Source organism: Paroedura picta, chromosome 13 (assembly GCF_049243985.1).
Source record: "Paroedura picta isolate Pp20150507F chromosome 13, Ppicta_v3.0, whole genome shotgun sequence".
Taxonomy (NCBI): Eukaryota; Metazoa; Chordata; class Lepidosauria; order Squamata; family Gekkonidae; genus Paroedura; species Paroedura picta.
Genome location: NC_135381.1, coordinates 19774275 through 19917694, shown reverse-complemented (window position 1 = coordinate 19917694; position 143420 = coordinate 19774275). Strand labels below are relative to the sequence as shown.

The 143420-nt window shown below is 45.0% G+C and overlaps 4 protein-coding genes and 2 long non-coding RNA genes across 7 annotated transcripts; 4 read left to right on the top strand and 2 right to left on the bottom strand.

Moving 5' to 3' along the window:
• Nucleotides 1–608: 608 nt before the first annotated feature.
• LOC143822576 (uncharacterized) lies at nucleotides 609–12219 on the top strand. The gene is made up of 5 exons (XR_013226190.1): nucleotides 609–693; nucleotides 7162–7350; nucleotides 8139–8247; nucleotides 10447–10576; nucleotides 12078–12219. It is a non-coding gene; the product is annotated as an uncharacterized LOC143822576 (long non-coding RNA).
• Nucleotides 12220–59962: 47743 nt separating this feature from the next.
• Nucleotides 59963–72366, bottom strand: LOC143822926 (uncharacterized). Its single transcript, XR_013226307.1, has 3 exons — nucleotides 67554–72366; nucleotides 63962–64100; nucleotides 59963–61547 (listed from the first exon to the last, which is right to left on the bottom strand). It is a non-coding gene; the product is annotated as an uncharacterized LOC143822926 (long non-coding RNA).
• Nucleotides 72367–74752: 2386 nt separating this feature from the next.
• Nucleotides 74753–88249, top strand: GDPD2 (glycerophosphodiester phosphodiesterase domain containing 2). Of its 2 annotated transcripts, none has more exons than XM_077307448.1 (16): nucleotides 74753–75092; nucleotides 77457–77571; nucleotides 78750–78853; nucleotides 78946–79039; nucleotides 79896–79955; nucleotides 81400–81498; nucleotides 82168–82261; nucleotides 82683–82828; nucleotides 83306–83388; nucleotides 83591–83741; nucleotides 84949–85164; nucleotides 85995–86101; nucleotides 86689–86836; nucleotides 86965–87047; nucleotides 87383–87411; nucleotides 87825–88249. In XM_077307448.1, the coding sequence occupies exons 2-16, from the start codon at nucleotides 77470–77472 to the stop codon at nucleotides 87875–87877; spliced, it is 1569 nt and encodes a 522-aa protein (XP_077163563.1). In that variant the 5' UTR covers nucleotides 74753–75092; nucleotides 77457–77469; the 3' UTR covers nucleotides 87878–88249. The 2 variants fall into 2 exon arrangements, with proteins under 2 accessions (XP_077163563.1, XP_077163564.1); XM_077307449.1 differs by having other exon boundaries at nucleotides 74765–75092; nucleotides 85995–86146.
• Nucleotides 88250–89051: 802 nt separating this feature from the next.
• On the bottom strand, nucleotides 89052–110767 carry FOXO4 (forkhead box O4). The gene is made up of 3 exons (XM_077307447.1): nucleotides 110133–110767; nucleotides 98083–99323; nucleotides 89052–95894 (listed from the first exon to the last, which is right to left on the bottom strand). The coding sequence occupies exons 1-2, from the start codon at nucleotides 110592–110594 to the stop codon at nucleotides 98100–98102; spliced, it is 1686 nt and encodes a 561-aa protein (XP_077163562.1). The 5' UTR covers nucleotides 110595–110767; the 3' UTR covers nucleotides 89052–95894; nucleotides 98083–98099.
• Nucleotides 110768–116248: 5481 nt separating this feature from the next.
• Nucleotides 116249–122267, top strand: SNX12 (sorting nexin 12). The gene is made up of 4 exons (XM_077307456.1): nucleotides 116249–116536; nucleotides 119772–119867; nucleotides 120026–120150; nucleotides 120665–122267. Exons 1-4 carry the CDS (start codon nucleotides 116372–116374, stop codon nucleotides 120765–120767), a joined length of 489 nt encoding a protein of 162 aa, XP_077163571.1. The 5' UTR covers nucleotides 116249–116371; the 3' UTR covers nucleotides 120768–122267.
• A 6491-nt stretch (nucleotides 122268–128758) lies between these two features.
• LOC143822381 (uncharacterized) lies at nucleotides 128759–140327 on the top strand. The gene is made up of 6 exons (XM_077307453.1): nucleotides 128759–130554; nucleotides 134877–134979; nucleotides 136276–136386; nucleotides 136912–136982; nucleotides 137341–137424; nucleotides 138901–140327. Exons 1-6 carry the CDS (start codon nucleotides 129757–129759, stop codon nucleotides 138940–138942), a joined length of 1209 nt encoding a protein of 402 aa, XP_077163568.1. The 5' UTR covers nucleotides 128759–129756; the 3' UTR covers nucleotides 138943–140327.
• Nucleotides 140328–143420: the final 3093 nt, after the last annotated feature.

The following is a 143420-nucleotide window of genomic DNA, read 5'->3' as shown; positions in this document are numbered from 1 at the left end:
CAGCTGTTAGGCTCTATAATAAAATTGTCTTTATTGTGTCTTCAGTGTAGAAATTGGGTTTCAGAAAGAATGTCCACATCATTTGTTTCAAGCTGAAAGAATCTGCTCCTTCTCAGTGATTTACTAAGGAAGCTGTGAAATCACACATTTGTTTTATATTAATAATGGATACCATTAGCCTATTCAGAAGCCAGCAACACTGAGATTGGATGTGTCGTAAGGGATGGTTAACAAACAAAATGCCTCCAGCCCATCTCTTTGGAGCACCTAAGTATGGCTAACTGGCTTCCAGATCTATGAGGAACCCATATTCTTGATGCACCAACAGAGAGGAAATGTGTAGCTTATAAAACTACACTAGGCAGTTTCACAGCTATGGATGGTAGCTGGAAATGCTGTAGGACTGGTGTGTTTGAAAACAGCAGCCTCTCATGGAATGGATCCACATCTTGCTGAAGCCACTGTGGCTGATGAAGGGTCCGTTGTTTTCATGTACTCAGAGGTGGTGGGACCGAGTTTCCTGATGCACCATTGGAGAGGAGGCGCCTGCTCATTTGTGATAAGGATGCAATAATCACCCTAACAGAGGATAACAGTTAAGGACATCCTTGGTAACTGTCCTTGGAGCAGGATTACAGAATGAAACAATCCTCTCTGATCCAGCAGTGGAAAATTTGCTCTCCAAAAGGCATTGTGAGTACAGTAACTCAATTGTTATCAATTAGACAAACGCTGCCTCTGACTCAACCCACTGATTAAACTTTGTTAGGAAAGTGTTCTTTTGATCTGAGTGATTAACATGGTTATCATTGAATTTGAAGTATCAATTGAACCACTGAGGGGCTCATTGCATTATTTTGCTTTTAAAAATATTTTTAACTAGCAGCTCTGGGGGCGGGCAGCAGGAATTGATCCCTGTTGTATGGACTATGCAGAAGGGGGAATTAGACCTCCTAAATTAATTTTTACTGTAAAGAAATCATGACTTTGAGGGGATTTCCGCACCTGTTAAATGTAGCATAATGCCAGTCAAATGTAGGCATTACATTCCAGCCACTCTGCGTGATGTTGCCCACATCCAGCATCTTTTGTTAAGAGCCACCAGGCTGAAACCTACTTCTTCTTCTTTATCCTTTAAGTCTTGTCTACTCACCGTCTACTGTGCAGCTGGTCATTGTCTCTCTCTGGTCCCTGATCCAGTGGGGTTCTCTTCTTGCTGGGAGAGATCTGGGGCATTTCCAGCAAGAAAGTTTCCCTCTCCTCGGGATGTTATTGGATTTTTCAGATTGCTTGTTATCAGAGCTGAAGTCCAGAAGAGATCACAAGCCTCTGATGCTTTTAAAGACTCAAGGTGCTCACACTAGCCCCGTCAGCTCAACATCTGTGTCTACTTCCCAGTGGGCCAGTTGGGCATGCAACACCACCAGCAAGCACCTTTTCACAAGGCATGATAGCACCTTCCACAATTTAGAATTTACACAAAAATCAATCCTGTGTCTTCCTGTCAACTATTAGACAGTATTCATTGATAAATGAGTAAATCTTTTGTCTATGAATCAAATAATTAGGAAAGTCTTATGTAAACCATGACAGGAAACAAAAGTTATAATAGTATCAAAAACGATTAAGGCTTATGAGTTGCTGGGATCCTATACAGGCTGTATATTTATTTATTCGGTTTTTGTTTTTTTTTAGGACATGGTGAGCTATATCTAGACTGAAGGAAAAAAAATCCTGCATGTTTGATTTAGATTAAACTCAATTTACGTGTTCTAAAGTCTCTTAATGTAAGGTGACTGGAGCATATAATTAAGAAGATAAATCTCCCTTGAAACGTTAAAGCAATTAGTTATTCTTAGATGCAAAGAAGGCATTCTGTTAGATTGAAAAAACACACTGAAGCATTCTAGACTTATTTACCCTGCATTACTTCCCAGTGGAGACCTAAAATGGCATACATCATTCTCCTCTCTTTAATTTTCTCTTCACAACAGCCCTGTGAGGGAGGTTCGGCTGAGAGAGTATAACTGGCTCAGTGTCAGCCAGCAAACTTCCATGGCATGAACCCAGGGCTCCCAGATCCTAGTCTGACTCTCTAACCATAATGCCACACTGGTTCTTACCCTCTTAGATTTTGTTTGGGGTCTTGGCATGTTTCATTTATACCGTTTCTACTGATGCAGCACAATCCACTAACCAACTGCAAAACAAATCATCCACAAACCTGTCAATGCTGACCACTTTTGCCACTGCTGTTTCTCTTATCCAGGGGTAGTCAAACTGCGGCCCTCCAGATGTCCATGGACTACAATTCCCAGAAGCCCCTGCCAGCATTTGCTGGCAGGGGCTTCTGGGAATTGTAGTCCATGGACTTCTGGAGGGCCGCAGTTTGACTACCCCTGCTCTTATCCATAGATGAAGGTATAATAGTGAAGGGCAGTGTGAATATTCATGGGGTATTTAAGATTTGTCTCTATGCCATTTTTGTTGTGCTGATGGGCACTCAACTGGAAACATGTAGCACAGAAGACAAACTCCTCAGTATGAAATCCATTCCAAGAAATATATAGGAAAGTGGATATGTACCTTGGGTCACATTTATCTGGAGATAGACAGGCTCATAAATGTTTAAAAGAAACAAATTACAGGATAAGTTATTACATGGTTATACATAATCTTTTAAAACTGTACCAGAGGCTTGTAGGACAAAAAATTATTTGGTCAGACGAAACTGCCGTGGTCAATATTAGAGGTGGGCACAAACCTGGAAAATTGAAGTTCGTTGAATTTATGGGTCATCATGGGTCGGTGGGAAGTCATGAACCCCGAACTTGCACGGGCACACACACGCACACATGTTCACAAACCTTTGGGCCGTTACCTGTGATACACATGCACGCATGAAGTCATGTTTCCATCTGCATTGGAACATTTATGAAGTGGGGTAATGAGCAAGAATAAATGTAGGGTTTAATGGAGCGTTAGAAATATATGAGTATAATGAACTCAAAATATCCTCACCTCTCAGGTTCATAAAGTCATTGATATCCAGAGAGTTCAGAAGTCACTGAAATTAGTCCAGCTACAATTGTTCCCCTGGTGCTTGCACAAGGACAAGACAAATAAATGATCCATATAATTCAAGGGGGGGGGAATGCTATTTTTAAAAAAAATGGAACTCTTACTTTCTGCTTTATTGTCTTTATATGAAAAGGTCATCCTGTAAGAACAAAATACCACTGCATATGCAGGAGGTGTCAGAATCTGCTCTTGGCTTTTAAGGTCACATTGGAGAGCTAGAACTAATTAGAAGGGGGGAGCAGTGCTGTACTTTTGAATTAAAAAGTAGAGATGGGTTTGTCTTTCCCCAAATGTAAATGTTTAATGCAGTTTTCATGAGCAGGGGGGGGATCAATATAAACCCAATGAAGTTCAGAGTTTCTATTTATAGGAGTGCCATAAAGCAATCTGGAGTGTTCAACTGCATTCATTTGAACTCCAGTGACATTTGAAAATGCAATAAGAGAAATAAATCAAAGTTAAATAAAAATGCATCATTAAAACCAATTACTTTTAAAGCCCAAAATACATACTCTATAAATCCGAGCAGAGACACAGAGTGACTGCCATCTCTCTGGGCAGAACATTCTCATCAGGCTGTCACAGTATTGGGCCCATTTTTCAGCATCTAACCTTCCCTTCCGACATGGCAATGGCTTTCTTATTGGTCTGAAGACATGGGTGTCAGGGGGAAGAAATGAGAAAAAAAATCATGGAATCGTTACAGGAATCTAGGAATTCCAGAAACAAGCACCCCGTTCTTAATCCTGGCTCCCAAATGCACTTTCCATATAGAGTTTTTCATGGGCTTAAGAGCCAGGCTGCTTTTTTCTGAAGCCAAGAAATTCTAAAGTAGCTCTTTAAAATCCATGCTGAGAAATTCAGCCTTAGGGGGAAACAGCCTTATAGATGTTATCGGTCTCCAGGTGATAACTGGCTGTCTCTCGCTATTACAATTATCAAAATCAATTCCCCTGGAGAAAATGGCTGCTTTGGAAGGTGGACCCTCCCCTCCACAAATCTGAACTTTTCAGGCTCTACTTCCCAAGTCTCCAGATTCCCCCAGCCCAGAGCTGCAACCCTATCTGTTTGGTTGGACAATGGGGAAGGTGCTTGTTTCTCATTGACGGTTAACGCACTGCAAACTTCACTGCCCCAGCTCCTGTGCAGGAGCTCAAATCGGGGGCGGATGAGACGCACCAGGCCAAATGCTCCCCCATGTGGGTGCAGGAAGAGGTGGGGACAACCTGCCAAGACTAAAACTCCAGCCTGCAGCCTGGCATGAAACATCCAGTGCGTAAACGGTCATAGTCTCCCACCAAAACAGAAAAAAACCAAAAACAAAAAACGGTGCTAGGGACAGATATTCAGAGAGTGCTTGTTACAGAGCTCAGTATTTGAGAATGTAGCTTCCCAAAGCCCAGATCCTAGGCTTTGTGTTGAAATGTCTTTATCGTTGTTCTTGGAAGAGAGGGAAGAGAGAAAAGTTCTCTTTTTATAAATGGAAAAAACCCTACTTATAAACCAGTTTATTCCTTTGCAAGCAAGATGGGCTGACATTTTTAAATTATTTTTTATCCCTGAAGACTTTCTATTCATATCTATGGCCACCATCTGATAAAGACCATTCCTCCCAGACAGCAGTTTTATTTTTGCCAGATGCTATTAAAACACTGCTTGATCCCAAGCTAGGGGGACTATTTTCTTTAAAGATGAGATTCCTTCTGCATCAGTAAACTTCTTTCCCGCCCAGTTAATGGTCTGTCTCTCTTCCTAGGGTATTTCTCCTGAGGTGGCCCATGGTTACAGGCTCTGGCTACAGTTGTGCAGCAGGCAGGGCAAAGGAATGGGAGAGGCTTCCAGCTACTCAGGCCTCCCAGAAACCCTGACCTGGGCCTAGTCTGCACACAATAGGTAATGGACTTTCAATGCACTTTAGAAGTAGATTTTCCTGTTCTGCACTGGAAAATCCAGCTGCCAAAGCACACTGAAAGTGCATTATCCTTTGTATGCAGACTAGGCCCTGGAAGCCTTGATAGGGGCCAGGAAACTTGCCTGCTATGGAAAAGAGGCTGCCAAGTTTGTATGGCCTATCCTCTTCCAGCCCTACCAGTCCAATCCTATGGTGGATTTACTCCAGTCTTAATGGGCAAATGCTGGAGTAGCTGCACACACCATTAGCCTGTTAGGCCTAATGACACATGGACAGAAACCTCAACCTTCCACTAGTGATGCATGAAGCCCTTCTCTCTTGTGGGATAGGAATCTAACCTGACAGAAGAAATAAAATAATGTAAAATGTTTTTAGCACTGTTTCTAGTGCAGCCTGTCAATCATCCCCCTTCTCTATTTTTCCCCAAAGAATGGCGAGGGCTTGATTACCTTACCTTAGGTCAGGGGTAGTCAAACTGCGGCCCTCCAGATGTCCATGACTACAATTCCCAGGAGCCCCTGCCAGCATTCGCTGGCAGGAGCTCCTGGGAATTGTAGACCATGGACATCTGGAGGGCCGCAGTTTGACTAGCCCTGCCTTAGGTAAAGCTTAGGGTTGCTAATTTCCAAAGGAGACCTGTAGGTCTCCTGGAATTGTAACTGATCTCCAAACTCCAGAGATCAGTTTCCTTGGAGAAAATGGCTGCTTTCAACAGTTGGCTCTATGGCACTAAAGCTCATGGAGGTCCCTTCCCTCCTCAAACCCTGTCCTTCCCCCAGGTCTATCTGCAGATCCCCAGGAGTTTCCTAACCTCAGCAACTCTAAAGCATTCAAAAACAGAGAGTACACTGTAATAGGAGCACATCAGACAAGGAAAACCACGTAATTGTGCGAATAAAGTCTGAATAGATCATTACCGAACCTTGTTTTTGGTTGAAATTCTTATCTTCTTATATGTTGCCACATTATAGTTCATCACGGAAAAAAGGATGGTTCAAAATGAGTACAACAACAGAAAAAAAGAACCTATCCTAGGCTACAATAAACAATTTCACAATGAATGCAACTAAACATGTCTAATCTCTTCTTTTAATTGAACAACCAAAACGGCCTCCAGATTATAACCATTTTCAAGTGAGTTTTCATCAGTGGTTGTTTTTCAACTTAATGTTTGCTAATGAAGTCCTTCAATAGGATCAATTCTTCTTGGCAGGATTTAAATAATATATATGTGGCTTTTGGCTCACGGGTACAAGGCAGTCTAGTCAAAACCTGTGAGCCAAAGGCCACATTATAGTTCATAGCATGGATGATAAAGGAAAATAATCCAGAAGAAGAAAAGCAAGACAGACAGACCAGCCATGCCATTTTGGATCTGAAGCGATCTTCCTCGGTTTTGTAGGCAGCAAGCTTGCCACTTTGAAAACCGAAGGAGGGAGGACTCTTGAGGTCCAAAATGGCATGGCTGGTCTGTCTGTCTCGTTTTTCTTCACCTAGATTATTTTCCTATATTGTTTTGCTTTACCTGGATTGCTTTTTATTGTTTTTATCATCCGTGCTATGAAGTTTAACATAGCAACATATAAGATAAAAATTTAAAGTAAAAACAAGATTGAGAAATTATCCAGGCTTTATTTGCACCAATACACAGTTTTCCTTGTCTGATGTAACCCTAGTAAGGCAGCAAATCAACTGTGGGCAGAGTTTACCATTCAGTTCAATGCCCTGGATCCAAAAGAGGGAAAGGGCCACAACATGGCCCTGGCTCTCCTGCCTGCTGGGTTCAATTATTGTTTTCCTCCATTTTCCATTCACAAGAAAGTACAGTTTAGGGCAAGATCCTAGTCATTTTCTCAGTTTGAAACAAGTCAACACTCCTTTACAGCAAACTTGTCAAATGCATCCTATTTTTCTGCAACGGGGAAAAATACCCCTCAGTGAAAAAAATAAGACCTCTGGAAACCACAGTGGAAGAAAATACATCTGCACTGGAGGAGGGAGATTGGATGCTGTCTGAATTAGCCTTAAACTTGGGCTTTGGGTTGTCACTTTTGGCTTTTGCAAGGGAGTTGTAGACCCCTGGCAAATGTTTCCACGGGGAGAGTCAGTCTGGCCCCCCACTCCGTCTTGCTATCTGTCCTTTACCTATCTGTGCATTCCTTTTCCAGTTCTCCCAGGGCTCACCCACCCTTCCCTGTCTGACCATGTACATCTGGGAGTGGGTAACTGGTGGACTGCTAGAGAGGTCAGCAGTTTAGTCAGCAGCACAGGTCCCCACCAAAAGATCCGAGCCTTGTCAGCCTCCCCACTTCAGGAAATGTTGACCGGCATGACACAAGACTCCTCTGATTTACCAGGTAACTGAAACTTTTCTTTTAAAAACACAGAAGCTATCATTAGTGTTGTGACATGCTGGCCCTTTGCAAAGCAACCAAAATGCTGTGGTCCTTGATTTGTCCCAATTCTCCCCACTTCTTCTTGATCCAAATAAAGGCCATTATTTCCTATCCATTTTAACACAGGCATACACATTTCCCCCAGGATTCAGGGCAGAAAAACCTGAACTGGCGTTTTTATATCAGGCTGCGTGTTATCTAGCCCAACCAGGCGCATTTGTGTCAACCAGCAGATTGCATTTTGGCTGCACTGATTCAGTAATTATTTATGTTCAGAGCACTCAGACATGCACGTTAAATACCGAGATTCATTCCATCTCCATAGTATTTTTTTTAGCACATATGGAAAGAAATGTTTGTGATGCAGGAAATCGCTATTACTTAAAAATATGCAGTAGGAAGAATGACCTGTTAGCAGAGTTCAAAAGAAAATGAAAAGCTCCAAAGAGGAACAGATGGGAGATGCTTTGTGCAAATTTCTAATATTCCGGGGTGGGGTGGGAGGGCTGACAGGCCCATCTAACGGATATTGCTTACAGGTGGATCAGGATTATGCCCTCTGCCTCTAAGGCTGAATGAGAGCTCTCTCCCAACAGAGTCACATTAGGATGAAGAGTTTTTCCAATTTCATTCCTGCTAAGACAAAGAAACTGAAGGAAAAGAGATTATATAAGGAAATGACAGATGCTGGTCAATGATCGTAAATAAATAATCTATCTATCTATAAAGTAATGCCTCTGTATTTCAAGTCAGACAGGGGAAAATGGAATGAGAAACGGAGAAGGAGAAGGAGAAGGAGAAGGAGAAGGAGAAGGAGAGAGAGAGAAATACACACTGGAGAAGTTGTACCTGGAGCAGGTAATAATTTGCCTGTTTTGTTCTTTTCCTGGCCCCACTGTTTCCTGCCTCTGTCTGACATGTGATTGTTCTTTTCTTTTTGGGGGGGGGGGCTGCAATTTTAATTTATGCTGCTTTATAAAGGACCAGAGAAACTGGTGAGCCTACAGTAATACTTTCCATCATTTAAAGGGCAGAATTATCTAGGACTCAGTTACAGAAGCATTTTCAATGTCAGGGCTCAGACACAGAAGAGATTAAATAAAAGATGGTGTCCCTAAGCATGTGCAGGGTGCTTTGTCCCACCAAGTAAGCAAATATACATTGGGGTTAAGTAAGGTGGATTCATATCAGAGGGTGCATTGTCCATGGGGGTTTGATCTCTCATTTTAGAACATAAGGTCAGAACTAAAAACACCGGAGATGGGAACAAGAACAAATTGCTAATTTCTGGCATAACTTCAAAGATACAAATGTTGTTGAGGAAAGAAAACATAACCAGTTTAGAGTACTTTTAGCATAGGAGACCAGTTCCAGTTTAATTTATTAACCACAGCAGATCCCATCTCTTGCATTTCCTAACCTGCAACATATTAACCTAGATCTTTGTTTTACAAAATTTACATTAATTCTGCTCTTTGAACAAGACCCAAATTAACACGCTGCAGGTTATTCAAGGCAAAAGATAAGATCTGCTGTAGTTATATATATATAAGAATGGTTTAAAATGTGATTATGGCAAATCAGGAAAGATGCAAAGGCTTTGGACAGCACCACTTAAGACTGCACATCAAGGAATTCCATGCCTGAATTCTCCCGTATTCAAAACAACATTTCCTGCATGTAAAAAGCATCATGGGGAAAGAGACTAGGAATTCATCATGATGTGCTAGCTTTCAAAATGTGGAGAGCTTTTGGAGGAGGCCTGGAGGGTTAGTCATGTAATCCCTCACTGTTGCACCATGCAATAATTTAGAGGGCACCACAATCAGAAGCTAATTTAACAAAACATCTTTCTCTCATTCACTGTCCCTCCTCCTTCATGCCCAGTCTGAAAAATGGAATAGCAGCTTCCTGCTTCACCAGCTAGTTGTGAGGCCATCCTATGTAAAGGTTTTCAGTAGTTTTATTTACCTCACAGTAACCCTGTGTGGCAGGTGAGGTTGCAAAAGAATGACTAGCCCAAGGTTTGTGGCTTTACAGGGGAAGAGGGAATTTGAACCCAGGTCTCCCTGGTACAAAAGGCTTAATGAAAAAGGGAACCCTACATTGTTGGGAATGGTAGAGGACAGGAAGGCCTGGAGGATCATTGTCCATGGGGTCGCAATGGGTCGGACACGACTTCGCACATAACAACAACAACAACATTGTTAAAGATGGCATAGAGTCCCTTGATGTGCAGTCCGTAAAGCAGTACACACCCAACTGATTAGCATTTTTTGCCTTTTTCCTGACTCAATCTTCCTACCCACCATTGAGGAAAGCTTTGGATTTTGGGTGTTGCATCATCCTTTCTGGTTTGTAGGCCATTCCCACTTCTTTCAGTTCCAAAAAGCAACAGTAAAAAAAATAACCATGCACACACACACTCACACACAAGCAAAGCTGGCAAAACAAGCCAATATTTACAACTGCAGCATAAACAAAAAGAAACCTCTTGCAAGGTGCTCCCCGGAAAACGAGCCACTGCTGTCATCAGAATTATTTGTCTTTTTGCATCCGTTCCAACAGTCTGGATTTTACCAAAGTAAATATAATTTCCCGTCACTGCAGATCTTTGCTTAGCAGCTTCTCAGATCACCCACACAAATCTTAAAAATAGTTCCCAAAGGCAACGTTTACTGCCGCCCGCCGAAGAGGGGCTGCACCACTGTCTTATTCTCTCCAGTCCTCCCAATTTCACATTAGCAAAAGCTAGACATAGCAAAAAGCTTTGCAGAGCTGTTTATACTCAACTTCTTATAAAAATCCTGCAAAACAATCCTAGATCTGCTCAGAAAAAAAAAGGCCCAGGCCTGCAAGCTTTAAATCCTGCCCTTCCTTAGGGTGGGGTACCTGGTTGTCAAGATCCCGTTCTCTACTTCACATGTTCTTGACATGTTGTCTGTATTGGGGCTCATCTATATTCATGATGATGTATTAATCTCTTGTTATGCTTTATGATGCATTAATCTCTGCTGATGCTTTGGTCTATATGTATTGCTTCTGTTTGCTTGCCAGGTTTTATGTCTGTGATTACCCTGAGGCCGAGCCTTTCCTTTCTGATGCCTGCAGGGGAATGTGCTGTAAGTTTCCATTTTGAGCCTCCTGGTTATCTCTCTGACCTTGGACTCCTGGGACCGCAATTTTGGTATGTCCTGGGGAGTGTCGTTGCTTTTACAGGCTTGTAGTAGGGGAACTGGGTTTTGCATGCCAAAGGAGATGTGGTGGATGGGCTTTATTGTGGTCGTACAAGTAAACAAACTTGCGTAGACTTTAGTTTCAGCAAAAAATGTCATGCACCTGTTTAATTTCATTCTTTATTAATTAATAAAGAGAATTCACCAGAGAGTCTGTTTATTGAGAATTTGACTGGACATTGATAGGGGTTCTCCTTTCTCTTGTTTTAAGCTCATAAAACCCCTGTGAGGTTTTATGAGATGCACTGGGTCACATTTTCCAGCAAGTTTTGGGTGAGAATGGGGATGTAAACTGCATATGCAAGAATAAATTAGATATGATGCAGAAGATCCACAAGCACATTTCTTGCTTTTTAAAAACAGGCGCAACTGTCTCCTAGTTTGATCAGAACTGTGGCAGTAGTGCTTCCCCACTTTTGTTGCTTCTACAGTTGCCAGTTCTGGATTGGGAAACACCTGGAGACTTTGGGATTGGAGCCAGGAATGGGCAGGATCTGAGGCAGGGAGGGACTTTCATTCTCTCCAGGGGAACTGATCTCTGCCACCTGGAGATGAACCATAAAACCTGGGGATCCCCAGGTCCCACCCACCCCCCAGGGGTTGCCACCTCTAGTGACTGTTTTCCCAATCTAATTCCACTCCTCTGCTGTTGCTGGGGTCCCCAAAGGAACAAATGCAGCAGGCTGAGCAACATCTTCCAAGGAACTTTTAGACTAGTCAAACACTGCAGGAGGAAAGGCAGAGGTGGAATTGTCATAATGGCAACACAACAGGGCCTTTTTCCGGTGAGTTGATCATCTGCCCTGACTCCAATGGAAAGAAGATGCCCAGCTGGCCCAAGCAGGCAGGTTGACTGGCTTTTTTCCCTTCCCTCTGTCTTTTAGTGGGGCTTTTCCAGGGTCATTTTTCCTCCCAGCCCACCCTTGAGAAATAGGGTTCAATCAATGGTGAGCTCAACATCAAGTCAAGAATGGAACCCAGGAGCAAGAGTTAGGGGGGTGCCCCAAATAAATGTTCTTTAGGAAGGAACAATCAACTGTCTTACTGGTTTCTCTTGAAGAGAAAGATTCCCCTGGTGAATTTGTGCCTGTTCAGTTTTGTAGGACTCCTTGTTTTGAAGGAAACAAACAAGGTTCTTAACATATCGTGTTTATGATGTTTCCTTGTAGCAGTGATGACACCTCCATGTATTTATGGCTTGATTTCCACCCTCATAAACAGAAGTCTCTGTTTATAGCATCCCAGGAGGACTGTAACTACACATGCCTGTATATCAAACCTGTAGCCACACTACAAAATACAAGCACACAAACATGCACAAGTGACCCAAAAGGGCAATGGTGGTATCAGCACTTCCAGAGGTATCTCGTAGGGAATCATTTAATGCACCAAGTGACATTCTTGTCCTGGTGAGACTTTCCAAATACACTCTGCATTTTCTTCCTCTGCCAGGAACCCCCAGATTCATTTGTCTCATCTCATGTGGAGTGACAATGAAGGTGAAGCATGCCAATTACTTCTTCTGAGCATGGTTTATTGTAGATGGCTGGGGTTCTGTTGATATTATTCACATACACAAATTAACATAATTACTTGTTTGCCTGCTTAATTAGCTGATTTGTGTGTGAATATTCAGTTGTAATTGCCACCCTGATTTGGGAATAAAGAAATTGCTAAGTTAACTGAGAGGCAGCATGTCTGTGATCCTTCTGAATGAACTGATTGACTTGTGTTTGCACTTTCAGGAAAGGATGAAGCCAACAAATCCGCAATGCAGTGAGAACCTGTATGTTTAAACTAAGTGGGGCAACAGGGAGACTGCACACACATGCACATCCCAAATCAAAGTCTCTTCCCACATGACATTTCATTTACAATAGTGAATAATAGTGGAGGGTCCTTCTGGATAGCCAAGAGTACACATTTCTCATAAAAATTAGGGAAAATGCACTCTCAGATGCCCCAGGGGGAAAGAGAACTGACTCCGTGGTAGAGCTTGAAGATAGGGGAAATGGTACGGGGGAGGGGGTGAAACGCATCGGAGTGGAAAGTGGCATCCCATGCAGATTTAAACAGAGTGGAATACTGCAGGTAAACCAAGGTTAGCCCAATCTCATCAACTCTCGAAAGCTAAGCAGGGTCTCCTCTGGCTAGTGTTTGGAAGGGAAATCCCCAAGGAATACCAGGATCGTGATGCAGAGGCAGACAATGGCAAACCCCCGCTGGACTTCTCTTGCCTTGAAAACCCTAAAAGGTAACGGTATCCCCTGTGCAAGCACCGAGTCATGTCTGACCCTTGGGGTGACGCCCTCTAGCATTTTCATGGCAGACTCAATACGGGGTGGTTTGCCAGTGCCTTCCCCAGTCGTTTACTCCCCAGCAAGCTGGGTACTCATTTGACCAACCTCGTAAGGATGGAAGGCTGAGTCAACCTTGAGCCAGCTGCTGTGATTGAACTCCCAGCCTCATGGGCAGAGCTTTCAGACTGCATGTCTGCTGCCTTACCACTCTGCGCCACCAGAGGCTCCTATTGAAAACCCTACAGCAGGGGTAGTCAACCTGTGGTCCTCCAGATGTTCATGGACTGCAATTCCCATGAGCCCCTGCCAGCAAATGCTGGCAGGGGCTCATGGGAATTGTAGTCCATGAACATCTGGAGGACCACAGGTTGACTACCCCTGCCCTACAGGGTCGCTATAAGCCAGTTATGACCTAATGGCACTTTCCACTACATACCAGAGGAGGGGAAATCCTGCATGCATTGGTCATGTGTGTATAAAAGCAACTGGCCTGCAGTATGCTGTGCTCCAGGGCCATAACAGAGAATGGCCAACATAGGCCAGTTGAGAGATGGGAAGCAGACTTTGTGCTGGAGATATCAACTTGTAATAGAGAGACAGACAGGATTAAAAAAAAAGTAGGTCCTGAACAGGGAGACAAATAAGGCAGAGCAACATGACAGAAGGAACAGAAATAGGGATGGAAGAAGGAACCAGAAGTGGAGCAGAGACAGGCAAGGAGGCACAGCAGGAGGTCCAAATGGTAGAGAACAACAGGAAGCCAAGGGCATATCTTTAACCTTTTCACACCACTGAAAGCCCCAGCCAGCCATTACTTAAGCCAAAATGTAATTCACTCAGAATGAATTAGTTCCCCTTTAAAAACCAAAGCAGAAGGGTTACATTTAAAAACTGACAAGAGGAAGTAAATTCACATTTGGGGCTGACAATCTGTCATTGGCTTATCATTCTGATTATATTTGGTTGGGATCACAGAACTGGAAGTTGTAGTCAGCAATGCCAAAGTTACAATATGATTGTATGGATATGTTCCAGCAGTACAAAGTGAGGTGCCTAGGTAGCACCTGTATCATTTTAAACTCCCATCCCATGATGTGTTCTACTTAGTAGTCCATGAAAAAGCAAAGGAATCCATTCTTAGGTGCTCAATAAGTCTTTCAAAGGTTTCTTCCAATGTGTAGAGTAACCACAGATACATGTATATATTCACATTAACAACTTTGCCCATATAAGCATCTGCTCCAATGTTATGTGATACCTTATAATTTAATTTGTATTAAACCTTCAAACTGAGGTATGTTTCAAAACAAGTTTAATTGAATTGTATAAGCTTATGAAAAACATGTTTATATATTTGGTGTAGTGGTTAGGAGTGCGGACTTCTAATCTGGCATGCCGGGTTCGATTCTGTACTCCCCCACATGCAGCCAGCTGGGTGGCCTTGGGCTGGCCACGGCACTGATAAAACTGTTCTGACTGAGCAGTGATATCAGGGCTCTCTCAGCCTCACCAACTTCAGAGGGTGTTTGTGGTTGGGAGAGGAAAGGGAAGGCGACTGTAAGCCACTTTGAGACTCCTTCGGGTAGAGAAAAGCGGCATATAAGAACCAACTCTTCTTCTACTTCTTCTTCTTCTATATGTGCAAAATTGTTGATGTGAATATATATATGTATTTCAGAACATATATAGAGGAATAATCACTGAATAAATATTGGAAAAACCGGCTTGAATATCTAGGACCCCATTCTGGTTACTCTACACATTGGCAGAAACTTTTGAGAGACTTATTGAGCACATCAGAATTGATTTGACAGCCTCCTGATTTCCTTTGCTTTTTAAAGTTTCTTTATTAGAAATGCAAGAATCTGCATTGAAAGCATAGTCAGAACTGACTCACAAAGTATACGGTAGGAGATATAGGAGCTTGAGAAGGCTCTCCCTCCCCTGGGAACTTGAACCAGGCACAGTTCAAAAGAAGTCATAATATGGCGATAATCAAACAGGTATCAAGGAACGGGACCATGTGAGAACTAAGGGTACCAAACAGGGAGTGAAATAGAGGGCAATAAGGGAAAGGGGAGGAGGTTGGTATGCATAAAATACAACAGCAGGAAATAAACCTTGGGGTGTCAAACAAAAGCATCTGGGTTACATCAGAGCATACAGGTCAGGCTAAATCGACACACTAAATCACAGCAGAGATACAATCATGGCAGAAAAACATGGGGGCTTCTGACATCCTATGTAGCTCCCATACACACACTCCCATGAAACAGCTACCGTTGCTAGACAATAATGCTAGAAAGACCCAGCAGGATGCTGTAGTTCTACTCCTGGTTGCTGTTTTGGGAGCCAGGAAGCTCTAGGTGTGTACTTCAGCACCAGAGAAAAGTTATCCACAGCCAAAGACATAAGTACAATGTTTTTAAAGCACAACAACCTAATGTGTGTGGAGGAGGGAAGGGGTCAAGCTGACTTTGCAGTAGTAGTCCGATGAAGCTTCCATGTTCAGCAACAGTATACCTCTTTTAAAAAGGAGAAAAAACTGTTGCCTTTTTTGTTCTACTTGGGAGTTTTTCAGCAGGATACAGAGAATGCATGGACTTGATGCCGGAATGGACGGCCTTTTGCTCTAATCCAGCAGGGTGCCTTTTGATGCCATCGCTAGGAGGCAGAGCTTGTAAACTCTCTGCCTGCTGGGCTAATACATACCAGAGCTGAGTTTCCCCTTCCCACTCAGTTGAGTCAGTTACTCTGTATTTTGGAGTGGCTCCAATTATACCTAATTAACCTGCAGCAAGCAATTCTCAGTTCGCTGCACCAATTCTGATGCACACCAATGATTAAGTCTTCACGTTTTGCAGCATGAAGCACATAACACCTGTTGCACAGGAGCTGTACAATTATGCCGCGCCCTCACAGCCAGCTAATTAGGATGTCTATATAATTTGGGCTCCTCAGGGGATTTTTTTCATTTGAAGAAAGGCACTGGGGGGAACCTCTGGTAGATAAATAAGGAATCTATTATCAGATCTTAAGAATAGCGGGGGGGGGGGTATTCTTACGGGAATGGATTGCATGATGGATCGGATGGAAGAGACACAACTGGCTTGGAGATATTTCAGAGACAGTTCTCAGCCATTAAAAGTAGCAAACACAGACAGGCTCATAAAAACAGGGGCATAGAATGGGACCCCAGTATGGCTCCTCTTAAAAGTAAAGGTTTATAACTCAAAGTATGCCAGCACAGAAGACAATGGAATAGATGGGCACCTGGCAGGCACTTTGACACCAAGCACATTTTAAGAAATGTCCATTTCCCACCCTAATTGTTGCCTCAGTAATTCTGAAGTCACTTTCTAAGGTCATGTCGCTGCATTCTGCAGATGTCATAATGAATCCAAGCAAATGCTGACGGCAGCCATCTAGCTTGGCTAAGGAGCAAGAAGGACAGGAAATGTCAACAGAGAAGCCACGGGAAATCATTTAGTCAATGGTGATTCATAAGAGAGAGGAGTTATTTTAGCTCTGCCAGTTGCATTGCACACACAAACCCAGCCCCTGTGGACAGGATTTAATTCAATAATTTCATTAAGGGTTTCTCCGGGTCGTGGTTAGTGCTTTACTTTGCTGCAGACAGACTCAGCTTTTATGTTCTCTTCCAGAGGTCTCGGGTTCTTTGCTGTCTTCCTCCCCCCTTTCCTACTGATGGGGAAATTCCCACCGTGTATATATCTTGCCCCACACTGCCTTTTTGCCACATAGGTTTATTTGTCCAATTCTCCTACAGGGGATTTTAAGTACTATTTCTTACTCCATGCTTAAAGGAAGCCAGGTCCATTAATGTAACTGGCAGCATCTACCTGCCCATTGTTTTAGCTGTCATTGTCAGCCAGGCAAAAAATCCTTCAGGATTTTCATGCAGAAGAGAAAGAACCACATCCAAACCCTGCAACAATTTCCCAAGAGAAGCTCACAATAGCCCCTTTAGGTAGAGTTAAATGCTGCAGCATGCCGTACAGGAAACACAACCACGCTTTAAAATTCAAACCGAGACTGTTTAAACTGCGTTGACCTGGCATATAAACACTGTAGAAAGGTAAAATAGTATAAAGTATTACTCTCCAATTTGGCTAAAGCTCATTATATGTCAGGTAGAGACATACTGCAAGCATCTTGACCCTCAGGATAGGCAGTACACTGGGAGCCCAATGGGCATTCAGGTAGAGTGGTGTAGCCAGGTCCGGTTTATGCATTCACAGGGCCCATAGCACCACAGTCAGTTTAAGGATTTGCTCACCACTAGCACTGACACTGTTCTTTCTGCTACACAAGCAACTGCGGGGGCACCCTCCCAGGGATAGATGGATCTTTGGAAGCCACTGGCAGCTTCATTGTGCTGAAAACATTTCTTGAACCCTGGTGGGATACACAAACACAATGCTCCAATATCTAAGGGGACCTTCACACTTATGTGGCCTGTGGTTCACAACATGTTCAATGAGCAATGCACATGCTCAGTTACTTACACAGCAGGCATATCACCCCTTTTTTTGTTCTTACAGTCCTCAAGTTGCATCAGAACGTGAAGGCCTCCTAAGTGTACAGGACTTGTTTTTTACTTTAATTGGTAATTGTGGGCATCCTCCAACTGTAGCTGCATGATTACTACCAATTACAAAAAAGGGGGAAAATGGACAGGCAAAAATCCCACCAATGGCAAGGGAGAAATGTTGAAGGCCAGGAGGCAGCACAGACAATATTGCAGGACCTGTAGCTGGAAATGCCTCCACCTTCATCAAAGCAACGAAAGCAGAATCACCCCCCTGTGAAAGCAACCTTGGAGAGCATTCATTTAGTTCGCAGGAATCCAAGGTGTCTTGTTGAAGTGCACTACATGGTTTTCCATGGATTCAGTTACTGCCATAGGCTCAGCAGTCTACTTTGTGATATCCTGGAACAGTTACACAAATTGATTCTGAGTTTCTCAGACGTAAGCATGACAGATGTCTGAGAGCAAGCTTTGGGTTGAAGGAGAGTCTAGCACCAGCTTCCTGTTAAAATGATATCCTTCTTCTTCCCCCTCCCCCCCCCCCCAATTATGCCATCAATCTACATGCACACAGAGGCCCACGCACCCCTTACGGCAACAGAACTCGGTTCATCACTAATTATAAGTTAGGATTACGATGCGGGATCGCCTTAAACAGAAGCTCACTCTTCTCTCCCAACAAAGCGCCTCTCCCAAGCACACTCCATTTCATAAGCAATTATTTTAATTGGAGGGCATCGGAAGCCAAGTTTCTTTCTAAAAACAGGACGGCTGCGTGTATTGAAAACAATCATTTCTGCAGCCCCCCAAGGCAGCTTAGTAAACTGTTACGTCTGGGCTTCCACAGCCCATGCCAGATTTTGGGCAGCTTCTTGCCCCAGTGCCCCTCCGCTAGCATCAATCACTTCCCTCTTGCCATGGAGCTCCTTCACAAGCAGGATGAGATGAAAGCCCCCCCCCCCCCCCCCCGTTCCAAATGACAAGCAGCTCTTTGCTACAAGGGCATCTTTGCTGGAGAGATCCATGGTGTTGAAACTTTCTCTGGTTTTGATATTTAGAAGGTCACAGGAATTTGCTAGCTCAAGCCAATGGTCCATCTTGCCAAATATTCTTTTTGCAACAGCAGCTGGACGCATGCCTCTGGGTACAGAAGCAGTGGCTGTCCCTAGCTGTCCCTCCTCAACATCTGCTCTATCCAATTGTCCTGCTTCTGTGCACAGAGATTCCATTGAGCTGCTGTGTCCAGTAACTTATGTGTCCTGCAATCCTCACAAATAACATGGTCAAAAATGGAATCCTGCATTATAAAGCCTGCATCCTACTCAATCGCCCATCCTCTTGAATTTCTGACTTTGCCACTTAAAGTGAGCTGTATTTTCTATTTATATGCTGCTTTATGCACTGAGCAGATAGTGACATCCCTCATTTGTCGCTACATGGACCAGCTGCCCAGTAGCCATTATTGGCTCTTTCTCACAATTGTTGACAAAAGTCAAATATGACCCGAGGCTGAACATGCATAATTAAAACTAGATGTATTCTAAATTTATGTGCTACTTCTCTGTCTGCACAGTCAGTGCTTTTCATCCTTCATCATTATGCAGTTTCCTATCACATTGCAGTTTGGGACACAGAAGGCTCTGTCGGGCCCCTGTGGCCCTTCCCAGAGTTTGCCACCTTTCTCAGCCATTCAACCCTGCCATGAGAGCATCCAAAGTTCTCAGACGTAAGAACGGAGTGAGGTTCTAGATCCAGTTCGTCCTTCTCCTCCTCGCTGGATTGCTCATCAGCAGGTTCTAGGAGCCACATTGATCTTCCTCCCTGACCTCTCTCCTTTGTCTCTCCAGTCCCTGAAGCCCTGAGAGCCTTTCCCCCACCCCAAGCCAACTTGGTTCCACCCCTCTCAGCTGTTCTACTTTTCTATGTAATACAATACTGTAACACAGCTTCCTACCTTGGCCAGAACCAGACGCCACCCTTCCTCAGTGGAGCAAAGCCAGAAATAGCCTTCCAGGCATTCTAACTGCACATGCTTTGCTACTGGCCCCACCTCTGATTGCTCCTCCTCCTCTGCAGCCTCTAGGACCCAGGGTCTGTGCCTGCCTCCTCCCAGACAGTGGTTCCAGGCTCGCCTAGGGGTGTTTGTCCACAGTCTTTCCTACTGACCAGCATGCTTTGAATTTTGCCATTGTTGTCACTGGGTAAGTCCCCTGTGTGTGAGCCATCACCTTTGCCCTGCCAATGGTTGGGACAACTAGAATCCTTGCTGGAGGGTTTAGGGACCAGGCACCATGGAGCACAGACAGGAGGCAATCCATTACTTAGAGTTCTTGGCAGAATGATCCTTAGTTCATCTAATCTTTATTTCAAGCTATCAGTTAATAGCCGTGACCACCAAAACCACCTTGTCACTACCAGCAGAGACAACTAAACACATTCATCTTTAAAAACATACTGAATATCAATTAGAATTTCACCACAACCAATTAATATTAAATTCCCCCAAAGGATAAATTGGATAGCCAATACAATTAGCAGAAGAACAGCAGCAGGAAGAGTTCAATCCAAAAGCAGAAAGGAACAAATACATTTCTGCAAATTCCCTAAACTTTTTTCCCCCCGGAAAAAAGCTTTTGGACAGCCTTCATCATGATTTACAAGGACTGAAGTCTCTACCCTCCCTGCAGCAGAGCACTTCTTTGCATGCAGAATGCACCATGTCAGTATCTTCAGCTAAAGGAGTACAAAGCAGGGTGCAAAGTTCTTTCTCAGCTTCAGGGGTATACAAATAAAAACCAATGTTTTTTGGGGCTGGTATATTGGATTTAAAAAATATTGGTATTTCCAGTATTCCCAGTACCACACACGGATATGGTATTCGGATTCAGCTTTGTGTATTGTCAAGGTAGAGGGACAAATAGCTTAGGGAAGGAAGCTTGTGCTCTTCGCTTAATGGAGTCAGTTTGCTATAATGCCTGGAATACGTAGGATCTGGAAGACCCAGGTTGCAATCCCCACTCTGCCATGGAGGCTTGTGTGCCCCCCTTTGGCCAGGCACACACTCTTGGCATAACCAGCCTCATAGGGCTCTTCCAAAGATAAAATGGAGAAGAGGAGAACAATCTAAGCCATTAGTGGAGAAAGGCAGGGTACAACGCAACTAAACAAACAAATTAAGGACACCACAATGGCTCTTGAATGAAACACATTTTTAATATTTTTTTTTACTGCATGTGTCTTTTTTCCTATTCACTGCTGCCTTCCCTTCTTCTCTACTGTTCACACACACATGCACACCCCACGAAAATGGAGTGCTGCTGCTAATATAAGCCATCTTAGGTCAGGGCAGTACCATATATTTGAATCCCAACATGCTAGATCAGGGGTAGTCAAACTGCAGCCCTCCAGATGTCCATGGACTATAATTCCCAGGAGCCCCTGCCTGCCGGCAGGGGCTCCTGGGAATTGCAGTCCATGGACATCTGGAGGGCCGCAGTTTGACTACCCCTGTGCTAGATGCTTCCAGTGCCCTAGTTATTGTGATCTGGGTTGCAATGCTTCTTCTCGGAGGACAGACAGCAGCCTGTCTCACCTCTGGACTCGCATCCTCTTAAGCCTTTTCCACAATAACCAGGGTTTGGCCTGGGGGGGGGAGTAATTGGTCCAGAAAATCAACCCCACACACACCCCACCATAATTTCCAGTACACTTGAAGAAATACATGCCCCAAATTGCTCCGAGAACTTACAAACATCACCCACAACAACCCGAGTGCTGTAATTTAACAAAGCAGTTGCAATCTCAACACAAAAGTGAGAAAGAAAGCACTTTGATAAGGCATCCACGGACAAGGAAGCATCAACGGACCTAGCGATGGGGGGGGAGACAGTTTCTCCTACACACACAAAAAAAACTCCCCAAACCATTTGCTTAGAGTTCTTTCACGTGCAGAAGGAGTCAGATGCCACTGGGTGAAATTGGGACCAAAATGTTCTCTATCCCTTTGCTTGCTCAGAATGGAGGCATTTTTAAGGGTGATGAAAAGCCGTGAAGATAACCCAGGGATAATCAGCTTGCTACCGGTGCTTGCTCATTCTAAACAGCTGTTCGAAATCTTCCTGCAAAGGTGCAGGGGGAGCCAGGCAATTCCCTCCCCCCCCCACACACACACACACAAACATACACACACGGGTCTTTCACTCTAAACATGCTTCTGCTGTCCTCACTTCATCACTCTCCACTCCAGGGTTTCCCAATCTGTGGCTGGAACCCAAAAATGAGTCACATATCAGACCACCCGACCAGCCATCTATGCCCTTTGCGGGGCTCTCATTTGTATTTTGGAAACCAGGATCTGACCCTGGAAACAGTATTTCCTTTGTCATACATTAGCTGGGTTTTTTTTTTTCATTGCATATATATGTTGATCAAGTAAAACATGTCCTGAAGTTTACTAGAGTGGGTTTCTTAGAATCCAAGGGGGAATTAGGGGGAATGGTCACAGGCTGGAATACAATCTCCCTATGCAAAGGCTGTTTATGTCAGAATACCATTTGCGTGGGGTTCCTAGTGAAGGCAGATGTGCCCTTTGTGTGATGGTGCCCTGACCTGGGTATCCCAGGCAAGTTGGACCTCATCAAACTTGGAAGTTAAGCAGTGCCACCCCTGTTTAGTATTTGGGCAGGACTCCACTGGAGAGAGTCCAGTCAAAGTTCCTGAGAGGTGTTCTCCAAACACCAAGATGCGTCTTGAAAGCAGTGATATGACTCAAAACCAGCGTGTTAAGAGACAAGGCAAGATTCAGTCTCATGTCCCTATATTTGTGGCTCAGTATAAATCTCAGAGCCCAAGGGCTTTTTCCTCTGATCGTTCAGGACCCCTTCCAATCTAGATGGCGTAAAACCACCAAGACCAAATTTGCAAGCCTGGGCTTCCCCAAATGCTTTACTCAGACCAGGTAAAGATCAGGCAAAGCGAGCTGTCAGGCAATGAATACAAGATAAAAGGTAAAGGTAAAGGTATCCCCTGTGGAAGCACCGAGTCATGTCTGACTCTTGGGGTGATGCCCTCTAGCATTTTCATGGCAGACTCAATACGGGGTGGTTTGCCAGTGCCTTCCCCAGTCATTACCGTTTACCCCCCAGCAATCTGGGTACTCATCTTACCGACCTCGGAAGGATGGAAGGCTGAGTCAACCTTGAGCCGGCTGCTGGGATTAAACTCCCAGCTTCTGGGCAAAGCTTTCAGACTGCATGTCTGCTGGCTTACCACTCTGCGGCACAAGAGGCTCATGAATACAAGATTCTGAAGGACAAATGGACTTGGCAAACACTCCAGCCTTTCACTCATCGCCACCCACAAGATACATATGAAAACCAGCTGCCTACCTCTCATCCATTGATATCAACAAATATAGGAGAGCACTAAGACTAGCAAGATGTTCAGCCATGCCCACAGCACTTCGAGAGGGCAGATTTAAAAGAATACCAGTCCCAGAGAAACAGTGCCCCTGTCCACTAATGGAGGTGGAATCTATGGGCCACGTCTTCTTTCGTTGCCCCAGGTAGACCACAGCTCGTAACAAACTTATTGGCCCCCTTTTGGAAGGGAGGTGACACCAAACAGAAGCAGATTGGACCAAACAGCTTTTTGTGGGTGATGAGCCTCAAGCCTCTCTGCAGACAGTGACATCTTGTGCCTAGTAACATTCAAGCCCACCAGAAGGAAACCTTTAACTTTTTTCATAATGGCTAATTTTATTCTCTACACCCCCTAACATGTTTTAAAAACGTAAATGTTTTACAATGTGTAATTTTTTATATCCTGGTGTGTGACCATATTGTATTATAGCTCTCTTCATTGTATTTTTGGAGTATTAATGATTGTATCGTAAGATGTTTTTAATTGTTTTTTTTAATATGATGTTCATTGTGAACCACCACGAGCCAGCTTGCTGGGAGCAGCGGTATATAAATCTAAGTAATCATCATCATCATCATCATCATCATCATCATCATCATTGTATTTGGGCAGGAAACAATAACAACAATGATGATTGTATTTGGGTGGGAAATCGCCAAGGATTTTGGATGGTAGCTCCTCCAAGGAACACTAGGGGTAGAGGCAGACCATGGCCAACCATTGTCCCTTGCCTGGCTGCCAGACGGTCCTTGGATCTCCTAGCTACACATGCCCCACAATAAATATTTAATAATAAATAAAATGTTAGTTTCTCAAAAGTATCTGGGTAACCACTGTAGAGAATGGGCTGCTCTGGTTTAGAGGTCCTGTATAAACAAGCCAGTGTCTAAGGGGGGCTCCTGCCCCTAGAACTACCATGTGTGGACCTCCTGGGACTCAGGTTGAAAGAACAGGTTCTAGTCAAGGGAGGAAGTGTCACATCTCATTCTGCGCTCAAGATGGTAGATTTGAATGTTCCCTTTAACTTAGATCTTAAATCTTTGGCTATCTAAACATACTATCCAAATGCAAGAATCATTCGATGTTTCTGTTTGCTTGTGGAGAGGGACAGCAAAAATGAATGTTTTGAAAATTAAATACCCATGTTTGGGCAATAGACAAAACATTGAGCAGTTGAACAGTGGTTAGGGAAGGGGGGCAATAAACAGGCTTCCCGCTTATGCCCCGTTTCCTCAGATATTAGCAGCCTCCAGCCAGGATCCATGAAGTCAAGCGAATCTTTTATCTGACTTCAGACTTCACTGAAGCATTGCCTCGGGACACACCAGGCCAGCTGTGGGCTGGGGTCTCCTTCCAAGGGAGTTCTGCATCCAAAGATTCCCCAGGAGAGTTTCTTGGACTGCAGCACCAACTTTCAAAACATTTCCTTCATTTGCTCATCCCTTGAGATGGCAAGACTGTCAGAATACAGCCCTTCACAATCTGCAGCAGCTTTGTGTTTCCCTTCAGGGTCTTTTCCTCCTGAATGAAAACACAAAGCTCCTTCTGCTTATGTTGACTTGCCTTCCCCCAAACTGGAGGGCTGCCTTGAGCAACTGCAGCAACAGGAAACCTGTTCTGTATTGCAGAGCTCAGAGAAAGTGATGGATGGCCACATTCACACGTAGCATCCCCGGCACTACTCTTGGTTTTCATTGCTTTGTGGGCTGAATGTATTAGACTGTTGTGCTGCCTCTAATTGTTCACAGGGGCCTTCTTATATAGGGAACAGAATCATAGTTAATGCCTGCCAAATGTTAGTCACTATTCATTGCCTTGTTCACTGTATATGTTATCCTGTTGCACTGTTTCTCTAATTTTGTTTGCTGTGCTATACTTTTTCTAGTGTGTTATCCCTGAAATTTATAAACAAGTTTTATTCCATTGACAATTATATGCATTCTACTGTTTTTACTGCATTCTACTGCGTTTTAATCTGCTTTTGTTTGGTTTTAGTTCTGTTGATGGTTTTGCAATCTGTTTTGAGTTTCAGTGAGAAAGGCAGATTATAAAGGCAGAGAGCCAGTTTGGTGTAGTGGTTAGGAGTGCCGACTTCTAATCTGGCATGCCAGGTTCGATTCTGCGCTCCCCCACATGCAACCAGCTGGGTGACCTTGGGCTCGCCACGGCATTGATAAAACTGCTCTGACCGGGCAGTGATATCAGCGCTCTCTCAGCCTCACCCACCCCACAGGGTGTCTGTTGTGGGGAGAGGAATGGGAAGGCGACTGTAAGCCGCTTTGAGCCTCCTTCAGGTAGGGAAAAGCGGCATATAAGAACCAACTCTTCTTCTTCTTCTTCTATAAAGAAAGTAAATAAATAAATACTAAATAAATAGAAGCTGGATACAAGATTGTACACACCTGTGAAGGTTTTGGATGTTTTTTCTCTTGGAACAACTGACATTCAGCTATGTGTTGGCATGCTGGCAAATCCACCTTCCAAAAATTACAAATTGTAGAGGATGAAAGGATGTAGGTCAAAGGTGTTTTCAGTCTCCTGTTCTTGCTTTCACATCCCATTATAAGCAAACAGCAGCAAATGACCTTACAGGTCTGCTGATGCATGACAAATCTTCGTTCCAGCCTTGATCTTGTGAGGACCAGATGGACCTTTTGACAGAAACATTGCAACAGTCCTGGCAGGCTAAATCTTGCTACCTGCTTGTCTCTACTTAAAGAGGATCTGCTCATTCAGACATAAGTCTGAAACAGATCTTCCCTTTTTGTTGTTGGGGGGAAATTTATAATTTGATTCATTTTTCTTAATTATATACCTAAGATGTCATGCAACACTTCAAGCTATGATCCTAAATATGGTATTTGTTTTGTAATTGCCTGGATCTGTTTAACCACCCTGTGATTCCTTTGTGGTCTCCCAGGCAAATATTGCCCTGGGCTAGGTCAGGACTGAGCCTAAATATATTGATATTGAAACGTACCTCTAAGTTAAGCATACATTTTAAGCTTGTACTGCTGACCAAGTCAAACAATAAAAGACAAACTTTGCTGTTAATCAGAAGGCTTTCCAAAATCAATGCCTCTCCTTTAAAGAAAAACTGCTCATCTAGCATGAAGGTCAATTATAAACAAAATATCATAGAAGGAAGGGCAGATTACAGCAAGGATGGAAAGCTGAAAGAGGCAGGTTTTTATTGGATTAGTTGCCAGTAATTGATCAATATATCACCCCATGTTGCTAGCATCTTCAGTAGCTCTGATTTGCATTACCGATCATTGTTACATTTCCCCTATAAAAATCAAATAAATTAAGAGGATCGACAATTAAGCTTCAAAAAGTAGCATGAGAAACACGCTTCTGGGTTCAGCAGCACTAGGCTCACTGCAGATTTCATTACAACCCTATGGCAAAATACTTTAAAAGGAGCAATTCCACCCCCTCCCCACAAAAAGCATTATTTTGAGCCCAAATGAAGCTGCATGATTCAGTGTTATGGCCTTGCAATCTTTTCAATCACTCTGCAGTGGGAATTCAGCTATATCGCCGAACTGGGTATTATTGAATCATTTGATTATTCAAAATGCATCAAAAGAGGTTGGTGCATGTTGTCTCTGTGTGAATTACTTCTTTCTAATCTGACAGCCCACTCAAATCAGTAACTCTTGCAGAAAAATGGGGGACAGGCTCCTTTTCAAGCAGCTAGCACACTTTAAAACTAAACCTTGTGGAGGGTGTAAGAGTGAAGGGTTGAAGAACATTAGATTTCAATTTTTTTTTAAAGTGTTCCTATCTTGACACTGGGCTACACCAACCTCTTCTATTCTGTCTATTCCCAACAGGGAACTGAGTGACTTTCATGCATGCAACAGGGAAACATTTGAACATTACTGCATCAGTCATAGTGATATGCTGGATGCATCCTATGTACGTAGTCTGTAATGTGTGAAACATCTCCAAACTTCAGACCTTATCTGAATCCAGGATTTAAAGTTTTTTCAGTTTATTTTCACCATCTCCCCTTGCGATGTTTGTTCTTGGTTTTGAGGACTATCATGCCCAGCTCCCAAAGAAAAGAAGGCCCTGAATTACCAGAGCCGCCCGTTGACGGGCGGAGGAGCTGGCGCCAAAGGAAGAGGCGCAGGGCTCTGACGTGCCGGCGGGCACGTGGAGGACGGCCTGAAAGAGGCCGTGGGAAGGGCGGGGCAAAGAGGCGGGCTACAAATAGCGCCCACGTGTGCTAGCCCAGCCTCTTTGCCGCTCGGAGCCACGACTGACAGAGGTTGCCCACCCACCCGCCCTGTAGCACGGGGCATAAGTTCTTTTGGTTCCTGTTATGGTTTCTGCAAAGCATTATTGTCACAGCTGGCGGGAAGGTATAGGGGGAGCCGGAGTTTTTGGGGGGAGTCCAGCTTGCGGCCCGACTCCTCAGGCTGGGACCTCTTAAGAGGTGGCTGGGCATGAAAATCCTGACCCTTTGTGGAGAAGGAGGGACTTCATGCAGCCAGGTGGCCCGAGGTTGGACCAACAGAGGTGTGCGCCCCCTGCGGTACCTCGGGCGGGGCACTTCCCAGGTAAGGTACCTAGTGGCCAGGGAGCCCTTCCTCCCGGCTGGGAGGAAGGGAAGCTCCAAAAAGGGGGGCCACTAGGAAAGGTGGCACGGGAGTGGTCGGATGACCACTGAACAGGCTCTCCCCTACACCTAACCAACACTCCATGTTTCGTGTTGAAATAAAAAGCTGTGGCCAGTTTTTTGCCAACTGTTCAAGAGTAAGCGTCTTCATTTGAAGCCATCTATGCCCTCCTGCCTGTCAAGAGGTTTTCTCAATCTTTGTATACATCCTCAATTATAAGATACTAAAGTTGTTTTTAAAAATGCATCTCATTTAAAAGCATGCCACAACTATTAAACCACTGAAAAAGCTATCAGGCGACATGTAGAACCCAGCACATCCAAAAATCTGGGGAGAATAGAGCTGAAATCTTGTTTTTCATTCCAGTCACTCTGCTCCCTTTCCTAGCAACAATTGTCAGAAGGAAAAAATGAATATGTTTTGTTGCAGATTCAGAGTCACAAACCCAGTTGCCTCTAAGATAGCAAGGGAGGATTTTTTATGATGACTGATATACCTTCAGACTCTGAATTAACACTTGAACTTTCTCCAATAAGACCGTTCATGCACTGGAAGATTCATGCCGGGCTGCAGGCTGGAGTTTTAGTCATGGCAGGTTGCCCCACCTCTTCCTGCACCCACATGGGGGAGCATTTGGCCCAGTGCACCTCATCCGGACCGGATTTGTACTCTTGCATGAGAGCTGGGGCAGTGAAGTTCCCAGTGCATAAACGGTCTAAGACTCAACCATGTGAATTTGTATAATTATGGTTTTGCCAGTTTCTTTGCAAATCACCTCCTACAATTCCCAATTCGCTGGCAGGGGCTCATGAGAATTGTAGTCCATGGACATCTGGAGGGCCGCAGTTTGACTATCCCTGCCCATGCTTTCAGCTTTCTTAAACAGAAAACAGAAATCCAGCTGAGTGACACTGTGGCCAAGGTAAAACAAAAAAAAACTTATATAAGGTCTCTTTTATTGTATCTCATATAATGTTCTCAAAATTAAGGCCCCCCCTACAAAAAAATATATCCCTGATGGCTCCTCCAGATGGAAGGATAGAGGTTTTGCTTTTTGCTCCTTGATCTAGAAAAAAATTATTACACAAGATATCTTTGTTTACCTTGGCATCCCATAAGATTTATTGTGAATTTGTCCTATCGATTGTCGTTCCAATCCAGGGAGTCCATTTAAGAAAAGCACTAATATGGAGTCATCTGCAGTGTAGTGTAATCAGAATGGTGGCTGATTGATGTTGCCTTCTCTTCCCTGGAGTCCCCAGCCCTTGTCTATTACTACACCAATAACGATTTTGATGATGACTTTTGATTTTAAACAAATAAGAATGACTGACTGGGGCTACCTTTGGGGAGAAAGTATGACAAAGGCTATATACTTGGCTAAATTTTTTAAAAAATCTTGTCTAGCTCACAGAACTACAGGTTCAGAAGCAACTTTTTAAGGTCAAGATTTTTTTTTAAAAGAAGCACTACTCAAATGTTCCATTTTTTAAACTTAGCTGTGAGCTAGTCCTAGCTGCCTCTGTATCAAATCCAGACTATCTACCTTGCCTATCAAATTCCAGCTTGCTTATATCTGTCGTGGAAGCACCTTAAAGAGCAATCCAAAGCATAGTTCTGCCCTTCCAAATCCATTCAAGTAAATGTATTAAGAAGGGTGTAACTCTATTTAGGACAGCAACATCAGTCATTTTGCTCCCCCAGTCAGGGAGACCCTGTGTGGTCCACTACACACTCTTCCGTCGATACTCTTTTTCTGCAACCTACAAGTAAATTCTCAGCTTTCCCAGCGTTTCAGCCAGGTTTATTTCCTCCAAGGAGGTAACCCCCTAGAGCCGTAGGGAAGGGCGGTATAATAATCTAAATAAATAAATAAATAAACAACCAAAACTAATGCATAACTTACTTGGTAGTCAAACTGCGGCCATCCAGATGTCCATGGACTACAATTCCCATGAACCCCTGCCAGCATTCGCTCATGGGAATTGTAGTCCATGGACATCTGGACGGCCGCAGTTTGACTACCCCTGCTTCAGATATTAGGTGAGAGAACTAAGAAAGTCATGCTGGGAATTCCTTCCAGTGCCAGACGTTTTGAGAACATATACTGCTTCTTACCCAAAAGCCTGATGCACACTCAACTTGCACATATGTTCACCATGATGTCTCATCATTTGATGACAGACAAATTAAACTAAGAACAGGTGGTCCATGGACCAGATCCAATAAAAAAAAAATTTATCTGGTTCCCAGATTTTTCATTAAAGTGTGCTAAAGCTTCAGTTTCAGAAAAAAAATAGGAATCATTTTCATATAGATTTATCAAGCTCCTTTGTATTAAACCAGCTCGTTGGTCTATCAGGCCCAATCTTGCCTGCTCTGAACAGAACCAGCTCTCTAGGACTTCACGCAGAGGAAAGATCTTGCCCAATGCAAGGTGTAAACCTGAGATATGTTTTCAGCTTAGCATTTTGAGCAAAAAGAATCCACTCTTTAATATTACATTTGCTCTTTGAATGGAACAACCCTAGCTATACACACATGAATGTCCTTCCTTTGCCGTTCCAAATGCTGAGCATGGGTTCGCTTCATACATGGCAGACATGTACCGGCTCTCTCAAGTCCAGCTCAAGAAACTGTGGCTACGATTTCGCTTAAGCCCTGTGCCTGCCACTGGGATTACTCACTGGATTTGCTAACCACTGAAGCAGTTGTGTGAACTGGCCTGAGCACCTTGCACTAGATCACAGTTCACTCGGCCCAGAACAGTCTCCACTGAATGGTTCTCCAGTCTCTCTGGTTTGTGCTGCCCCAATACCTAAGGCACTATTAGTATGAGGAGTTGGGAAATACACTTGGGCCCTTCTGCATGCAGCGTATGGGGCCTCACTCTGAGCTGTGGCCAGTTCATTATGTGATTCAGCTGCCAGTCTCCTTCTGTCACTCCCCATTCTTTGTTTTGTACAAAGAATTCAGAAATAACTGAGTTCTCCTTCTTACTTCTTCCAAGTGGTAAGAAAATGGTAGAACCAGAATTAACTTCGGGGCTATAGGAAACTTCTGCCCTACTTGCTAGACTTGGGAGATCCTCATGAATGTGCTATTACCTTGCAAATCACCTCCACCCTGGTTCCAACAGACTGACACAATCAGGTGTTTATTTCTAGCAGGCATTCCTTCCCAGCCATATCCCCATGAGTCCGCTTTTATATTTTGAAGGCAACGTGCTGCATGTGCTTCAGAAACAAATAAAATTATGTGTAATAAGCCTGAAAGTGAACCACATTAACTTGCGGTAGTCAATTATTGTCACTTTGGGAAATGTCCCATGAATATCCCGATGGCTTCAGCATAAAAAACTTGACTGGCTCAGCACTTTATGAAGTAGATTTAGTTTTGTGAAGGGGGGAAAAAGAGGGGAAGAGAGTTAAAATTAATTCAGGAAGCCAAATAATTCAGAATGGCTCATATACACCAATTGAAATTCATCTCTGCTGCAAAGAATCCGAAAGAGGTGCTGTAGACACAACTAACTCCCTCTCCAATGGGCTCACTACAGTTTTTAACAAACTAAGCAACCTCCTGGAATAGCCTGCATCTGTACTTTTCTTAGGACTGCTGGACAGATTTCTTTCAGCCAGTTTAGCCACTAGGCGAAAGTGTATCTGGCTGTGTGCCCAACACATGCATCAAGGTCAGAGCAAAGGGGCTGGATCTGGGCAGCCATGCAAAAGTGAGATCATTCCTGCAGTGGAAGAAAGTAGCCACGAGACAGACTCCAAAACAGTCCATAACACAAGGCGAGAGACTAGACACAGGAGAAGATGAATGGAAAGTGACGGAAGCAGGGTCAAATGGGCATGCACAGTCACAATCCAATCCCAGCTATAATCATCCAGCTACTTATGCATCCCACTTTGCAGCCAGAATCAGGTCCCCAAATGCCTTGCAACAATTAAAACAAAACACAAAATTATATTACGTCAGTCACCAGCAATTTGCTGTCTAAAATAGAAAAAGGCCAATAAAGGGAGTGATGGTTTTAGCGCTTGGACACAATTCCCATGAGCCCCTGCCAGCGAACGCGTTTGCTGGCAGGGGCTCATGGGAATTGTAGTCCATGGACATCTGGAGGGCCTCAGTTTGACTACCACTGGTGCACCTTCAAAAATTGTCATGGTTGACAGCTATGGTTGAATTGAAAGGCTCTCCTTATTTAGTTTATTCTTTTTATAATTAGTGCAATTATACTGATCTGATCAGAATTTTGATCAGATTACTTGCAGAGTGGTGAAATTGTCTGAAGATTTCTTTCTGATGAGCAGAATCATTGTCCTTTTCTCAGAAGTTTCTTGGTGCTCCTTTTCTCTTTTACAACCTAAGTTAATAGATCCTGTAAGCAGCACCGGTCTTAAATATCACTAGAAATATTTCCATAAGCATGAAGGCCTACATTTTATTACCGCAAATATATACCTCCACCACAGCTGTTCCCGTAATCATCTGCTGTTTGTGCCCTGCTACATTGGCACCAATCACAAGCAAGCAGAAATGGAATGATGGCTGGCTGGATCCAAAACCCAGCCTCAAATCCCATTTAGACCACTTGGTAGCCTTAGGCAAGTCCTTCTCTCAGTGTAACCTACCTCGCAGGGTTCTAGTGAGGTTAAAATGATGCTCTCAGCTCTGTGGAGAAAAGGCAGGACAGTAGACTCAGCCAAGAAACGTCATGTGCATGCTATATTATTAATCTGAACATTTTCTTGTTGACAAGCATTACAGTTCACCCTCAAAGCCTGTTCGGAGAGCAAGAGGTGGCCCCGAGGAGCAAATGTCCTGAAGTTTCACACCATTGTTGGAGACATCTGCCTCCAGCTATGATTTTGATCAGTCATAGAAGGCATGTTCCCAACAGTAATACAAAAGGTTATATAGAAGGAAATCTAAGCACAATTGGCAGCAAACAAATCCTGCTTGGTCTCAATTTCACATTCTGAAAAGGCCTGATGGTGCAGTTATCTGAATCAATCCCCCCCCCCATCCAAGCACTAGCAGCACTGAAGAGTTAATAACAACATGTCTATACATTGCTCCAGATTTAGAAAGCATAATAACCCAGGTGGTCATTTATGAGAGTTGGCTCAGCGATGACTCACTTAGGGTTGCCAGCTCCAGTTTAGGAAATATTTGTAGATGTTGGGGGTGGAACCTGAGGGGGGACCTCAATGGAGTGTAATTCCATAGAGTCCACCTTCTAAGGCAGTTATTTTCTCCAGATGAACTAATCTCTGTCACCTGGAGATCTGTTGTAATCCCAGAAGATCTCCAGCCACCACCTGGAGTTTGGCAGCCCTAATGGCAGAGGATGTGCTTTGCATGCAGGAGGTCCCTTGTTCAACCCCCCAGTTATCCCAATTAGAGGTCCTCAAGGCCAGGGGTAGTCAACCTGTCATCCTGGCAGGGGCTCATGGGAATTGTAGTCCATGGACATCTGGAGGACCACAGGTTGACTACCCCTGCTCAAGGCCACGCTAGATGTTGAAGAAGAAGAAGAAGAAGAGTTGGTTCTTATATGCTGCTTTTCCTTACCCGAAGGAGTCTCAAAGTGGCTTACAGTCACCTTCCCATTCCTCTCCCCACAACAGACACCCTGTGGGGTGGGTGAGGCTGACAGAGCACTGATATCACTGCCCGGTCAGAACAGTTATCAGTGCTGTGGTGAGCCCAAGGTCACCCAAGCTGGTTGCATGTGGGGGAGTGTGGAATCGAAGCTGGTATGCCAGAGTAGAAGTCCGCACTCCTAACCACTACACCAAACTGGCTCTTGGGAGTTGTTATTGTTGTTATGTGCGAAGTCGTGTCCGACCCATCACGACCCAATGGACAATGATCCTCCAGGCCTTCCTGTCCTCTACCATTCCCCGGAGTCCATTTAAGTTTGCACCTACTGCTTCAGTGACTCCATCCAGCCACCTCATTCTCTGTCGGGCTCTTGGGAGAGGGTGTGTTAATTTTTCTAGTCATGCTGGGCATTATCCAGATTTGAGCCATGGAACAGAAGGTGGGGGTTAATGCTGTGCCATTTTCCCATCTGCATTCTCCCCTCGCGGAGCTGCTGGTTGCCCACAGGAAAAGCATACAGAAACCATAAACCCCCTCCTCCATGGCACTCCCTACCCCAGCTCTCTGCAGCTACTATTAAGCCTGAAAGGAAATTCACAGGAGATCCCCCCCCCTACAGCCCTCCCAGTGGCAAATCTAATTCAGTCCTCAGCTAGCAGGCATAGGAACAGATTCTCTGCTCAGAATTCTGGAGAGCCACTGCCAGTCAGAATAAGCAATAATCAGCTAGATAGACCAACCTGATGTAGAGAAACTTGATATGCTCATTAGTTATCATATCTGCTAACATAAACATTTACTTTATGTCATCCAAGGAGGATGAATGGGTGAGGTATTGAAGTTAGCACAGTTAAATAAATGAGGGATTTGGGAAGCATCTCATAGTACATATCAGTAAATATCACCATTCAATCACTGTCACTTGTAGGCCAACTTGAACAATTGCCATTCCTGCAGCAAAACACTAGTCATACTATATTGAGTGCAAAAACTTAAAGAATTTAAATCCTATTTTTCCTCCTAAGGTGGCCCAAAGCGACTTAAAATAACAAGAAACAAATATAATAGAGGAACCCAAACCAAAATAACCAATATGGCTTGAGCTGGTCAGAAATCAATTGCTGGTTAAGCTACAGATACTATTTGCAAGCCTTTAGCGAAGAATCCTTTGGCTTTTGCCCAAGAAGTCCCACCTGTATCCACTGCCACCAGTTTTGTGCTGCCGCCATAAACATCCGATGCTCTAAAGTAGCATAATTTTAAGTTCTATTTTATGATCTGTTTTAAATTGTATTATATTAAATGACCATATTTTTGGGTCTTTTATGTATTAACTTCATATAACTTGGTCTGAACGACTGTAATAAAGTTTGGATCTGAATCTGCCACCCTTGATCATCTTTAGAATTGCTGTCCAGGAAGTAAACTTGCCCCTGCTGGAAATCAGCAGATGATGCCTTTCTGGTGATAGAGCCCGCCCGCCCTCCCTCCCCCATACACCCAACCAGTTAAGTTTACTGGTGCAAGAATCAGTTTAATAGCAGCTTGAGCTGTTAATCTGAGTTCTAGTAAAACTGATTCCCCATAACAGAAACATTTGCTGGAGTGATGTTGCCTGGGTGCTGCTATGAAGGTTTCCTAGTTTCCTCCACCCCTCAATAAAAGCCCAGCAATTTAGAAAAGCCCCAATTTGGGAACAATAACCCATTCCAAGTAAATACAAACTGCATGCATTAAATTGCTTGTCCTCCTTCAAAAAGCATTTAACTGAAATAAGCATTACAAAAACTAGACACAAATGTTGAAAAGGGTTGTGCAGGAGCAAGGCTGTTCCTCAGAATCAATGGGATTTAATCGCTTTATAGGTCTTTGGACACACCCACTACTTACTGCTGTCCATCAAGCAGCTGTAAGCACAGTCTTGTGCCAATTGATTCTCCCCCAACTGTTTAGCAGCTGATGCTCCATTTTGAGGTGCCCCAAAGATGCAGCCTACATCTATCTCTGCCTCAGCTTCACCCAGTCGCACCTCAGTGTCTCTTGGATCAAATCACACACATACACACATCAAAGCACCTGCCACACTGCCAAGCCTAGAGCCTTTTGACTTAGCGTCTTCCTTCTTGTCACTTCTGCTGTCTCTTCCCTATTCTCAAGTGTCACTTCTGGTTTGATTTACAACCACCTACAACTGCTGCCCTCAGTGCCATGATAATACACTGCCGTGATCTAAGGAAGAGAGCCCAGATTCTCCCTCAGTTGCATGTGTAAGGCTGAGGGGAAGCAATTCATTAATTTCTTGTTGGGTGCCAAAGTCAATTTGTCTGGCTATAGGCTGCACAGCTCTTTGGTAGCTCAAGGGAAGTGGTCCAGCAGACAAAGGCAGCCTGTACAGAGATGCTTTTGTATGAACTAGCTCTTAATATGGATGACTTATTCAAATACATAGCAATGTTCTCAGGGGCACCCAATGAAAAAGATGGGCAGTAAATTTAGGGCAGACAAAAGTACTTCTTCACACAATGTATAATCCAGATGGAATCTGCTACCACAAGATGGGATCGTGGGCAGAGGGTATCTTTACATTGTGATTAGTGTCCCTGTGTGTATCAGTTACTTGCATGGTGGTTGTTTGTATCAGCATATTTTGTACTCTGTTCTGCAGGTTTGGTTTTCCACCGCTTTACTAGGAAAGATAGCATGTTTGCACTTCCTCATTTTGGCTTTCCTTTTAAGTGTTAGTCCTTGGCATGATTTACATGTTTTTTGTCTGTTTGAGGTAGTACAGGGAACAAAGCTTCCCATGCTTCAACATAAACCTGTAGGTACACAATAAAAAGGCCCACTAGATTCAGTCACTTCCATATATCACATCCCAGAAGCGTCCCCTAAACTAAAGGAACTGCAGATTACTGTGGGCTATTTTAGCCAGTTGTTATTTTTTATTTCGTACGTGAGAAAACAGTAATACAACCATTCTGATCAAATGAAAAAGAGCAGCTCTACAGATTAGGTTGAGTATGTAGACTGGCTCTTTAACATCTTTAAAAGTGGATGGGACCAGTTCCCTGATGACTGTTAGTTGTGATTGCTAAACAGAGTCCCAATTTTGCATCCTTGTGCCATGAGTTTCCCAGAGACAACTGGCTGGCTGGCCAATAGTGAAAAGAGAATGCTGGTCTAGGGCCCTCGATTTGACCCCGAAGGGCTCTTCGTATAGCTAAAGTTTTCTGAGGATAACCCATGCAGTCCCAGACACTGTTTCATTTCCCATATACAGACTCTGGCTTCCCCCAACAAGTTGCAGATCAAGCCCCTCCCCGCAATGCATACTCCAGGCTACATTCCTAGCAACCAGATGCACACATAAATGCACTTCAAATTATTCTGGGATTTGATTACTGACATAAACAAATGTGACTACAGATTAATCTTGCCTTTGCATTGCCCTGATAAGATTTTGTCTGCAATTACATTCTGCTACAGAGAGGTCCAATGTTGAGTGCTGAGCAACAAAGTCAGGGGGGTTTTTTGTTGTTGTTGTTATGTTTCAGAGAGAGAGAGAAGTAAAAGAATATTGAAAGGATATGAGAAAGCCTATTTTCTCTCAGGCAAGAGCATATTGTGTGGCTGGCACCTCTGGCTGCTATAACATTAAGCCGTTTCAGTAGCTCAATTGCAGATTTCAGTAGATTGAACCAGTCAAAGGGGGAACTTAATCTTAACTGTAAACATAAGAAAATTCCACAGAGAGATTGAAGTGTTACAGATTATGTCATGAATCTAGCAAAGGCGGTGTCTAATTCCAGGTTTAGAATTCTGCTACCATCAAAAACTAGTAATTACAGAGAGGCCACACTTTTCTATCGGCAAAAGAAGTTGATGCACAAGTCATGGGAAATTATCACCCCCTAAAAAAAGGATTTAGTGCCTATAATTTGGACATCTGTACTGCTTCAAAAAGAGAGGATTCCCCCTCCTTTTGATTGAGCACTCAACGCTGAGGATAGCTCACCAGCACAGGGAGTGGAATTGAGATGCCGCTTTGGTGCCAACATCTTTCAGTGCAGTCCGCAAAAGATGAAGGCAATCAGAGGTATGCTAGCAATCAAAGTATCTCTGTTTGCAGAAGGACCTTGACACAAATTGTGTTTGGTGCTCATTCAGTAGGGCAAGATGCACTAAACTAACAGTTGCCACAGCAATTGAAAAGAACATCACATGAAAGCACTTTTCTGGTTCCCGTCAAAATGACAGTTTTATTTTTGCGTTTTGACTTCCACACCAGCAAGGCTGGTTGGTTCCTGAGTGCCCCCATTGATTTAAGAGCAAATGGGAGGAAAGGGTTACCCAAGAATCTGCACATATTTCAACAGTCCTTTCCTTTTCTCTCAGCACTTAACTCATAGCCACCAACATTTCACAGGAGAAAATGTGCTACATTCAATAGAGGAGAGAAAGGGGAGGAGAGAAGTTTGTGCTCCGATAGTAAGCAAAGCAAAGAACTGAATCACTTCTATAATGCTTTATGTTAAAGACATTTCAAAATCTTGGTTTAGAGCAGGGGTAGTCAAAACTGCGGCCCTCCAGATGTCCATGGACTACAATTCCCACGAGCCCTGCCAGTGTTCACTGGCAGGGGCTCATGGGAATTGTAGTCCATGGATATCTGGCCGCATTTTGACCACCCCTGCTTTAAATTATACATTTCCATGTAAGTCCCCCCAATGGAGTTGCAGTGCTACTGCTTTATATGTCAGTATATTTCTGTGGATATTTGCAAACCAGTATTGCATTTAATCATCTGGCCCTGGCCCCTATACTGCTCAGAAGTCTTCATCTGTAGACAGACAGTTGTTAGCTCAGCTATCCCCTGGAGTGATAAGAGGGGGCTTTGTTACCCACCCCCTGGAGTGATAAGAGGGGCTTTGTTACCCAGGGTGTCCTCATCACAGAGTGTTTGATGAGAAATAACAAGGAGTCAAAATAAACGCTGTGAAGACCCAAGGGTCTTTTCTTCAACATTTTTTACTGTATTGTCACTTTTCAGTTCCAGTCCTTTTCTGTTGGAAGTCAAAAGTTTTAGAATCAGGACCAAGGACAGCATCTTCTAAAGACAACATCATCCGTACAAACATCAGGAGGTCAAAGTTAAGCTCACCAGATGAGGATCTAAGGAAGACAAGGGTTGAAATAAAACCATAATTTGATCTTAAAATTAGTAGTGATCAGCTTACTCTTGTCTTACACCTCTGAAAAGTATGTACATGAAAGGTGCTTGGACCATTTGTAGAGTATTTCCTTCACTTGGGCAGGCACTACCAACTCACTCATATAAGAACATGGGATGGATGAAGCTCAGTGCATCTGCTTTGCATGGAAAAGGTCCCAGGTTTAGTCCTCAGCATTTCTACTTGAAAGGGTTGGGTAGCCATGGATGTGAAAGACATCAACCTGAGACAATAGAGGGCTGCTGCCAGGCTGAGAAAATACAGACCTTGAAAGTAGTTTAAACATAGAACCGAAAGTATCTCCTCCAATATATTGACTCACTACTTTGCATATCGTGTTTTAATGATGAGTTTTAATTATGTTTCAGGTTTTATACTGTTGGCTTACATATGTTTCTATAAACACATTTTTCGGCATCTACTGATATTTTAAATGTATCTGTACAGTTGGGTCTGAAATGCGGTAAATAAATTTGTTGTTTACCTTAAAAGACCAATTCTGATCAATCTCATCCAGCATCCTGTTTCACAAAAGGGTCAACTCATTACCCTGGAAGATCAACAAGCAGGCATTGAGGCCACCGCCTTCCCCATATGCCGTCTCCTAGCAGTAATATTCAGAAGTTTACTGGCTCTTATTATGGAGGTTCCTTTTACTTGTCATAACTATAATCCATGGATGAGCCTATCCTCCATGAATCTGTCTCCTCTCCCCTTTAAAGCCAGCTTTGCTTGTGACCATCCCTACATTCACTGTCATTCTGCCGCTTACAACTCAAACTAGAGCAGAGCTATACCTTTCTAAAGCCATTGAAGACAGATTATGAATTGTTAGAATAAGATCTCTTATTCTGTTATAAGTCAAGCAAGAGCCTCTTGTGGTGCAGAGTGGTAAGCAGCGGAAATGCTGTCTGAAGCGATGTCCATGAGGTTTGGAGTTCAATCCCAGCAGCCGGCTCAAGGTTGACTCAGCCTTCCATCCTTCCGAGGTCAGTAAATGAGTACCCAACTTGCTGGGGGGTAAACAGTAATGACTGGGGAAGGCACTGGCAAGGCCACCCGGCATTGAGTCTGCCATGAAAACGCTAGAGGGCGTCACCCCAAGGGTCAGACATGACTCGGTGCTTGCACAGGGGATACCTTTACCTTTAGTTTTAAGTCAAGCAAACAGGCAGAAACATGACAAGTCAAGCAAACAGGCAGAAACATACAAGTTCGCTGTGGGTAAGAGTAAAGCGATGCATATTGCTATTAAAAAATCATGATTTTAAATATATGATGGTGAGAGAGACTGAGATGGAAAAACAGCTTGGGGGTCTGGAGGCAAGCTTGATGACATTGTTGACCCAGTGTGTGACAGAGGTAAAAAGGCAAACTCTATGCTACGAATAATTAGGAAAGGGACTATGAATAAAACAATCAATATTGTAGTGCCCTAGGAAAGGGGTAGTCAACCTGTGGTCCTCCAGAAGTTCATGGACTACAATTCCCATGAGCCCCTGCTGGCAGGGGCTCATGGGAATTGCAGTCCACGAACATCTGGAGGACCACAGGTTGACTACCTCTGCTCTAGGATACAGCTGTGGTGCAGCCTCACTTAGAACACCATGGGCAGTTCTGGTTGCTGCATCTCAAAAAAGAACTGTACAGCTGTAAAAAGAACAGAGCAGGGCAACCCAGGTGATTAGGAGGTTAAAGTACAGAACTTCAACTGTTCCTCCTTCTCTCGTAATACTAGTGTTCAAGGACACCCACTAAAATTCCTGGCAAATATGTTCAGGGCAGACAAAAAGAAATGCTTCTTTTCCCAAAGAGTAATTAAACTGTGGAATTCACTGCCAGGGCATGTAGTGATGGCCAGGAGTATTGATGGGGGTTAAACAGATTCATGGAGGAGAATATGTATCAAAGGCCACAGTAAGTAAGTTAATCCCAGTGTAAAACAGTATGCTGAAGCAGATTGACCATTGGTCTGATCCTACAGGCTTTACTTGTATTCTTATGTTTGGAATTGCACTATTCATAGTTAAGAAAAGTACTTACTTTTGACTGCCCTGAATTTATTGCCTGTGAATTTAAGTTCCTCTGAATTGTAGCATTATGGGACAGAAATCTGCTTTACTCCATGCGTAATTTTATAAACCTCTGTTACATTCCCCTTAATACTTTTTCCCCTAAACCGAAAAATCCCACGTTCTTTCCTAAGGGATTCCAAAAGGCCTTTCCTCCCAGATCTGGCCTGCTGCGATCAGTGAGGCAACAATGATAATCTTTGGGCTATACTGGAAGCTTGGACGTTTAGTCAAACAAGGTAATAGCATCAGAGGCTCTCTGGTGAATCAGACCTATTGCTTGCTGCATTGATTTGTTTCCCATCAGGGGATCAACAAAGCCCCTTCACAGTAAAGAAACAAGGGTGGGAATAAATGCTGTGTTTTCTCTTTGTTCTGTCAACAGGAGGGTCCTTTGCAGATGAAAACGTTCCCATGGGCTCTCTTTTTCCTCTCCTAGCCAAGTCTTGAAAAATTAGTTTATCCGAGAGTTACAGAGGCTACTTCAAATAGACATCTTGTTTATGAAATCAGTAAGAAAGAAAACTGCATGCACGCAGATGTTCACAGCAAATTTCCCCATCTGCATTATCATAAAACACAGATTTCATGTCCAGATTCTATAGCATTCCTAAAGACAAACCCCTGCAGGCAGCAATTTTCTTGGCAGCAGCCCAATTCAGCATCTCTTCTGTTCTTCTCTCCTGGATACCAGAGTCCATGGATCATTCTTGGGATCAAACTCCCTTCCTTTTCTTTTCTGCTAAGGCTGCAACAAGTCACAGGGCACACTGCAACATCATACGCATTCCCCTGAAGCAAAATGTGCTTGGATAGTGGCAAGTACCATTGTCCTAAAATTCACCGCCAATACAGGAATTACCATCAACAAGCAAGAAACAAGCATGAAGTGAAGGCTCCCCAAAGGGTCAGATGGCCCAATGTGCAAGACAATACAGTTGTCTTCAGAATAAGCATGATGTTTTTCATTTAGGTAGGTAGGGCTGGATTATCCATGTAGCATGTGCTATGGGCCCCACATTTCCAGAGGTCCCACATAGTGCCTTCCCACCCATGGATCAAGGCTATAGCCTTTCCCCTCCTCCCCCTTTTCCTTCTTTAAGGGCATGGAGTGACACCCTTTCCTCTGAGAGGGGCCCCTCTGCCCCAAATGTGGCTGCTCGTACCACAATTGTTCTCTGCTAGGGCCCTGCAAATCCTCAAACCACTCCTGCATTTAGGTATTTCTGTGCTTTTTATTTTATATCCTCTGACCTGATATTGCCGATGTGGCTCCTGCTGTAGGGGTCGCGGAGCAGTGGTGGAGGCAGCCAGAGTGGCAGCGGCATGGCCCTGGCCTCCTCCACACTGCCTCAGAGCTTACCGAGGTGGTGTCGAGGAGGCTAGTGTGACAGGAGAGGTGGCAGGAGTGGCGGCAGCAGCCTCCTCCATGCCACCTCAGTGAGCCACCACCACCGCAACCCGCTAGGAAAGGCCAAACGACCCCTCAGGGGGTCACGACCCCTGGGTTGAGAACCACTAGGTCAAGGATTCTGGGGGAGAGTCAGGGCGGTCATCCATCAGGAGATGGAGCTGGGTGTCATCCTCATATTGGTGGCAACCCAGCCCAACCTTCGCACCAGCTGTGCAAGAGGGCGCATAAAGAAGCTAAATAAGATAGGAGAGAGGACTGCTCCCTGTGGGACTCCACATGTGAGCTGGTAACGATTTGATACTCTCTCTCCTATTTCTACCCTCTGTCCACAACTCCAGAGGAAGGAGATCAGCCATTCGAGGGCTGCCCCCCATATCCCAGGGTCGGGGCAGCTCTAGAATGTGCTATTATATCACCATCTAGTACAATGGTAGATCCATTTCTGGAGCTCCTTATTCTGATAACTAACTAATCAAAGGGTTGATGGAAGGTGCCCAGCAGAGCAGTTAGAGAGAGCAAATGGGCATGATGGATTGTAACTTTGAGGAACTGCAGGGGTGGATAGTTGGCAGTTCACAGAAGACTGTTAAGTCCAGGCTGCATGAGAATGGTGTCTCTGCTTGTATTCAAGAATCTTCCTTGACTGAACAAGGATAGAAGAAAACAGGATAGTCCTGAGTTGGGGTTGAGTAGTTGGGCCCAAGGGGAATTAGCTCTCTCCAGCACTGATTCTGGGCAGCAATGCGCTAACCTTTCAGTTATGTTAACACTGGGAATGATTCTTGCATATCTTAGGCCCATCTCTACACACACTGAAACCCATTGATGGGCTCCCACATCAACTCCCAAGGTGAGCCACTCAGTCAAATTGCCACACCGCTGCTATCTACTTAGCTTTTAATTAAATGCACTGCTATCCATTGGGCTCATAATGTTTTCATAAGTATCTCATTACACATTTATTGTTCATTTGTAATACTAGTAAACCCTGAGTTATGTGAATTGATTTATATATTGCAAGGCTATTAAAGTCGAGTTCTGGAAAAAATCAACTGCCATTTATATTTTTTATTTACCTTCTTTGGACTTCAGAATACTTAATTGATGTCACTATAAGCATACTAAATGCGGATGTAGCTGTTTCCTGGATGTCAGCGCAAAATTGATAGTATCTGTCTGTTCTTGTAGGTGTGCATCTCCTGCTTTTTTAGGTGTTTTATGTATTAAGGGTTTTACGGGGTTTTTACATGTTGTTACCTGCCGCGAACCTCAGGGGAGTGGCGGGCTAGAAATCCAATAATAATAATAATAATAATAATAATAATAATAATAATAATAATAATAATTTAGAACTGGTAACCCTAAGAGATCTTTCCTCCTTTGAGAATCTCCTATCATTCTCTAGCTCTGCACCTAGGTAAATCTTGGCAGTTGATATGAGTACCTAGGCATGTGCCTCACTGGGCAATTAGTGACCCCATGGAACTGCATCAGGTCAGGAATGGCAGGTGGGGAAGTCTTCAAACTCCTGTCTCCTCCTGCCGCAGTCCTAATTGGAATCAGTGCTTTAAGTGTCTCATATCTGAAGAAAAAGAATTTCTCTCAGCCCTGTTTAGAGAACAGTAAATGGAATCAACCATATTTATGACAGACCAGTGGTAGGAGGCATCACACACTTGAGAAAATATATATACAAAAATTCAAAGCATGGTCAGCCATTGAGCCAGCTTCTGCTTCAAATGCTGTGCCATTGATTCCCTTCATTACCAAAACTCTTTGCCACACAAACCACATAAGACTTGGAAAAGACAAGCCAGTCATATAAGAATTCAAAGAGCAAGACTGCTAATTCTGGGCCGGGACATTACTGGAGATTTGGATACAGAGTATAATGTCATAGAGTCTGACCTCCACGTCAGCCATTTTCCCCAGGGGAAAGTAGATAACACTTCCCCTTTAGCCTATAGAACTTAAATTGCACTTGAGAAGTTTTTATATTCTAAATTAACAAAGTATTTATTCAACACAGAGGGGACAGCTCAGGTAAAATGAGGGGTGAAATTCCTGAGATAACTCAATATAGATAATTCTGAGGTAAAAACAGTATATGCACAGATATTTCAGGCTAATGAGAATTTCTTAAGGTATTCACAATTATTTCAAATCTTTATGCTGAGAAGCTTTTGGTCCAATGTTTTCCTCTGACTCTTTTGGTTTCCAGAACGCTGGTACACTCCAGTACCCAAAGTCCTTCACTTGAAGCATTAACACTCATCTTTGGTTTTTAATTGATAACTATACTAGAGCAGGGATCTCTCCACTCTTCAGAGCTAACTCCCTGTTTGACTGGGTAAGGAAATACTCATTCTAGAAGCTCTATCCTCTTTCCTTCACCTGAAAGGGAGTTTCTGTCTAACTACCCATTCATCCTTGCCAGCTTTCCCCTGTTCCCCTGTCTATGTTAAACTACTCTCAGTCAGGGCTGAATACTAAATGGGTCAGTCCTTTACTCTTCTCGGCTAGGGCTGAAATCTCCTCAGCATGCAATTTAGAAGTCTTTCTCTGCTCAGCTGGTGCTAACCAATCAGATCTCTTGGAGCAGCCTGTCACTCAAGGCTACCTAGCTCTGTGAAAAATTAACCTCTCACAGTCCTTCAGCTGTTTGTACAGCACTTTTGAGCTTTCAAAAACTGTAGTCCATCACATTTCCCCTGGCTATACTTCCAACCAGAAGCTCATTTTTTTAAAATAAGAAAGAACAATCCCACCTGCTGCACAACATGAAAGGTGAGTCATCCTTTAAACTTGGCTGCTCCTTATTTAGATCCCTGTTGTTCAGCAGTGTTTTAAGCAGAAACGTTGATTGTTTAAAAATCCCAAGTGCTGCTTTCTGAACATTAATTCCCATCAAATTTCAAACAGGCCTTTCATTTATTCTTTATGCTTCTCTCAGTGGTGACATAAATAGATGTACATTAAAATGCTGCCACAGCACTCTCCCAAATTGCCTGGCTGTCTCCACAGACACATTGATGACGTTTAAGGCATTCGCTCAAATGCATCTTAAGAATCTCAGTGCTTAAAGGAGAGGAAGGGAAAGACGGTGTATGTCTAAGTGGAGGAGAGGCCATTTTCACCATCAGTGACAAAGTGAGGGGGAGAAAAGTAGGCATTTGCACAAGCCCAATATGCAACCCAGATGAGACCCCTGAAAGGTTATGAACATTGCAAAGCTCTCTGTCACACAGAGTTTAGGGTTCTGAAGGAAGGAATAATTAAACAAGGCTTAAGTTCATTCTTAGGAGTAATGGCTGGATGAAAAAACGGAAACTTTTAGAGGGTCCCATAAACCACCCAAAATATGGGTGATAAGCCATGAAGAGAGGGACAGGGAAGTCAACACTAGGTTTGGAAATTCTTATAGGTTTGAGGGAGAAGCCTGGAGAGGGTATTAGTATTATTACTACGATTTATTACTTCGATTTAGGGTAGAGTTTTGGGAGGAAAGGGAGATCAATAGGATTGTAATGCCATACAACCCACCCTCCAAAGCTGCCATTTTCTCCAGAGGAATTCTTTTCTGTAGTCTAAAGATCAGAACTTTAGCTCCCACCTGAAGGCTATCAACACTAGGAAAGGGGTGTCGTACACTATTCTCTTCAGAGCTCATACAGTAGTCCAGGGGTAGTCAACCTGTGGTCCTCCAGATGTCCGTGGACTACAATTCCCATGAGCCCCTGCCAGCAAGCGCTGGCAGGGGCTCATGGGAATTGTAGTCCATGGACATCTGGAGGACCACAGGTTGACAACCCCTGCAGTAGTCTACAGCTAATCAGGAAGTGTCTGCAAAATAAGGCACACTTTTGCAAACAGAGTCTTGTATGGGATAACCAATGGACACCTTTTCTGGCAACACTTGAGATCTCAATTTACCTTTTAGGTAGTTCTAGAGGAAAGGACACATATTGTGTTCACTTAGCAATAAGGGGAAAAACTTCAAGGGGACACAGATTTAGCATGTAAACCTGATTCATAAATAGAATCATAGGAATTAGAAGCATGGCTTTTGAAAGTCTGTAGAGTGTACATACAGTATATCAGCAGCCTAACAATAACACAAACAACATAATGATAGAAATATGAATAACACGAATAAGTGGACTGGAGCATGTTCCCTGTCTTTATAATTTCCCTTTCAGATTCTCATTCAAAAAAACCCCCAGGAGATCAAATTTCCGCTGCCCTTGAAATTTCAAGGATTGGACAAAAAAAAAGACGAGGTGTATTTACAAGCTGCCTGTCACCATTCACAGCCGCCCTGTCTCTACGCAAAAATGAGCTGTTTTGTATTCCCCTTCGAGATATGGGGGGGGGGGGAAGCAGTGTATTGTTACTAACAAAAAACTAAGCTTAATGTTGGAGCATATGGACCATGCCGTGTGCATGTTTATTTCAGTTGGAAGGCTTTAATTTGCCTTGGCAGTGGCTTGTGTTTGGGATAAGAAAGGGATGTATGGACACAGTGTAGGCTCTGATGGAACGTAATTAGGCAGCGCGGGCTCTTAACAAAACCCTCCTTTTATCTAAAACAGTGCATACATTAGAGTTTGCCGCAACCTATAATATACACCCCCTACAGCTTAATACTCACACAGCTTCAGGCAAACGCTGTGGGCAGTCCTCCAAGGCATGCATTGGTTTTCCCAAAGGGACCACTGGTGGCATGCAAAATACAGAAAAGAAAACACACATACATTAATGTTGCAAATGCCCAAAGAAAGGGTTCTGTGCATAGAAGTCAAAGAGGCAGATCGAAAGAACCTTATTGGATCACACCAAGGAATGGAGCTCTCCTGGCATTTGCCAGTGAGGTCCACAGCTCTCTCTCAGACACTCACACAGAGCTGCAAAAAGCCTGCCAGTCTAAGGGGTTTCAGTGCCCCATTTGAGCTTTGCTTCTTCCCAGCCTCCCTGACAGACATACTTTGCTAAGTCTTGTGGTGAACTGAGCAAATTAGATGGCAAAGATTTGGCTGGGGTCTTATTTGTGACTGCTTTCATTTGTTTTTAGTTACTGCCTCATCATTACTTCACTGTGTTTTGGGGCGCAGAGTGGTAAGGCAGCAGACATGCAGTCTGAATCTCTGCCCATGAGGCTGGGAGTTCAATCCCAGCAGCTGGCTCAAGGTTGACTCAGCCTTCCATCCTTCCGAGGTCGGTAAAATGAGTGCCCAGCTTGCTGGGGGGTAAATGGTAATGACTGGGGAAGGCACTGGCAAACCACCCCGTATTGAGTCTGCCATGAAAACGCTAGAGGGCGTCACCCCAAGGGTCAGACATGACCCAGTGCTTGCACAGGGGATACCTTTACCTTTAAGCAAGAAAAACAGTGGACATTGAAGGCTCCCCTGAACTGCAGGGGGGACAACCCAGCCTGGAAGAGGCTAAGGGTGCCTCAACAATTTTAGTAGCCTCAGGTTGCCTCTATGACTAGGCCAGTCTTGGGGCCAAGTTTCAGCCAACTAGCAGGATAAAGCCCAGGGAAGAACTGCTTTGAGGAAGAACTTGGAGCTGGTATCAACACACAAAGGGTGACATTGTGTTGTATGGTTGCCTAATCCAGGTTGGGAAATTTGGAGGATGGAGCCTGAGGAGGCTGGAGTTTGGAGAGGGGAGGGACTTCAATGGGGTAAAATGCCAGTGAGTCCACCTTCCGAAGCGGCCGTTTTCTCCAGGGGAACTGATCTGTTACTTGGAGATCAGTTGTAATCTCAGGAGATCTCCAGCCACCACCTGGTGGTTGGCTGTTTGTACTGCTGGATATTTCAAATCAGAAGGGGGGGTTGTACAAGCCCCCCCCCCCAAGAAAGGGTCAAAATAAGGAAAATGTGCTCAAGCCTCTATAGGGTGGGACGTAATGTAAAACTGGATATTCTTTTCTAAATAGATTCTAAATCTCTCTTCTGAATAGATTATCGTTTATGCCCTATCTTTCTAATATTGACAACTCTGAATTTAGGGCATTTACATTATTGTGCTATAATGTTCTTCCTTCAGCATGGTTAGAGGGAAGATATAATAAGCTTCAGGAATGTACTTGCAAACGCCAGGATGGTAACATTGAGCACACCGAACATTTGTTTGTATACAATTTATAACCAATTTGTATACAATCATGCACAATGGATCTTCATGCCATTGGTCAGTTTTGGTTTAATTTCTATGAAAGAACACTTGAATAATTTTATAGTTGGGGGGTCACCGCAACATGAGGAACTGTATAAAAGGGTTGCGGCATTAGGGAGGTTGAGAACCACAGCTCTACTAGGAGCATTGCCCACTAACACATTCTCTTGGAATGGATATGCCATAACAATAGACTTGAAATTATGGTCAGCTTGCCAGGCTTTGAGCCATAGTCTGCGGCATGCCGCAGAGGAAGCTGCTATAGATCTTGTGGATAAAACCATGATGTCTAGAGAGCTGTCAGCAGAAAAGGAAGTAGTTTGGAGCATTCTCTGTACTTCTTCAATCTCTCTTCTGCTGTCTGTCCTCTGGCAGTAACTGTAGCAGTTTTCTGGCCCAAACAGCAGGCATGGGTGTAAACTGCACGGAGCTTTTATTCCAATCCCAGGTCGATTCAGTCCCTGCCGTCTACACAGAATGTGATTTCTGCTTTGATTTGGGGCGATTTAAATTTTCCTTCTGCAGCAAGAAGGATTGATCCGGAGTGACCCTACCTTTATTGTGCGATATCTTTGAGTGCTTTTAATGCTCAATATATTTTAAAATCGCATTGTTTTGAATCTGGGCTCTCCTCCGTGGTAGAGAACCCATGATTGGCCACAGATGGTCATGTGACAAACTTGCCTTAAAGGAAAAGCCCCTAATTTCTTTCAACTTCTGTCCATCTTGGATTTTTTTTCTGCCTTCTTCGATTCTCTCCCCCCCCCCTTTAAGAAAAGAAAGGATTTTCCCCTCCCTCCTCTGATTTCTTCGATTCTCCCCCACCTTCAAGAAAACAAAGTAAGAGTCTCAACCTGCCTCCCTAACCATGTGCAGAACACTTTCCTGTTTCAATGGGGAGGGGGGGAGAGGAAGACTCGAGTTCAAAGCTATCTGAATTCAAACAGGATTGACAATGGAATAAACACAGTAAGTGCAGACTCTGCCCTATTTGTGATTGAAATGATAGAGGCCGCTCTGACCACCATAGTCATCACCTCATCTGCGTTCTTTAAGGCGAAATCAGGTTTCCTGTCCATAGTATCTCCGATGGATCCCTGGCCATCCTCAGACAGGAGCCCTGACACTTGCAGGGCTGCAATAGGTGCATCAACAAGGGGAATTTGAAGCATTTCCTCAGCATACTGGGGTAAGGTATAAAGTTTCCTGATGAACCCTGGAAACTGCCTGTTGGACATGGGTTTGAGCCATCCCTCCCTTATTTTCTTCTCAAAGAATTGAGGGAAGGGAAATAGCTCTTCAGAAGACTCTATAAGAGGGGGAAATTCTGGGTTATCCAGTCTATTAATGTTTGCATCAGTTGGGTTACGAGCTTGAAGGACTGGTTGTTTAAGGTCCACACCTGCCAACACATAGGAGGCCCTGATAGTCTTCTGCCTTAAAGAAATGATTAAAAGGTTCTGGAAACTTGATATCCTCCTCAGCTTCCTCATCCGAAAGAAATTCTCCCTCCTCTCGAGGAGTGCAACAACTATCTAAGGGCTCTGCATCCAGTGAGTCCACTCTGGTTCGTTTTTGTGCTGCCTTCGTGGGCTAAGGCTGCGCTTCACCAGACTGGGAGAGGGAAGCCTGTAATTCAGGGTGACCAACTGGGCTAGATGTTTGTAGTGCAGAATGCACTGGTGCAAGCATGCCCTCTCTGACCATAAGCCCCATCTCCTCCCTTATGGATTAGTCATCGCGGCAAAGAAGGGGGGGTGGCTGAAAAGTGTGCTGAAACTCACTCCACAATAGAGATATGCCAAATGGCCCACCTGGACATAAGACAAAAAGGGTGATCTCACTAATAAAAATTCCCTACCTAGATCAAAAGAAATAGAGACAGCAGGGGAAAGATCTTTTTTATGGACTAGTTGAAAAAAGGGGGGAAAGGAAGAATTATAGGTCAGAACAAGCCTACTACAGTGCACTCCCGTCAGAGGCAGGAAAACTGGCTAGTAGGAAGGTTCTTCCCCTCAAGAAAACAGGAAGTTGTAGAAGCTTTGTCCTGCCTCCCGGAGTGAATGGTGGGGAAAACCCAACAAGGTGCCCTCCACCTCAGAAGAATTTGATGCTATGGAGTCCACCTTCCAAAGCAGCCATTTTCTCCAGGGGATCTCTGTCTGCTGGATATGAGATGTAAAACCAGGTGATCCCCGGACCCACCTGGGGCCCACCTGGCATCCTGAGCTCACACACTGCCTCCTTCCTGCACAACCACCAATCAGTGGCTGTACAGAAGGATTGAACAGATGAGTTTACAACAATCATTGCTGTTGCTGAAGAGTCCAGTCCTGGCAGAGCTCCTGAAACTTGGCTCTTCTTACTCCTGGCTGTCAGCAGCCCTCCAGGGCAGTAGCCCACCAGGAGTCTCCCCTGCAAATCCAGTGGCCAGTCCACCCCTGGCAGCCCCTCAGAAGAAGGGCAGAGCAGAACTGCGTTCTGCAAAACAGTTTACATCAAGCTTGTCCACACCATGCTGGTTGCCACAAATTCTAATTATTTTGGCTGAGCCATTTTTAATTGAAAGCTTATCCTCCCATGTCGAGGATTCACCCATCAACACTAGGAGGCAAAAAACAGAAGTAACTGGAAGAGATCATATGGAGGAGGCAGGCAGGATATTTGGCCAGGAACTCACTGCTGAGGCCACACATTAGCTTCTCCTTCATGCAGGCCTTGCACAAAAAGAATTCAAGCAGCCTTGGCTCCAGTGAAGTCACACTTCTGATCCAAGGAAGATGACTCAGACAGTTCATGGCAGCTGAACCTGGGTGTTTTTCAAGGGCATGTCCTTCCTCCCTTAAAATTCTAATAGCAGAGCAAGGAAGATGATTTCAGTCAACCCAAGTGGAGGTTGAAGGGTTAAAAAAAAAACCTCTCCACGCATGGCTGAAAGGCAAACTGATGTTGCAATCTGCATTTTACAGACCGACCAGATTGAGAAAATAGCCTTCATCTGCTCTGTTAGAGCCCTTATGAGAACGAAGCCACACCATTCTTTGTTTTGGAGGCTGGCTCCAATTCACACAGCCACACTACCAGTTTCTGATGGCTGCTTCCGACCACAGGTGAAAGAGCTAACCAGCACCCACTCCCTCTCTGCCCCTTCCCTTCCATCACCTGCCATGAATTGCAGTCCATGAACATCTGGAGGACCACAGGTTGACTGCCCCTGCTCTAAAGTCTCCACCTTTCCCAACATGTGCTAAGAACCTATGACCCCTTTGTTAGTTTGAATCAGCCAATGGATTTCTATGGGGATTAACTAATCAAGGCCCAGATAACTGGGTTCTTCTTGTATCTTTAAAATGAAAATTCCCAGAAACAGCTCTGCAGGTCCAAGTGCTGCAATTCAGACTCCCTTCTTTGCCAAATCATACACCTTATTGTGGAGTATGCACAAAGATGCCTACTACACTGCATCCTACTACCATGGTGATTGTGGGAAGGATCAGCGCTGCACAGCTAAGAGCTGGCCAGCATCCTAGTGACTGAAATCCATTCACATCTCTTGGTCCTGAAATAGTTTTCAGCATGGTGCCATCACAGTCTGCTTCTGCTTTCTATATAAGGTTAAAGGAGATACTTTGTTAGAGGAATCTCACAAAAACAGGACTGGAGGACTTTGATCCTACAAAGTGTGAGTAGGCACAACGCACCTCCTGTGCATGTCACATTCGCTCCAATCCAGCACATGAGTTTTCCTGCACAGCAGAAGTGTTTCTGTGCTTGGGATTAGCTGTTTTTATATATGCAAATCTGCAGTGAAAGTTCTCCCTCTGGATATATAGGACAGATGTAGTTCTTACACACATATGTCAACCTTGGATGTCACTCTGCACAGGTGAGCTAACAAAGACATGCAGACACAGTGTCAGTTCTAGGGGTCCCAGGAGACCAATATAAGCATGCATCTGAATGAGGAGCTCTCCTTCCACAGATAGGAAAGCAAATTGCCATCACATTGATACAATGGAAATTTATACTGACCATTTTCTCTGGACAACAGCCCATGCCAATAAAACTTTCTTTTTATTTCAATTGCATGGCATAGATCAGAAACCTCTATTTTTTCCTTCAACTTTCCCTTCCTTCCCATCTCCATTTCTTGAACATCCAACTCTGCAAATAATTTGCAAGCCTGCATTTTGAACAATCTGTTCCACTATATATTTCTAGTAAGGCCTTGGAGGAGGAGCATGTCTCATGGGTTAAGTGCCACTCAGTGCTTAACACCCATTCAGGGTGGCTGTCCAGCCCAAATGCCTCCTCCAACTGGCTTGCCTTCTGTCCTCCACCCCTGACCACCCCTTTCTCCTTTCACTTCCCTCCGAGGCTCAGAGGCTGCAAATCCCTACTGCGTGAGAGATGCCCCTGCCAGTGAGTTCCCTAACAGCTGCCTTCAGCCTTTCCAAGTCCTGGGGGGAGGGGGAGGCCATCCGCAGAGTTCTTTCACCCCACCCCTCAATCTAGCACCCGTTGTATTCAGGTATTCCTGAATGCAATGGGCTTGGCTTCTAGTACAGTCATAAAACATCAGAACATAAGAGAAGCCATGTTGAATCAGGCCAATGGTCCATCTAGTCCAACACAGTAGCCAACACAGTAGCCATCAGGTGGTCCACCAGCAGGGCCAGAACTCCAGGAGACTTTCCACTGTTTCTTTCTCTATGAAGCACCAAAAATACCGAACACCCACTGCCCCAGACATAGTGTTCTATCTATACCTTGTGGCTAATAGCCACTGGTGGACCTGTGTTCCATATCTAATCCCCTCTTGAGGTTGTCTATGCTTGTAGCTGCCACCGCTTCCTACGGCAGTGAATTTCACGTGTTAATTACTCTTTGGGTGAAAAAGGACTTCCTATTATATACTCTAAGCCAGGGGTAGTCAAACTGCGGCCCTCCAGATGTCCATGGACTACAATTCCCATGAGTCACTGCTGGCAGGGGTTCATGGGAATTGTAGTCTATGGACATCTGGAGGGCCACAGTTTGACTACCCGTGTTCTAAGCCTACGGCTCATTAATTCAGCTGAGTGCCTATGAGTTCTTGTATTGTGAGAAGGGCAGAAAAGTACTTCTTTCTGTACCTTTTCTATCCCATCTATAATTTTGTAAATCTCTATCAGGTCACCTCTCAATCATCACGTCTCCACGCTAAAGAGCCCCAACTTCTTTAATCTTTCTCTATCGCCTTAATCATTTCAGTTGCCCATTTCTGTACCTTTTCCAGTGCTATAATATCTTTTTTACAGTCTGGTGACCAGAACTTTGCACAGTATTCCAAATGAGGCCATGCCATAGATTTATTGGGCAGCATTATGATACTGGCTGATTTGTTTTCAGTCCCCTTCCTAATAATCCCCAGAGTAGCATCTGCCTTTTATTATTGCCGTCACACACTGAGTCAACATCTCCAGTGAGTTATTTGCCATGACTCCAAGATCTCTCTCCTGGTCAGTAACCGCCAGTTCAGACCCCATGAACTTCTATTTATAGTTAGGATTTTGGCTCCAATGCGCATTACTTTGCACTTTTCCATGTTGAACCTCATTTGCCACATTGACACCCATTTCCCCCAGTCCAATTCGCAGGGTTGCTTATGCCCTGGTTAAGGTGAGTTCACAGTGGTTCACTAGGGGTGTCTGCAGCAAATGTCCATGCTGAGGAAAATCCCATCTGAAAACTCACACTAAGGAACCACAGCCATTTTGCCATTTGCAAGCAGTGACAACTGAAAGCAACAGTTCAAATTGCATTAAAGCCCTTTGATAAATTCTCTGAACTGCTGGCTTCTCCTGAACAATCTCAGGCTGATGGGTTGCTGCCCCCTAGTGGCAGATCCATGTAGAATCCCACACTGCAACTCCAAGAAGACTAAAGTCATACTCCTGTGCTTCGTTTACTAAGTGGTAGTGTGGGGGGGGGAGTATATTGGAATGTGCAAGATCTGTAATGTGCATGATTCAAAAACATATGAAGAATATCCTACAGAGGCCTTAGAGGAGATGTGTATTTAGCATAATGAGATTACGAACTTCTTGGTATTTTTTTCAAATAGAAGAAAAGAGTTAGTTTTATACCCTGCTTTTCACTACCTGAAGGAGACTCAAAGTGGCTTGCAATTACCTTTCCTTCCTCTCCCCACAACAGACACCCTGTGAGGTAGTGGGACTGAGAAAGCACTGAATGAACTGCTCTGTGAGAACAGCTCTCACAGGACTGTGAGTAGCCCAAGGTCACGCAGCTGATTGTATGTGGAGGAGCAGGGAATCAAACAGGGTTCTAAATATTAGAGGTCATGCTCCTAACCACTACACCAAGCTGGCTTTCCTGTTTGGCTCTTCCACCCCTATCCTAGCAGAGTAGCTCTCTACAATTAACTGTCTGTCATGGTCTGCCCACATTCCACTAAGGGAGATTCTTCTGATGACAGGAAGCCCCTTTCAGGACTTGAGATCTTCAAGATTTTCTAAACACTCCACGGGTAGACCTCATGATCCTTCCTCAGCAATTAAGTGTGGACAGTCAGCAAACGGGGGGGGGGGACCCAGAAGCCTTGCAACTGATCACCACCAGCTGAAGACTGGCAGCCACTACAGGCCACTTACTCTAGTCCATCCCCCACAGAATCTTCCCCAGAGCATCACAACAAGGGATAAGGGAGGAGCAGTGGAGGTAGGTATCTGCCTATCTCCAGCCTCCTCCAAGAAGGAGATATGGTGCAGTAATTCTTGAGAGGAATTGGGACTCTAACCAGGCTATCAGGAAGAACAAGGAAAGCAGCCTCCTGTATAAGCCTGCTGAAGTTCGGAAGCTTTGATGGGTCAACAGCTCCCATAAGATTTGCTGTCATTGTTTCGGCTTCTATTTGCCTGCATACCTTGATACTTGCCTGCCTGCAATGACTTTTGCCACCTGACCAAAGCCTGCTTTTTGCAAAACAGGATACTGTCTTCAGGCGATAAGGAATTCTGTGATTAGAGCTGCCATAGACCCATCAGAGTTCGCTCGGTTCTGCTCCATGAAGATCAATGGCATTATCAAGGACACTGGCCTGGGGTTTGGTTGGATGGGTCTGGTTCTCTCGTGATATTCTATTGTGGCCCAGGGAGCTGCCCAATCGCAAACAGGGGCATAAGGTCTCAGATTTAGTCCCCAGCATCCCAATTAAAAGTATTAAAGGTAAAGGTAAAGGTATCCCCTGTGCAAGCACCAGGTCATGTCTGACCCTTGGGGTGACGCCCTCTAGCATTTTCATGGCAGACTCAATACAGGGTGGTTTGCCAGTGCCTTCCCCAGTCATTACCGTTTACCCCCCAGCAAGCTGGGTGCTCAGTTTACCGACCTTGGAAGGATGGAAGGCTGAGTCAACCTTGAGCCGGCTGCTGGGATTGAACTCCCAACCTCATAGTCAGAGCTTCAGACAGCATGTCAGCTGCCTTACTACTCTGCGCCACAAGAGGCTCTTAAAAGTATTAGCAAGTGGGTAATATGAAAGCCCCCTACTTCATTTACAGGTGATTCACATGTTCTGCTAATGGGCCTCTGAGCGTCTGTTTCCATTGCTGATGCCTGAGTCTCCTGTCAAGTTCTCCATGCCAGTATTAAAGATTGCCAGTCTGGCAGGTTTGTAGACGAATGGCAATGAAGCAGAAAACTGATCTGTTTCTGCCTGCCATTGCAGGCCCTGCTGCATTATTTTCCCTTTGCTATGATGGATCTGCATCAACAGTCTAGGCTTGGGATTCTTCTCTACAACAAATAGAACATTAAAATATTAAGCTTTCATCACTTTGCTAATTATGCCCTTCTTTCTTGGGTGATGAAGCAGAGGGCTGGCAGTGATGAAAATGTCCCCTGCATCACAAACAGCCAATTGCCCTCAAGCCCCCAAACATTGTTTTTAAAAGGAAGGACCATATCTCTGTGGCAGAGCCCCAGCTTTGCATGTTTATGGTCCCAGGTTCAATCCCCTCTATCCCCAGTTAAAAGAACCAGGATGTAGGTAATTTGAAAGACCTCTACTTGAGACCTTGGGAAGCCAATATTGGCCTTGATAGGACAATGACTGGACTCGGTTAAGGTAACTTCCTACATTTATATTTTAAGAAGAGTTTGTTTTTAACCATAAAGTCCTGCAGCGCAAAAAAAACCCCACATTTTCTTCATCGCATCATTTGTAAGCTGCTTCAGAATTCTGCACCCCCTTTATTAGAGCTGCAAAAGGTATCAGAGTTTGAAAGCCATCCACTTACTTTCCTTGTCAGCTAGCCTGGGCATTGCAGAGGATCTTGAGGTACAGCATCTCTGTATCAACTAAGAATTTACCCTACGCTCAATGCTCAGTGCATTGCAGGGAAAATCAGCAGGGGTGGCCAAGCAGTTTTTCGGCGAGGCTTGTCCTCTATTGTAGATGAGAAGCCCTTGATAATCTTCCAATGTACCCCAGAGATTCCTGGTTCAAAAGCCCCTAATTTAGGGCAACCCATGTGTCATCTTTCACCTTGGGTGCCATACCAGGCTGATTAAAAGAATAAAATAGCTTTACTATGAACTGAAACCACTTTCTATAGGAAAGAGGGAATTAGTCCTAACAATATAACTGTTTGTTCTGCTTATTGGGTCTGTTCTGCTTTGAAGGCAAGCAGGGAGGAAGTCTGCTCAAAGAAGCAGGAAGTTTCAAATTGAGCCAATCAGGATGCTGGAGGAGATTATTTGAAAAATATCAGAAAGTTATTATTCTAACTATGCTAACTACACATCTCCTCTGATGCCCCCTGTAGGGTATTCTTCATATACGCTGTTGACTCATGCACACTGCAGATCTTGCATATCCCTCCAACATTCCATGCATACATCCCCAGAGAACTCAGTTGGATCCAATCTCTGACACCAAAAAGATAGAGAAGGGCTTTCTGTGTTATAGGCCCTGGAACGCAGTCCCCAATGAAGCTGTGCAGTCAAACAGAACAGTCTATTTGCAAAAGGCTTCAAATGTAAATTCCTCCTTTGAAAAGATGACTGGGCCCATTTTAAATGACAATTTATTTATTTATTCATTCATACATTCATTCATTCATCATTTTATCCCTATCTTGCCACTCCCATTGAATTGCGTACAAATAGAATGATGATTGGGGCCATTTATACTCTGGTTTCTCTTCAGATCACAGAAATCTTTCACCTAAAGACTAGAGTCATTCATTGTTCTTCCCATCCTTTTTGATTGCTGACTTGGCATCACATCAATCTTACATAGCTCCATTTTAAACGTATTTTAGCTAGCAGGATCTGGGAAAGACTCTTTATAGACCTTAGATACCATGGCCAACTGCAGGTTGGGAAATACCTGGAGATTTAGGTGATGGAGCCTGAAGTGGGTAGGATTTAGAGGAAGGACTTCAGTTGAGTCCCCCATACAAAGTGGCCATTTTCTCCAGGTGAGGAGATCTCTGGAGGTCAGTTGTAATAGTGGGAGATCTCCAGTCACCAACTGCTAGATGGCAACCCTATTGCCAATCAGAGTAGATCATCTTGGACAAGAAGGTCCAATTGTCTATATAAGGTAGTTTGTGAGATGATTGCTTCAGAAGACAACAGGCTCAGGAGATACACACAAACGTCAGTCTCAACACACCGACTTAATCATGCCATTTGGCTTACAGGAGCCATGCTGTGGAATCAGAGGCCAGAAAGCTCCTACAGGACAGATTTAATGCCAAAGATCAGTCTACACTCGCTGGTGCCTAACTGAACAATGAGCAGGTTGCATTTTTATGAACAGAAATACTCCTTCATCTTAAGAACTTCAGAGAAAGAGCTGTGACCTTGCCTATATTCAGTAAACAAGGTCCACAGATAAGCTTGCAAACTGGGGGGGGGGGGGAATGTTTGCAAAGGAGGGGAAAAGATAAGGCCAAGGGAAAGAGTGGGCTAGAGAAGGCTTCTCAAACTGAGCTGTGGACACATTTCATGAGTATTTATTACAAAAGATATTTTCAATTAGTGCTGAAGTGTTTCTAATGGCTCAGGCTGATATGTAAGAAATTGCTTTTCTAGGAACAGAAATACGTTCTAATTGTCTGAAACATTCACAAGGAGCTGGAATTGCTCCAGCCTACAGCAAATAAAGTGATCCTCACCTCTGAGAGCCCCTGGATTCCCACCAATCACCCTTCCCAGAAATAATTTTTCCCTTATCCTCCTAAATGCTCCTCATAGACTTTTGAAATCCCCTCCTGTTATTTATCAAGAGTACAGCTGAAGGAGCTGGTGGGGGGGGGTTGCTTCTGGATGTGGAAGACCCTGCTTGGCCATGAAGACCAATGGGAGAGAGAGAGAGATCTGTGGCCTCTATTTCCTCCTCTTTCATGTTTATGTTTCTCCAAGGAGCTCAGACTGCATTGTTCCCTATATCTCTTTTTTATCTGCACTGTGTGATAGCTTAGGATGAAATCACTGGGCCTAGGTCATCCAGCAAGCTTCAAAAGACTGTGCTCTTTCTGGGAAGAACATACCAAACCAGGTCTGGGGAGAAATGTAGCAAGCAAGGACAGTGAGAGCCTGAGAAGAAAAAATTGTGAGCATGCTCTCGAAAACCTCTGCTGCGCCTGGGAAATCGAGGCAGGGGAAAATCCTCTTTGTGGACACAGCCAGACTTGCCCAGCCAGTCCACACTAGTCCAAGTTGTTGTCACTTTAGCTACGTATGTGAACACTCCCCACCCAACACATCAAAATCCTCAGAGCAGCTTGTTTATTATCAAACTGGGTATGTAGGTGCTATGTCCTGGCTTCTGGATGTCCAGAGTTGAAAATTCTCTCTGGGTGTTGTGGAGAGGGATCCCTGGGTTCATTGTGAGATTCTCTACTACAAACATCATAGGATCTGCAGATTTACACCCCACACGTAACCCATCAGTCCTTTGCCTCAGATTGATTTGCACTCTCTTGTTTTGACTTAAACAACTTAATCATGTAGCTGTGTTTCCAAGGCAAGAACAAAGCAACGCCTGTGTGAAATTGAAATTATTAAGGAATATTAGTCATGGAACTGTCATAACTAGAACAAATTAAAATGACCTGCAGGATGATGAGTTTCATCTTCCGATTCCTTCCAAAACTCTGAAGAAGAAAAGGCTTTAGTCACCCAGACCGAAGGGCCTTAATTGCAAAACTGCAGTGCACTTATTATTAGTAAAAACCCAAAATCTTACATACACAGAGGAAAGAGGCAGATTGTCATGTGGTCATGCTGCAGCATATAAGAACTCTTCTTCTTCTTCTTCGGTGCCACTGGACTCAAATGTTGTTCTGCTGCTTCAGACCAACGCAGCTATCCACCTGAATCTATCTTCTTGGAGTGAGTTATTAAGATAAAAGCACCAAGACACAGAAACCATTAAGCTACCCCTAGGAGATTTCTTTTGCCTTTCTGAGGCTGATTCATTGCACACCCTGCCCCCACCTTTAAATATTTATCTCCATTACAAACTGTGGAGGGAACCACATTGGCACAGAAAACTTTAGCATGATGTTTGACTTAAAAGAAAAATTCTGAGGGATGCAATCGAGTGATAACATTGGAGCTTGTTCAAAGCTTTGAAATCTCTGCTTAAGGAACTGACTCCATCACTGAGGACAAACGTTCTCTCCAATTCAGGGGCAGGGGTGAAAAAACTGATGCAGTCTGTCTTTTGATGCCTTAAGAAGTATCTCATCACGCAGCATTTGTTCCTTAATTCTCTCTAATTTAAGGTGCTGACATCATTCCAGAATAATTTACAGTCGAGTACATGCCCTCTCGCTCCCTCTGAAGTTTTTCATTTTAAGGACTCCATCCTACCCATAAGGCAGATAGAAGTTGTGGTCCTGGTTGCAAGAAGTCCATGACTCTGTCTATTAAATCAGGATGTTGGCTGTTTAGCATCAGAAGGATCTCATGTTTGTCAGAAGCCTCCCATCTCCTGTTTAGGAGCAGATGCAAGAATTTGGCCCTAATATTTCCGTATAGTGGACAGTGTATTGCCAGATTAGAAGTCCGCACTCCTAACCACTACACCAAACTGGTATATTAGCATTGTTTAATGATGAAGTGAAAAGCTAAACACTCTCAGACAGAGGTTCTATCAAGATGTGAGATCTTTCCTGCACAGATGATAGATTAACTTGGGATTTGTGATCAACACGTTGAAAGCCTCGTTAATGCATAATAAACATTTATTCTTTAGTTGATTCTCCTTCTGTATTATTGTATTATTTTCCCCCAGCTTGTATTTAAAAGAGCTCTCTGGCTGTCTTGTAACGCTAGAACATTTTTCTGCTTGCCTTAAAAATTACCCAGGACATCAGCATCACAGTTACAGTTCATTCATATTTCTTCCCCCATGTTCAAAAGGTGAAGACTTGATTTAAAAGAGCATTTGCTCTTCCAGTTAGCACAGGAATATGTCCTTCAAATTTTATAGTTCTTAGGTAATCATGAAAGATGACAGGCCAGTAATGCATTCCAGATGGAGCACAGTGGTTCACAGGTGATACCAAAACAAAAAAACAAAAGCACGCAGAGGTGAAATATAAATACAAATCCTTTTTCTTCCACAGCTTCTCAATTGCACTGAAAACTGGGATTTTACAGATTCAGTAAAAGAGTCCTTGAAAAGGCATTGACATATAGACATTCATTCACATACATACACTTAGTGGGCTCTTCAAATAGCATGGTGGAAGGAGCTGCTAGGGCTGTGACCATGGGTCTGTACACTGTTGTCCCACACATCTTATTTTGCCTGTGTATTCTGGGTTGTTGTAACCCACCCTGAGTCACTACAGAGAAGGCAGGAAAACAAAAAAACAAATAAATAAATCTGTCGCCAATACCAGCAAGGTTTCATGCGATGAAGGGCAGCTGGTTATAGATGACAAATCACACAGACATAGTATGTGGGTGGTTAATTGTCTTCAGGAAAGTCCTTGTTCTCATAAGAACCTTGTAGCATGTGAATTCATCCTTATGGCACTGAGACGAAAGCTGAACGAGATGAGAGAGAGAGAGAGAGAGAGAGAGAGGAACTTTTACAGAAGATCATCGGCAAGTCAAGACTTAAATTTAGAAGTGAGCAGAACAAATTATATTTAAATAGCTTGTGCATAGCATTGCCTCCTGGCCTGCTTTTAAAAAGCTTGACTTTCTTTTTATGCCTCCCGTCTCTTTTTGTTAATTTCAGCCTTTTAAGTGAACTAAATGCAAATGAGCATATGGTCAGCCTGATCCCTCTGGGAAAAGGAGCACAACCTCACAGCTCGACTGGCTTTTCTTCCTTTCTTCGTTTCTTCCTTCCCTTCTTCCTTCCTTCCTTCCTTCCTTCCTTGAGGCAGTCAAGCGTGAGGCACCTTCACATTATTGACTGAACATACATCAGGATTTCTCAGAGCCTCTGCCAACCCCTGGAAGAGAAGGTTTAACTTTAAAGCTCAGTTACAATAACAGGGCTATGAATGAACAGGATGTGACCACTGTATCCAAAACATGTATAAATTCTAGCAGGGACAAACAAACCGTTTATTTTAAGAAACTGACAAGTAGCTCACAATATGTTATTTTATTTATTTGTAATCAAAAATGAGGGTCGAATTTGGTTAAATCTCCCAATGTTTCTGATGATATTATACATTTAAGCCACCAGGCAAAGTAACCTTACATGAGTATTTTATCCTTACCATAATTCCTTTATATATTTTTGAAATGCCCATCTGGGCAGGCCTGTCCAGCCTCTGTCTGGGTGCTGTCTGGACACAGGAAGCTCCTGTCCGGCCAGCACTTCTGGTCCAGCGGGCCAATCTGGACGCGCCCAGCAAAGCTGGGGCCCCCTTGCTAGGCTGGGCTTCAGAGGCTGTCGCAGCCCCACGCTGCCCCCAGGGGCTCCCGTTCTCACACAGCCACAGCAACTGCCCGCAGGAGAAAGTGGGCGAGGGCAAGCTGGACTGCTGGTGAGCCAGCAGCAGTACTTCTTTCAAAAAAGCAGGACTTTCTGAAAAAGCCACGGGACCCGGGACTAATTATTAATTATCGGGACAGTCCCGCCAGAATCGAGATGTCTGGGCACCTTAACCATGCTGTACTTCGCATCATCTTCTGGAACCTTTCGATAAAGACCAGCTTCTTAGCACCACATGTGTCTGAAGCAGTTCTATTCGCGAGGGTCGCTTCTGATCGAGCGGAATCAGCCACGGTTCGTGACACTGACTAGGCATTATGTTCTTGCAAATCAAATAAAAAAGAAAATGGACAAGAATGCTGGCAGCAAGGAACTGTGAGGAAAGGCCACTTTCACCAGAAGTCACTTTGGGAGCATTGTTTTGGCACAAAACAGTATTCCTCAGAGAGAAGTTCCCCAGTGACAGTTGCAGCTTTGGAGGAGCCAAGATGGGGAGCAGATTTGGCCATGAGGCAAGCCAGATTCCAAGAAACAGTGGTCACATGATGAACTGAGAAGGCATTTCCATGCCCTTTAAATGTAGTGAAACGCTGACCTTATGTAGTCGTCATATTCCGCCCCCCCCCCCATATGACATCACCAACATCCAGCGTCTGAGCAGTAACCGGCTGGCTACATCCTCCATTTTAAAGCGCAAGTTGGGGAATCACATAAAGTGGATTCCCCAACCTATTTAGCACAAACTACAGGAGAGCAACCAGCAGGCAACCAGCAGAAGGAAGTTATGGAGGCTAAAATGGGCTAAAGGCACCTGCCTAATTCCACCCTCTCACCTGCCTCCCTCTCCCTTGTTCCCAGGGACAGGAATTTCTTTTTAAAGAGGTTTAACATCCTGGAGCAACAAATAAGAGGACAAGCATGCAGGCAATGCCAGAAATAACCCCACCCCCAAAAAAGCTGTAACACAAACCATGCCTCTCTAAAGTTCCTCCCCCCCCCAAAAAAAAAAAACAGGAATGAGATTAATTTTTTTAAGTTACATGCATTTGCATTTAAACAGAGAACTATGAATTAAAAAAAAATAGCGAGCATTGCAGGACCTTTAAAACATGGAGAAAGGGGATTGGCTGCTTGGACTGATTGACAGGTAGAAGAGAGTCGCATATTAAGCGCATTGCTCTCTTCCGCCATTGCCAGCAGCACTTGTGGAGAGTGAGAAGTGCAAAAAGGTGGCAGACCACAGCGACACGGCAAAAAGGTGAGGAGGAGCTGGGAGGCGCGATAATATTTAGCGCTACGTCATTCAGCTGGCATACCGCTATTTTTTTTGCAGTGTGGAAATGCCCAGAATCGCAAACCCACTGGAGACTCTGCAAGAGCGGCATCAAATCCATAACCAAGCCTGAGATAAATTTTGAACGTTGTCATTGTCCAAATACCTTCGAATAGCGAAGGCCCAATCTCCATACCCTGGGTTTGTTGTTTTGGAAGTAAAAACCAATTTAGCTTTTTTCTAAATTGATGCAGAAACACTCATTGGGCTTAATGCTTCTAAAGCTTCCTCCCTTGGCCTGCAGTTTCTATACAGATTCACATTAAGAAATTAATTTGAATTCCATGCCAGTCTGCAGTATTATTGATCTGACATAAGCAGGAATTATGTATTTTTCCAACGCCATCTACTGTACAGCTTAGGTTAGCAAAGCTCTTTCCAAAAAAAGGGAGAACGTGAAGCTTACCAAACTCATGTCGAGAGGGAACATTTGTAAAGCTTCTTCTGACAGAAAAATAAAAATTCTGTCAAAGACTCCTCATAAGCCTCCCCAATGCCTCAGAGACAAGCTGCAGAGAGGAATAAAATGCTATATAAAAGCTCCACTCCTGCCCTGAAATAAAATAGCTGTGTATTTATGGTCCTGTTACCTGAAACCAAGTACAGATGGACTGCAATTCAGGTAGGTGGAACAGACATTGAGGCCTCTGGCCTCTGAATCGTCACAAGCAGGTGTAGCCTCTCCATTGAGGGCAGTTGCTTTGTAGAACCGCTCACAGCGTAGGAGGCCTGCAAAAGGCAAGAAGAAGGAACATTCCTACAGAATTACTTTGGTTTAGAAAAAGGGCAGTAAATCTTACTTAATTTGATTTGTCATTGGGCCCCAAGTGGGAAGCTTCCCCTTCAACCGCGCTTTACAGAGCTGGTGAATCACCAGGGAGCTGCCCAGGTTCGTGAGAAATTACTCATGGTTTCTGAGGTATGGTAGGCAAATACATACATCATTGTTATTTCAGAACAAATGTTTGTAGCCATTAATGCTGAGATTGGGGGCTTCTCAGACCACAGGGACCGATTGCGTTTGGAAGATCAGAATCTGCAGTACCTGTTCTGAAAAGCCTTTACATCTACAAACAGACAGTTGGAAGGATTGGGGTTTAACAGTCTGCTCCTGGCATACCCACCTCCATCCCTCAGTTCCGTCCCTCCCCATCCTTGCAAAGCCTCTTCAGTCTCTTTTGCCCAAAGTTTCTGCTAATTCTTGTGAACCAAACAATAGAGAAAAAAGAAGTCCTCCAGAAAACCAAAAGTCCAGGCCAGAAACTTCCAGAAGACAGGAATTATGGCTTTTTTGTAAGCAGACTTTCTTTTTCATTCTGCATTGATTTTCTTCCCTTCATACTCAGTTTGTGTTCTCTCAGAGTGGCTATGTGGTGGTTTTCCCCTTTGCTGTGTTCTAAGCCAAAGGTAATTCAAAAGCATCCAGGTTCCCTCAGATTTCCCCCTTTTCTTCCTCTCAGCCATTCCACTGTCTACATTGAGGTCATTCCTCCCACACTGCACTTTCAACCACCCTCCCCCCCCCTCCTTCATCACTGCTTATTTTTTCCCATCATATAAAGCTTTCTTTTTTCTTTTTACAAGCAGGATGAGTTTATTGCTAAAGCTGGATCACTGGGAGGGAATCAGGCATAGGAAAAGGCTGAGGTACGGTTAAGAGTCTTTTCAGAAGGGATGGTTTATTTGGGTGTTCAGGAGCCGATCCTGTGAGGGAAGTTCTTCCTCCAGGCTTTGCTGGGACTCTGCTGGGCAGCCTGCTGGTTTAAAACAATAGATTCCACCAAGGAACCAATCCTGCAGGGAGAACTCTCCCCACACACTCAGCTGGGGCTCTATGAGTAATTCTGGGATGTTCTTTTTTAACTCTGCCAGTGTTCCTTTGCACAGCTGCAATAGGGCAACTGTGTAACTTTTTTGCTTTCAATTCCACCCTTTGTACATCACCAATGACATTCCTACCCAAATTAAGAAAAAATGCATTTCAGGGGTTGTAGCTGTAGAATAAATACAGTGGAGAAAAAAGAATGGTGCATACAAAAATCTGAAGTCAAGCATAAAGGCTTGACTGCTCATATTCTCTGCATTAAGTTGTGCATACATAATAGGCGTAATAGGCCTATCAATTATCAAGAATGTATAAATTCCAGATGGAAGGATGTAACATCCAAGTCATGAACCAAGACAAAAGTGAAATGATACCAGATCATTTATTTATTTATTTGCAATAAAGTATAATGGATCCACAATTTATGTGCACAATTAAACATACATGAGATCCCAGGTACAATCTCATTTTAATATTCTTCAGATATCTTCTGCATACCGAATAAGGACCATGCCCATACAATCATACAGTAGAATACAGCAATAATCTCCTGACAGATCATACATGTTTAACAAAAATGACAGAAGTCATAACACAAGACTGAGCAAGTTATATCCTTGTAGTAATCTTATAGCTGCGAGCATTAAATTGTCAATACAAAGTACTTCTGATTAAAATGGAAATCCGAGTCTTAATTCCTCCTCAAAATAGTCCTCCTGTCTTCACCAGCAAAGCTGACCTAAAGCCTCTTTTGTTGCTCATGCTGGGACAGAAACTGCATTTTGGCTTGGGTTTGGTGTGAGGGATAAGACTGCATTGCTTATCTTTCCACCCTTGCTTGGTCCCAAACATGGCTCCTTTATGTATTAGCTGCCCATAGCAAAGTATAATCTGATTTGACCCCACAACTGTCCTCACCTAAACCGTTTATGCACTGGGAACTTCACTGCCCCAGCTCTCATGCAGGAGCACAAATCGGGGATGGATGAGGTGCACTAGGCCAAATGTTCCCCAGTGTGGGTGCAGGAAAAGGTGAGGCAACCTGCCATGACTAAAACTCCAGCCTGCAGAAGGGCATGAAACCTCCAGTGCATAAATGGTCCTAAGGATGCACATTGCCACAACAGTGCCTGCTGAACCTTTCTCACTTCTTATCTGACTGGTAGGGAAAATCTTCCCATGTAAGCAACCAACGTATGTGAGCAACGCCCAACCACAAAGTGAGTGAGCCAAACTACAATGCCGTGCACCTATGAGTTACATAGAAAAGGCTACAAATAAAGACCTTTGGGATCATTCTTCATCTTTTCTATCTGGATAATAGGCTGAAGTTCAACAGATATTACTTTCCTCAGCCAGAAAAGGCAGGAAAGGGAGAAACGTCAAATGGCATATTGCTCTAGCAGCCCCATCACATTAGAATCGGGACCTCCAGGTCCATCTAATCCTACTCCCTGCAAAAAGCAGGAAATTCACAACTACCTGCCCACCACAGTGACCCCAATTCCATGCCCAATTCCATGCCCCCCCCAAAAAAATCCAGAATCCCTGGCCAGTCTGGCCTGGAGGAAATTCACCTCCTGTCCCCAAAGCAGTGATCATCCGTATTTCCCTGGGCATTCAAGAAAGGGCCAAAAGAGCCAAGCATGGACACAATTCCTTCTGCTCACCCACTCACAATCTGCCTAAAGTAGAATCAGCATTTGTGTGAAGTGGCAATCTAGCCCCTGCTTTAAAAACTTCCAACATTATTCTGGCCTACGTAGCACCTGACCATAAATCAAATGAAGCAGAAACATCTATAATCTATAGCCATTTTTAGCAGACACATCAGATGATCCATGCCCTTGTCAAAAGTGGGCTATGGGCCACAAAAGCATTTCCTTTAGTTAACCTTGTTAGGCTGCAAGATGCCACTGCCACATTTCTGTTTGCCATGTAGCTTTTAAAACCACAAAAATCCTGCTAAGAAAAAGAAAAAGAAAAGTTGGTTCTTATAAGCCGCTTTTCTCTACCAGAAGTCTCAAATCCGCTTCCAATCACCTTCTCTTTCCTCTCCCCACAACAGACACCCTATGAGGGAGGTGAGGCAGAGAGAGCCCTGATATTCCTGCTCGGTCAGAACAGCTTTATCAGTGCTGAGTGAGCCCAAGGTCACCCAGCTAGTTCCATGTGGAGGAGGAGCAGGGAATCAAACCCGGGTCACCACATCAGAAGTCCATGCTCCTAACCACTATACCAAGGGAGCAAGGGAACGGCTGCTAGCCTTATAAAACTGTTGGAGGCTGTAGATTTGTGTATTTTTCTTCCATGGCAATGGAAGTATTTCACAAAGCTTTCAAGATACTGCTACTCACCCAGAGCCTCTGGAATTGAAGAGCTGAAATATCTCAATAAGTGCATTTCAGGAATGGATGCACCTCTCTCTTACAAATAGGCTTTCTCAAGCTTCAAACTTCACAGAGAAAACCTTACACATTTGTATAACCCTCCTCCCACTATGAGCATCTCCCAGCATGCCTTGGTGGTGGGATGGGTTGACCTTTAAAATTTGGCAAAAAGGAACGGAACAAGGGTTTTGCAAGCAACTGTTGATGTTCTGCTGGCCTTCTTAGCAAGAGTAAGTATTTGCTGGGTTCTAAGTCTTGCTTTCTTTGCTGATGAGAAACCACACCCTTCAGTCTCACTTTTCCTTCCTTGGCAGCACTGGGAAGCTATGAGCTGAGAGGTATATTACTGGGAAGAGGCAGATTCTATAGAGTGCTTATTAAGGGTCACCTTCTTGTAGCCCAAGCAGAATGTGTAGGAGCACCCAAGCAGGTCTATCCTTTAGGGCAGGGGTAGTCAGCCTGTGGTCCTCCAGATGTTCATGAACTACAATTCCCATGAGCCCCTGCCAGGGTTTGCTGGCAGGGGTTCATGGGAATTGTAGTCCATGAACATCTGGAGGACCACAGGTTGACTACCCCTGCTTTAGGGGATTCTAAATGTGTGGAAGGCCACATTCCTTTATTACATTGATCTCTCATACTACATGACACTGGAAAGGACAAGGAGGTTTGACTGATGACTCTACCAACCTCTTTCTCTGGAGGTGGGTACAGCTAGGCAAAGGTGGTTTGGAGTTAACCCCTCAAAACCCCACCTACACTACACACAGTTCACCCTTGTTTGCTCATGCCAGAAGAGTAGGGTGAACGCTGTGCAAATAAAAATTAAAATCAGGCATTGTACTAATTTATTTCCTCAACTCGTTTTTAATGCTTGAGGGATAAAGAGATCATATTACTGAACTCTCATCCACCCTGCTGGTAGCATTGGGTACTGCACTTACTTAGCTACTTCAACACTTCCAATCCCACCCTTGTTGTTTTAAGACTGGCTTATTATTTTGCTAAATGAAGATTGGGCAATGCAAAAATCTAGAAGGCATTGCAAAACTTTGGGTTTTAGAACATACATAGGCCAGAGAATATTTGTTTGGCTTCCTCGAATCATCTAGCATGTGTTTTTGAGCATGTGCAAACTGCCCTTTCATCATCACCCCGCACCCATGTGCACCTGGAATTAGGGGAAAGGGTTTCCAAGTCAGGTGACCACTGCAGGCTTAGCTTCAGTCAGTCCCTCTTTGTACAGTCGTGGCTTGCAAGATTTCTGGCCTTTGCAGATCTCTATCATGCAAAAGAGGCAAGAGCTCCAGAGGTATCTGGTAGAAGCTTCTGTCTGCATTCTCACTAGGAAATCTTCGCTTCTCCGTGTTGTCTGACTAAACAATAGTTGAATCTTGAATGTTATGATCTGTTCACAGAAATGGCAAAGTGCTCAAGAATATGCAATTTGTCCTTTTAATCAATTCACATCGCTAGCACTCCAGCCATCTCCTTTTTTAATGAAGAAAACCCACTTTCAATGAGATGACGTCTATTAGCATATGAATATATGTCTAATTGTCCCCTCTTCCAGCTCTGGGAAGTAATTGGCAATGTCTGAAAAGCAGGAAGGTTAAGGAACATGACCCATCTGCTTTGGTGATGGGAAATTGCACCTCTTCTAAATTGCCACTACCTCGTCATTGTCTTCCCTGGATACAATAGAAACCCGTCATAGCACCGATAACAATAATCTTAAAGCTTCTCTTAAAGAAATTGCAACTGCACGGCTTGACAATGCAGACTGCAATTAACATAACTATGGTGTTGGAGCTCAGTGGAATTGGTCTGAGGCTGCAATCAAAATGGCCCTGAAGACTGTTCCAGGATTGTTTCTCTCTCACACCTGAAAAAGAGAGCTTCGTGCTTTCCATCTAGCATGGAGGGATGATGGATGTCTCAAATTCCAGTGCCAGTGGATTGCAAAGCAAGAATTAAATGAGTGGAGTTTTCATTCACATTCATGAAGCCAGGATGCCACCTAGAGGCTGAGTCTTTTCTTAATAAACTGTTTCTAATCAGCATCCTGTCATGAGAAGGATCCCATAAGGCTGTAACTGCACAATACGCTTGACATATTTTTCTCAACAAGAGAAATGTTCTGTCAAATGCCACATGGGAGTCTTCATTGGGACATGTGGGGGTACGGTTAGTGGAGTGTTCTTCAGGCCAGAGTGGTGAAGCATCTGGCTGTTCAAGTAGGGTAAAGGTAAAGGTATCCCCTATGCAAGCACCGGGTCATGTCTGACCCTTGGGGTGACGCCCTCTAGTGTTTTCATGGCAGACTCAATACGGGGTGGTTTGCCAGTGCCTTCCCCAGTCATTACCGTTTACCCCCAGCAAGCAGCTGGGTACTCATTTTACTGACCTCGGAAGGATGGAAGGCTGAGTCAACCTTGAGCCGGCTGCTGGGATTGAACTCCCAGCCTCATGAGCAGAGCTTCAGACAACATGTCTGCTGACCTAACACTCTGCGCCACAAGAGGCTCAATTCAAGTAGGATAGCTCTCTGTGAAAAAGTATGCAGTTTAGGGTTATTTTACAGCCAGCTGTCTTTGGATACACAAAGGTAGATCAAAGACCCTCTTGCTAGTTTTGCTACAGTGCTCGCCCCCTTTCCAGGAAAGGAATGGCCATACTATTTGGTACCATTCCTCTCATTGTACCAAGGTTAGAGGACAGTACTGCATTTTGAAAAGCCCTTGGGATCTTCAGCTGAGCCAAAAGGCTGCTGTTCTCCAGCCAAAGTGTACATGCTGGATATTAAAAGTGCTGTTTTAGTTACAATCTTGTTTCCCAGCTGGTATTGACCCATAAAGCACCAAAATTTCTGGACTCACAGTACCCAGAAGACTCCTTCTTGTATGAAACTGCTCATCTTCTTAAAATCTTCCTTGAAGGCTTCCTCTGGAGGCCACTGCAAAGAGATGACCAGGGATAGGCTTTCTCATTGGCAGTGCCAACATAGGTGGAATAACTTGTCTCATGAGATTTGCCAGATATCTTCACTAAGGAGACAGGTGGACAATGTTGTTTTGTTCAGCTTTGGATTGAGTTGGTTTTACTACTAACTATGATCCCATAACTGTTTGCTTATGGCAGTGTTTTAATATGCTCCATGTAGAACTCCCTTGTTCTGCTACATTGGGGTGTTTTTGCCTCTAGTCTAAACAAAACATAAAGAAAAGATAGAACCACCAGGCAAGGAAAGCAGGCTGAACTTGATATTCCATCTACGCTAGGGATGTCAGTCCCCAGGTAGAACCTGGAGATCCCCTGGAATTATAGCTTCCAGACCAAAGAGATCAGTTCCCCTGGAGAAAATGGCTGCTTTGGAGGGTGAATTCCATAGTATTAGACTCCATTAAGGTCCCTCCCCACCCCAAATCTGGGTTCATGAACCCTCCTGGTTTTGGCCAGTGATGCCATAAATTCTTCTGATTGGTGCTGTTTGGTGTTCCATAGTCTCCACATAACACTGAGGTTTGGTAAGAAGTTTATATTCAGGTAAAACATTTCATAATTCCCTTTGAAGGACTTCAAGATGTATCATGTACTGTTCAGTGAACAGGGCACTAGTAGCCTCACCTGACATGGCAAAACGCCTGGCGGGCTACTTTTGTGACCTGTACCTCCATAAATAGCATAGCATCCAGAGTCACCACTGAATTTCTGGCCAGGGACACAGTATTCAGTTGCATCCTGGCCAGAGAGAGCAAAAGCGCTTCCTGGCCCACCTTCTTCCTTCCCAGCCATAGGACCATAACTTATTGATGGTCCCTGGTCCCCGGGAAGTTTGCCTGGTCTCAAACAGCCTTTTTGATCCTGTCCCCAACCTGGTGGAATGAGTTCCTGGCAGAGCTGAGGGCCCTCTGGGAGCTTTCGGCATTTTGCAGGGCTTGCAAGACAGAGCTCTTTCACCAGGTCTACGGTTGAGGCCAGAGCACAGAAGATCAGATGAGCCCAGGCCAGACCATCGCCATTGGTGGACTGCCGGCTTGCATAGTTACCCTATGGCGCACCGAGAGGCAGCCTGTTGCTGCTGTGGGGGTGGGAGGATAGATTTTTGCCAACAGGGTACATAATTTTAATGGAAATATTATAGTTGTGTTTTTATATGGGGCTTGCTGAGAGCGGCGGGAAATAAATCTAATCTAATAATAATACCCAAGTTTAGAGAAAGCCCAGGAGGGGGAAAGTTAAAGAGCAGTTTGCAGGACTGCAAATTTGTTGTATGGGCAGATGCAAGGAGGATTTCTTGCAAGGTGCTCTCCAAGGGGGGGGGGGGCAGGTTTCTGTGTTATGTGGAGATGAAGTGACAGCCCAGTGGAAGAATATGTCTAGGTCTGGTTTTTGTGGCAACTGTGACTAAAAGAATCTCTGAAATTGGAAACACTTTTGCTGAGATCTTGGGGAGCTGTAGATGGGTTGGGCTTGATGGATCAATGGTCTGACTCATCTTTCATGCTCATGCATGTTTAGCTTTAGTCAGACCAAACTGAGTCAGACAAAGCTTTCTCTTGCTAACCAGAAATACAGTTCTAAACTCAAATATTAGGAGGGGCAGACTTAAAGCTGCTGCATTCCAACTGAATGCTTGCTACGTTGCCAAACTCAAATTTACAGGTCAAAGGCAGACTCTTCACAGCTTCAGAGTCAAGACTGAAAACTGCAATAAGGAATGAAGAGGCGCAGTGAAGACCAGGGGTAGTCAAACTGTGGCCCTCCAGATGTCCATGGACTACAATTCCCAATTGCCAGTGAACGCTGGCAGGGGCTCATGGGAATTGTAGTCCATGGACATCTGGAGGGCCGCAGTTTGACTACCCCTAGTCAAGACCAATCAAAGTGGTCTACTGTACGAGCCTTGGCATATGAATGATACTATATGGCAGTAAGTGATTATTTGCATACCACATGATTATTCATATACATACTGAAGTCACAGGGCAGAACTGCTCTTCCTGGAGCAGAGACTGTGCATTACTACCCAGCAAGCACAAATAAAGTGTCACGAACCAAGGCTGTCATAGGAGGCAAGACAACCGAGACATTCTCTATAGCAGGGGCAGTCAACCTGTGGTCCTCCAGATGTCCATGGACTACAATTCCCATGAGCCCCTGCCAGCAAACATTGGCAGGGGGTCATGGGAATTGTAGTCCATGGACATCTGGAGGACCACAGGTTGACTGCCCCTGCTTTATAGAAAAGAGTTCAAAGCATCACGATAGAGGTCTGTTGCTAAGAACAACTGGTTTGGCCAGACTTGGGAAACATATACATACCTCACTTTCCCTCACCAATATAGCATTTTCCCACCATTAGCTATTCCCATGGCAGAAGAGCTTTTATCTTCAAAAGACAACTAGAACACAGTGAAATCCACATTTTTACACACAGTGGCCAAAAGGCAGTCAGAACTACTGATTAGAACACACTTTCTCAACCAGAGTTTCATGAAACTCTAGGGTTTCCTGACAACCCTGGACAGGTTTCTTTAATTGAGCGGGAATTAATTAATTTTCATATTTAAATTTTTCTGAAAGAATTATGGCCAATGACCTGCCTGGTGGTGGTAAAGGAAGGGGCCCCAGCCAATCAAATCCTTGCTGGCCTTATGATGTCTGTTGGAGTCTCTGGGGGACGTCACTTCTGGTGACATGTGGCTTCTGGGGCATGGCATAAGGGTGTGGCCTGCTGACAGGGTTTCTTAAAGACTGAAGAATGTTTCAGGGGTTTCTTAATGGTAAAAAGGTTGAGAAACGCTGCATTATAGTCATAGCATGCAGAGTAAGAGGAAGGACACTTTCAACTTCCTGGGAACATGCTGTAAAACATGTTTGTGTGTGTGCTGAGAGCCAGGCACAGGAGAAGGAGTAGGAGGGACAGCTGGAGTTGAGTCCCATGGGTCTTAGGACTTTGGGGCACTTTTTACCTGAATCCATGGCAGGTAGTAAGGGACTACATGACAGAAAGGGACAGAGTCATATTGGAGCAACAAACACTGCAGTATCCTGGAAGTGTGTGCACTTGTGTATACTTGTGTGTTCACCTCAAGAGAACCTCAAGGTTCTCTTCTGCTTTGGTTAGGGTTGCCAGATACCCCTTGGCCACTGATGGGGAGTGAGAGGTAGGGTTGCCAGATCCAGGTTGGGAAACTCATGAAAATTTTGGAAAGGAGCCTGGGGAAGACAGGGACCTCAAGTGGCAGAATGCTATAGAGCAGTGGTCCGCAACCTTTTTTAGGCTGCAGACCGGTGGGGGGGGGAGCGATCTGGCCGCTGCGCAAGCGCATTTGCGTCATATGTGGCTGCAAATGTGCACACGTGGCAATTATGTGCATTCACGCCATGCGCAGCTGTAAACGTGCATGCGCTGCACTTTCACGCATGCGTGAAACTGCTACGTATACGTGAAACTGCCGCGCATGCATGTTTGTGGTCGCGCATGGCACAACCGTGCATCCGCGGACCTGCCACGCATGCGCATTTGCGCCGGCGACCGCACTTCCCTCTCCCCCCTCCTGCAAAAAGAAGCTTGCTGGGCCACAAGCTAATCGGCCACTTTGGCGGCCGATTTGCTTGTGGCCTGGGAAGTTTCTCACTGGGGGGGGGGGAGCCATGGCCCGGCACCGGGCTGCGGCCCAGTGGTTGGGGACCACTGCTATAGAGTCTACCCCCCCCCAGAAAAGCATTAATTTTCCACAGGGGAACTGATCTCTGTAGTCTGGAGATAAACTGTGGCTGGCATCTCTTGCTTTGTTAAAGAGCCAGTTGTATGTTCCTGTGTCAGGGGGTGGCAGCCCTTTCCAAATGGCAGTTTTTGGGGTCCTGTGAGGAAACTGCAAGTTGCCAATTGTTTACTAGAACAGTTCTATTTTTACTTCCTGTGCAAGTGATCTGGATCTCAGGCCATTTCTGAGGAGACAAGACAGGAGTGAGGTTCCACCCGCCAACAGGCTGAATGGAGGGATCCCCAGCTCTCGCCAAGAGGTCCTTCCTTGACCGCCCCTACCCTTTGTCTGCCTCGTACCTCTGTCTAATCCAGTTGGTGCGTGGGCTGCCTGCAAACTCTTGCGTCTGGGAGGTGTGAGGGAGACTTCCCCCACCCCGGGCCCCTTCTCCAGTATCCAGGCAGCCACAAAACAAGCTGTCCAGGCCCGAGAGTGAGCGGCAGGGCTGGAGGGAGCAAACACAAAAGCAGCTCCTTCCCTGGCCTGCGGCTGCAGCAGCATCACAACCCACACGCTCCTGCCTCTCCGCCTCTCCCGAGTGCACCTGGGCCTGCCTGGCCCTGCCCATTGGTGGCACAGGCTGCCTTGCCAGGAGCAGTGCAGGGGAGAGACCTCAAGACTGTGGAGGAGCTAGCTCTCAGGAGTGCAAGAGAAGGGCAGCCGTCAGGAAAGGCGCGTTGGGAGGCTGCCACCTGCCTGCCTGGCCTCTACAGGGACGGAGCCCTTGGGCAAGGTGAGTGCGACCTGGGAGGAGTGCCAGGCATCAGGCAGCTTGGAGCAAAAAGGAAACTCTCGGAGACTAACGGAAGGGGAGTCAGTCTGGGGGGCTGGGATTTTACTCTCCCCCCACCCCGAAGAATGCTGGAAAGTTGCTGGCTTAATGGCAATTGGGGGGTGGAGGCATTTCTGAACAACCCGCTCTCTTTCAAGGAAGGCGTTCTCTGAAGATGCCGGAGCACAGTGGATGAGACACAAAAGTTGGTGGGCTGGAGAGAAGCGTTTCCGTTTCGGTTCCCAGTTCACCTTGGGCAGAATGCACTGGCTGGAGTTTCGTTTACAGGCTTCTTCTCAAGTGTCTTTTTGCAATGGAAATGGGTTTCGAGGGATATTTGTTTTAAAAATACACGTGCTCCTCCATGGAGGAAGTGTGTTGAGAGTGAGGGGGGAGAGAAGGCTCTGCAGATTTAAGAGGCTGATTTCTTCCTTCCTTCCTCAGTAGCATTATGTTGAAAGGCTTCCAGCTAAAGTATGATTGTGTCAACAAGAACAAAAAAAAATCTGCTCAAGTTGAGCAACTTCTTTAGAAGAGAGAAACCGGGTTTGATTTTTGTCCCACCCACCCACATTTCCAGACTCATCAAAAATTCAGAATGGTTGGTTTTGCAGGAAATAAATGAGAATATTTGCAAGAGGCGATTGCTCATTTTACTACGCTTTACTAGCCGTGCCATACCTTTGCCCTCCCTTTGCTGGCACTGTGGCACAATCTCTGCATGAGGAAACTGGAGTTTCTGAGCAGCGGCACAACTAAACTGCTCCCACCCCGCCGCCTTGTGCACCAAACCCTGCAGCCTCTCTGGTCTCCATGGAAACACCTTCCCCAGGTCTGAGAGGCCCTGGCGGGGTTAGAGCTCCTTTGCCTCTCCAAACTGCTTTGCACAAGACCCACTTGCCTTCGTGGAGATGGTCTTTCATGCCCTTATGCCCGATAGACGTGTGAATTTTTTCCACTTGCCGTGATTGCCTGTGAGTCGCTAGGCCTGTAGGTGCAACTTTTGGCTAAGCTGGCAAACATGTTTATTGCACAAAAAGGTGCCCAGCTCTTTCCCCATAGAGTTATGTCTGTGTGTGGCGGGGGGAGCGTATTTTCTCCTTTAGAGCACGTTGGCTCAGAGGGACCCCTTCTGTCTTCCTTGCACTCCTTGTGCCAATAACTTTCAGTGTGGGTTGAATGTCCAGGGATAGACTTTGCATTCAGCTGACAGCAGTGCAGGAAGTGGGTCTGCTGCCTCATTCCAACTTTAGTGCCTTTTTTGCGCCCTCTGTCAAAAGACCCCCTGCTTCCTACAGCAAGCACCTGGACAGTTTTCTGACAACTAAAAAGGTAAAGGTGGAAGCAAAGGAAGACTACTGTGGAAGTCGTGTCTGACCCTTGGGGTGACGCCCTGTAGCGTTTTCTTGGCAGACTCAATACGGGGTGGTTTGCCATTCCCTTCCCCAGTCATTACCGTTTACCCCCCAGCAAGCTGGGTACTATCATCCCCATAGATTCCAAGCCATGTTCCTGCATTGCCCAGCAGGGCACCCACTGAGACCTAGAAAGGGATAGTATCTATGCACCAAATGTGAATGAGGCAGAGCATTATACAGGAAGCAGCACCTGCCCAGGGTTGCCAACAACCTAGAGAAAAGTGTTCTATTTAATAGATTTAATGTGTGGAAATAGGCTGATGATGTTTTTCACACCATAGGGGTAAATAATATTTTGTTAAGTTACCGTTGAAGGGGGAGGACACTCTTACTTCAGACTGTTGGCAGCCTTAAGCTGCCATCTGGGCAACTTCTGGGCAAAACCCTTAAAAAGACAGCACTGTGGGTTTCAGTTTTCATGCTCTTGTGCAGTTCTCTCTCTGTGTGTGTTGAATTAAGTTCCTCCTCACAGTGCCAGCCTGCCCTGGCCTGTTTGGGGTGGGGAGGCCAGGGTGTGACTCACTGCACAGGTTTCCATTGGCCTGCTGCCTGATATGGATTAGCCGCTGCTGGGAATCTGTCAATGAGTTTGTGCCAGGTGATGAGACTGGGCAGCTTAGAACCTCAAAGAAACCTGAACACTTGGAACCCACTCAGACCTCATCTGTTCCTGGTGCTGGAGAAGTTCGGTGGATGGGGAAAGGGAGAGGGAGAGACCGGCTGTGCGTTCAAGTTGGATCACTGGTTCCTCCTCTTTCCCCATTTTGCCACTATCATTCCCTCTTCTGGGAAATCCCCTCTCTCTAGGACACACCATGTGAACAGCCCAGAGCCAAGAGGAGGCCACAGTACGCCCTCAAGGACCTCTGCTCTCAAACTCCTTCCTGTCTGGTGCTTTTTCCTTTAGGGCCTGCCTCATCATGGCAAAGGATGAGGACTGCTGCCACGCCTGTGCCACATGCCTGTTCTGCCTTTACAGCTGCCGTTGGTCATGCAGCAAAAAGCATATGAAGACCAGCAAGGTGAGCGCAAGACTCCAGGCAACATCCTGGGGGAGAAGTGTGAGGGCTGTCCAGATTTGGTCAACTAGTAGCGGCAAGGTTCAAGGGCTGGTTTAGGCTCTGGAAGACCTGGGCTCAGATCCCACTCTCCCAGGGACACTTGCTAGGTGATCTCGTGCTAGTCCCTCTTTCTCAGCCTAGTCTACCTCCGGAGGGTTTGGTTGCGAGCATAAAATGGGGGACGTCAGACAATGAGTTAACACCACCTTGAGCACTCTGGAGGAAGTGCTTGGACAAAATATGCACTAATAAGGAGGCATGTTCCTAGGCTTTTTAGCAATGTCAGGCTCTGGAGAGAGGTGGAAGGATTGCAAGTCTGGACCTCCTCCACTTTTTCAAAATAGCTAGGCTATATTTCCTCACCCACATCTTTGGCTGATGCTTATACACCATTGCAACAACAAGTTTTATTTCCTCTTCTCACATTTCCATGATGTGCCCAAATCCCGTCCAGTGGGGTCTGAGTTCAGGTTCTTGCTCCACCACCACATATCAGACAATACAACAGCAAAAAGAAGGGGGAACGCTGTCTGGTCCATCTCATGGGCTGCCACAATGGATAGAAGGTGGTGGTTGGCCCGGGGGGCTGAATCTTCTTCCTTCCCATCCCTCCTGCAGTATAGCACCAGAAAAATATGCAAGTATGGAACTGGACAATGTCTGTTAGGCTGTGGGAAAGGGGCAAAGTCTTGTCCCATTTTTGCATCTGGTAAACAGGTCTGGTGTGATTCTCTGTTTCCATTTGTTTATTTGCCCAGAGGCAAGAGTGTCATACACAGAATGTGTGTGCATGTGCATGCAGGAGCAAACACAAGAAACTGTAGTATGCATATTCAGACTGTTGTCTGTTCTGCCAGCAGCTTTCTCAGGCAGAAGTTTTTCACTTCACCTGATCTTCACTGGCAATGTCAGGGACTGAACCTGCAACCTTCTGCATGTAAATCCACTGCCCTTCCACTAAGCCTGCAGTCACTATCCAGTTCCAGCCCAAACATCCCTTAGAACTAGACAAGCTTAGTTTGAAACCCCGTTCACAATGCAAGACAAGAATGCAGCCAAGCAGGTGCAGAGTTCCACTGAGCAAAGCTTCCTAGTAAGAAAGGGTGTCACTTTTTCTAATCCAGTCCTTTGCCTTGCAGTGTGACTGTGCCTGGTTTTTCTTCCTCTTCTGCGTGTGCCTTTTCACACTGGCCTGGCTTTATCTTGCCCTCGTTACCCTCAACGATTTCCACCTCCTCAATGAGTGAGTAGAAAGCAAGTTCCCACACTCTGCTACAGACCCCTCCATGAGCCAGGCTGGCTGTGGCTTTACCTGCCCTTCTTTCTGCCCGACAGGTTCCTCTTCCACAAGTTGGAGTGGTGGCTTGACTGGTCAGTGGTGATGCTGTCCGGAACGGCAACTCTGGTCACTTACTCAGTCCTCCTCCTGGTATGATCTTTGCTCTGGGCCTTCTTTCCGAAACACCCCGTCTGAAATTCCCTGGTCCAACTTTGGGAAAGTGGCTGAGTAGTGAACTCCCAGAACACAATGGCCCTATCTGCTACTTGATGTTCATGGCCTGCCTAGGCTAGAGGCTTAAAACAGCTTAAATGCTGCAGTTGCTCTGCCTGGCTGGGAATGCAGCCTTGTGAGAAGAGCCAGCTTGGTGTAGTGGTTAGGAGTGCGGACTTCTAATCTGGCGAGCAAGGTTTGATTCCCCGCTCCCCCGCATGCAGCCAGCTGGGTGACCTTGGGCTGGCCACAGCACTGATAAAGCTCTTCTGACCAAGCAGTAATATCAAGGCTCGCTCAGCCTCATCTCCTTCACAGGGTGTCTGCTGGGGGGAGAGGAAAGGGAAGGCGACTGTAAGCTGCTTTGAGACTCCTTCGGGTAGAGAAAAGCGGCATATAACCAAATCTTCTTCTTCATAGGCCAAGGTTAAATCAGTGTGATGAGAATACCAACTTACTCTTTTTTAAAAAATTAAGAAGCTTCTAGTTCTCAAGAGAAAGTGAAATCTCAGGAGCCAAAAAGGGACGCTGAGACAGATTTTGGCACCCTACGTGTTCAAGAGGGAACTTTACTAGCAGTTGTAGAATTAATTATGCAGAGGAAGCAAATGTTCATATCAGTATTCATAATTCTTCACATTCTCTTTTTCTATGGCCAGAACTGGGCTACCTCAATGTATGATTCTGATTTGGTGCCGGCTCAACAGCTACGCTTTGCCCTTCACAAATGTCAGCATCTCCTGCACTGTTCAGAAGGAGCCCTCTAAACTGACTGCTTTCCCTTTTATTCCAGGTTTTGGCGCTCGCTCTTCAACTTTTCCACCAGCCCTTGAAGATCCATTGGCTGCACAAGGTAACCTTGCCCATGCCCCCAGTTCTAGCTTTTACTTTCAGGGTTGCTCCACCTTAAGGATTTCCTAAACAGAAAGTGTGATCCCAACCACAGATTTCATGATGCTTGATAGCCATGATTAGGATTCATAGCTTCCAAGTGCGGGTACTCCCAGTATCAGTCTAGCCTATCTCATGGGGTCCCTGTGAGAATATAATGGAAGAAATCAGAAGCGTGCATGTTGTCCTGAGTTCCTCGGAGAAAGGGTGGTATAAAAATGCTCTAAGAAGAGGAGTTGCTTCTTATATGCCGCTTTTCTCTACCCGAAGGAGCATCAAAGCAGCTTCCAACTGCCTTCCCTTTTTTCTCCCCACAATAGAAACCCTGTGAGGGAGGTGAGGCTGAGAAAGCCCTGATATTACTGCTCAGTTGGAACAGCCTTATCAGTGCTGTCCGGAGCCCAAGGTCACCCAGCTGGCTCCAGGTGGAAGAGAAGGGCATAATCAAACCTGGTTCACCAGATTAGAAGTCCACACTCCTAACTCCTACACCAAGCTGGCTCTCTGAGAAATTTGCAAGCAAGATACTGCAAATTAACATGCAATAAATCAATAGCGTGTTAAGTAGCTTACAATCACAGCTTCCACGCCTCAGTTTTGCTGCGTTTGCATACAAAATTGGTACATAGAATACCAGTTGTGCTTTGAGTTGATAAGTGCACAGATGCTGCAGTGTTGTTGGATGCTGCAGCATTTTATCCTTTTTCCAAGGAGTTCAGGGCCATTTGCATGGGCCAACATTCCTCACATCTCTGAGAGTGCGAGAAACTGGCCCGTGATTCCCGGTGAGTTGCACAATAGAGTGTAGATTTGAACCCAGCTTTCTTAGATCCTAGTCAGACACTCCAGCCATTACACCATGGCTTCTAGGGGATGAATAAGTGTAATTCTACAGCGTGTGTGTTTTCAGGGAGCTAGAAAACACACAGAAATCAGAAGTGTGGAAGCTGATGTGTTGGCTAGGATCTGAGAGACCCAGGTTTGAATCCCCTCTCTACCAGACAGAGCGACCTTGGGCATGTTATACTCTCTCCCCCTTACCCATCTCACAGGATTGTTGTGAGGATAAAATGAAGGTGAGGAGAATGCCGTAAGCCAGGGGTAGTCAACCTGTGGCCCTCCAGATGTCCACGGACTACAATTCCCATCAGTCCCTGCCAGCATTTGCTGGCAGGGGCTCATGGGACTTGTAGTCCATGGACATCTGGAGGACCACAGGTTGACTACCCCTGCTAAGCTGCTTTGGGTCCCCAGGTGGAAAGACAGCATATAATTGAATAATCTTTGCTAGGAGGGCTTGATTATCTCTAAACATGCTTCTCCTTTCAGAATAAAGCTTTTCTGAGCAGCTGGGAGCCCCATTGCCCTATCCAGGTGTTTGAAATTGCCCTCCCTGTTTCTTCCAGGTCCTCCTGATCCTGACTGTGCTTATAGTAGCAGCTGCTTTTGTGGGACTGGAAATCCAGTGGGCAGAGCAGTGGGAAAGTGCTCACATTGCCTTACAGGTGAGTCCACAGTCAATGCATTCCCTTCGAGAATAAGGGTTGCGTTTCACACTACAGCTGCCATAGGGATTTGAATTGTGCTGTGCTTGTGTGTGCCATGGGATTCTGACATCGTTTCTTATCCTGTGTATCTTTGATTGAGTCATGGTAACAACCCAAGCAGCTTCTAAACGAGTAAGCCAGTTTTTCACATGCATATTTGGGGTTGGCAGTTGCATGTGTATTTACCCTGCTGGGTGTTGTGCTGCACTGCAAGGAATGTAGGAAGCATCCCAGGAAAGTCAGGGGATACCCCCCACCCGACCCCCAAGGCCATACTCAGTGCACAGACTGGAAAGTAATTCAGCTAGGCTGCAGCTGATGGCTTTGTCACCAAGGACCACAAGAACTGATTCAAACTGTGTGTATGTATGCAGCTGGTTACATGTGTTCCACTACCCGAGTTCCTTGGAACATGACCTTTCCTTCAGGGTGGATGGGAACAGCAGACCTTGCTGCCCTCTACCCCCATGCAACACAGGGTTCTGGGTGACAAGTTTGTGAGGGGGGCCTGATGTGACCTTTGTCTGTGCCCTGGCATTGACCCCTCTTCCCCACCCTTTTGGGGGCGTAGTCAGTGAATTTCCTCCACTGTCGCAGATGACACTGCCTTTTCCTCTGCCATACAAGGCAACAGGCCCCTTTCTGCACATTGGAGCTGTGGTTGGTGTGACGCTGCTTGCCTGGCCAGTGGCAGACTGCTTCTATCGTACATCCCGATCAGGTACCGGAGAGACCAAAGCTTGCAGGTTGGGGCTCTTAGCTGAGGTCAAGGGAAAGTTACTTTGGGCCTCCTCCACCCACCCTCACTGCTAAAGCGCCTTCAGCAAGACACTGATATCTTTTTTAAAAATCTGTTTGGATTTATTCGCGAGCTTGTTAAATCATATGGTGCTGCAACAGAGTGTACCAGAATGAACTATGAGGCCTGTCAGCAATCCCGAGCTATCATTCTGTTTAGCACCTCATTAGAAGGAAAGAAAGAAAGGGAAGGGAGCAGGGCAGGTGTTCATAATGGATGCTCTCTTACCTGGGAGGGCTTTGCAGGGATGGGGTTGCAAGTCTTATGATCCATCACATTCATGGCTGCAGGAAGAGCACCTGCCATGGTATCTCATGTGCATTTTCCATTTATGTCTTGGCAGCCCTCAGAGTACTTCTCCTGCTACTTTACCTCGGAATAGTAATTGCTTTGTATCTGGCTCCACTGGGCATTGACTCTCCCTGCTTTATGGAATATAGCCAGCTGCCCCCCAAGCCACTTCTGTTTGGGCATCGTGGGGCTCCCATGGTAAGTAGCCACTTGCTGCTGCAGCCCAAGGGGTTACACACTATGGCACTGAGTTGCATCAGTTAGAAAGGCAACTATTAAATGTTTTGAATACATTATTTAAATAAATTGGAGCTGGATCCAGAGAAGCTGAAGGAAGGTGTTGGAAGGCTACTTGCTTGCTTCCCTCCAAGGTGAGGGCCCTTGGAGGCTGAAGGGTCTCTGTATCCCTGGATTCCTCCCAGACACGAGCAACAAGAACCAACATAACAAACCATCCTCTCTGGGACTTTTGCAGCCTCCCCTGGAAACCAGGGTCTTATCTGGCCATGGGATTACATTCGTCAAGACTTACATACTCAGTGCTGAGTTGCCACTTCACAGATCACTGCTGCATCTTCCCAGTGACTCTGGGAGTGCACACTGCAGACCACAGCCTCCCAGTAAGAGGCATCAAGCTCTGCAATCACAGTCCCATCACTGTTGTTCTCCCTGCAGCTTGCACCTGAGAACACACTGATGTCCTTCCAGAAGGCAGTCAACTGTGGTGTGCGTGTACTTGAGACGGATGTCCTGGTGAGGTAAGGGCAGAGGAAGACAAAGCAGATGTGTGCCAGGAAGGGGGAGCTTCCTTGGACTCTTGAGGAATCATTCAGAATCTTTCACTCATTCCTAATAATAAATCTCTTTTGCTTTTGTCTGTTTTTTTAAAAAAAAGAATCACTTGTTCCTCAGGAAGTAGAGATGAGTCCAATATCGGGCCAAACTCTTTCTTCTTTCCAGTGCTGATGGAGTCCCTTTTATTATGCATGATGAGACGCTCATTCGGACAACAAATGTGCAGGAACTCTTTCCTACTCGGGCCCATTTGAACGCCAGCTCCTTCAGCTGGTCAGAGCTGCAGCAACTGGACGCTGGCAGCTGGTTCTTGCAGGTGAGGGCCAGAAGATGAACATTGTACAAATTCGATTTAGAAGGATGTGGCTCACATGTTGTACAAACAAAGGGCTGATCTGCTGAATCTCCAGTTAAAAACAATTCTCTGGAAGTAAGCACTGGGAAAGAACTTTTTTTTGCTGGAGGACCTGGAGAGCCGTTACCAGTCAAAGTAGACAGTGCCAAGTACAATGGATCTGTAGTCTGATTAAGTATGAAGCAGCTTTATGTACTTATGTGTGGCTTGGCTTTTTTGCAGAAGTCACCTCGAATTAGTTGCTGCCTTCTGCAGTGCATCTGTCCTCTGTAAGCGGCAAAATAGAATATGGCTTATGGGGATTCTGCAGTATTAGAGGCCTTTCCATCAGAAAGGGATGGGGAATTGTTTTTCTTAGCAAATATTTGTTTTGATTAAGGTTTACACTGCAAACTCTTGAAAGTGACCCTTGCTAAAATAAAACTCATATGCCGTTAACTAAAAAGCAGCATAAGTATGGCAAGACTTCAGTCTGTGAGCAGGAGCAAGCCTCTTGAAGCCATTGGGTCCACGGTGACCACAGCCATGGAACAAAACCTCCAGACTAGGAATGGCAACATCTCAGCAGGCCCAACCCAACAGAAACAGGACAGAATTCTATGGGCAGCAGGGTCACGTGGCAAAGCCCCTAGAGGTCCCCATGATCCATGGGGGTAATTGTGTCTTACCATCATTGCTAAATTGTGGTCCCATACTTTTTTCTACTAGTGAATAACATAGCACGTACATGGCCCTCTCCTGTTCCATTCATATGTGGTTGGGCAGGCACACAGAACAGGGGCTCCTGCTAAGCTGAGGCTGCCAGCTCTGGCTTGAGAAGTTCCTGGAGATTCAGAAGATGAGGCTCAGGAAGGCAAGGATTGGGGAGCAGATGGACTTCAATGAGGCATAACGCTAGAGATCCCCATTCAAAGCAGCCATTTTCTCCAGTTGAACTGATGTCACCAGGAGATCATTTGTAATAGGGGAGATCACTTGTAATCTCTTACCACCACCTGGAAGTTGGCAACCTTAGCCACGCAGATCAGTTGTGGTTCTTCGAGATCTCCCAGGTTCCTCAAAGCCTGAAAAATATTTTTGGGATTTCTCCATGGTCAAAAGGTTGAAAAAGGCTGGGCTAGAGCAATGGGTTCTGACATACTCTCACTGGCTTCTTCTGCCTTCCCAGAAATACCCCTTCCCCACAACACAAAGCTTCTCAAGCTCAGAAGAGGCCATGATCCATGCGCAGAAGATCCTGTCACTGAATCAGCTGCTGGGAGAGGCTGCGAGACACAACACATCCGTCATGTTTGACTTGCGGCCTGAGGAAGATCCCCAGTATGAGCACCTTGTTAATGTTACTGTAGAGACCATCCTCCAGTCAGACATTGAACCTGAGCTGGTGAGTGTCGCTGTGCCTGGGGCCAAGCATGGCTTCTAAACTAGAATCCTGGGAGGCGGTGGGCTCCACGGGAGGTGAATTTTCTGACAAAGGGAGCAAACCGGCTTGTCTTGGAATTTAGCCTTGGTTCAGCCTGTCTCTTCCCATCTCCCTCCCCCAGCTACAAAATAAGAGATCACTTGGATACATCACATGATGCATAATTATCCAATTAAAGTCTATGCTATCTTTCTATATCCTGCTTATGCATTGCTTTTCCTTGGCAATATATTTTAACGGTCTTCATCACACATAGAATAAGTCTTGTAATTTTGGATACAGTGCTGATCCTTATAAGAGTTCTGCCTAGCTAGTCACTACTATTCTTATTGGGTAGATTGTAGAACTGAGGCTGAATTTTAGACTTGAAGCAAAGGTTCGTCATCTCATGCCCCAAGGTACCTCACAAGTTCTTATCATGAAAGTACACATCTAACAAACAGGTAGAGACCACCTCTGAACACAAGGGGGAGTATTTGCCCAAAATTACTCAAGTCTTTCCTTGAGTTAGGATTTGAACACAAGTCCAAGACCATCTGTCTTATTGTGTCAGGTCAACTCTTGACTGTTTAAGCTGGAAGCCACAGTAGGGCATCTGTTCTGCCTTTCCTCTTAGGATATGAGTAGCAAGTCTCTCCCATTTTTACCTCTGCCATCTCCCCTAAGAACATACAACTTCACGCTCTGGAGTGTGCCTTGTGACTCTGTTTCATTTTCCATTAATTCTGTTAGATATGCCTGGAGAGAAGGGAGAATAAGGAAGCATGCATCACTTTTTATGTTCTCTCCAGATTCTGTGGCTGCCAAATGAATTTCGAGAGCAGGTCAAGCAGAGGGCACCCAGGTTCCAGCAGGTCTATGGCCGGAAGAGGCTGAATAACGAGACGGATGAGTTGCTGTATGTTAACCTGCCCTACCAAAATCTGAGCAGCACTGAAATCAGGTTTGCCGGGGAGAGGGGGTACTAGACAGTGATACAGGCCTGTGCATAGTCCACACAATTTGTGGGCCCAAAAATTAAAATCTTATGCATTGCTATGTGCATTAAGCTTCTAGAATTTCTAGCTCCAGAGACAAGTTTAATGATGTGGTTAGTCAGTAAAATCTTCAAACTAGAGAGGAGCTAAACAAGATTGATACAGTTCAAGAAATAAGGCACATGAGTGATCTGCATAGCTATCATCCTTTCCCATTGCTGGCAAAAGCAAAGTAAATTAGAAAGTATCTGGAGCAGACCACAGACTCTAGACTGTTCAGTAAAGATGATACCTGTCCCTAGGTACTGAACAATCCTCGAGTATGGTAGCCAATGTTAGAAGGTGATGAGCTGGCACTTCATGTCTTCAGTTTCCCTGTCTCTTCCTTCTCTGGGAACCAGCTTTCTCTCACTGCACATTAGAGACATGCAAAAATTCTTCTGTAATTACCGTGTTGTGTTGGTACTAGTGTGTGTTCCATTCCTCCCCTGCCCCCATTCTTTCCTAGAGAATACCACCATGACAACATCTCTGTCAACTTGTATGTGGTGAACGCTCCATGGCTCTTCTCTGTCCTGTGGTGTGCAGGAACCAGCTCAGTCACTACTAATGCCTGCCATGTGCTGCAGAAGATGGATCACCCTCTCTGGCTTCTGGTAGGGGCCATCCCAATCTACCCACCGCCTCCCTTGCAGTGTGGGTGGATGCTTAAGAAAACGGACAATTGCCAGTTTACTACTTCTATCCTCCCACTAATTACTATTCCCTTTGTTTCTCAAACCAGCCTCATGCCACGTACCAAATGATCTGGATTGTTACTGACTGTGTCTCCTTGCTGCTGATTGGCTGGGCCTTCCTGCTTCTAAAGTGAGTAACCTTTGACTAGAGTCTTGGCTCCGGATGCAATGCCAGCTCCCTTCTGTATCTGGAAAGGAATTGCCAACTGGCTTGCAAATATGCAGAGGTAAAGACAGAGCTGATAAATCACCCCGAGGGCTCCATGGGATCTGTCTCATGGAAGCTGGAGCAGGCCTTTGATTCATGCAAAGTACACAAGTGAAGCATTCTTCTTTAGCACATGGGCATAAGCCCTTTTTTGTTGTGAACTACAGCTCAAGGGGGTATCTTCATGTTCACAAACCCGGCACAAGTGGCAAAACATGAATCTCTTTGAACTAATTCTTCTCCTTGTCTCCTTACAGAAAGTGGTCTCGGACAAAAGAGGCATCAGGTAAAGAGGGATTGTGGATTTCTTGGAATGCTTGACATTGCTGGTGCCTTGCATGAGTTGTAGCCCTGTTAAATGTTAGAGTCATTATGCATCATTGTTGGTGGATGCAGAGCTTCAAAGGTGGGGTGTACATATGAATGCCCCCAGGACGCTCTACTTCCCTTGCAGCTGCAATATTGGCCATTTATCACATTTGTGCATTGAGTCTTCTACCACACTTTCCTTTTAAGACAAATCTGCTTCATTTCAAGGCAGGGCTCCTTCAGTTGGTCCACACACACCTCAAATGCATTAACAATTTAAACATACAATTGCATACTGAGCTACTCTCAGTATTCAGGACCACTGCAGCAAGACTGCCAAATTCCAGCTCTGGGAGTCCTATACTGACACCCATCTCCTTGTTCTTCCAGGTTCTGACTCGGATGTGCTACTGACGAAGATCCATAGCCTTCTGTCTGAGTGACAGGGAAGTAGTCTGAAGAGAGCTCTGGGACCTGCCTCTCCTGTGACTGCGTCTGAAGCCTCTCTTCCTAAAAATACCAAATTGGGGTTCATTGACTGCTACAATCCACTGGTGCTGAGGCAACCTCCTTTCCCCTAAATCCAAGAGCAGCAGCATTTGTGTTGCCTTGAGCCAGGATAGACTGGACTCCTGTATTTCAAACTGTACCCTTCTCTACGCTGCACAGTACTTTGCTAGTACTGTTTCCCCTGCGTAGTGGATTTATACCATCTGGGCCAGAGGCTGGGCTGTGAGAAGTGACAGGATTCTTTTCACTGTGGCTTAAGCGTTTGTAAATAAAAGCACCCTCTGTGGGTTTGACATGGAAACAAATTCTGATTCTTGGGGGGGGGGGGCATTTTTCTTAAAGCCACCTGCAAGATTTACTGCAACATTCACCCCATCTGCTGGAAGTCTGTAGACTGCTACATACGAAAGTGGTCTTCTCCAGTTCCCTGAGGGCTAGTAAATAAATGCTTCCAGCCAGGCACCACCCTATTGCTTCAAGTCCAGTACTGGTAAATTGTTTCCCCTCCACACTTAGATCTCAGCCCCAGAATTTCTCACACAAAGATTCACTTGTATAGCATATGAGGCAATCCCTTCTGTTGATGATTGTCTCTCAGTGTTCCATTTAGATTTTTTAAAAACCTTTGCTTTGTGCCTGTCATTGATACAGATTTTGAGGATAGGAAAGTACAGATGGGGGGGGGGAGAGAATAAAGGATCCTGATGACATACTTAGCAATAACCTTTCTGACAGCAAATTATATTGGGCTTATTTCCATGAATGATGTTAGGCAACCACTGACTAAATCAGGTAATCTTCCTGACTGAATTTGCTGTGCAGATGGCACACTTGGGAATCTTCAAAATCTACAGGGCTAGGGGCCTGACTGCAGCACCTCTGGTTGTGTGGAAGACAAGAAAACACAAGAAATAGCCAGGGCATGAGTACGGTGGACTATCACTGAAGCTTTTGGGCAGCTTCAATAAAGCACAATTTAATAGTCACATTTCTAACTGAGCTCTTGCAGATTGTTAGATTTGGGACTAAAACACTGCAGCTCTTGACCAGCAGGTGACACTCTCTCCTTGTAACCGGCTGCCTGTAACCAAATGAAGCTTGGAGGGATTGACTGGTGTCTTCCGTTTATTTTTACTGAACACAACCTCTGTTCTATATAAATCAACCTGCATTGTCATTGGAGGAATGGAATAAAGACAAGTTTACCAGCATTTTGCTGCTCAATGTTATGGTTTTAGTATCAGTTATAGCTCTTTTGCCTTCATGGATGTAAATATAACCAAGATTGTATATATAGTATCTTACATGAAGGGTTTAATACAAAACTTTGTTTTGTTTTAAGCAAAGGCCACAACATAGTAAGAGCCCTACTGGATCAGATCAATGGTCTATCCAGTCCAGCATCCTGTCTCCTACAGGGGCCAGTGAATTCCTCTGGAGGGCCAACCACAGGCCTACTCCTGATGTTGCTCTTGGTTCCAGGATTCAGAGGACAACTGCCTTCAAATGTGGAACTTCCCTTCAGTCCCCATGGCTAACAGCCACTGGCAGACCTATCTTCCATGATTCTATTGAATCCCTTTGTAAAGCGGTCTATGCCTGTGGCTATCACTACATCCTCTGGCAGCAAATTCCACAGTTTAAATACTTGCTGTGTAAGGAAATATTTCCTTTTGTTTGTCCTGAATCTACTGCCCATCAGCTTCATTCAATACCCTTGAGTTTTAATATTTTGGAAGAGGAAGAAAAAGGTATTTGTCAACTCTCTCCACCCCACAATTTTATAAACCTCTATATCTTGTCCTCCCTTAATCATCTCTCTTCTAAATCAAAAAGTTCAAGACTCTTCAGACTTTTCTCATAGGGAAATTTGACATTTCCATTGAGCTACCTACCATAATCCCAAGATCTTTTCCCCTCTCGATCTCGGCAAATTCAGACCATGTTAGCCTATAAGAAGGCCTGTAATTCAGGTTGTTTGTTCTAATGTCCATCACCTGATACTAACCAATACAGGAATTCATTTGCCACACTGTCACCCACTCACCGAATTTATGTAGATCATCCTTGAGCTCTTTAGGCATCCTTGATTTTCACCATCCTGAATACTTTTGTACCATCTACAAACTTAACCATTACACTACTCACCCCTAGTTCCAGATAATTTACAAACAGGTTAAATAGCACTGGCCCAAATACTGATTCCTGTGAGATCCTTCTGATTACCTCCCTCCTTTGTGGCTTGTCCATTTATTGCTACTCTTTTGCTTCCTGCCACTGAACCAATTTTATTCTACAACAGAACCTGTCCTCTTAATCCCTTAACTGCTAAGTTTTCTCAAGAGTCTTTGATGATCTTATTAAAAGCCTTCTAAAATCCTCTGTGGTTGAAAAAATGAAAGGATTTGTGCCAGAATCCAGTTTTCAATGGGCCCGTACTTCCTTTGGATGCACCTAACCCTAACACATCTCTGCTGTTAATAATATCACGACTGCATACAGCATGTCACAGCTAGGCAAGGAAGAAGAGAGCAAGCTGCTTCCTAAGAGTATAGAGCAGCCGCTGAGCTTGGAGGTAGTTAGGAGCAGGCAGTACTGTTGGCAGAAACACACAAGGGCTGCTCCCAAGCCTGCTGGTGGGAGGAATGGAATGGAATGTGCTGGCTGCCTGAGAGAAACTCTCTGTGCTGGAATGCAGCCTGCCCAAGAAGTCATCCAGAGCAGGCAGGGCTGTACTCTCCACAAAACAGGACACAAAGACTGGCCAGAAGTGCAGGCGCCTCCTTGCAGTTGCTGCGTGGCTTTTCCTTCCCTAATTTTATTGGCAAATACAAATTGGGGGGGGGGGGAGAGAACAGGCAACTGAACGTACCATTTTGTCATAACAAACATGAAGTTTGAGCTCACTAAAAATGTATTTGGGAATGGGGAGGGTTGCTTCCAAAACTTCTCTAAGGAATTAAGGACTGCATAAAAAGTCGGAGGAATCATATTCCTGTAAATTTAGCCCTTCTTAAGAGTCCTCCACATTCTTGAGAAGCTCTCCTTCCCATTCTTCTGTGGAAATACAACAACAATGTATAGCTCTATAGGTAATACTTTTCTTCCCCTTTTAATTCCATGATCTACAACTGCTATGCTTCAACAGTATCTTGGCTAGATTTAGTAAAACTGACAGAGACTCAGCACCACTTTTCCAGCTGGGAGCAAGTAAACCAAATGTGATTGGAGACAAACTGTTCCATGCCTCTGGAAAATTGGAACACCTTTTCCCACACACAATGTTAACAACAGTTTAAGGGACAGGGCTCTTTCCCTTTCCAGGCAAAGAAGAGATGCATAGAAGAGATGCATAGGACTAGCAAAAGGACCAGCAGAAGCTTGGAATCAGCTACAGATTTCTTTTTAACCTCTCCATCCATTACAGCCTCCCTCCTCAAAGGATAAGAGATTAATTTAACTCCTCAGCTTTTATACCAACTCACACCTCCAAGAATCAATCTCTCTCACATTAGTTTTTAAAAAACTGAACCTCCATGGTCATACCCAGTGGTCCCCAACCCCCGGTCTGGGGACCGAGACCGGTCCGTGGATCAGTCAGTACCGGGCTGCAGCTCCTCCTCGTCTTCCGCCCCGACTGCTGCCCCAGGGGCTGCCCTGCTACTCTGCCACCAGCTCACCTTTGGTGCTCTCCAGCAGCCGCCATGGCTGGGGCTCCCCCTCAGCGTGGCACTGAGCAGCTGCTGCTGGCAGCACCCCCCAGCAGGCGATGGGAAGTCAGGGGCGGGAAAGAAAGTGGAGCAGGGGCTCAGGCGGCAGCAGCGACGTCCCTCAGCAAAAGACTATCCCCCTCCCAGGCCTCAGTAAAATTGTCAAGTGTTGACCGGTCCCCAGTGATAAAAAGGTTGGGGACCACTGGTCATACCAACCATACTTCTCAGCACCAGACACCGGAAACAAATAGAAAATTGCTTTTCCCCTTCATGCCTGGCTTCTGAGCTTCCCAGCAGCATCTAGAGGCCCATGGGCACAGAGTGTTTGAAAAAGCAAATTACTTTGATGCAACTCATCAAGGTCATTCTTAGTCTCTTGCTAAGGCACAATAATGGTAAGACTAGCAGGAAAACTTCCAACAAATGCACATTTTTACTACATTGCTTGTTTCAGACACTGACCTGTCTCAAAGCTAGCTGTAGCCCTTAGAATAATAGGATACTACTCCCAAACGAGCGCTAATATTTTCCTGAAGTCCTCCAACACTACCAGAGAAAAACTCGACTCTGGACGTAGGTAAAGGAGACTTTTTTCTTTTGCACACCTCAATTTAACATGTCCTATAATTCAGCAGTGGATGTTACAAAACCGAAACCCAACACATAAAGCTAGATGCCTCCCAAAGGACTACATCTCTTTGTCAGCAGATGACTTCAGTTCTTAGTATTAGCACTCTTCTTGCAGACTTGAGGAGGTCCTGACTAGCAGCAGGACATGAAGCATGAACTGCACTGACACAGGCAGAGGATTACAGAGATTTATTTGTCACATTTTGCCCTCTAGCACATTCCACACAGCCTCTCTAGCAAACAGGGATACTGGAAAACCCTGGAAGAGGACAGAGAATCTATGGCTACAGGGGACAAAACTGAAGTTAGCAAGGGCAGCCAAAAAATAACCCTTTGTAGAAAACAAAGTAGGACCTATCCAGATCATCCCTCCTACAATCCCCCAGTTCCAGTGGGGAAGTCTGGAAGAGTATATACACTGCATGAGCTCTACCACCTCCCACAGCACAATCCTAGGAAGTGGATCAGCTCAGGTCACCTGGCTCTAGAAAGAACACCCCCATCCTGAGACATGCATAGAAATTTAACAGGTAAATCCTAGATGCTCCTGAGTCCCAAATACATCCAAAAGACAAACTACCTTGGCAAGAGTCACATGAAGACATATGCTATCAAGAATTGATCCCCTGTGGCCTGCATCTTATTATTCCTCAAAGGCCACCTTCATGCACCAAGATCAGCTCTTGCATGCCAGCTCTATTTTCATTCATAGCCCAAATCAGCAGGGGAAGAAGAAAGGCAGGGGGCCCATTCACAATGCAAATTAGCCAATTCTTAATATGCTTTAATGTTCCTTTGATTTAGAGCAGCAAATACGATGGATATTGTTGATTCCTGCATGTGAGGCACAGATTTCAAGCCCACATCAGACGCTGTGAATATGAAAACAGATGGAGCAGTTACAGAATTAATCAATCCTAATTCAATTCTGTACCTGCAAGCATGCCACTCCTCCCAAGCACACTTCAAAGCACTCACATGCCAGTCTCCTAGCTGGGTTGATCAAATCAAAGCTCTGGCTTACATTATGAAGGGTAGTGAGAACTTCCCTAAGCAGCCCTGTGTCTGGATCAGATTTGTTTTAAAAGGCAGTTCCTGTATTTACCTGAAAAGACAGCCTAATATTTTTTCCAGTCATGCTGGCAAGAAAAAGAATATTGTCTTAAATTCATGTATAAGTTACAGGTATGTACAGTAATTTAAAAAAACCCTGTGTATTAATTTTCTTTTTAAGGGGGGGGTCATCTTCCAGTTAGGATCATCCTCCTTTCTAATAAATATAGCTTTCCAAGCATTTGCCTTGAAAAAAACAAAACTGACATATCACACTTATGCACCTGAAGGCCACAAAACCTCTGCTGGCTTCCTGTTAGACATACTGCTGACTCAGCTCCACTATCTGGCAAGGGACAACTCCACAGGGAGTGTTTCTGCTGGCAAAGTGTGAAAAAGCTTTCTGAGTCAGATCACTGCAGTCCCCACACAAGTACAAAAGGTAATGGTTAAAAAAGGCACCCATAATTTAGCAAGGTCAGGCTACAGCCTAAAGCCTGATACCAGAAACCTGTGCTGTCACTGTTGGGCCTGCCTCCTTTCCTGCACGACATGCTTTCCTATAAGTCAGTCTTTATTATAAAGAGACTTACACAAAACCAGCAATTACTTAACTGCAGGAAGAGAAGGTAAGTGGCGGAGTCCTCCATTAAAGGTTTTTTAGCAATTAACTGTGGGTAGGAAGAGGGGCCTATGCCACTCGCTTCTCTGGACAGCACCTAGCTTTGATTCAGGTCATTGAAACTTCACTATTCCCCAACCTCCAGTAATAATACTGGATTTCCAAGCACTGCAAGGCAAGAAAATCTTGAAGCATCACCCTTCATCAGGTGACCGGGCCTGTTTTAGGAAGGCGCTCATTCATACCCTCTATTTTTGCTGCAGTAAATATTCCAAAGCTGATAAGGAACAAGCAGATCTGCCTCAATGTTTCCCAGGCTCCCAAGAGTCTCTCTCCAGAGTGTGAACTTCAACCTCTAAATCCAAGCTGCTCTCTTTGGCTCATCACCAAAAGCCAATTCAAGTTAAAGCTACAGATCCAGTGGCTGCCATGCCACTAGGCCACTATGTGGAGTTGTGCTGTACCCCAAAGTGACAAGCCTGCTCCACCCCCCTTTCTATAAAGCAGCCAGGGCTCAAGAAGCTTCAGAAGTGACAGCTGTAAGCCGGCTATTATAAGGCTTAACGGATACACTCCCCCTGCCACAAACGCACACTGCCAATCCCTGTAATGCAACTCATTGGCTATCCATGATTAGCTGCAGGGTCCTACTATTCAGGAAAGGCCTCCAAGCCTTGTCTACCCCACATTAACCCCCTCCCCCATGAGCTTCCCCTAATCCCAACTTCAGACCCCTAGACTCATGTACTGTAGTGTTTTGTCTGATAAAGGTATAACGCTGCAAGAAAACAGTCTGTGCTTTTAGCCAATAATCTCATAGGGTTCTCTGTTAAAATATAGTGTCCCCCACACCCAAGGTTTACAAAAGTTTCTAGTTAATCTGCAGCTAACTTTACAGGCTATCTATAATGTACAACTCCTGCACCTGCCCAAGTTCCAAAGAACAAGACTTGCTTGATGCCCCTCTCCCCCCCCCCCAGCTATATACCCAAGAAGGTGCAAAACTGTCTTAATGCAGCTCAGAGAAGCACACCTCCTACTGGTACTGTCTTTGTGGAAAGGAAAGGCACCCAGTATGGAAATACTCATACTGGTTTGAGAGCTACCACAGAAAGCCCTGTCCAGATTATTTTTTAAAAGCCTCCAAAATAGTTCATCTATAGAAAACGCCCTTCTGGATTTTTTTTTTTTTAGGACAAACATGAACATCAGGGCTCTGCTTAAGGCCAGATCCTAGTTTTCCATTTCTTGGCTGCAGCAGGACAGCCAGAAACAAACCCAAGGAGAAGTTTTGGTTTCTTAGCAACAGCTTTTAGCACCTGCTTGTCGGCTTTCAGGCAGTCAGTGTTTTAGGAAAGTACTACCCACGGCTCAGGCAACGTCCTCAACAAGCCCATACCTCAGCTTCCAAATCGTCTGATGGCTAGCACAGTCATGAACAAACTTGACAGCCTTGTTTTTCCCCAGATCACAACTTTCTCTCCCACTCCCATTCCTCCCACCAGAAAAAATGTAACTCAAGTAGCCATGCAATGTGCATATTGCCATCCCACCCATTTTTTTCATCAAGGTACTGAGTCAAAGGATGGTTGAGGCAAAGATCAGGAAAAGGGTGGATGTCAGCACAAAGCAGCTCTCTTCTGACCATCACTGACCCATCTCAGCTGGTGATGCCCCATGAATTCAGAGAATGCTCCTTCAGGGCATGAAGAATCTTTGGCCATGTTTGGAATGCTTCCTTGGCTCCTTGCAGGGAGGCCTGGCTGTCGCTTGGGGGACTTATAGTAGACGCAGGAAGAGATGTGGCACTTAACAGGATCTCCTTCCTGTTGCAGTTAGCTCTTCTTCCCAGCTGGCTTGAAGAGGAGGAAAACCAACTCTTCACATTCCAGACTCTTCTGGGGGGTGTAAAGCTCCAAAACCAGAAGGGCACTGGAGAGAGAAAGAAGCAAATACTTATTTGTCTGCAGGGTACAGATGGCAACACAAGCACACACAGATTCCAAACACACTAAGTCCTAAGGAAATGTTTCTATACATTCAGCATCTCCCTTTAGGCAGAACCACCATTTCTCAAGCTAGAATTTGCCGATCAGACCAGACACATGATCCCTTTGACCTAGGAGCCTGTGTTTACTAACAGATGTTTGTAAGATTCTCCCACACCAGACAAATGTAGGTTAATCTGCCCCCAACAGGGGCTCCATCTTAATCCTCCAGTGTCAGATTGCTTTTAGTCTCAAAACTCAAGGGATTGTGTGCTTTGTAATAAATTACAAGTTTGAAAGCGCAGGCTGTTTTCCCATTCCAGTTTCTGGCTTCAAGTACACCCTACCATAAAATATTCCACAACCTAATTCTGCCCTTGGTCTATCTTCTTGCTCTACTTTCCTCTCCCTCAAGAGACCGGAATGAACTCCCAACTCTACATAGTAATTTCCCAACTAACATTTTACTTTCTTCAGTAACTGGAGCAGGAACAAGTATAAGAATTTGGAAAGAACCTGACATGGTTTCCTGGGTTTCCACTTGAGCAACCAGAAAACAGAATTTAAATTGGGACAGAACCAGGAATGCTTACCCATATTTCCAAAATATCCAGTCATTTAAATCACCCATGGCAAATAATATCCAGGCAACCAGGCAGGGGAAGCTTTATAGAAGCTGACTCATTTTGATACAGGCAAAAATGACAAACAAGGATACACAGGAAGGCAGCCTACTAAACTTTTAGTAGCCTATAAAATGCTGAAGACTTTATCCTAATATTAATTAGACGCTTTCTAGAAAGTGCCTTCCTTCTCAGTAATTCAAATTCCTCTCTCCATTAGAGAGGATGACTGGATATTCCAGAAACTCCTTATATGAAAGAAATTTCCATTAGCCTGCTAGAGCTTGCAAAGGAGGAAACACAGGAAGGAAGATCTCTGGAATAGTCAATTTCATCAAACTAGGCGATTTCTAATGCTGTGTGCAGTGTATTGTACAAGAAGATCCTGCTCCTGACACATTGCCACAGACATATCTTTGCCACAGAACATCCTTGGAGCAAAGACGGGCCTACTGTCCACAAAGGAGAGGGGAAGAAGAGTTTATAGCATGTTTTCAGTCCCTAACCAGGAGGACCTCAGTGACTTGATGTCATATCCACCTCACAGGAAAAGACAAGGTTCTTAAGACAAGCACTGTGCAAGGCCTACTGGAACGAGGAGTACTCTGTAAGGGCAAGTCCAGTGAAAACATGAAGATTACCCACTGCACAGAAAGATTTAAAGCAATGGAAGTTAAGCCTCAATATAAGAAGACACAATCATGTCTAAGAACATTTACACAAGGAGATCTTGAAGGCTATATTTGCTCTTTCTGTTTATCATTCCCATTATAAGAGTCGCCTGTTTACAAATAGTTAATGGGCTGACATGAAACTGGACAGACTTTCACTTGGAGCCAAGACTAAATACTGGGAGAAGCTGGAAGAAGTTTCCAAAAAGACAGCAGTAGGGATGTGGGGGGGGGGGGGGGAGATAATTTGGTGCTTGGGTATATTGGATCCCCAAAAATCTCAGGTCCCGATACCAATTTTTTTCAGATCCAATAGAACAGAAAGTACTTTTTTTAAAGCCAGCCCAACCATGCTGCAGGGAAAGCTGGCCCCAGGATCTGCATGCAGCAGGGAGGTCACTCCCCAAGACAGGCAGACCTGGCCGGGAACCTTCAGCTCATGCATTCTTAGAACCAGGTCCACCAGCCATGCAATTTTATTCTGCTCTTTCTACTCACCTTCACATCCGTGAGAAGAGAAGCTTATATTCCAAGGGAACAGCTCCTCAAAGTTCCCCTGATATAACAATTGCTTGGGCTTGAAAAGTAAATAGGATTAAATCCAAGACTACATAAACAATTTTAAGCCCTATTTATGGCTGGCACAAAAAATGTAATACTGGCTCCTAGACACATACAATGTTTTTTAAAGCCCTGGGCAAAGTAACTTATATTCTGGGTCTTTTCCAAACCTATGACTATCTGAAACAGGAGGAAATGTTGCTTGTATAAAGTTGAGAGAAGCAATAAACTGACTGCAAGCTGGAACTTTAGCCCCAGCTGTGATACCTTCACCTACCTTTTTCAATCCTGAAGTTAACTGGGTACCCAAGTGTGGTTGGAGGCCTGTGAGGTGCTGGGGTAGGTAGGAGCAGAAGGAATGGGTTCAAAATTGAAGTCCAGCCCTTCTCCGTCCATGAGGTCGGTATTGATAATGTAATCCACATCACATTCAAGGTTCTCCATGTACATATCAACATCCAAGTCATTAGGCAGCCTATCCTGATTACCCCCAAAAGGAGTAAGAGTGGTAGCAGAAACAGGTGGCAGGGCACCCAGGTGGACCACCTGGGTGGACTGCGCTGGGCTAGATGCCTTCAAAGTGGACAGGACTGCCGCATTCTGTGGAGCCGTCACCATTGTAAGGGCCGAGGGCAAAGCAGTGGTACCAACCAAATCCAACTGCTGTTCCGAAGGCTTTCTGAGTAGGTTGACCGGGCTCAACTTGCTTTTAGAGGATTGGTCCCCCAGGAGCAGAAAAGTCTGGCTGTTCAACCTTCCTCCACTCTGTGGGAGGATAGGATCTACCTGTGTCATCATCACATCACTAGGAGGTGGTGAGCTGGAGGTCAAGAGGGCTTCCAGTGTCTGTGGACCAGAGAAATGACCACCAGAGCTGTGCAGCGAGATATCAACAGGGTTGAAGAGGGAGCTGCCAAATGATGGTGCCTGAGAAGTTGTGCTCTGGTTCTGCAAGGGGAAACTAGGAGTTCTCTGGGACAGGCTACTCGAAGTATGTTGCTGAGCTGATAGCAAGGACGAATTTGGTGACATCAGGTTTAGGCCATCAATGAGTTCCAGCTCCTCCGTCACAGTAGGTGGAACGTTGCTAGATGCACTGGAGTAGACAAGGGAAGGGAGGAGCTCCTCGTCGGGAAGATCATCCTGCTCAGTCAGGATTGGAGAAAGTCCTAGACTGATGGTGCTGGCATTGGAACTGGTTCGAGGCCGGATACTGGTCCATACATCAGAGTCCTCATTGCTTCTGGCTGAGGGGCTCCCAGGCCACTTGGTGTACTGTGAGCTTGGACTGTCAGCAGGAGGTTCTGAAGCCACCTGCATAGCCGCCTTTTTCTTTGAGGCTTTACCCCGGACTTTTGCCAGTTTGCTGCTGTTGTCCATGGAGGCAGCTCTCCTCCGTGGAGCTTTCCCACTTTTACCACCCTCTGGATTGAGCATCCACCAAGAGCTCTTCCCTGTAGCTTCATTGTGCACTTTAATAAACTTGCTATGCAGAGACAGGTTATGCCGGATGGAGTTCTAAGGGGAAATAATGGAAATAACAGCACATCAGCATCATTCTCATCATCCTTTCATACAATCTACCCCAAAAACAATGTCCCTAAGGAGAAGAATGACACACAGAAGTGCCGGCAAGACTAAATAAATGTTTCTTGGCTATTAGTATGATGAAAAGCTTGTCTGGCTTTCCAGTAAACGACTTATTCAGAAAAGTCTCTCAGTGAGAGCTACTTAAAACATTTGTTCAAGCAGCCTGTACTATTCCTGACTTGAGAATACATTCAGCTGCGGATAGGGATGGATATCCAAAATGAAATAGGCCCAAGATGGTAAACAAAGTAAATACACTGTCTCTTTCTTTTAGTGCATCTCTTGCACCCTTCATCTGTCCACTACTACTAGCTGACCAATTTCCGGTGACAACAGAAGTGATTATACCAATTGGTTACTAAACCTAACTGTGACTTCCATCAGGAGTTTATGAATTTCCAACCCATAATGCTGTTTTAAAACCACTGGGGCAGCCACACCTACCTGGAATTCTTCAGAGAATCTCTCTACAGTACTCACAAGAAAAAAAAATGCAGCACACCACAGACCACTCATGGCTGCTCTTGATTTAGAATGGGAGTCTCATTTACCATCCCAGTGGTTTGCAAACTGTGAGACGCTATACAACCCTGCCCCAGAGGGAATGAGCCAACTCATCAGCCAAGAACACCCTCCTCCCCGCCCCGAAGGAATGGCTGCTGTCTAGTTGCCTAACCACAAGACTTTGGCTCTGCTTACTTCAGTGTGACTTGAAACCAAGAGGTTTGGAACAGCATGTAACTTCCTAGGAATAGTAGTAAGGTTTTGTTTCTGGGCAACAGGCCTGCTCAGCCAGAACCACAATGTGCTAAGCCTTGCGTCAAGAAGCGTCCTTGGCCCAACAGCAGAACTGTTCTGGTACACTGGAGCTCCCAGATGGACCCATCAAGGCTTGATCTCTCTCGTTAAAAGTAAGGCACTTTGCAAGATTTCAGGTTTACAAAAGTAGAAACGATGACATAACAGCACACAGGGAGTGTACGCGCCATACCATAATAACTGTTTTAATCTGGTGCTTGTAGTAGCCTTGGTAGTTTAGTGATTGAACCCCAACTCAGCCGGTTAAAACATCCGACACCTATGTGAAGGCAAAAACCTAATATTTAAAAAAAAGGAGTTCAAGATTTACTCAGCCTCATATCAGTGGCTGTTACTACAAAGAAAGCAAATGATTATTACAGAGCAAGCAAGCATGGGAAAATCCAGAAAAAAAGACCCAGAATAGATGAACTAGCAAAAAGCATGGAGCCATGTAGTTAAGAACATGAATTTGGCCAAATTATATTAAATCCAAATTAAGCATTTACAGTTATTGACAATTTAGCTTGCAATCCAACTGCTCTCATCTGCCCACCTAACGTTTCTGTGTGATTTCAACAGCAATTTCTGCTACACACAGACCAAGACTGTCGAAATAGCATTTTTAAATAAAAGCATACCACAGGGAATTATAAGATTGGTCTGTTGTTACTTAGAAAGCTGAAAAAGTAACCCTGCCTCCCAATCCCCTCTCACAGAAATAGAGGTTTAGGGTAAATATTCTGATATTCCGCAGGTTCTTGGAGATAAAATACAAATCACATAGTCATGTCATTCAAAATATTTTCGGACTGGTTTAAATCCTGATTATCCAACGTTTTCTGGAAAATTAAGAGTCTCCTCTCCAGGAGAAAGACTGAGATTACCAAATAGCCAAATACTTTGCCATAGCATGCGAAGTATGACAAAATTCTGTTATTGGAAATTTGCCTTGAGTAATACTGTCATTTTTTTATAGTTTTAGAATGTTTAAAACGTTTCATTTATAAGTGTTTTTATTGTTGGACATTTGTACATTGCCATGATTTGCTAGATTATGGTTTTGTAAATTGTATGGGTGTTGTAGCGGGCTTGGAACCATATTACAATAAATCTATTTACCCAACCTTTTCCATAGCAGAATAGGTCACAAACCATCTCTGAAAAATGCATGGGCTCATTTTTCAGTGATCCTTCCATGGAAACTGGGCAGCAGAGTCACAAGACAGGCACCTTGGGTGTTCTACTACAGGGGTAGTCAAACTGTGGCCCTCCAGATGTCCATGGACTACTGGAGAATGCTGGCGAATGCTGGCAAGGCTCCTGGGAATTGCAGTCCATGGACATCTGGAGGGCCTCAGTTTGACTACCCCTGTTCTACTACATACCACTGCCATTTCAACATGGTGCATATATGTATCACAGTGCTGCTACTAGGGAAGCCTAGATGAATTCTAATCATTGGCTGAAATGGGACACAGAGGAGAGTCTCAAAATGCAAACAACTCAGGATTTTATGTATCTCCGGCTCCCCCATAAAAAAACTCAGCTTTTTAGTATAGCACACACATGAGAGGGAGAACTTTAAATTTCGTTAATAACCAGGCCTGTAATTAGAGCAACCCGCAGAAGAAGAAAAATCATTGGTAAGATTTGTATGTATTGCCTAAGATCTATTAGACCCTATGGCCAAATCTTCTAAAATACGTTAACAAAGGAATTACTAAAGAAATCATCAAGCCATCCACAAAGCTTCCTCATTAACTTGGTATGGGTGGGAGGAGAGGTGACAGCACTGTTCTTTATGCAACCAATGCACCTGTTTTAAAAATAACCCCCTCTTATTTACATTGTCCCTTTGTTCTTTATCTCAGGGATGCTACTAGAAACACAGTCCTTGATCAAGAGTGAAAGTTACTAGCAATGAACTAATTTCTTTTGTCTCATTTTCACTATAGAGGCATTTTTTACAAGCTTTTAAGAAAATTCAGTGTCAGAAAATGCTTATCAGGTAAATGTCACTGCCTTAACATTGACTCATTCACTCTCAAACCCCTTTCAACATTATACTTTTTCCCTCTTCCCTTCAGATTTCCTGGAAATTCTGCTTTCTGAATAATCGGTTTGCGCTGGAACATCAAGTTCAGTGTTCATTATATCACCATCATCATCAAACAATATAAAGTCAAAGAGGATGATGCACAGTCTACTTGATTGGCCCTCTGGGGTGTCACTCATCCTGAAGATCCATTCAGGTAGAGGATACCCACCACTTCTACCTTCTCCTTCCACTTGAAGAAATAGCATTAGCCGTGTTAGCCCACATCCATTAAGGTAAGCTGGCCAAACGGGGTGGCTGGGAGGGAGGGAGAGGCTGAAGTGCAGGCCAGCCCCAGGGAGGCCAATAGGGCCTCTAAGGATGCCCGTCTGCCTGAGATCCTGGGGGCAGGAGGCTGGGAAATGGCTGCCTGCCAGCAGGACAGGCCCCACAGTGACCTGTAGAGGCTTGGGGAGTCCCACCTGACTTATGGGGGGCCAGGAAGGCCCTGCCAAAGTCCTCCACTGGAGTGACCCTCCCCCAACTAGAAAGGCCCCCAAATGCCCACCCCCTGGCCCAACTGGCTCATCTTGGCCTACACAGGCCTAGGTGTGCCCGCCCGGGCCTGGGGTGACTGGAAAGGCCCCAAAACATTATGCACCACTCCAACCGGGTCTGCACTGAAATGTGCAGGCCTCTCTGAGGCCGCTTTGCACTTTGGCAGCTCCTGGAGAAGTCTGTGTGTGCCAGTGTGCCCCTGATTGGGGCAGCACCGGCATTTTTGGAGCCTCCAAAGCTCATCCCAGGTCACAGCAGCTCTTGGAGAGGCCTCTGCATGCCAGCACAGCCCTGGTCGAGGTGGTGCCTGGCGTTTTTGCAGCCTCCAAGGGCCACCCCAGTGCACACATGCCAGCACAGTTGGGGGGGGAGCTATGAAATAGAGAAGGCAAACAGGTCCCAAACTTTCTGCGAGTGTGATCGCCTGCAACTTCTTTGCCTGCAATCTCCCCATTGGATCGCACTTGCAGTCTGATTTGGGATAGGGGAAGGCTGTCAACACACAGGGCCCATGGTTGCTTGGAGGCGCTACTCCGCACACCCTGACAAGGCGTGGGAAAAGATTCCCTTCCTTTCTCCCTCCTGCTTTCTCTCTCTTTCCCTTTTCTATCTGTCTTCCTTCCTTCACCAGCAGGCTGACAAACTAGCTGGCTGCATGTGGAGGAGTGAGGGGATCAAACCTGGCTCTTGCTATTTGAGTCTGCTAATCTTTACCCACTACACCATGCTGGGTCTCAAGATCAAGCAGGGGGGAGGAGGGCCAGCACCCAAGGATTCACTGCAAGCCTGCGCCCCAGCACTTGGTGCATTTCTGGGTGCACCAGGCTTTGTCCCTAGAGAGAGTCAAGACTCATGGTTCTCTGGGTTCTGCCCCATACATAATCTATCCCAATTAAATGTGCCATCTCTCACCTGGAGTGGTTCTGAAGATGGCTGGTTAATGCCCAGTCAGGGTTCCTTAAACACAAGGAATTGGCACCAAACTGCCCTCATCAGGAGAGGAAATTATGGATTTTTTAAAAAATATTGAATGGTCAGACTTGCTTCAGACAAAACTCACCTTACCTATCAAATTGCAAGATCCTATCACATGCCAATGAAGAAGCTACCAATTTATGTGTCCCTGTCCTAGATTTCCTCCTCCATATTCTGCCTCCCAGTGAAGGTTATGATCTTCCATACCATTCAAACATGTAAATAGGAAGTGTCACCAAGTTAAGTTGGCTGAACAGCTATTGGCTCTATTTCCTACTGTTAATGCCCCCTCCACCATGTCTCCAATAATGCTTCCAAGTATTTCACACAAAAACTGCAGCCCATCAAGTTCAATTCTGCCAAAATCCATTTCCTTCTCCCACAGAATTAAATTGGGTAGGAAGAGAGAAGAAGTGGAAACAAAATTATGCGTTAACCTAACTGGAGCCATACAGAAAACACTAAAAGACAGACTGGTGGGGACAACAGGGGTAACATAGAACTGCATGAATATCCTTAGAACGGATCTCTTGGGGCACAACACAGCTGCAGGGCAATTTGGCACATGCTCTGCAGGAGAAACAGTATTCATAAACTGGCAAGAATAACAGTAAGGTTTTCCAAGATAACCTGGGTTACAAAGAGCAATCAATACACTGTGTCAGGAAAGAGCAGGAAAGTGCCCTCTGGGACTCTGAACCCACATGGTTCTGTGGTGGGGCATGTTTGTCCTGCTCTGTTCTTGCTCACTTAAACACACCCTGTTTTTAATCTGTGACAAGGCTGACAACACCTCAAGAAGGTGTTCTCTATGGGCCCCCAAGCAAGGATCCTTATCAGTTCTTGAGCAACTGACTTATTCCTTTTTCTTTCTACCTGTCATCTTCACTGGCCACTCACATTCGCTATCAACATCAACCCATAATCCCTTTTTGGCTTCCTTTGCAAAGCCATACCAGTGTTTTCTGAAGCACATATACTTGCAAGAAATAAAAGAGTTACATATTCTACCCTTTCCACTGCCAGTTTCCTGCTCATACCTCATTCCATCCACCTAGCTGACCTATGCCAAGCAAAAAATTTAGTAAGTCACGAACATCAAACAATCATGCAAAAACTATAAAAGAGGTTTTGAAATCAGAAACAAGTATTATTATAGCAATAGACTTTTCCAGGATACTCCAACTCCTTCTAGACATGTATAAAGCAGGAAGAAGCACAAAGCACAAATTAGCACTGTAATATTCATTCCCTTTGTTCTCCAAGTATGACTAATCTTTCAAAATCATCTTGCTGCACCATTACTTTTGGGGGATAATATATTCATGCAACATTCCCCAAAAGAACTGGCTAATTTTTTTAATTACAGCAAACCAAAGCTAAAGCAAACACAAAGTTAGCCTTTGGCAATTCTCAAAAGCACTCCCCCTGGTACTACTAGGATGAATTCAAACAAAAGAGAAGTCAAAATTACAAAAAGATATCTAACAAAGGCCTAGTCTTTCATGGAGGAAATAAGTATAGCTTCTTCTTGAAAGCCACACCTTTCCTTCCCATTTCAGAGTGCTGTCTGGAGGGCCTTCCTCTTCCACAATATCCACTTGGATGACCAATAAATCAGAGAGCTGCAAACATGAAAATGCTATAATTCCCTCCTTACCCCAAATAAAACTGGGCTCACTCTAGTTTTAAGCTGAGTTTACCCTGTGAATGTTCAGCTCCAAGGGGCAGAAACTAGGATAGCATGCTGCAAAAAACTACAGGAGCACAGCACTGGAGCATAGCTGTGCTCATTCCGCAGATTCCTGTATGCAGATTGGATATTTGGGGGACAATTTCACATCCTAAGCACTTTTCTTTTTAAATGTGTTAAAAAACCACACACTCATGGTATGGATATTCCAAAGGATCTTTACTGCTTCCACCTAACAGATACAAAGCACATTAACCTGCACCCAGTTAGCAAGGCCAGCAAAATTTAAACTTTTATTCATAAAGCATCAACAGGATCATTACACAGCAGCTTACAGACATCCACACTGAAGCCAACCTTGAATGTCTCTTTTTTTACATCCTGGTTAATTCCTAACATCTACACTACAAAGAAAAGAGACAAGTCACAAAGCCAATATCTAGTAACATTTAAATGTCCAGATTAACTTGTATCTACAGAATACTTCTCTGAAATATAGCAAAAGAATAGTAAAATGTAATTTTAATGATGGATATCTACATTGCTATTCCTCATGTGCTAAATGTCATAGCGCACATATGAGTCTTTCAATTGCATGCCTGAAACCTGTATGGGAGAAGTTTGCAGAAGGCACTGCTTGCTCTTGATCAAAACAGTCTCCATTGCCAAGCTATGCATTTCAGCTTCATCTTCTGCAGGACTTCGCCTTTAATGATCTGTCCATACAAAACATATGTCTTTTAGTTACTGCAAAGCAAAAAAACTGTTCCCTAGACACAAGTGAGTGTTTCAAAGAAATGGTTGACACTTCAACGCTATGTACCTTGATTCGAGAAATATAAGCAAATGAAGAAATTAAAGGAACAATAGTGTGTGGGGAAGTAGAGACCACGAGCCTGTATGCAGGAATTGGGGTTAAAGATCCTGCTAAACTGGGAAGCTCACATGGTTTCTGGCAAACCTCAGCTCCTCAGATTAACCTACATGTTAAGGATAAATAGAGCTATTGTAATCTTGGGATTATGAACCATATTTTGCAAGCTCACATTTATGACAACAAAAAAATATTACCGTAGGCACTTAAGAGAGGGCAGGAAAGGGGACCAACATCCACACTTAGCTAAGTGGTAGCCACTAAAAAATGGGTAGACTTTTGAAGACACTATCTGTCCTGTGTAGAAGATGGCAAAGGCAACAGGGAAAGTGGCTTTTTCTTTAACTACACGTTTGCAAACTGTGGACAATCACACAGGTGGTGCTATTCCGGGATTCAGACTAGGCATGGGTGTGGGGAGAAGAATGCTCTCATCTGAAATCACTAGATGAGCCATTTAACATTGGCATTTCCCTTTTTGGGAACAAACAAGGCTCATATTTTAAAATAAAGAGAGTCTTCTTTCCAAGTGCCTTTTCAGAGTGAGCTTCCTCAAGGGAGGGCAGACGTATTCTCTCACTGTCCAAAGCTCCCTTTCTGAAGGAAGAGCTGTGTGAGCCAGGAATGTATGCTATGAAGGAGTTATTTATACCAAGCATCAGCACAGCTGGGTGACAAAGAACTGAAGCCCAGTACTGAAATCCATTCAAATGACACTTGGCCTTGCACAGCAGCCTGGCCTAGAGCCTCTGATTGGGTTCCTGCCTTTCCAGGAAATCTGCAAGAACATTTACAAAGGGGGCAGGGAGTGGCCTTTCTTGGAAGTGCTGAAACAAAGTGAACTGAAGGGCCAAGCACAAGAGACAACATACATACACCCCCTCCCCATTCTGGATACCATTTATTAGAGAGGGGAGGGGATCAGTCAGCTGTAATCACTCTCCTCCCAGTTTCTATAAATCAGTGTGTTTTTAACCTGTGTGTTGATACTTTCAGGTGAGCTTCCCACCCCCAACAGTTTTTGAGGAGCTGCAGCTACTGCACATGCAACCAAACATGGGTGCCATACCACTTGTCTTTCATTGTATATGCACACCTCAGCCTCAGAACAGCACAATGAGGTCAATCAGGAGTGGAGAGGATTCCTGTTCTAGTGCAGGCAAGTTCAGATTCCACCCATCCCCCAAACCCTCCCTTGCCTTCTATCTACTCCTGCTGCCTAGCACAGCCAGGTGCGTTGCCACAACCCACAGTTCATTTCTCCATCACACATATGTGCTTGCTGCACAGTCCCCTTCCTTACATTAGGACATTATTTGCTTTCTCTCTTTCCCCTTCACTGAACTCTACAACTGTTGCTACTCTTGTCAGTAAAACCTTCATTGTTCCTGAATGTGCTTCCTGAATGTAAGCTGCTTCCCACCCAATTATCTTGCTTTATTTCCCCTTCCTCAGCCCAGCCAAGTTCCACACCCACCAATCAAAACCCCAACATTCTGCAAATCTACTTGTAGAGTGAAATGTCCCTAACTTACAAAATACATCTTTGAGAGGGCACTCCATAGAGCAGTGGTCCCCAACCCCCGGTCCGGGGACCGGTACCGGTCCGTAGCTCAGTTGGTACCGGGCCATGGCTCCTTCTCGTCCTCCTCCCCGGCTGCTGCCTCAGGGGCTGCCCTGACACACTGCCGCCGGCTCACTTTTGATGCTCTCCAGCAGCCGCATGGCTGGAGCTCCCCCTCGGCATGGCACTGCGCAGCTGCTGCTAGCAGCACCCCCCCCAGCAGGTGGCGGGAAGTCAGGGGCGCCGGCGGGAAAGCAAGTGGAGCAGGGGCTCAGGCGGCGACATCCCTCGGCAAAAGACTACCCCCCCCCCCGCTGGGCCTCAGTAAAATTGTCAAGCGTTGACCGGTCCCCAGTGATAAAAAGGTTGGGGACCACTGCCATAGAGTCAAAAAGCAATGAATAGTTAGAGGTGATAGAGGGAAAGAGGGGAAGGAGAAATGTAAGGCAAGGGTGCACTTCTGCAGTAGGGAGACACCTGCCTGTCCTGGCTTGTTCTTCACTATGGTATACTTTCTGCTATGCCTCAACCTGTCTTCAACTGTCCACTGTTACTAGATCTGGCACTGTTACTGGTGAGGTCATAACTCTGGCTCCTCCTGTTTTCATCACATGTCCAAGGTCACAGTTTCCTTTTTAGTAATCTGCTTGTAAATGAATCCAATGCTGCTTCCTGGGGGCTGTCAGACTATTCAGAGAAAATCTGATTACTACAGAACATACAGCTGGAAAATCCCTAATGTAAAATTTAAATGTTCAGAAGCTATCAACTTTTAAGGCATCAGTAAGGAAAGGGTTACTATTATCAAACTTACAGACATATGAGATTTTCTGAATCTTGGAGAAAACCATTCTTTTTCACTGTTTCAAGCAATGATGGGCAAAAGTATTTCCTAAACTTGCACAGCTCACAGATGCAGGAGTGTTATGGTCTCCAATTTTTTGCCCTTGGTAACGAATTGTACTATACAGAGAACCAGGACAAGGAGATAACATTGAGGGAAAGGAGGTTGAAGCAACACACATACAGAGAAACTCCTCGTAAAAAGCTATAGTCACAGGGTCTGCAGAAAAGAGAGATGTGGAGATTTCTACTCAATTACACTTGCTTCATGCTGTGGGCACAAGCATTAAGGTCGAGCAACTGTAGCATCCCTACCAAGCACAGGGGTTTAGTGCCAAGCACTCATTGATGCCCAATAACCCAAGGATAGCTGACAGGGTAACCAAGACAGAACTTGTTTGGTATTCTCTTCTAGTCTCCCTTAAGTGCATCACCACTCTTCAAAATCTAAGCTACCAGTACTTTCTCTCTGACTAAAGAGACCTTTCTAATCAAAAGTGTTTTATATTTATATATTAGAAACGACAATTATTTAGCAGTGAAAAAGAGTTCTATTTCAATGGTGGCTTGAATTAAGTCCCATTGGCTGTACAGTAACTACAGTAGTTAACTCAGTACCTACTGATAAGTCACACCCCATGACCCAGAAACCTTGCAGCCTAGTTCCAGATATGGAACAGGGTTGTGGTTTCTCAGAGCTGAAGCCCAGACACTTTTTCTTAAAAGCCATTTTCCAAATAACAACCAGACACTAAAAAGGTGGTTCCTTTGGTGGATTCTAAGCAATCCCAATCGCCAAAATCCACCTCCAAGCTGCCAGATGCAATAACGATGCCATTACATCATCCTTTGTAGACACAACTCCTGTCTTTTTAGTGACATCAACAGGTACTCTCCTCTCCCAGTTCCTGCAGCTCTGACTGAACACACTTCACTAATTGAACTTGATTGCATGCAATTTCTAAAAGCAAAAGGGCAATACATTTACTGTGAACGTCACAAGGCAGCAAATGATTTCAAGGGGCAGGGAAAAGAGGGGAAAGAGACTGCTGGCAAAAGGCCTGGAAGAAGCCTCATCTGCAAGTGGTTCACAGTGAGATGCCTAGAGCAACTCTTGTCGGCCGCACAGACAGGAAAGGAAAGAGGAAGGGGGAAAGACGTAAAAACCCTACTACTGTAGCCCGGTAAGGACGGATCAGGACGTCCTCGGGTCGAATCTCGTCTTTTAATGAGCGGCCTTAGGCAACTCTCGTAAGCAGCCGCAGAAAGGGCGAACGGGAAGCGACACCACCACCACCGGTCTACCTCACAAGGCTGACGTGCCTAGAGAGCGCAGGATCAGGTTTCACTCGTGCCATGAGCGCTCTCCCCTTTCCCCGCCTTCCGGGCCTCACCTTCCACCCGGCGGAGCTGTTGCTGTCTCCTTTGTCGCGAAAATAAGGCACGGAACGGACCATCCACTCGTAGATCTGCGCCAGGGTGAGCCGCTTATCCGGGGCGCTCTCGATGGCCTGGCTGATTAAGTCGGCGTACGACTGGCTCCCCCAGGCATTGCGACGCGCCCCGCCGCTGCTGCTCCCGCTGCCGCCGCTCTTCCGCGCTCCGACGCCGCCGGGGCCTCCCGCCGTGGACGTGGCCGCCGCCGCTGTGGTGACTCCGCCGCTGCCAGGCTCCTCGGGGCTCCCTAGCCCGCTCGCGGATCCTACCCCGCCGCCGGGTTCTGGGTCGGCTTCGGCCGGCGGCCCTGCCAGCTCCGGCCGCGGTAGAGGCCATGTGCAAGAGCGCGGGCGGCTCTGCGGAGGGAACTCGGGGTCCAAGGCCGCCTCCGCCGAAGGGCTCCCAGACGCCTCTGCCATGGCGCCCCTCCCGCTCTCGCGCTCCCTCAGCGCCGCCACATCACCTCCGTCTCCTCAGAGCCACCGAGCGCTCGCGGACGGACTAGCGCGCAGGCGCCGCGCACTCCCCCTCCTCTTCCTCCGAAGGAGGTATAGCCCAGTCCCCCTCGGCCGCACCGAACCTTCCCCCCCACCCGCTGCGATTAATGGCACCGTCCGCCTCTCTTTTCTCTTCCGAGGCTCGACGCCTGGCCTTGGCGCGCGCGCGCTCTCGCTCGCTTTCTCCGTCTCTTCGCCTCACCCCCCCCCCCCCCCAGCCTCGCTCCCGCCTCTTTGCCGGAACAAGCCTCACCAACCAGAGCTGCCAGCCGCGCGGCAACACTGTGTTTACGGACTTTGGGAGAGGTCTACGCTTGCGCACTGCGGTGCATCTTGGGAGATGTGGTCTCACGAATAGGCTGCGTGGAGAGAGACGCTCGAGAGGACTCGATCTCCCACAGAATAGCGCAACTCAGCTCAAGAATGCCGTGCTAGTTGGAAAAACTGCAAGTCCCAGAGAGCGTTGCGGTAGCTTCTCCCTTATTCTTCCTCCGGCCTTACATAATCTGCTTGCTTGAAAACAAACCTTCTGTGTCTGAGGAAAGCTCAGGCCTTGAATAAATCTTTGTTGGTCTTAAAGGTGCTACTGGACTCTAATTTTATTGTGTTTCTGTGCCGTAGTGGGCGACGCGGCTCTTCCACCTGTCGGCTATACTATTCCCAAGACTCTGCGCCCTCCCAGCTTCACGTACTATATGTTTCCTAACCATCAAATGTCGCATCTAAATTTTGAACGGCATTCCTCACAGGCAATATATTTTAGTGATCAAAGATCACTCACAATTCCGTGTGGCAATTGTGAAAACGAGAGGCGGCCTATAACTTAACTGAAATAAAATAAATTTTCCAGATTGTGACCTGTTGTGACCACTTTTTTTTGCCATGCAGCTACAAGTCTCAACCAGAATCCGGTGCCCTCTAGTCCTGAGAAGCAACAGGGACATCATTGGAGAGTCCTTCAAAAATGTTCGTTTGCCTCTTCTCATCCCTGAATAATCCCCCCCCCAAAAAAAATCACCCTAAAACGGACAAAACAAATGTACTGGATTGTCATGTAAATATATAATTTTACTTAATATCATTTAGAACTCTAATTCCCTGTAATCAGGGAAGCTACAACTGCATCTTGAAAATTCACACAACTCTCCATTCCTATCAACAAATACATCCACAATTGTATCACATGTGTAACAAACTCAGATGTTTCAATAAACCTTTCAGACAAAACATATAGCTGAGCCATAGCAGCTAGCTGGCAACTCTGGATGAGAACAGCTAAAATGTTTCCTGCATATTCCAATTTAAGTCACTGTTCTGCCCCCACACTGTGATGTGAGCACTACTGCAGCACAGAAACCCCAATATTGAGCATGCATTATAATTAATGTAGTGTTTTTAATTCTAATTACAAATACAGGAAATGCCACAATTGGTTTTTAAATATCACTTATGAAAATAGCCAGAACAGTTGCTCCCAAAACTCTCCATTTTTTTTCTTTAGTATTCACATATGCTGCCACCTTCTGAGATGCAACCAACAGTGCAGCTTCTTAGCCACACATTTTATGGCCAAACCCTTTTTCATTTAAAATCCAAAGCATCCAGCTGCAGCTGTTTCAATAGCTAAATTATCCATATAGTGCAACATTCAACAGGCAAGTGTAGTCTGAAAACAGAACACAGGGTAGAAACCACACCTGACGAAGTTGCTAGCATCAATAAATTTGATAACTCACATTTTCATTCTGAGAATAAGATGTGATAACTACAAATTTGAACTTGTGGCATCTGAAACTGTAATAAATGCAATGTTTGGATGAGACTGCACTAACTGAAAATAGAATTACATAAATTTTTTCAGTCAAACCACAGCTGACATAGTGACCCTAGTTTGAATTCAGTGGTACTTTTAAAACTAACAAAGTTTTATTGCAACGATGCAAGCAACTGAAAGAGGAGTGTAAAAAGGGCAAAAGATTTATGCGATCTGAAGAGAAACCAAAAATAACAGACTGGATTGAAAAGCTGGGAGAACTGACCAAAATGGCAAAGCTTACCAATCTAGTTAATGGTAAACCAGCAGAAGAATTCGAAGAACATTGGGGGTACTTCTCACAATATCTAGCTAGATAGATATATATGTATTAATAAGTATTAACTAGTAGGGTAAACTGACTTGTCATGGAATTATAATCTTTTGTTCTTTTTTCTTTGTTATTTCTTTTCTAAAACTTAATAAAGGCTGGAGCTATCCAGCATTTAAAAAAAATGAAAGAGGAGTGTACTAGAGTCAACACCAGAAGCCTCTTTGCTCAGGTGAAACAAGTTCGGAGCACCTTCACTGCTCATAAAGTGACCATCAAAGACAAGAATGGAAAATATACTTGACTGACCAAGCCAACATCAAGGATCGATGATGACAATATGCAGAAGAATTATATGCAAACACCAAGGTACCTCAGTCACCAGCCAAAAACACCTGACACTTATTAGAACCGCCTATACTGGAAGAAGTGATCTGGCCTCTGAAACAGCTCCCAAATAATAAGGCTCCTGGCATAGATACCATTCCAGTGGAACTACTCGGATCTGTTCCACCAGCAGCAATCACAGCATTATGCCAAACTAGCACATGGCCAATAGACTGGGAAAAGTCCATTTTTATCCCATTAGTAAAGAAAGGTGATGCTCGCATCTGCTCAAACCATCGAACTACAGCCCTGATCTCCCAATGTGAGTAAAATCTTATTGAAGATCATTCAGAACTGTCTCAAATCAACCATTGATGCTCAGCTACCGGATGTCCAGGCTGGTTTTCGACATGGTCGAGGCACTAGAGACCACATTGCAGATTTGCACTGATTCTTGAAAAAAAAAACTTGACTATCAAAAGGCCATCTATATTTTACTGATTATTCTAAAGTGTTTGACTGTGTTGATCACAAGAAGCTATGGGATGCCTTACATTAATTGGGAGTGTCATCCCACTCAATCCACCTCGTCAGTTCATTGTACACCAACTACGAGGTCGTGGTACGAACAATATACGGGGATACTGATTGGTTCAAGGTCAGCCAAAGACTGAGGCAAGGGTGTATCTTATCACCATTTCTTTTTAACCTTTATGCAAAGGTAATTATGCGGAAGCTTAATCTGGAAGAATCTATGATCGAAGTCAAAACTGGAGGTTGTAACATCAATAATCTCTGCTATGCAGATGATACAACACTCCTTGCGGAATTGGAGCATGATCTGAAGACCTTGATAAAGAGACTAAAATAAGAAAGTGAAAAGATAGGACTATATTTATAAATATCAAAAAACCCGAAGAGTTTAAAGGGGGCACAGTGTAGGAAATAAGTGTCACAACTGGAGATTGATGGGTAGATGTATCCTTAATTGTGAAATGCTGACAGTAATTAACTGAGACCCACCATTACATTCCATCCATCTTCTCTCAAGCATGGAGGAGTCTTTACAACATCTTCTTCTTTGAAGTGGAACAATGAACTATGCAGACTTTGAAGTGCAATGGTTGACTGTGCATCCCACTGTCACGATGGTAGTTTATAGTATGAGGAAGAGTGCTCGCACTCGAAAGCTCACACCTTAATACATCTTTCTTCGTCTTAAAGGTGCTACTGGACTCTGATTTTGTTGTGCGTTCTACAGCTAAGGATGCAGCTGTGCTTCAACACAGCTACCAAAATGAATCTATCTTTATGGCGACCCTATAGAGTTTTCAAAGCAAGTGAGATTTTGAGGGGGCTCACCCATTGCTTGCCTCTGCATTACTACCCTGGGGTTCCTTGTTGGTCTATCCAAATACTAACCAGTGCCAAACTTGCTTCACTTCCAATATTTGACAAAATTGGGCAAATGTCTATTGTAGAAAATGCTAACTCTCCAACAACCACTTAAGGCCCACTGTGAATCCTACAGCTTATTTTTATATGCAATAACCATAATCAGGCAGGGAAGAACACAGAGAAAACACATGAGTCAATAACATCAGTTTTTCCTTTGAATAAAAATACACATAATGATATGCCCTCTACAATTTTTTTAATGAGCCAATTTTCCTTTAATGAGTTGTTCCTATTACCTGTGAGATGTATAATGGTTAGTCTGTGAGCTGTGAAAGTTAGATTAGACATTTTGGAACAATTCCCATAGCTAAAAAACATAATGCTGAACACTCAGGGCAGCAGACAAGCAGAATTCCAGACACCTTTTGAGTTTTAGATGAGTTTTTAAAGCTACATTTTAGAGGTTACAAAACCAATTACCCATTCCAAATAGTACAGAACACATTAATAGTGCTAAATAACCTAGGAATGGGAGCAAACTCTCCTCCTATCCTTGCAACACACTGAATAGTGATATTATATCTTTAAAAAAAACATAGGTGGCTTACAAGTGTAACCTTTTAGCAGTAAAAGAATATTAACACACCTAACATTAATGTGGAAAGATCAGTTCTAGAATAGGATAAACAGCAGCAAATATAAATCACATATAGCCATAAAACGAAATTGGGCATCTGGACCAACAAAATTTTATTCAAGGTACAATCTTTCCACCAGTTGGGACAGTATCTTAAATAGGAACCTTGTGGCTTTTGCTGCAGTATAAACTTTCATGGACTAGAGTCCACATTGTCACATCACAATTCCCTTAATCATGTTTATTCATACAATAAAATGCTTTGATTCAAATGGGTAGCCGTGTTGGTCTGAAGTAGAATAAAATCAGAGCTTACGCCCTGAATAAATCTTTGTTGGTCTTAAAGGTGCTACTGGACTCTAATAAAATGCTTGTTATTCTTCTAAGTGCTACAAGACTCCTGTTTGTTTGGCCACAGCATACTAACAGTACAATCCTACAATTTATTGTCGACTGTTCTATAAGGCACCATGCCATCTGGAATAATATTTTTAAAACACATGAAACCAGCAGGTCCACTAACAAGGTAAAATCAGAAGCCTTTAAAAGCCGCTGGTATATGTAGATACACGAATAATGAAAGCCGATTTTCTAAAAACTAACAAACACACACAAAGTTCAACTCAGCATCGTCTTGAGCCACTTCCCTCTTCCACAGAAATCTCTTTAATACCCTCTTCCTGCATTGCAAGGTACAAAACCGCGGATTCTTTCGTTCAATCATTCAGAAGCTCAACAGAAGAATCACCCCCGCTCTCCTACAAATCACCGAGAAACAAGATTACGCACGCGCAGCAAAAGTAGCGTCTTAAGGCGTCTCCGTGGACACGTCCGCCAATTATGCAAGTGGTTTCGAGAATAGCTCTTACCGTACAGAGTTCAGAAGGAAACTGGCACAAACCCGGAAACATGGATACCGTCTTTTCTTTCCGCATAGAACGAGCGACAGTATTGAACTATACACGCCGTGAGCTTGAGCAGCGTAGACCCCCGCGCCATGGATAAAACAATCACTACTACTTCAGATAGGCGAATGTTTCGCTTTATACAGATTACGGGGCGAAGTGGCCAACTACCCAGGGCCCTGAATTCCGCCTATCGTTATGCAGAGCGGAGGCGACGCCGCACCTTTCCACGCACATTCCGGGGCGGCGCTATGTATTGCGGCGCTGGGGGAGAAGAGCGCGGCGGTTCCGCTGGGGCGGTTCTGAGTGTGAGAAAGACCGTCATCGTCCCCGCTCGCAGCGCCCGCTATGTCTGAGGCGGCGGTCGCCGACACGCGGCGCCTCAACTCGAAGCCGCAGGACTTGACGGACGCCTACGGGCCGCCCAGCAACTTCCTAGAGATCGATATCTTCAACCCGCAGACCGTGGGCGTCGGTCGGGCCCGCTACACCAGCTATGAGCTCCGCATGAGAGTGCGTGAGGGGGGCTGGGGGGCGCAAAGGGCGGAGCTACGGGGCGTAAGGGGCGTGGCCTCGCTTGGCTGGCAGGCAGGCAGGCAGGCTGGCGATGGGGGGAGGGCGCCCCTGAATGTTCGTCCTCTTTCGAAGCAGCGCCATGCAGGTAGAAAGTTAGCACCACAGGGAGACTGCTTAAGGAATTGGCTTTCTACATTCGGTGACTTTATTTTAGCATAGTTCCCAAATGTTGATGTTTGACTGACCATCTGAAGTAGTGCAGTCCATTTTACTTTTTCAGTGTTTTGCAGCTTCATTCCCATCTTTCCTGCATGTGTGAACGTTTTTTTAGATTTCTCATGCCACTCGCAGATGCCTGAGAGCTTTAAAAAGGGGGTATGGAATAGTTACTCTAATCGAGATAAGGGCTTTACGAGGTGCTATGGCTTGGGTCTTTACCATGTTTCTTACCTTTCCCTATATTTATAAATGTGTAAGGAGGCCTGCTGGATCATTTATTACCCTCTGGCGTACTGCTTGTCTCCTGTCATTGTACTTGGGTTTCCCGTGTGACTTTCCATCCCATCAATGACCAGACTGTCATGTCCCTTTCATTGGTACACGTGACATTTTTAGAGTACCAAAAGAAAATCTTAGGTCCCTGGGCTGAAATGTTTCTGGTCTATTATGGGGGAGGCATGGGGATGTATGCATAAACGATGGACAAACATAGTCCTTCTAGGGCTTGATTATAACTGAGAATGAGAACCAAGGAGTGTTAAACTAAGTTCTTCAGAGAAGAGGGGTTTTGTTGGGGGTGTGTGTGTGTGAGAGATCCTGAAAATTTAGGGCTCACAGTTTATCTTGAATTATCACAAAGTAGCTTTCAGTCCCCTTAATATTCTCTCTTAGTATGAGAAGACTGAAATTATAGATTCTTTTGAGGTTGGCAAAAGGAGGAGGAGGAGAATGGACAACAATAAAATGGAGTAGTTCCATAGTAGTTTCACAACCTACTCGGGTCCTGATACCGGTCTTACTCATACTACTGGTTGGGTAACTGCATGGTATTTAATGGCTAGGGTTATTTCCACAAAAAGCAGCTCAGTCTTTGACCCACAGATTCTGGTTGGGTTTTTAACAGATGTGATAGCTGTTTGTTTGCTAGAAGTATAAATATCTCCCCTAAACATTCATGGCTTGGTACCAAGAACTTAAGGGCCAACTGATATAATTGATACTTGTTCAGGATACATGAGTTGTATTTGAACTCAAGGTTCACACACTCTTGCCAGACATAGTTGTTAACTGTTTCTAGTAGTCAATGAGGTGCTGAATTTTGCTTTGTGGCGACAAATTATGTTCCTTCGATACTTACAGTCCAGCAAGAGTACATTATGGAGTATACATGGCAGTTGGCCCATGGAGAGCATTTGTGGCAATCGTCCCATTCCAACTCAAAACTGTAGCCTGGTGCAGTTTTGATAGAGGCACTTCTGCTTTCTGTTCCTACCGTACTTTAAACACTCCTGGTGGTGTATATTGTTTGTTTGTATTTCTACACTGTAACTAGTCCTGAAGGCCTAATGAACTTAATACAATCAGCAGTATAATAGGTCATAACAAAGCTCACAGTAACCTCAAATAACAAAATGGAGCATCAAATACTCCAAAAACGTATCACACTCTAATAGATCTCTGCAATAAAGTGAGGGGGATGAATCTTGACAAGATGTTTAAAGTCAAGGACTGAGTGAGCAACCTAGGTTTCTTTGTGCAGTGTTCCAGAATCTGTTTTTTCAATGATTAACTGCCCTATGCATTAGGTCATGGCCTGAACAGTAAATATAAGATAATAGGTAGGTCCACATGCATGAATTAGATTAGATTATTTATTTACAGCCATTGACCAGCATCATGCATGGAGGAAGTCCGTTACTCTGGCCCATGCCTTTTAGAGATTTAAATTACCCCCCTTACACTGAATCAGGTCCAGAAAAATACTACAAACCAGTGAAGATGATTAACTTTGGAATAGTATTTTCCATAGTGGGTTCTTGTTAATAATTCTGCTGCTGTATCTTGTAACAACTTCAGTTTCTGAATCCCTTCAAAAGTAGCCTTATGGCGAGTGTGCAAAATGAGTCTAATCTGGATGTCACATGGCATATCTACCACACAGAAGCTTTTTCTGTTGGTTGCCAGAACTACATTTATGGTGATAATAGTATCTGTGGATCCCAGATGCTGCTAACTTAGCCCTGCTCTTATCCCTTACAGAGCCCATAGCCAGAAAGATCTGGAATTTAATTTTAAATTGTATATACCCGCATATAAGCTGAGGCACCCAATTTTACCACAAAATCTGGGCAAACTTATTGATTCACATATAAGCCGAGAGTGGGAAATGCTCCATCATCACAGGCTGTCCCATTCAGCCCCCCCAACAAATACAGAAAAGTCAAGAGAATGAATAGCTGTTGCTTTTTATATCCCTCTTTTCACTAACAAAAGGAGTCTCAAAGCAGCTTACAGTTGCCTTCCCTTCCTCTCTTGCCAGACAACCTGAGAGAGCTCTGAGAGAACTGCTGTGTGAGAACAGCTCTGGCATGAAAACCAAACAGTGCCCCCCCCAGGCCAGCAATCCAGAGCAGAACAACAGTACCCAAAGTTGGCAACCTACTACAAGTACAACAGCTACCGAGAATTGACAACTCTAACTAGAACTGCGGTGCCCCCCCCAAGAACAAAACACTGAAAGAAAGAACTGTAAAACTGAATACTGAAAGAAAGAACTGTAAAAATCAACTTTTAAAAGAAACACAACAAGAAGAAAAGACAAACAATGCTGCCCCTCATATAAAAGAAGAAACACTAGGAGAAAGAAACAGTAAATCCAAAAGCACCCCCAAAACCCACCCCACCCACAGAAGCCAAAATACTAGTTTGGAAGAAACATTGCAAAAGGCAATGCAATGATTGGCTGGCTGGAGCAGGCTTTTATTTCAATTACCATATATACCCACGTATAAGTCAAGAAGGGCGTTTTCAGTGTGGAAAAAGGTGCTGAAAACTAGGCTTATATGTGAGTATATAGGGTATATCTATGTGTTCTTGCTCTTGGTGTCTGCTTTGTGATCCCTTGTCCCAAGGAACATATGAAATGTGCCACTGAACTGTAGAAATGCAGGTCTTATAAAGCCAAAATAATTATTTGTAAAGCAGCTACTGAGTGATATGTGTCTTCTTGCAGACAAATCTGCCCATTTTCAAACTGAAAGAGTCCTGTGTGAGACGACGATATAGCGACTTTGAGTGGCTGAAGAATGAATTGGAGCGTGATAGTAAGGTGAGTGCAAACAAGACAGTATCACTCTTTATAGCCCTTGATCAGATGCAGTAGATGCAGATGAGTCTGCCTCTCATTTGCCATAGAAATACTCTTTTCTGTTAGTCAGCTGTACTCTTAAAGTCTGCTTTTCTGTTAAACATTCTCTCTGCTTCCAGATTGTAGTGCCTCCACTGCCTGGCAAAGCCTTGAAACGCCAGCTTCCTTTCCGAGGAGATGAGGGCATCTTTGAGGAGTCTTTCATAGAAGAAAGAAGACAGGGCTTAGAACAGTTTATAAACAAGTAAGATTGATACTGATATTCATTTTTTAGGGAATAAGCTGGGTGCTAAGTCTTACAGCACAGCCAATGTGTGCATCATGATTATTTTGCTAGTGGGAGTGGCCATGGCAAAGCTGACTATAAATATTTCTCTTCTAGCCAAAGGATGTATGTTATGATGGCTGATTCTGTGTGGCAATGATTTGCAGAAACCTGGCTTTTAAAAAACAACAGTTCCCTCCCATTTCTACTGGTGCCAGAGTTTAGGGCATATCAAGGGTTGCCATGGCAATGCCCCTTCCCTAATCTCTGAATTCATGCTACACTGAGCAGCCTGTGAAGTCTGAGGCATTTCACTCCCACCCACCCTTCCTCATGAAAGTTGGGGAAGATACAGGATAAATTCTGACCACGATGTGTGAAGTTCAAATTGAACCTCTGTGCTTGTCAAAAAGTCTTGGGATGGGCAAGGCCAGGGACAGCTACAAATGATGACCTACAAAAATCTAACCACTTTCTTGATTGCTCCTGGCAGAATCGCTGGACACCCGTTGGCACAGAATGAGCGCTGCTTACATATGTTCCTGCAAGAAGAGACCATCGATAGGAATTACGTCCCAGGGAAAGTTCGCCAGTAGGAGAGTCTGGCATTCTCCATTTCTCTATCTCTCTCTCCCTCTCCCTTGCAAAAATGACATTTATTTTTACAATGTCCCTTCTGAACCAGCTTTTCTTTCTGAATCTCCTAACCTTGTCCAGTGTTGCCTGCCATGCTGTCCCATTCCACCCCCTTATCAGGCAGCAGTGTTTGGTTCCGTTGGTCTTTGGTCTCTACGTTAAAGGTGAGAATCTGCACCTATTGCTTGTGGAAAATGAGCCAAGAACTAGTGTAAAGTATTGCAGCATGCATCAGTTCTTCCTGTCTCCCTTGTGCAAGGATGTGGGAAATTCTGAAGCCTAGACACCTGTCCCCTTCTCCATGCAGCCACAGACCTCTATTGGTGAGTAACTGATCTTAAAACTCCTCCCGCAGCTGTTGTGGGTGTTTCTTTGCCCTTGTGGGTAACATTCATCCCAGAATTAAGCTTGGCACAGGAAAGTAACAAGTGTCTCCCCTGCCTGTTAGGCTGATACTAAAGATCAGATGCACTTTGAAAGCCCTCTTATTCAGCAGGAAAGGCTCTCTGAGTTTTTAGCTGCTAATCCTGCTCTGAAGAATGTCTTTAGCCTTGAATCTCCAAAGTCAAGGGGGAAATTTGTATCCAAGGCATGAGGCATATTGTTAAAAGCCACAGCTTCCCATCATAGGCAGACACCCTCCTCTTCCCTCTCAGGTCATTATTGGCCTTTATACCAGAATCCTGTTGGATAAATAAGGCAGCTGATTTCTAGGGCAATTACTTTAAAGCCTGCAAAGCAGTGTTTCTTCAAGGACTGCCAAGCTAGAGGCATAGGAAGCAGCCCAAATAGAAGTATGTTCAACATACAGGCTGCTGCTGATAGGTTCATGAATTACACTTGTTTACCTCCATCTATGGGTACAATGCAAACATCACTATTTATTATTCATTAGGAATGTATATTAGAAGGCCCTGCAGTTGTTCTTCAAGTCATATAAAGAGCCTCTTAATTCTAGATATTGTGGATAGGCAGGAGGGGGAGGGTGTTACAGACTTCAAAAGTTTGAGTCTCTTCAGCCATTTCTACTACTTGGCCTGGGGAAACCATCAGGGGTTTGTACAAAATTGTGTATATGCTTGGGTGGGAGGAAGGGAGAAAGACAAGAGAAGCTTAATATCTAATATGTGAGGGTAAGCAGAAAAGAATCTTCTCTGGGCTGCCACAGAACACACTAGGAAAAACTGCCCAAGTACAGGGCGATCCTGTTTGTTGCTGGAGAGGTGCTAACTGTTGTAGAACCTTGGTAAATGTTTGTTTGAAGCAGCCTACTGCTTCCTCCTGGATCAGCATTTGCTAGGGGTTTTTTGAACCCTTCATTGGTGCACAAAGCTGAAGATCCAAGCCTGTTACTGCTGTGCATATATTCTGATGTGGGGCTTATAATTCAGCAAACTGTCTTTGGTTTACTGTCTGATGTAATGTCCAAGATTTGTTCATATTAAACCACTGTGAAGCCAGCATGTTTCTGTGTAATCGGTAGTCACTGTTCTAAATGTCTCTGGTTAGAGTTTGGTGAAGTCAAAGCATTCTAGGAGCTGCAGCCTCTGTCTCCTTTCCATTCCACTCCCATAAAAATTATGGAATGCTGGGGAGCATTGTAAAGCTTATCTAAGGCTGAAATTTCAATGGGAAGAAGCCCCATTGTATTTAATAGGCTTTGTCTGAATAAGTATGCAGACGATTGGACTTTGTGTTCTTATTATAAGAGTTCTTGAATATAGGAGAAACCTAAGGAAAGTCGCTGTTGCTCTGCCATTTTACAAATATGAAGGCCTGCTTAAACTAGGATACCTACTTTGGGATTTGATTGCAAAAGCAATTTAAGCCTTAATCCTTTAAAAGGCACATGAATGGCCATACTATTTTGTCTCATCCATTTTAGAACACCCCACTGTATCTTAAAGTAGATTGGCAGTGTAGAACTTGCCCTGGTCTTGAAGGGGCATATGCTCAATAGAGCTATAGAGTTCCACAGAATCATAGAGTTGGAAGGGACCATACAGGCCATCTAGTCCAACCCCCTGCTCAACGTAGGATCAGCCCAAAGTTCCAAGAGACTCCTAAATGAATAGGCTCCAAATCTCTGGCATTTGGTTTAACAAACATTGTAACTAGCAAGGGATATAGCCCCATAAATAATATGCCCTGTTGTCTCATGTTTCTCTTGATTTGCCTTCTACTTTCATGTTCCTGAGAAAAAACTTTAATGATATTGCAGTGAAGTGTTAATTGCTGATGGAACTTAATCCGGGTGGATTCCAGGACTCAGTGGTGGACCATGTAATTAGGAGACATCTGTAAAGAAGGGAGAAAAGGCAAGAGGTATAGCTTCTAGGTAGGTGTGGGCCCTGGCATCCTTTTAGAAACTAACTACTGATCCTTGTCAGTTCATTTAACTTTTTTCATTCTCTGCAAATGAGCTTAGGGCAACGTACAAAGTCTTCTGTCTGTGGCTTTACTTCACAGTATTGTTGTGAGGAGATGAGAGAGACTCGACTAGCCCAAGATCACTTATTATTGTATTTTATTTATATTTATATACCGCCCTCCCCGAAGGCTCAGGGCGCTTTACAGGAAACAGGAAAAAGATATAGATAACACCAAAGTTCACTTAGTGAGCTTTGGGGCAATGAAAGAGTTCTTATCTGGGACTTTCAAGTTTTAACACCACTATAAACTTAAATGCTTTTGCTGGGCCACTTATTTATTTATTTAAAATATTTTAAATATTTATTTATTTTAAATATTTCTAACAGACAAAGTAGCCTTATACTGAATCAGATCATTGGTCCATCAAGGTCAGCATTGTCTACTAGGAATGATAGTGACTCTACAGCAGGGGTAGTCAACCTGTGGTCCTCCAGATGTCCATGGATTACAATTCCCATGAGCTCCTGCCAGCAAACGCTGGCAGGGGCTCATGGGGATTGTAGTCCATGGACATCTGGAGGACCACGGGTTGACTACCCCTGCTCTACAGGATCTCAGGGTGAGGTCTTTCACCAGGGATTGAACCTGGGGCCTTCTGCATGCCAAACAGATGCTCCACCAGTGAGGGACAGCCTTTACTCTATCCCACATAATCTCCTTGAACTCAAGGTGGTACATAATGTAGCAACCAAGCTGCAAAGGCATAAATTAAGAAAAATAAAAGATTAAAATGCACAATATGCTGATGTAAAAGCATTCAGATAGTACACCCATGAATTCAAATAAATGAATAACACAGGATCAGCAAGCTCACATCCAGGTTTGCTGAAAAGTTCACTAGCCACCAAATGCTATCTGGGACTGTTTATGCACTGGGAACTTCACTGCCCCAGCTCCTGTACAGGAGCACAAATCAGGGGCGGATGAGGTGCACCAGGCCAAATGCTCCCCTATGTGGGTGCAGGAAGAGGCATGGCAACCTGCCACAACTAAAACTCCAGCCTGCTGCCTGGCATGAAAACTCCAGTGCATAAGCGGTCTGGAAGAGGACTGCCATTTATGCCTTCCTGAATGTAGGAATGGAAGGTGTCCTTATCCACTTCGATATGGCTAGTCTAATAGACTGGGCTCACCACTGAAATAGCTTGTGATCTCACTGCCGCCATGGGGACAGTCCTAAGGGAGAGCATCTTAAAGCTGTTTGAATTGCATATATGGCATAGAAATAAGACCTTTACAGTCCTTTAAAATTTCAGGTAGTGCCACAGAGGGGAGAACAGTTATTAAAACAATACAATTGTTGCAAAGCCATGAGAAAGTTTTCAAATCCCACCCCCTCACCTGCTGACTAAGTTGGGGAGAGTCTTCAGACCGATAGCAAATCCCCAAATCTGCTATTTGTTACAAACTTAAATTTGGGGGGTGGGGAGGGTTGCATGTTCAAGCTGCGCCAAGCATTCATAGAAAAAGTAGCAGAACACATCAACTCGCACTTCAGCACAAGCTGGAGCATGTGCCCCCCTGGTAAAGCAGAAAAAGAAAAAACAGAAACCTGGTATCCCTTCTGTTAATAAAGATGTAATTGAGAGGATGAATTAATCTCTGGGTGTATGAACAGAAAGGCTGACAATTTTCTTCTGCCCTTTGCCATGCAAGGAATTGGTGTGTTTTATTTGGTAAAGCAAAACATGAACAGCTATTGGCTTAGATATTATAGGAGCAACTTAAAAATATTCTAGCAGGCTTTGTTTTGTGATTTTTAAAAAAATCTACTTAAATATGTAACATTGTATATTTTATTTTATGTATAATCTTATTTAGAACCACATTTCCCCTTCTCTTCTGTAGTTATTGAACTAACATGATAGGTTGTGTAGAATTTAAATGCTTATTAATATGTGTTGTGTGGTCCAGGTAGGTATTATCCAACTGTTTTCCTGGTGTCTCGTACTGGTCTTTCAGCAGAAAGTTACAGAGCTAGGGATGCCAGTGTCCTTGTAAACTTTTTGACATTGCAGCCGATATTTAGCCCACTGCCTTCAAAATAATGGCCTTTTTTCTTCCAGTGACAGTATACAAACTCTGAAAGTCCTGTAGATACTAACGTTTATTAGGTAGATACATTTTTTATTTGTTAGAAAACAAAGTAACAATATGGAAAGGATACAGAAATGAAAAGGAAGGAGGCATATAGAACAGAAAAATTCTTATCCATGGTTCCTCTAAATATTTGTGAAACCAGCCAAGGGATGGAGCGTGTCCGAGGTGTCCAAGTTGGAATAGGGCCAATCAGGGTGCAGCCAGCTGGCCGCACCCTGATTAGCCCGGCCCCTACAGCTCCCGCCCTTCCTCGCTGGCTGCTCACCCCTCAACTCACACACGCCTTGAATGCAGGAGGCCGGACAGCCGCACCACTGCCCACCAGCCTGCCCAGATCTCCATGGGACTGTACAAGGTGCCAAGGAGGGAGGAGGGAATGCCTGCCACTTCCCCCCGCTCCCAAAGCCCCACTGCTGCCTCCACACCGCTCCGCGGGGCTCTGGAGGGTGGCAGGCATGGATGGGGGAATGGCCACTGCCTCTGCGCTGCGGGGCTCTGGATCGTTGCGGCCACGGAGGGGGAATGGCCACCACCTCCCCCTGTGGGGCTCTCAACCATCACGGAACAGAGGGGGAAATGCTGCTGCCTCCCCCCACTCCCAAAGCCCCATGGCTCCCTCCATTAGGGTTCTCCAGTATCGCTGGGATGAAGCTGGAATGGCCGCTTCCAAGTTTCTTTAAAGGTAGTGAAAGTCTTTCAGCTCTAAGTATTGTCTGAGGAAGTGTGCATGTATTCAAAAGCTCACGCCTTGAAAAAATTTTGAACAAATGTAGCATCCAGTGGCACATTGAAGACCAACAAAGTTTTATTCAAAGTAGGAGCTTTCATGTGCACTCATACTTCCTTAGATGTCCATTGTATCTGAGTAGGTATGCATGCACCCAGAAGCTCATCACTAACAACTATCACTAAGCATTATAACGTTGAAGTTGCATGTAACCAACTTACTCCCTACATGATTGGCCCTCCCTGGGGCTGTTGCCAGTAGGAAGAGAGGACTTGGCCAATGAGGGCCAATCAGTTCAAATTGCACTTTGCCATTGAGGTCCAATCAGGTCAAATTGCATGCAGACAACTGACTTCCTACCTGATTGGCCATCCCTGGGGAGTTGCCACCAATAGGGATAGAGCACCCTTCCAATGAGAGCCAATCATGGAGCTTATCTGTAATCTTCATCTCCCTCCTGCTTGCTGAGTGGAAGAGGTGCTAGCTTCCCAGAAAGGCCCTGCTACTGGTATATCAGCCTCTTCCAACTCTCTATTGGGCAAGGGAGAAAAAACAGCTGCTTCCATTGCCTCCTGTGTTGGTCTCAGGTTTCAGCTCTCTGATGGAAGGAGGCATAGATGAGCTGCCAAGGAGCTAGAGAGAATCAGTATTTCCAAAATAAAATGCCAAGGGACAAACAGAATGCAATCAATGCCTTAACTCAGTTCAGTGAGGTAAGGGTTCCTTCGAGCAGTCCAAGGGTATCAACAGAAGGAGAAGTTCACAGGTTGTGTCCACAACCTTACCACAACCTTACCCTCCCAGACTAAAGTTAATATAGGCTGTAAGTAGCCTCTAAATCCTTACTCTGTGATGACTCACCATCTTGTGCAGATAGTAATTGCCTTGCTAACATGGTGTGGTGCCTTTTAGACTGGATCTCTCTTCTAGCACATAGCTGCCATTGCTTAATTGGCTCAGGTGAGCTGACAAGGCAGGGAGCTGCAGCTGGAAGCTAGGTAGAGGAATGAAGAGCTCCTGCAACAACTTTGGAACCTAAGCTATGGTTTGCTTGCAGCTCCATTCCCTCCTGCTGGTTAGAGCTTTCTGCCTGTTGAACAATTGGCTGGACTAAGCTCTCATCCAACTGAAGCTTAGGTGAAGCTTGGAGCTCCTGGCAAAGCTTTTCCTCTGAGGAGTCCTAACAGATGTCTGCTCAAAACACCTCCCCATGGCCCTGCTGATGGTCATCAGAGTGCTCTTTCATTTTCTTCCACCCTCCCTCTCCTCAGAAGGGCTGGGGGGATCCAGCATCCTTCCCTGTCCATCCTGGTCCTTGGGAAATGTGGGGGGATGTGAAAGAGGCAGCCTCCACCCACAGTCTAATCTCTCCAGCCTGTCCTTTAGAACAGGGGTAGTCAACCTGTGGTCCTCCAGATGTTCGTGAACTACAATTCCCATGAGCCCCTGCCAGCAAATGCTGGCAAGGGCTCATGGGAATTGTAGTCCATGGACATCTGGAGGGCCGCAGTTGGACTACCCCTGCTCTATGGTCATCCCCACCCAGCCTGGTCATCCCCACCCAGTCTGGTCTTCCTCTGTGGAGGAAGAGGTAGGAAGGAAGCAGCCCCCTTATGCCCTTCCCAGGCCCGCCTTTAGGAGATGTTGGGGGGGGGCAGGAAGATGGCAGCCCACCCCTCCACAACCTGCTTGGCCTTGGAAATTGCAGGGTTTAATGGGAAGTTCTGGACAGTGGTGTCCTATGTAGACACTTTTGTATGAGGTTGGGGTAGGAGGGCAAGTGTCCCTCCAAAGCAGCTATTTTTTTATCCAGGGGAACTGATGCCTTTCTTCCCTCCCCATTCTTTCTCTGTATTTTTTCTTTCTTTCATCCTGTCTTTCTCTTTCATCTTCCTGAAAGTTTCCAGGGCCCCATATGGAAGTTGGCAACCTAGCTGGCTGCAACTCTTGAGATTAGGGTCTGTTACTTTTTAATTGGAAGTACTATAACGAATTACAAGAATGCCTATTGGAAACAATAGGAAACACTTGTAGACCCACTGGAAATAATGAGAGTCAACAATGCCAATTGACTTGCATGGGCTCAATTTAAATACATTAGAGCAGGAAAACAGTTGCAAGGAAAACGTGGAATGGGCCTGGAATGACAGGCCCCAGAGTTGAACGACAACTCATGGGAGTACCACGAGGGTTCTGGACCTGGAATGACAAGCCCCAGAGTGGAATTGCAGCTCCTGGAGTACCATGGGGGTTCTGAACCTGGAATGACAGACCCAAGAATAGAATGAAAGCTCCAGAGAGTACCACGAGGATCCTGGGCCTGGAATGATAGCCCCTGGGAGTTCCACAGGAGTTATAGGCATGGAATGACCACCCCTGGTGATACCACGGGGAATCTCGGACAGGAATGTCAGGCCCAAGTGAAAGATGCCTCCTGGGAGTACCATGAGGGTTCTAGATCTGGAATGACAGGCCCTAGAGTAGAATGACAGCCCGAGGGCTGGACCATGGGGGTTCTGGGCCAGGAATGACAGCTCCAGAGTGGGGGCGTCTAGGCCTGGAATTACCGGTCCTAGAGTGGAATGACAGCTCCTGGGAGTACCATGTGGGTTCTGGACCTGGAATGTCAGCCCCTGGCCCAGAACCCCCATAGTACTCCCAGGGGCTGTCATTCCATTCTGGGGTGTGTCATTCCAGGTCCAGAAACATGGTGGCATTCTCAGGGACTATTGTTCCACTATGTGGCCTTTCATTCCAGGCCCAGAATCCCCATGGTACTCCCAGGGTGGCATCATTCCATTGTGCACTCTGTCCTTTCAGGCCAAAGACCATCATGGTACTCAGGACCCTTCATTCTATTCTAGGGCCTGTCATCCCATGCCTATAACTCCTGTGGTGCTCCCAGGGGGTGTCATTCCTCTCTGTGCCCTGCCAATCCAGCCAAGAGTAGACTATTTTATTATAATGGAAAATCCATTCCACGTTTTCCTTGCAACTGTTTTCCTATATTTCAATGGAGCCCATAATATTATTTCTAATGGGTCTTCCAGCGTCTCCCATTGTTTCCAATGGGCATTCTTGTCATTCGTTTTAGCACATTCCCTTTTTAACCACTTCCCCACACTGGATCTCAAGATACAGCGGGGAGCAGGGGGATGAGGTGAGCCAGAACCCAGGAAGGGCACAATGCAGGTGCGACGCGGTTTGCCTCTATTACCTTGAATAAAACCTTATTCGTCTTCAGGGTGCCACTAGACGCTAAATTTGCTCTGCTGCTTCAACCACATGCGATTAACCGCTTGAATCAAGCTTTGTAAGTCTCAAAGGTGCCATTGGGCTCTAAGGGAGCTCATGGGTTTCCAGAAGAGATTTGTGAGATTAACCCCCACGCCTCTCGGGTGCAGCCTGTCTGGCGGCTTCTCTCCACTCCGTCCTTTCCGGCCCCGCCTGCGCAGCGAGTCCCAGCCCGTGACGCCTAGAGAGGCAGGAAGGGAACTTCAAGCGCCGTTGCTCTACGGGCACGTGACCCGCATCTCGGCTCGCGGGAAGAGGCGCGCTCGAGCGATCTGATAGGTGGAAGCTGAGCCAATGGGGAGCAGGCGCGGAATGCGATTATGGGGCGGTGGCGTCCCGAGCCGGCCCGGAGTCCTTGAGGCGCCTGGAGGAGAAGCGGGAGGCGTTCGGCCGTTATGAACAGGCCGCGAAGCCCCGACTTTCTGGAGCTTTCTCCTCGGCGGCTCCTCAGCCCGGCCCCTCAGGCAGGCCCCGACCAGCAGGCCGCTTGCGCGTGTCCCGAGTCGCCACCGGCGCCCAGCCTCCTCTGCCGCAGCTACTTTGCCCGGGAGTGCGAGGCCGTTGCCTTCCAGCGAGGCGATGCTGCGGAGGAGGGTAGTCCCCGGCTCCCCTTGACCATTCAGGAGGAGACGCTGAGCCGGCTGGAGCCTTCCTACTCCTTCTCAGAAAGCCCCGACGGCCGTTCGCCTTCTCGGCCTGGCCCCGAGCCCGCCTCTCCCACCGCAGGCCCGCCGGACCCCGTCGCAGCTGTGCCAGGCAGTGAGCAGAGCGCGGGGCTAGCAGAGGGGCCTCTGGCCGCCGCGTCTCCTGTCGCGGGTCTGGCAGGGGTCTCCTCAGGGCCAGGACTGGAGAAGGCCTCGCTGCCTAGCGGGGCCAATGTCACCTACACGGACACGGTCTCCTGCGATTCCGCCAATGCCACTTACATCTGCACCGGCTCCCCCTGGCCGGGGGAAATGAAGTACGCCCAACCTGCCCTCCTTACATCAACGCCAGTGTCCACGGTCACCTCCAGCGAACAAATCCTTCTTGCTGCTGCCAGCAGTGGGGCTGCCCGTCAGGCCCTTAGAGCCCGAGGCAAAGGAGGCCTTCTGAAAGGTGCTTCTACAGCAAGCAAAATTCCACAGGTAGCTGACAGGAAGGACTCATGGGCAAGAACTAGATCAGCTGCACAAAGCCACCCTATTACAGAGGTAGGTTGTAGACAAAAGGCATTGTGTTATCACCTACCAGATTGATTTTGTAAACGGACACACACAAGTCTTTAGAAAGCTTGTTATTGTTTCTGCTTCCTTCTAAAAACCTGTCCTTTTCCTAAGACACATGTCCATTAAAGATAAGCTAGAAGAGGTAACAGTGCAGTACATTGGTTTGGCTGGGGGCAGGGTCCTGGGTTCAAATTCCCATTCACTCAAAGCTCATTGGGTGACCTTTCACCAGTCACTCTCATCCTAACCTGTCAGACAGGGTTGTTCAGGGTACAGTGGAAAGTACAGGTCTCCCTCAGCACACTTGCAGGAATGCTAGGATAAACATATAGATGGGCTGGTTCCTAGAAAGCAGCCTGACCCACCCACATTACCAAGCACTTTGTGCTGCCCGGGAAGCCAAAACCAAATTGTGAGGCAAGTTCAGCATCCAGTCCAAAAGGTCTAAAGCCGAGGGAGTCAGTTCACCAAGGGGGGCACGGCAGGGAGTGGAGTCAAAACCAGGCAGGTTACCAGAATGAGTTCCAGAACCCTACCATGGTTGAGTAGCCCAGGAGTAAAATCGAAACCCGAGCCAGGAACAGAGTCAGAGCAAGCCAAAGTCAGGAACCAGGAACAAAGCCAAGTCAAAGTCAGAAACCAGGAATCAGTGCCACAGCAAACCATTTAGATAGACTGGCATGGTTAGCATTCTACCACCAAGCCAAACTACTACTTGGCCCCAGAACATCTAGCCACAGTGATCCACACAACAGGCACCTCTAGACTGGACTTATGTATCTCGCTTTACACAGGCATGCCCTTAACTTTGATCTGGAAACTACAGCTGGTCCAGAATGCAGTGGTCAGGATTCTCACAGCTAAACTTTGGAGGTTCCACATTTGACCCATTGTCCAACAACTGCACTAGCTACCGGTCAAATTCTGAATTAGAATAAGGTTTTGGTAATTACCTTTAAGGCCATATGCGGTCCAGGCCCAGTATACCTGAGGGGTCTCCTCTCTTCCTACAGCCTTCAAAGAGCTTTATGCTCCGCCACCTCCAACTGGCTGGTGATCCCTGGCCCCACCTGGTGGAATGAGCTCCCAGAGGAGATCGGAGCCCTAACGGAATTTGAAAAATTCCTCAAGTCCTGCAAAAGGGAGCTCTTCTGCCAGGCATTTGGTTGAGGTCAACCAGATCCAACATCTTCCCCCAGCCTCCCTCCAATGAAACCTAATGCCTGAATTGACCATTCATGGGTCTGTCAATATGTTGCGTTTATGAATGTTTATTATTGTTCTATTGTTATTTATGGTTATTTATGGTTAATGAGTTTTTCTGTACTGTTCTTGTTCTTTATGTTTAAAGTGAATCACCCTGAGTCTTCGGGGTGGGTGGTATATAAATGTATTAAATAAATAAAATTAAATAAAGTACAATTTAACTGGGTGAAATAGCCTTCAACTGGGGGCTTGCAGCCTTAGCTGGACCTCATCAGGACTGACGGCATGCTGACCGATGAGCTGATATTCTGATAGCTGTCAGATTTGCATGCTGCCACTCACAGTAAGTTCTCCAGGCTAGATGGGTCCTTCCCTCCAGGTCTCAAGGACGCTGGCAGGAAAGGCTGAGTAGGAGCCTAGCTGGTTGCCTGGCCCCATCCACAGGGTCACCAGGTTGGTGGCCACAGCGGCGGTGGGCAACAATGGCGGCCCGCAGCAGGTGGAAGCAGGTGGCGGAGGCAGGCACATGCAGCGGAGCCATGGCACTGGCCACCTCCCCACCGCTTCCTGATTGTCGTGCATGCTCGCTTGTGCACGCCCACACGCTTGTGCACCCTGCCCTGCATGTTTGTGCACTACCGCAGTTGGGGTCATGGTGTGGCGGCGGTTGAGAACCACTGATCTTGGATGATGACCTCCAGATGCGGTCTGCTCTAGACCTCATCTAGACCTCTTATCAGGTCTTATCAAGCTACTCATCATCTAGAGCAGCGGTCCGCAACCTTCCGGCTGCTGCGGACCGCTGTTACTGAGTGGGGGAAGAGGGCAGCCTGGGGTGGCTCCCTCTCCCCGCCCCTCCTGAATACAGGAACTTTCCCGAAGACAGGAACTAATCTGTGGGTCAGAACCTCTGGGACTGGATCTTTGGCTTATTGCTCACAAATGAGAAGTTACAATGCCTCATTCTGACTAAATTTATTAGGATTAAATTTAAGGTAGGTGACCTTTGAAATGGATTTTCCCCGCCAGTATTAGGCACATATAGATCATTGGTTCTATAGTAAAGGTAAAGGTATCCCCACCGAATCATGTCTGACCCTTGGGGTGACGCCCTCTAGCGTTTTCATGGCAGACTCAATACGGGGTGGTTCTATACTATATCTTGAAAACCTGATATGTCCACTACTGACGCTAGGGGGCCTACTCAGATCGCTAGAAAATGAGCAGTTTGTGATTAAAGCTAAGGTAATTGTGTTCTCCAGAGATAAACTATTCCTGAAGGAACTATTATTTTATTTGAGCACTGGAAGAATAGCAGTAGTCTCTTTTCTTTGCATATTTACAAAACTTATATTTTTCTTCACAGCTGAAGAGTCCCATGAGAATGCAGAAACCTTTTCCTTTTCTCTGAGAGCCCCAGTTTCCCAATCTTGTTGATACGCACAGGACCATTACATTTGCTAATTAGCAGTGATTTGCAAATAAAGTGCATATAAAGAGGGAGGTGACAAATCTATTTTGATTTGTGTCAATTTAGGTTGCTCATCTAGCTGTGTACAGAATAAGGAGCCAAGGTTTATTATTTTTATATTATTATTTATTTGATTTGTAGCCTGCCACTCTCAGCTAAGCTGACTTGTGGCAGGTTACACATCTAAAACCCCACAATAAAACCCTAGTAAAATAATCTGTCCCACCCTGGCAGTGAAAATAACCTTTTCCCCCCACTCCGCAATTTCCCAATTCCCTGTCAGAACCTGGCAGAAGAGCTCTGTCTTGCAGATCTTGTGGAACCAAGAAAGCTTTGACAGGTCCCTCAGCTCCCAGGAGCTAATTCCAGCAGGAGGGGGCTTGAACTGAGAAGGCCCTGACCCAAGTCAAGGCCAGGCATACATCTTGTGGGCAAGGGATCACCAACAAGTTTCCACCCACAGAGCAAAGAGCCCTGCAGGGGGCATAGAAGAGTGGGCGGTCCCGCAGATATGTGGGGCTCAGACTGTGGATGGCCTTAAGGGTCAGTACCAAAACCTTGAACCTGATCCGGGCCGCAACTGGCAACCAATGCAGATGCCTCAGCACTGACTGGATATGGGCCCTCCATGGTGTACCTGTGAGGACCATATAGCAACTGCATTTTGCACTAGCTGCAATTTCTTATTCAGCATCTGCTTACAGCATCAGTCCCATTCTTATTCAGTGTCTATCTATAGGCTTTCTGGTTGTCAGGAACTGTTCACATGTGTTGATCTCATGACTTTGAAGCTTAACAAGATCTAGGTGTTAGGTCATTGGTCACCAGAAATTAATTCAATAGGTTGTTAAATACAGAAGGGTTTGTCTGCATTGTCAAATCTTTAAAATTTACCCTTGATATCCCTTGATAACAAAACTAACTATTGTTCAAAACCATGTCGGAAGTGTACGTAATTTCTCTTTGATGAAAGTCTTTACTCTTCACTGGATCCATTAGATATCAGTAATGCTGGATGAGGGATATACAGAAATATTCTCCTACTGAGAAGTGGAAATAGAGACTATTCCTCATTGTATTTCACCATTACATCTCTGAAAGTAAACAGAATATATCTTTTTTTAACTTACAAATAGTAATGAAAGGGCATTGAAAGTTCTTGTCAAAATCTGCTATTTGGACAACAGAATCTATGTGCTCCATTTCTGTACTACCTTTGGCACTGAGTGGTTGGTATAATGCCAGGGTGGTGAAGTGGTTAAGAGTGACTAGTATCTGGGAGATAATAAAATTGAGAGGATCATTGTAAGCCACTTTGTGTCCCTACTGGAAGGGAAAAGAAGGATATAAATGAGTTAAATAAATTAAATTAAAACAGCTCTGTAATTCCACATTCTGATTAATTGTTTATCACTTTATTATGACCTGTAATCAAATAAATGTTCTTAGAACTGTTGAATCAATCTAGTGGAGAAGTGTTAACATCTGGGAGAATTAAGGAGAATAAATAACTTTTAAGGCCGATCTAAGACTTGATTCTTGTATCACGTGGAAATTCTTATCTGATGAGATAACAAGGACAGATCTGACAGAACTGTCCTGCAATAAGAAGCCTCTTATTTTCATGCAGCCTCCTTTCAAACTTCCTGGAATTCAAAGGACTCTAGTAAATCCACGTCTGAAGCTCCGTGGTACACCAAGAGATCAAGGATCAAGGCTTGCAATTGCTCAAGGTGAGCTGGATTGATTTCTGGATGAACAAATGCAAATAACATGGATGCTGGTCTGTCTAACAAGAATGGGTTGAAGTGTGTTATTCTGACTGGAATGCCTGCGTATTTCCTATTTTTTCTGCTGAAGGTTACAATTAGGTGACAGTTTGCTGCCTACCAGCTGGCTTTTGTTTCTCTACTGAAGGTCCACATACTAGCTTCATAATAAAATGTATGTGTGTATGTATCCAAGGAATAGGGTATATGTAGGAAGGGATTTTGAAAGTGCAGGCCGCATGAAACTCATAAACCTGAGGGGGTGGGGGCAAGTGGATTTTCAGAAGACTTCTCTGCCTTCCTTGACTAGGACTGGTAGTGAATGCATCATTTCATTATGATCTGCAACATGCTATTATGGGGCTCAACAAATCCCAAAAGTCAAAGGGTCTAGCATTTTCAGTATTGACTTCCTTATAGTATAGCTTGGAGATCCTTTGTAGAATCATTTCAGAATGTTTTGTAGTATGATAAAAATAAACGTGCATGAAATTCCTATCATTGCCTGCTTATATGTTAACTTTACACAATCCAGTGGCAGTAAATCAAATTATATCTTAACCATATTGCCTTCAATATTAAATTTCGCTTTTTAAAGAATTAATACAATTTAAGTTTAGGTTAGAGGAGACGTAAGTTTTTTGCTGTCATGATGACAACCAGCATTATCCTATATTTAGTTATATACTTTTATCAGAGCTTTAATAAAATCATAAGAATCTACAAAGAGTTTAGGGTTAGGTTTTGTGGTAGCAATAATTAGATGGTCATTCAAATACAAAACCCTGCTGAAAAATTAGTCTGGTTCCTAATTTTTAGGGGTCTGGCTCCTTTAACTGCAGAAAATTGGTTAAGGCCAGTGCCAGTATTAAAATGGCAGCTGGGTTCATTGTCACAATTAGAGAGCCAGCATGATGCAGTGGTTAGAATGTTGCATGATGTAGAAGACTGGGTTGAAAATCCCACTCTGATATGGAAGCTTTCTGGGTGACTTTGAGCCAATTGCATGCTCTCCTCCTAACTTATCCCATAGAGTTGTTGTGAGGATAAAATGGAGGAAAAGCTAATGATGTGTGTGCCTCCAACTTAAGTAGCCATTTCAGTGAAAGAAAGCATTTTAGGCCAGAGGAAGGCATCAAACTTTGCTCAGTGCTGTGGTAAGATACATGCCATCGTGTGCTTTGTCAAGCCATGATTTGTACAGAGATCAAGCACAACTCTTGTGTTACATTGGCATTGTTATTATTGTATGGCATTCAGGGAACAAGATAACAACTAAGACATCAAGTCAAAAGCATCCCAGGAGGAAATCATCCAACAAAGTTGCCACATCCCTCCAGAAGTCACCATCTCCCAAACGTCTTTGCAAAGGTAACTTGGGGAGAATACCTTATCTCTGCAGTAAGTTTTAATTTGGGGTAGGGGGCAAGAATTTTCCTCTGCCAAGCTAGGTATGGTGGGAATGCCTTTTGAAACTGCTCCTGTGTCAGGTTGCTGTGCACGCTGAAAGGCGTGCTCTTCTCAAGCATACTATCCAGCCATTTCCACAACCAATACCCTGTCCTCTACTTTTAAGGTACAGGAGTTCTTCAGGTCTTCTACCACTGAATGGAATACATGCTTGCCTAAAGAGTTCTGAGAGTGGTTGTTGTCAAGTTACTATGTATTAGGTGCAGTAGTGGTTTATTGCTAGTAGAGGGCAAGAGCAGAACAAAGAAGCTTTTCTCCTTCCCACAAGCAGTTTTCTGAAGTAGAAGAGGTTGAAGTATCTAGACACTGCAGGGGAGAGGGAGTTGGTGGTGAAGTATATATTGGGTTAGGGGGTCATTGGAACAAAACTCTGGCTCCGATTTGCAGGTCAACAAAAATGAAAAGCAACTTGCCTCCTTCATTCAGGTAATCTGATGACTGCTGGCCAAAACCCAACTACAGCTGTGAAGAAAGAGCTCACTGCACCTTGCTCAAAGGTAAGGCCACCAGGGGGATAGATCTAAATCACCCAAGGGTGTTTGTGTGCATGTAGAACGTTTTTAGCATCTGATTTCTGTTTTGGCTCTTCCTAAGTATATAACTTCCAGAAATAAAGGTAACCCAATATTTCTTTTTTGTAGCTGGCCAAAGCCAGCTGCCCAGGCAGTCTTGGAGCAGCAAAGGATCTTTCCTAACCTCATAGCCTCAGATCCTTAAACTAATATGCATTGAACCTGGGACTTTAACATGCAAAATAGTCCTTGGTTCTATGTAGTTAGAAATAAGGCAGTTCATTTCGGTACTGAAAATCACGTGCTGTGATGTGTAACATGGCGTCTGTTTTTTTCATTTCAGTGCCAACAGCTGGCTGAAGAAAACAAGCAGTTGAAAAGCAAGCTAGAAGCAATAATAAAGACTGTTGCACTGTTGGAAGGAAAGGTAAGCTCATTGGAAGCACTGCATTTATACACTTGTATGCCGAGTGTAAAATGCAGTGAGGTTGCAGGGAGCTGCTAGCCTAAGCAGAATTGCTTTCAGAATTTAAAACACTAGCAGAGTAAAGATTAACGACAGTTCAGATAAAACAATTCCAGCAGTCAGTTCACACAAATCTGTTATCCAGGTTGGTACAATGTGCAGTGTGTCCTCTACACTAGCGATCCCCAACCTGTGGGCCGCAGACCACATGTGGTCCTTCGACTAACTGGAGGTGGGCCCCGAAGGACGCCTTCTCCCCCCCGCCCCCCCGGCCCTTTACTTCAACCCCCCAGCCCTTTAAAACACACTTCATTGTTGCGGCGTGTCTGTATCTTATTTTGAAGGGATGTTTAAACATTACCATAGCGATCAGAGAGCACTAGGGCAGTGGTTGAGAGTAGAGGAGTAAACTACCCCCCCACCGGGCATCAGTAAAAGGTGTTGAGTGGTCCCCGGCGTTGAGTGGTCCCCGGTGATAAAAAGGTTGCAGACCACTGCTCTATACGTGTACGATCAGACCCTGTCACCGGGTCTTCGGGGCCAAGCAGTCTACTATATAGTCGTGCTCCAATCTGATACACCATTTCAATTCAGGAAGGAAAAACACATTAAAAATATCAAAAGAAATAACCGTTATTCCCTTAACCAGATAAAAGGCTAGAAAGAGTAAATACAAAGGAAAGCAAAAACATAGACTAAACTTGTAGTACAATGGTCCCTTTGATTGCTTCCTAAGTGGATGTACAGAATATGTAGATACTTCTGAGTGGGCAGTGGGATGGTTTAGGTGAAGAGATGATGGGCCATCTAGAGCAAGTCTTTTCTGAGTTTTGGCATTAAAAATTAGCTGGTTACAGGCCAAGAAACAGGGACTGATGTCAAAAAAAGTCGTGGCAACAGGCCTCCAGTTCAAATCTTGGATTCACTTCCAACTGAAGCAACTTCTGCAGCAAGAGCTGAATGAAAGCTGCTACTAGTCAGAGGTGACACTTCGTAGCTAGGTGGGTGCTAGGCAGCTAATATTAGGGGGGGTTTACCTTTAGCATTTAATCAAAGTAGCTTGGGGGTTTACCTTTAGCATTTAATCAAAGTAGTTAAACATTACTATTACCATGATTGAAAACTACATCCCGCAAGTCTAACTACTGACTTTCATCAGTGCCTGTCTATCGCACTGTTTCTGTTTCTCTGAGGAGTCCCAGGAACTCTTCCCCATTCCTTTTATCATCACTGTAAGGTCTGTGGACATAGCTTAGGCAGAGTCAGTGACTAAGCTGAGATCACCCAGCACGTTTCATGGCTAACTGGGGATTTGAACTTAGGTCCTACCCAGTCCTGGGCTAGAACACTAACCACTACACCACTCTGACTCTTTAGTGCAAAGCAATCTAGCAGCTATTAACACATGAAGTAAAAGGATTTTTGTGATCCATGCAGGTTTTGCCATCTACTTCGGTTACGGGATCCGGCACAGCATAGAAGCACAGACCGCTCAACAGTCACAGTTGACAACAAACAAGCCTCTGAATTCTGCTGGCTCTGACCCGAGTCCAGATACAGCTATCTGAGAGAAGGAAGTGATGATTCTCCACGTCCCCTGCCTTTCCTACACCATAGTTGCCCTTCAGCTCTTGCCTGCCTCCTGTCCTTCCATATAACAAGCAGGAGAAGGAAAGATCCTGGGCAGATTGTTCCCCCTTGTACCCGCAGTATTTCCAAGCAAGGTTATCCTGCAGAGGAGACAAGTCAAGCACCAACCTCAAGGGTGGGGAGAGCAAATGCAAAGCACTGCACCACTCTTGCCCTTGGTAAAAACTGACAGGCAGGAAACTGCCATATACGTGATATCTGTATTTATTGTCTGGCTGTGCTGGCTAGAAGTTGCCTTTCTTTTGTGTAAGAAGCACGTGTGCAAGGTGGCTGGAGGTTAAAAAAAATGAGTCTCAGTGCTCTTTGTAAATCTTTGCTTTCCTTTTTACTTTTTTGAGTAGATTTTTTTATCAGACGTATTGATGGTTTATATGATTAAAAATCTAAAGAACCTTTTAAAAAAAAACGAGGCTGATCAGTCTGACTGCCAACATATTGTGCCAATTAAGATTCTCTACTACATAGTGATAGTTCCTTTGGAATAATAGCTATTGTGGTGGTCCCAGATTTCAGCTACGGTTTCCATTACACTCAGGCTGTTGGAGAATCAAGCACCAATGGTTCTTCCCATTCCAACCCATCCTGTCTTGCTTGAATGGCAGCAGCTGATTGGAATCCTGCGGTAGCTCTTAGTATCCAGTGCCCATCTCTATTCCTGTGGGTAGGCCCTCTTTTACCAGTTCACACTGGTAAACGATTAGGGATGTGCACTTCGGTGCGGTGTGGCCGCCTTGGCAATCACTGAAGCCCAAGGCGGCACATAGGAGGCTAGTGCTCTGTTCAATGTGGCGCTGGCCTCCTATGCGTTGGCTCGGGCTTTGGCAGGTAGCCAAGCTACACCAAAGTGCACATCCCTACTGCTCAGTGTATATAGAGGTAATAAATCTTCCAAGGCCTGAAACTGAGCATTATGTGAACCAGACACTTGCTTTTTCTGTAGTTCTGTAGTGTTTCCAACTGTTGTGTGTTTAATAATGGGGCCCTGTGCCTGCTTGAAATATGCAGCATATGCAACAGCCTGCTTCTCTTTGCCACTACTTGAAGTATTGCTAACTGTACAAGTTGAAACATCCTTCCAAAATTGTTTGTCATTTGGAGGAAAAATATCAACAGAGCATAGACGTTGTGCCTAATTCCCCTACCTCCTGACTACCATTTATCTGTCTCATGCTTTCAGGCTTATGTTCAGCATTAAAACCAAGAACTTGTCTGCATTGGATTTTGATTACTTTTAATTTAGAGATTTTCAGTACAGAATTCTACACAAATGTTTGGACATGCGTGATTTGATTTCAGGAGCAGAGGCAGCCCTGAGTTATGGCTCCATTCGTCTTAATGTAGATCTTCTGTCAATCAGTACTGAGAAAGACAGTTCACAAATCAACTAATAAAAAGCCACTGGCTGCAGTCTGGGGAGGGTACTTTTAAATATGTCAGATTACATATAAATTCAGGTTTTACTGCACTGCCTAGGGGCAGTGACTATAATTTTCAATAGTTCCCAGAATTGCAGTTTACAAAGATGGCTCTTTCTGCCAGCTTTCCATTATTGGAAGAACACATTACACACATTTAGGGCAGGCAATTTGTATACTTTATTCTGGATAATATAATATATTGTAATAATATCCTAACCATTTGTGGCTGTAATATTTGTGAAAAGCCCCTTTAGGCGGAGCGTTGTCCAGGACACATCTGCTTGTCCGGCGTTCACTTCCACCTGCATGGGTCCATTGGGGTATGCCCAGCAAAGCTCTGCTGGGCTCACAGTCTTAGCACAGTTGTATGGAGGCTGCAATATGGAAGGTATATAGCCAGGGTCATCTTTGAAGAAAATGATGCCCAAGTCCATAGGTGGCTCAGAGGCATGCTCACTGATCTTTGCACAACTGTTGAAATGAAAGAAACCAAGCTTAACAAACAAACGCAGGAAAATGGCCTGGGTTTTGTCTAGAAATGTGCCTTTGCTGTTTGTAGATCTGGCTTTCAGCAATTTGCCCTGAGGGAGACAGTTTCAGAACAGTAACTGTGGAATATCCTGAGAAATCAGCATTGCCATGGTTTTAACTAGGTTTGAGCTCCATCCGCTGGACATCTTCCAGAGCCCAGCTTAGGGACTACAGGAAACAGATGAATAATTATTTGCTACAGTATTTCATTTTTACAGCAAGACACTGAACGCTGAATTTACACAAGAGCACTCTGCTATGGCCAGGTAACCAAGCATTAAAACCAACAGATTAAGGTGCAGGGGCCAGCAAAGCTCAACAAACAGTGGCTTGAAACAGGCAGGCTAAAGCCATGTCCACCTGTTATAGTTACTTCTGCCATGCCTCTCTAACCACTCCCAACAGTTTACGCACAATAAAACACAGTCTCTGGCTTTCTGCCTTTTCCCTGCTCTCTTAGCAGACTAGTAGAAAATGAAAATTATCCTGCTCAGGCAGAAGCCACATGTAGGTATTCCAGAGAGTTCTTCTGTTTCCTGTAGTCCCTAGGCTGGGCTCTGGAAGATGTCCAGCGGATGGAGCTCAAACCTAGTTAAAACCATGGCAATGCTGATTCTCAGGATATTGCACAGTTACTGTTCTGAAACTGTCTCCCTCGGGGCAAATTGCTGAAAGCCAGATCTACAAACAGCAAAGGCACATTTCTAGACAAAACCCAGGCCATTTTCCTGTGTTCGTTTGTTAAGCTTGGTTTCTTTCATTTCAACAGTTGTGCAGAAAATGCCTCTGAGCCACCTATGGACTTGGGCATTATTTTCTTCAAAGATGACCCTGGCTATATACCTTCCGTATTGATCCCTCCACACAACTGTGCTTTGGAACTGCATACTAATGTTGGTCTTACAGAAATTTAAAAATTAGTTTTGTCCAATCCTGTTCTTGTGAACAGTGCATGCAATGTTCAAGTAATGTGGAATTGTTTTCTTCTGCCGTGAAGATCTTCTAGCTAATGTTAAGGTTCTAGTATCCCCATTTAACTCCAGCTGGCAGTATGGGATTTATTAAGCTGTAAGCATGATAGGAAATTACATGATACAGTGATGTGATGAGGTTCCAAAAAAGGAAAAGGAGGTCTTCCCCTATGGTCTTCCCCACCCAGCCTGGCCTTTGGGAGATATGGAGGAAGGGGCAGGAAGGAGGCGGCCAGCTTATGCCCTTTTGGGGAGGGGGCAGGAAGGAGAGAACCCCCATTTGCCTTTCCTGGCTGGGCCAGCCTTTGCGAGATGGTTGGGAAGGAGGCAGTTCCTCCCACATCCTTCCCTGCCTGGGTTGCCCCTTTGGAGATGGGTGAGAATGAGGCAGCACATCCCCTATGGTCTTCCCCACCCAGCCTGGCCTTTGGGAGATATGGAGGAAGGAGGCGGCCAGCTTATGCCCTTTTCTTCCCAGCCTTTAGGAGATGGGGGGGCCAGGAAGGTGATAGCCCACCCCTCCACAGCCTGCTTGGCCTTGGTATATGTGGGCTTTGATGGGAGGGTAGGGACAGTGGTGACCTATGTAGACACTGTTGTATGGGGGTGGGGTAGGAGGGTCAGTGTCCCTCTAAAGCAGCTGTTTTCTCCAGGATAAGTGATGACTTTCTTCCCTTCCCTCCCCTCCCCCTTCATTTTCTCTTTCATTCTGTATTTCTCATTCATCTTCCTGAATGTTTCCAGGCACCCACCTGGTAGTTGGCAACCTAGCTGTCTGCAAATGGAGGAGTCAAGAATCAAACTCAGTTCTTGAGACTAGAGTCTGCCACTTTTTAACCACTTCCCCACACGAGATCTCAAGTTCTAGCAGGGAACAAGGGTGTGAGGAGTGCCAGAATCTAGGAATGTCACAGTGCGGGTATATGTGCTGGCACCTGTTCTATTCCTGGATGCAACAGGCTTTCCCTCTGATATATTATCCGGAATAAATTACACAAATTATCTACTCTAAATGTGTGTAATTTGATCTTGCAATAATGGGAAGCTGGCAGAAAGAGCCATCTTCATGAACTATAATTCTGGGAACTATTGAAAATTATAGTCACTGCCACTAGGCAGTGCAGTAAAACCTGAGTTGACTGCATCTTATTCAAAACACTAGGGGCAAAGCCTTTTGTATCCAGGAATGCAACATGTGCTAGAGCTTGGTGGTGGGAAGAGGAAGGGGAGGAGTTGTCCAGTCGGTAAGAGCATGGGGTCGTGTGTGTCGTGTGTGAAGTTGTGGTAACATGGTGACAAATGAGGACACGGGGTTGGAGAGATGGGTGTCAAGAACCAGTGGTTTGGAATGCTCGTTGAGTGTGGGAAAGGACTGACCTTTGGGGAA

Coding starts and splice junctions, on each gene's coding strand:
- GDPD2 (XM_077307449.1), top strand. CDS start 77,470: ATGGCAAAGGATGAGGACTGCTGCCACGCCTGTGCCACATGCCTGTTC. Junction 81,499..82,167: donor GTGCTCACATTGCCTTACAG/GTGAGTCCACAG, acceptor CTGCCATACAAG/GCAACAGGCCCCTTTCTGCA. Junction 82,829..83,305: donor GGCATCGTGGGGCTCCCATG/GTAAGTAGCCAC, acceptor TTCTCCCTGCAG/CTTGCACCTGAGAACACACT.
- FOXO4 (XM_077307447.1), bottom strand. CDS start 110,594: ATGGCAGAGGCGTCTGGGAGCCCTTCGGCGGAGGCGGCCTTGGACCCC. Junction 99,324..110,132: donor ACAGCTCCGCCGGGTGGAAG/GTGAGGCCCGGA, acceptor ATTTCCCCTTAG/AACTCCATCCGGCATAACCT.
- SNX12 (XM_077307456.1), top strand. CDS start 116,372: ATGTCTGAGGCGGCGGTCGCCGACACGCGGCGCCTCAACTCGAAGCCG. Junction 116,537..119,771: donor GCTATGAGCTCCGCATGAGA/GTGCGTGAGGGG, acceptor GTCTTCTTGCAG/ACAAATCTGCCCATTTTCAA. Junction 119,868..120,025: donor AATTGGAGCGTGATAGTAAG/GTGAGTGCAAAC, acceptor CTCTGCTTCCAG/ATTGTAGTGCCTCCACTGCC.
- LOC143822381 (XM_077307453.1), top strand. CDS start 129,757: ATGAACAGGCCGCGAAGCCCCGACTTTCTGGAGCTTTCTCCTCGGCGG. Junction 136,387..136,911: donor TCCCAAACGTCTTTGCAAAG/GTAACTTGGGGA, acceptor TCCTTCATTCAG/GTAATCTGATGACTGCTGGC. Junction 137,425..138,900: donor TTGCACTGTTGGAAGGAAAG/GTAAGCTCATTG, acceptor TGATCCATGCAG/GTTTTGCCATCTACTTCGGT.